The sequence below is a fragment of the Monodelphis domestica genome, chromosome 1, assembly GCF_027887165.1.
Source record: "Monodelphis domestica isolate mMonDom1 chromosome 1, mMonDom1.pri, whole genome shotgun sequence".
In the NCBI taxonomy this organism is placed as follows: domain Eukaryota; kingdom Metazoa; phylum Chordata; class Mammalia; order Didelphimorphia; family Didelphidae; genus Monodelphis; species Monodelphis domestica.
Window position 1 is genome coordinate 522,429,332 of NC_077227.1, and position 144,179 is coordinate 522,573,510.

At 38.4% G+C, this 144,179-nt stretch overlaps 1 protein-coding gene across 1 annotated transcript; it reads left to right on the forward strand.

Moving 5' to 3' along the window:
- The first annotated feature begins 53,347 nt into the window (after positions 1 to 53,347).
- EHD3 (EH domain containing 3) lies at positions 53,348 to 108,529 on the forward strand. The gene is made up of 6 exons (XM_001380687.4): positions 53,348 to 54,560; positions 70,431 to 70,607; positions 81,633 to 81,730; positions 101,801 to 102,213; positions 102,828 to 102,992; positions 104,998 to 108,529. The coding sequence occupies exons 1-6, from the start codon at positions 54,334 to 54,336 to the stop codon at positions 105,523 to 105,525; spliced, it is 1,608 nt and encodes a 535-aa protein (XP_001380724.2). The 5' UTR covers positions 53,348 to 54,333; the 3' UTR covers positions 105,526 to 108,529.
- The last annotated feature ends 35,650 nt before the right edge of the window (positions 108,530 to 144,179 follow it).

Genomic DNA, 144,179 nt, shown 5'->3' on the forward strand with positions numbered 1-144,179 from the left:
AGAAAGAAAGAAAGAAAGAAAGAAAGAAAGAAAGAAAGAAAGAAAGAAAGAAAGAAAGAAAGAAAGAAAGAAAGAAAGAAAGAAAGAAAGAAAGAAAGAAAGAAAGAAAGAAAGAAAGAAAGAAAGTTCAAAATTGAAGTTTTCTTCATTGATTTCTTCCTGCACTTCTTGAGGTATGAAATTATCATTAAGGCAAATGAAGTATTCTGTTAACACATATTGATAAGGTGCCTACTATGTGCCAGGAACTATAGCAGTCATTGGGGACACAATTATAGCAAGGATGATCAAGGGAGTTCCTAATTTGCTGAACTTAGAAATCTCCAATGGAGCTTTTTGTTCACTCAATCTCCTGGAGGGGGATGTTCTAGTCCAAAAAATCAGGCTTTCCTCCTGATGACTCCTTGCTAAACTAATAAGAAACTGAAACAATCTCTGCCTATCTGGAGCTTATATGCAGACTGAAACATGTTTACAGAGAAGTAAAAATATGATGTATAAAAGATGCCTACAGAGTAATACAATGACTAAAAACAATTCCAGAGGCAGATGATAAAGGTGTGCTAAGCAATTTCTGAAAGAAAAGTGATGAGCTCAAGAAGCAGAATAAGAAATACATTTTTGGACATGGCCAATTTTGGAGTTTGTTTTGTCTGACTATCAGTCTTTCTTACAAAGGTTTTGTTTTTGGGTAGAGAAATGGGAGGGATAGTGGAGATAGGAAAAAAGTGGACCCCAAAAGGATAAGAAAAAAAATCATGAAAAGAAAGTTATTAAAGTTTTTTGTTTGTTTGTTTGTTTGTTTTTAATGCACAGGAGAGAAGAGAAGGAAGATGAGCAGGAATGGCAGATACACAAGGCAGCTTTGAAAATTTTATTTGTTGGAGAGATACAGTCAGTGAATGAAAATGGATATTGATGCCAATAAAAATAGGGAAGTGATGAGAGGTGATGGGCTTCTGGGGAAAGATAATGACCTCATTTTCATCATGTTGATTTGATGGCTTTACAGGAAATCCAAGTTGAGAAGTCAAACCAACAGTTGGTGATGGGGGTGTAGTTCATCAGAAAGATAAAGGCTAGATGGGAAATTTGGAACTCATATGCATAAAGATGATAGTTAAAAACATTTTAGTTGATGAACTGACCACGAAAGAGTAAAGAGAAAATAAAATGGAGTGAAAAAGAGCTGAATTTGTATTCAGACACCTTGGGTTTAAATCCTGGCTCTACTATTTGCTATCTTTGTGACTTTGTGTCCTTAGCTCTCCAAGCTTCTATTTCCTCATCTGTAAAAATGAAGGGATTAGGACTGGATGACATGTAAGGACCTTTCCATCACTAAATTTATAATCATATGACGTTAAGAGAAGAGGGTCAAAAACAGAGCCCTGTGGTACACCCAACATAGACCTAGGACATGGAAAGATCAAGATATGTTTGGAGGCAGCAATCAAGAAATAAAAAGCTAATCTGATTTTGGCAGTGCTCCCAAAGGTGTCCCTATCATTAAACTCTCCAATGATTCTAGCCTTTGACCTAATTTTTCTTTCTGAATGGTCTAGAGTATATTTTGATGAAAGAACTGCCTTTGCATTGTCCTTTATCCAAATGTTCTCTGCCATGATGGAATTCTACCCATTTATACATCCAAGTATGTATCCAAGCCTGCCCATTATATTCTCTACACTCGAGTATTCAGGAGGCATTTTTATCTTCATTTGACAAAAAAGACACAAGCAGTATTAAACAGTTACTGATTTAATCCTCACTACATCCATGAGAAGTTGGCATTATTATTACCCTATTTTAGAATTGAGAAAAACTGAGACAGACAGATTAAGGAATTTGCCCAGAGTCACACAGCTGATAAATTTTGGAATCCAGATTTAAACTCAGGTATTCCTAACTCTAAAACCATCACTCTATATACTGTACCAGCTGGTTGCCATTTGGCTTTGGGGAATACTGTCTTAAAGAAAAGGAAATAGATAGCCTAAAATTTTCTAATATCTTTGCTTCCCAAACCCCTAATGTGAACTCATGACCATTCCAACCTTGGGGCAGAGACATCTTTTTGCCTTACTTTTCTCTATTTCTGTCAAGGATACCGCCCTGAATAGAATGTTCTCTCTTCACTCCTGCCTCAGTGAACTCCCAGCCCCCTTGAAGGTTTAACTGAAGACCCACCTCCTGAAAGAGGCCTCCCAGCTTTTAGTCACTTAACCCCAATTATTTTGTATATATGTGTGTATATGCACATATATATATGCATATATAAATGTACACATACATCATTGTAATATTATATATGAATAGTCCTATCCCTCTAGCTAGGTGGTCCAATAGATTAAAATGCTAAACTTGGAGTTGGGAAAGGTCTGTGTTAAAATCCTGCTTCAGATACTACCTGTATCCCCCTAAGAAAGTCACAATTTCTCCTACCCTCAGTTTATGTATCTATAAAATAGGAATAATAATAGCACCTGCTTCTACTAGGATTGTAGAGATCAAATGGAATAAATTGAAGAATGCTTAAAACACTTAGAAAAACTTGAAAGTAATATGAATGAAGGCTATTATTTTTCTTAATATCATAATTAAACCACCTATTCCTAGCATCCAACAGATACATTAAGTGCTTGATGTATACCGATTAACTGAATGATTGATGATTGACTGATAATGGCTCCTATCTGTGCTGCCTTTTCTCAAGAGAAGGGCATTTACTGTAAAGAGAAATCACCTTGTGATAAATCTCTATGGTCCTAAAAGGAAGTATTTTCCTATTGGCAGTAGGAAGGTATTTTAGGAATGTCACAAGCTTTTCTGTCATGGTCACAGGCATCAGGAATTAAAAAACACTAATGGGTAAGAATTCTAGGTCATTCTCCACTGGGATTATAAATGAGCAAATGACCCAGAGGTAAAAGATCTTTTGAATCATTTGATCCACTACCCCTATCTAATCTGCTAGGCAAGTTAGTACCAAAGTGAATAAAACTTGAAAAAGAGAAGAGCCTGACCTTTAATTGGAGCCTTTTCAGGTAGAGTTTTTGGGGTAATTGCCCTATTTTAAGTGCTCTAAATTGGAAGTGTACTCTGTCCACCTTTTCTTCCCCACACTTAATCAAATGAACTATATTTTATGTGTAACATTTCTTTTTCCTAGAAGCCAGTGCTTGAAAAATCTCTACATGTAGACCTGTTTTAGAGTCAAATGAAAGATTCAATCTTGCTTTGGCTTCCAAAAAAATAATAGCTAGCTAGCATTTATATGAAAGACTGGAAAAATATTTAACTTCCCTTTTCTCCTTTGATCCTCACAACAGTCCTGTGAGTTAGTTTTTATCATTATCCCCAGTTTTACTGAGGTGCAGAAAGGTGAGGTGACTTGTCCAAGCTAACACAGTAAGTAAAAGCATGAGGTAGAATTTGAATTTTAGACTTTCCTTCAGATACATTAGTCGATCCATTACACCCCCCTGGTTGCCTCTCTCCTATTTTTTTATTCACCAAGCAATCTTTTGTCCAGACATTTCTTATCATCCCAATGCCATTGCTTTTCCTCTACTTGTCCAATGCTACTTCCTTGTAGGAGGAGTCACTTTTTTAAAGTGTAATATGTATGCCTCAACAGGCCTTGTTTGTAATGGCTCAGGAGAACTGGCATCCATTACTTCCAAGGAACCAAATAATCAATCAATCTACAGATATTACAAGAATATTCAATAGCATAACTATACTGACATACAAATACAATGAATGAAATAATCCCTTCATAAAAGGAGTTTAAATTCTAATTGAAAGGCAGAAAATAGCATAATGTTAATAGTAGCTATTATTTCTAAGATGCTTTAACATAAAAAAAAAATTTAACCTTGCAAAGGTCTTTACATAGAGCTAGTCAAGTCTATAAGGACTTAATAAATGCCAGACTCTGTGCTAAACCCTGGGAATAGAAATACAATCAAACAGAAAGACTCTGCCCTTAAAGAGATTACATTCCAATAAGGGAGGAGGTGGGGAAGGGTGGTATAAGGAAAGCTTTATATATTTATAAAAGGAAGCTAAAAAAGGGAAAGTGGAGAGAATTTTGAAGGTGAAAACATTTCTATGGCATGGTGGACCAAAGTCCTAGGAAGAGTCAGTACAGTAATACAGCCTGGAGAAGACTGAATTAATTCATCTGGCCTCCCCAAAAACCCTGTGAAAGGGAGATGCTATTACTATTTCCATTTTGTCTGTGGTTTATCCTTTTGGTTGTTTTTTTTTTTAAGAGGACTTCTAACCTCTGCATAGATATATAATTAAACCAAAAGAAATGAGATTTAAAAGAAGACCTTAGGACAGACCTTTGGGGAATACCCAGGGTTAGAGGGTATGATATTACTGATGAGACACCAAAGGAGATGGCTTGAGTAATCAAGCAAGTAGGAAGAAGACTAGAGAGATGCGTTATGAAAACCAGAGAGGAGGATTATTCAGGAGGGCAAGGCAGTCAATAATGTCAAATGCTGAAGAGAGGTCAAGGAGCATGAATAACAAAAAAAGATGGTCATATCCCACAATTAAAAGATTGTTGGTCAGAGTCAGACATTAAGAGTAATCCAGGGCTGAGGTTTGGCAAGAACCAAGTGGCAGTAAGACAAGAAGGGAAAGAATTCAAGAACAGAGAATAGTGCAGAGCTGAATTAACTTACCTAAAATTCAGGCTTAGAAAAGGAAAGAAAGTGAAGTCAGAGCAGGGGTAATAGTCTGGGAAAGTGTGAGGAGGGGGCACTTTGAGATCTCAGTGAGAGTGAAGAATATATTTAGGAGGGAGGAGGCACAGGGACAGATGGAATGGTAAGAATCTATGGCTGAAAAGAGGAATGTCAAAGTTTCTTATTAAGGGATTGGAACACATGAGAATGATGAGTTAACATGTGTAGCCACTGCTAACATGAGGCTAAATTAGAATCAAGTAGTAGCAATTAAGTCCAGGTATTTGAAGAGGTTGAGGACTTCTATATGAGTGAGATGGAATATAATTGTGAGGTAGGAAAGGAGGAATAGATGATTTCAAGGAAACAAAGAAAGACTTGTCTAAACTGATGCAGAGGGCTGAGAGCAGAATCAGAAAAATGAATTATATATAAAGTTAGTATTATAAAAATGAAAACTGAGCAATTTTAAAAGCATATAAAATGGTGGAAAATGGAATTACTAGAGACAGGAGAATAATTTGTATAATAACGACTGTAAAATAGAACCAGAACTATATAATAACTATAAAAACTCTGTAAATGATGATAAATACAAATAACTTTGAATACTATATGAACTCAACACAATAGCCACCCCTGATTCCAGTGGACCGATGATGAAGTTTCTACTCACCTACTGACACAGAAGTACTGGATTAAGAATCTAGAATGAGACATGCTTTTCTGAACATGTCTAATGAGGAATTCTTTTTTTTTTTACTTAACTATACATATTTCATATAAAGATTTGTTTTTCTTTCTTTTTTCCCCTCATCATTTGTAAGAAGTGGGGAGAAAAATAGATTTCTGATGATTAAAAAATGAAATTTAATAAAGACAGAATGTAAGAGATTAGATGGTATGAGGGCATGTCCACATGATTTAAGGTCTTAAGTAGAGGAGTTGAATGAATGTTGAAGTTCCTAATATAAAGGCCAGAATTGAGGAAAAGAGGAATATGGTGAGCCAGGCACTGAACTCCTTGGGAAAATAGAGAGATTGACTTGGATCCTCATTTCCTTTGTTCTACTTATCAAAGGTTTTTAAACTTTTGACCTGCATAGCACAAGGGTAGCATCATGTCATGATAACTAAAGAACTAAACAAGGAGTCCCTCTCCTCCATAATTCAGTTGGAAGAATTCAAGTCTCCATTTTAGTGATCTTGGTTCTTCCAAGTGAAAGGAGAAAAACCTCCCAAAGTGCCATTTTGTAGCAGTAAGATTGGGAAAGCAATTTGTGTGAATCAGGTAAAAGAACCTTAAAGATCAGACTTAATAGAACAAGTTATTTCCTGTCAAATAATTTACTAATTAACCTCAAATGTTTTAAAAAGATAATGATCTTATACTAACAGTGATCTACTTCCTCATTCTCAAATTTTGCTGTGAAGAGAGACTAGCCAAACTAATGCACTGTTGATGGAACTGTGAAAACTGATCCAACCATTCTGGGGAACAATTTAGAACTATGCTCAAATGACTGTGAAAGTGAAACTGTACATACCCTTTGACCTAGCAATACTACTGTTAGGTCTGTATTCCAAAGAGATCCAAAAAAAGAGGTGGGGGGAGGAGAACCTATCTGCATAGAAATATTAATAGCAGCTCTTTTTTGTGGTGGCAAAGAATTGGAAATTCTTTGGATGTCCATCAATTGGGGAATGACTGAACAAATTGTGGTAAATGGTTGTAGTGGAATACTACTGTAATAAGGATGATTTCAGAAAACCTGAAAAGATTTCCATGAACTGATGCAAAATAAAATGAGCAGAACCAGGAGAACAATGTACATAGTATAAGAATTTAAATTTAGGGTTTTGTGCTAAATATGAGAATTATAAAGTAATGTTGTGGTTGTTGATTTAAAAACATTGTAGCTTAAGTCAAAATGACTTTTAGCAGCTTTATTTACAAGGAAGTGGAAAGAGTGAAAGTGGAAAAATGTAGATAAAGAGACAGATTCCACTAAGTCTACAAGCCCTTCTAAGAAGCCAGATCCAGCCCCAGCTGGGCTTCCCCAAATCCCTGTCTCCATGTGGATTTCCCAGTAATCCTCAGCCAGAAGTCCTGGTAGTGTCTTCAGCCATGGTTGTACCAATGCAGCCTCCTCCAAAGCCAAGGCAGGGATCTCTGGAACCAATCTCTCCAAACACCAGGAAAGAAGGAATCTTAGACCATTTGGTCTCTTCTTTTATCCTTCTCTTTTCCATGTCACTTTCCATCACTTCCTGTCACACATCCTTCTTCATGGTCAATTTGTCTAGCACTGCCCAAGGATGAGATGGGGTGGGAAGTAGCTTTTGGAGATGTGAGCTTACTCTAGTAAGTGACTCCTGAACTCTTATACTTAATGGTAAGTAGGGGTACTTTAAGTTCTTGATTTGATTCGCTAAAAATAATCAAGGGAGAGTTAGTCCTATTTCCACAATATTATATGATATAATAGCAATATTGTATGATGAACAACTGTAAACAATTGAGCTATTTTCTGTAATATGATGACCCAAAACAATTCCAAAAGTCTCATAATGAAAAATCCTCTCTACCTTCAGTGGAAGAACTGATAAAGTCTGAATACAGAGTGAAGCATACTATTTTTCACTTTTATTCTTTGTTTTTTAATATGAGTCTTCTTCCATAACAGAACCAATATGGAAGTTATGTTTTGCGTAATCACACAAGTATAATCTAGATCAAATTGATTCCTAAAGGGTAGGAAAGGGAAGAGAACTGTGAAAGGAGGGAGAAAATTTGGAACTCAAAATTTTAGAAAACAAATGTTAACATTTAATTTTACATGCAACTTGGGAAAATTTTAAAAATATATTTTTTAAAAAAAGGGACTAGTCATTCTGGTCCATTCAACCAACATTGTCCCTTGCTAGTTGGGGGGGGGGGAGGGGGAATTGCCATTAACTATAGACCTATAGACTTTTGTTGTAATTGTTCAATTGTTTCAGTGGTATCTAACTCTTGGTGACCCCATTTGTGGTTTTCTTGTCAAAGATCCTGTTGTGGTTTGTCATGTTCTTCTCCACTTCATTTTACAGATGAGAAAACAGCAAGAGTGGCCCTTGATGGTTATGGGGGGAAATTTCTGTTGTTTATAGATGGAAAGCTACAAAACGATAAGGTAAAAATTTGGGTGGGATAGATCACTCTTTCTGATTTAATAATGGCTGCTTTAAGATTTCCAAAGTGCTTTACATAAATTTTACAGTAAGAATACTGGAGAGTCGACATTTGATTTATTGATGTGACCCTCACAATAACCATTGGTAAGTGGTTAGTCATCTCCCTGCCATGTTATCCAACCTTCATTCTCATCTTTCTCCTACTAGAACTTTGGGCTCCAACTCTAGGTGCCCAGATTCTGGGAGGTGAGCTTTTGTCTTTTCTTACCAGGGCTTTTCCATAAAAGTAACATTGATAACAATTAGCATTGTATGGCACCTTAAGATTTTCAAGCACTTTACAAATATTTACAGAAGTCCTCTATGTACTATTATTATCTCCATTTTATACATGAAGAAACTGAGACAGGAAGAGTTTGTGTCCAGGGTCACATAGGTGGTGTTTGAGGTCAAATTGGAACTCAGATCTTCTTGACTCCTAGTGCAGTATTCTATCAACTCTATAAAGTTAGCTGTCTACTTCCCAGACATTTTCTCTTTTTGCCCAGAAACACAATAATATTCCATAACTATCATATACCACAAGTTGTTCAGCTATTCCCCAATTAATTTAACCCTTTTAATTAACCCAATTAATTAACCCTTTAATTTCTAACTCTTCACTATCTTAAAGAGCTGCAATAAATATTTTTGTACAAATGGGTCCTTTCCCCTTTTTATCATATCTGGGATACAGACAGTAATGGTATTGATGGATCAAAAAGTATGCACAATTTTAGAATTCTTTAACCATAATTCCAAATTGTTCTCCAGAATCAGTTGGATCAAATCATAACTCCAATAGAATATTAGTGTCCCAATTTTCCTGCATCCCCCTCAACATTTATTGTTTTCCTTTTCTGTCATATTAGCCAATCTGATATGTGTGAGATAATACCTCAGAATTGTTTTAATTTGCATTTCTCTAATCATAAATGACTTAGAGTATATTTTCATGGCAACAGATGGCCTTGATTTCTTCATCCAAAACCTGCCTGTTCATATCCATTTATCAGTTGGAGAATGACTTTTCTTTTTGTAAATTTGATTTAGTTCTTTATGAATTTGAAATTAGTCCTTTACCAGAGATGCTTTCATCAAAAAACAATTCCCAACTTTCTTCTTTCCTTCTAATCTTGATTGCATTTATTTTGTTTGTACAAACCCCTTTTAATTTAACATAGTTATCCATTTTATATTTTATAATGCTTTCTATCTCATCTGGCCCTAAAATTTCCCCTTACCCATAGATCTGATAGCTAGATAGACTCTTCTATACCTCTCTAATTTGTTTATTATACCACTCTATATTTTTTTTAATTTGGAAAATTTTATTTAATTAATTTAGAATATTTTCCATGGTTATAAGATTCATGTTCTTTCCCTCCCCTCCCCCAGCCCCTCCCAAAGCTGACATGCAATTCCACTGGGTTTTACATGTGTCATTGATCAAGACATATTTCCATATTATTAATATTTGCACCAGGGTGATCAGTTAGAGTCTATATCCCCAATCATATCCCCATCAACCCACGTGATCAAGCATCACTCTATATTTAGATGTTACCATGTTGACCATATCTTGGTCATGGTATATGGTGTGAGATTTTGATCTAATCCCAGTCTCTGTCATACCATTTTCCAGTTTTCTAACAGTTTTTATGAAATAGTGAGTTCTTGTCTCAAAAGGTTGGATCTATTAAACACTAAACTACTAGGGTCATTTGTTATTATTCCGTTCCACTAATTCCTAATCTTCCTAGATCTATTCCTATTCCTAATCTATTCCATTGATTCACTACTCTTTTTCTTAGTCAGTATCAGGTTTGGGGGTTTGGGGTTTTTTGATGATTACTACTTTGCAATACAGTTTGAGATCTAGAACTCCTAGGTTACCTTCCTTCGCATTTTTTTTTCATAAATTCCCTTGATGTTTCTTGTCCTTTTGCTCTTCCAGATGAACTTTGTTATTATTTTTTCTAGCTCTATAAAATAATATTTGGTTAGTTCAATGTGCTATAGCACTAAATAAGTAGATTCATTTAGGTAAAATTGCCAGTAGATAATTTGTGTCTGTGAATGCAAAACCCTGTACCTGGGACCAACTAAACTTGTCTAGGCTGGCCCTTAGATGACAGACAAATGGTCCATTACTGGGTCCATATCCAAAGTGTCTATAGCTTAGTAGAACATGTTAGAGCTTGGCCCCCAAGCTCCATGCCATGATATAAAAGCAGAGTAGGATCTTGGTGTAGGGCTTTACAATAAATGTCATTTACATAAAAAGGACTTTCCTCATGGTAGGTGAAATAGGTAATGTAAAAATAAGGTGAAAAGGTAATGTAAACATGTTTATCTCCATTTTGCTGATGAGGGAGCTGAGGCTCAAAAGGCTCAGCCTAGTAAATAGCAAAGCCGGCATTCAAGCCCAGATCTACTGATTCAAAGTCTTTTGCCTGTGGGAACACGTTATATAGAAAAAGAAAAGCTTCGGAGACAGAGCAGTGACCAGCAGATATGGGTAAAGAATACCTCGAAGGATCCTAACTGTGTCAATGCAGTGCCAATTTTTATCCAGAAAGAAAAGAGATAACAGGATGAAAAAATTTATTTCAAAGCAAAAATTTTGCATCAATTGGCATGCCTGGTCCTTCTAGTGTTAAATCAGCATGAAATGGAGGTCTTTGGGGTTATCTGGCTTGTCTTTGATTTTGTGCCTTGCATTTTATTTCCCAGAGCACTTATCAGAGATCTTTCTGTGATATATTTCAGACTCAGGAATTTAACATGAAAAAATAACTGAAGAAGAATTAATAGTAGAGTCAAATATTTGAACAGAAAATAGGTTTTAGAATATAAAATGTGTTGAAATAAACAAAATAGCGTCTGAGAGGAGACTCTCCTGGGTACCTCATTCCCTTACTTCTTCTCAGGGCATATTGCTCTCTGGTCTAAAAAGCCAATTTCAGGGCAAGGACTTATATGAGCACTTTGGGTTTTCTGTTGGTGGATGGAAGAGACAAAATGGGAATTAATTGAGCCAGAATAAAAAGCAGAGTCACAAAATTAAGGCAGGGAATTTGAGAAAGTACAAGAAAAAAAGGTTATTGGGTAGCTGGTGGCACAGTGTTTGAAGCACATGAAGTTTGGAAGACCCTAGTTTAAATCTGGCCCCCTATACATACTAAATCACTTAACCTGTTTGCTGCCTCGGTTTCCCCAACTGAAGAAATGGGCATAATAATAGCACCTACTGCACAAATCCAATTCATGCAAAATGAAGTGGGGCACTTCATAAAGTGAGTCCAGACACCCCAAAATTCAATTATTGGAACCGTTATTTATTGATTAATAAAGAATCTAGCAGCTGGGGCACACTTCCCTAGTGGAAGCTGCATCAACCTGACATTACAGGATAGTTTATATAGATTACAAGATATGGGTTCTTATTTGTCAATCAAGCTAGCCTTATCAGGTGAGTGTGGTCAGTGATAAGTGGATAACACTCAGGGCTTATTAACTTTCACAGGTACCTAATCACTAATCCCTAGTTAGCTAGGTGTTACCTGGAATTCCATCCTGACCTCTTCCTTGGTCCAGATGTTCCTTTGTTTCCTGGCCTTCCTTTCTCAGCCCTAGGTTAATTGGATTCTAGCCTCCCACCTGCATAAACTGCTTGACCTCTTAGGGGACTGGGTCCTTTCCTAAAAAATGCAGGAATGGATAAATCTGTTTTATCTACTTCAGTTCTACTTTATTCTCTAACCTACTTTGTGAATTCAAACCTTGCAAAGTTTGACAATACTATTGTATTAAATGCTAGCCATGTTTAAAAAAAAGTAGAAAAGTAAAGCTATCATCCTCATAGTGTCATTGGGCCAATGAGCTAAAGTACAATGCCTGGCATATTATAGTAGGCACTAAATCATGCTTTCCCCTTTCCGCTTCCCTTTCCTTTGACCCTTCTCATGTTAAAGGAGGTTCATATATGTGGGCATTATGGGGATGGGGTGGGGTGGGGTGAGGGGCAGTGAGTAGCATGCAGCAAGGCGCTAGCCACCCTTCTAATAGATGAGGAGGGAGACAAGCTCTGAAATCAAGGTTTACTGAGCTACCAAACAGTCAATCAAAGCAGGAATTCAGGACTAGAGAAACAGGACAGGAACCAGAGTGTTAGAAATATGATGTAAGAGATGCAACCCTTTAGAGGAATTGGTGAGAATGGGACTAATAAACTCCACTTTAAACTACTGGTCTGGGGCTCTAGATATCCCTTCTGACTAAGGATAACATTGTTCTCAGACTCTGAAAAAGGTCTGCAACCACTGCTAAAGGGTTTACATCATCAGCTTTGAAAGGAACCCAGAGAAATGGCTCTTTTTCCACCCTCTCCCCACTGCAGAAGCAGGAAAGTAGAGTCCTCGACATCCAATATATAGAGAAAATATTCATTTGTTGTTACTGTTCAGTCATGTCTGACTCTTTATGACCCCATTTGGGTTGTGTTTGGGGGGTTTTGGCAAAGATACTGGAGAGGTTTGTCATCCCTCTCCAACTCATTTTACAGATGAGGAAAATGAGGCACACAGGATTAAATAACTTGTTCAAGGTCACACAACTAGTATCTGGGGCTGGATTTGAACAAGAGAAGATTGTTGTAGCTTTAAGATTTGGGGCAGTAGGTAGCAAGCCAGTCTCAAAAGCTGTAGGTTTTGGGAAGGAGGATGTGATATACTGGGAGAGGCTTCTGGAGACCTGGAGAGTCATTTGACATCTTAAAGTCTATTGTTAGTCTGAGAGGCAGTAAAGTAGGACTTTTCCCTCAGGGAGGAAACTCTCATGTGACAAGGTCCAACCTGGGGTTTCTACCTCCAAACTAAATAAACTGGGTATCACCAAATAGCTCTAAGCTACAACTTTAGGGACTTCTAGATTCCATGTTGATGATGCTTATCAGTGGGGAATATCTAAACAAATCATTTTATATGATCTGTTCAGATATTACTGAAGGGATTTAGGAAAGGCTGCTTACAGAAGGTGGAAGTTTATATGTGATTTGAAGGAAGCCAGGGCATCTCGGAGGTGGAGATGAGGATGGAGAGAATTTCAGAAAAGAGAAAGAGTCAGACATGGGGTTCCCAGTTGAAGTGTTATGTACAAAGAATAAAGAAGGCAATATACTTGGATCTGAAAGTGGGTGACAGTATAAATTGTAAGAAGACTAGGAAAGCAGCCAGAGATCAATTTAGAAAAGGTGTTAAAGGCCAAATAGAGGATTTTATATTTGATCCTGGAGGAAATGGGAAACACTGGAATTCATAGAATTGAGAGGTTACTAAAGGGAAGATTTGTCCTTCAGGAAGATCACTTTGAAAGTGAGTAGAAGATAAACTGAAAATGTAAGAGATTTGTGACAAGGAAAATAACAAACAGGTTGTTGTAACAATCTAGGGATGAGATGAGAAGACCTAAATCAGGGAAGTGGCAAGGTCAAAGAGAAGGGGGAACTTATAAGAGATGTTACAAAGGAAAACTTAACAGAACCTGAAAATATATTGGATAAGGGGGTGAGAGCGAGTAAAGAGTTGAAGAGGACAACTAGGTTTCAAGCATGGGAGACTAGAAGAATGGGGATTACTTTGACAGTAAATTGAAAATCTGGAAGAGGGGAGGATATGGGAGAAAAGGTAATGAGTTCACATGTTGCATTAAATTTGTCTCTGCCAGTTTTGTAAAAACACAGAACCACTAGAGTAGTCATAAAATCAAATCTTTAAACAGGAAAGAGACAGGTCCTTAATATTTGGTTACCACACAGAGCCAAGTGCTAAATACCATACAGAGTCAAAACTCTGGGACTCTGGGGACAGTGTCTCTGAGAGAATCACCACCAAAGATGATTCTCCAAAGAATAATAGAACTTGGGGATTTGTATGCCTTTTGATATAGCAACAGCAAACATACACTCACCCTTTACTCTCAGGCCTGGGAAAGATGTAGTCAGAGGCTGGGGTACCAGAGAGTGGTCTACTACAATGGATACAAAAGGATGGCTCCAGCCAGGTGCTAATCTTTCTGGGAATGGATCTCTGATACAATAAGGAAAACTTTTAAGACAAAAAGGGTGATTGAGGATTTGAGAGTTGCTATCACTACTATTCAGGACATTTAATGGAAGATTTGTGATCCCTTGTTCAATGTAAGACAAGGTCAGATTGGGACTTCCCCTAAAGGCAAGTTCCCAAGGGACAAAGGCAAACCTGGGGTTTCCATAATTCAAGTTGACCTCTATGAGATATCCAGTTTGAGTTGTCCAAAAGGTAGTTGGAGAGGTATGACTGAATGTCAGAAGAGAAATAAGATGTGGATAAACTGAGCTGAGAACCATCTGCATAGAGATGGTAATTGAATCTATGGGATCTGATAAGATAATCAATTAAAATAGAACAGAGGTAGAAGATAAGAGAGTCCAGCCTAGAGCTTTAGGGAACATTCATGGTTAATGGACTCTACTAGCTATGTGACCTCAGGCACTTAACTTAATCTCTCTCAGCCTCACTATCCTCATCTATAAAATGGAGATGATGAGCATCTATTTCCTAGAGTTGTGAGAATTAAATGATATTTGTAAGCTATTTTTATCATTAATAATAATAATAGTGTTGTATCTGCTATGTACAATGTATTACATATTAAACAATATATTAGACAATATGGCCTTGAGCAAGTAACTTAATCTTGCTGATTCTCATCTTCCTTGTAATTGCTTGCTTGTTGTTTCCTCTTTAGACCCTGGACTCTTAGAGAAGGGGCATTACTTTTGTTCCTTTCTCTTTGTATTCTCAGTACCTAGCACACTACCTGGAACACAGTATCTCCTAGTTGCATGTTGACTGAATTAATGACTAACTCATCTATAAAATGGATCATCAGAAGACAGGTGCCCACAAGTCTACCTTCCTTCTTCTTTTCTGTACTGATACAACCTCCCTGAAAAGAATGAAGAAATGCAAGAATTTCCAACACATAAAAGGCATCTTTATGGCGTTTCAGGGCACTAGCTAAGCAACAGATAGAGTAAGCATATTCTGTTTTTGCTATGCTAGTCCACTTTCTTATTTGAAAAGCTGAACTAAATCATGCAACACTCACCTATCCAAGGACTCCTTTGTCTTCACTGAACACTCTCCTTCAAGCATAGTAGACAGGAGCAAAGGCTGATGGTTTTTTTTTTTTTTTAGTTTTATAGAACACACATTGAGTCACCAGTAACTTATCATCCATGCTCTCATCTGACAGTTCCCCCAGTGACATCAGCAGAAATCCTCCCAGCCTGCTGGGAAGGAAACATTTAGCTGCTTTTCTTAGCAATTCCTTGAAGTTTTCCATCACCAGAACTCTAATTTTGCCAGTTCATACAAGGGTGAGAGGCCCATAAAGAAACCTAACGTGGAAGGTGTAAGGATAAGTTTAGAGTTGTGACTTAAATCTAAATTAATTTTGGTCACTCAAGAGGAATCTTTTGGGGATCTTTGGAATCTTTGCCCCAAAAATAATCCAAAAAATATTAAAAATCTATTAATAGACAGTTAGGTGACTCAGGAGATAGAGTCAGCCCTGGGTTCAAATCTGAACTCAGACATTTCCTATCAGTGTGACCCCTAAGCAAGTCACTTAACCCCAACTGCCTGGCCCTTATCACTCCTCTGCCTTGGAATAGATACTTAGTATGGATTCTAAGAAGGAAAGTAAGAGTTGTTTTGTTTTGTTTTGTTTTTAAACCTATTAAGAATCTCAAAGAGCCTTAGCTATCTAAGGTTCTTTGAGATTCTTAATAAGTCTTTAAAAAAAGTAGTTGACTTCTAGATTCCATGTTGACAGTGAGCAGGTCTCAAAGTCAGGAAAACCTATATTCAAGCCCTGTCTCAAGCACATGCTGGCCCTGTGACCTTGGATAAATCATTTAACCTCTCCCTCAATGGTTCCAATTTACTCTCCAATCCTTTAAGTTGTAGAACAAGTACTGGCCCGCCTTTTCAGTTGTTGTTCAGTTGTTTTTCAGTCGTGTCCACTTTTCCTGACCCCATTTGGGGTTTTCTTGGCAGAGACACTGGAATGGTTTCCCATTTCCTTCTCTGGCTCATTTTACAGATGAGAAAACCAGGGCAAATAGGGTTGGGTGACTTTCCCAGTCTAAAGTCATACTTAAACTAAGGAAAATGAGTTTTTTTGGCTTCAGTACTGGCATTCTATCTACTGTACTACCTAGCTACCCCCAGTTCCCTATGCCAGTGAAATCTCAGATCTAGTTAAAAAAAACAAACAAACAACAAAAAACCTTTCTTAAAGACTCTTGGATAATCAAAGAGAAAATAGTGCTGTAGAAAGGGTGTTGAACTTATAATTAGACTACTTGGACTTGAGTCGTAGAAATGCCCTTTATGTAAACAATGGTCAAGTTTTTTAATCTAAGCATTATTTTTCTAGTTAGTAAAATGGGGATAATAACAACTTAAAGGGTTGCTGGGAAGGTCAAATTCATAACATATGTAAATTGTAAAGGGCTATGAAATAGGACCTATTAGTGGAAAGAACTCTGGATAGGGAGCTAAAGAACCTGAGTGAGAGACGTGACTCAGTTATTTTCATTTTCACACTTTTTTAATTGATATCTATATTTTGCACCACCTTCTTTTCCCTATATATTCTTTCCCTTTCTCTGACCCAGATTTTCAAAAAAGAAAGGGGAAACACAGTTCAGCAAAACTGATCAATATATCAAGCGAGTCTGATAGTCTATGAATCTTTCAACAGCCACAATCTCTCCTCTCTCAGAGGAGTATTCTCCCATCTCTTCTTGAGAGCGCTCTATTCACTGTACTACTTTGCTGTTTCTTTGTTTCTTATGGCACATTAAAACACAACTTGTTTACTGATGAAGAACCAGCTCCTGAACCTATTTTTCCCCTTCCCTGTCCCCCTCATCCATAGAAACCCTGCAGGCAAGTTATCACAGTCTGGCATATGCCAGGAACCTGTAACGACCACAACCCCAGAAGTTTCCTGTTCACTCCAGTGTATAAAAGACCTTCTAGTCCTACTACTAAGAAATAAGAAAAGATGAGAAGTATGATTTTAGAAAAACCTAGAAAGACCTACATGAACTAAAGCACGGTGAATTAACAGAACTGGGAGAGCATTATATACAGTCACAATAATATTATATGGCAAGGGCTCATGATGAAAAATTCCATCCACCTCCAGAAAAAGAACTGAAGGAGTCTGAATGCTGACAAAAACACACTATGTTTCACTTTCTTAATCTTTTTTTCTTTTTTTAAATTTTATTTAGTCAGTTTAGTACATTATTCCTTTGTTGCAAGAATCATATTCTTTCCCTCCCTCCCCTCCTCCCATCCTTCCCATAGCTGACACACAATTCCACTGGGTTTTACATGTGTCCTTGATCAGAGCCTATTTCCATGTAGTTAATGTTTGGTCTAGGATGTTCATCTAGAGTCTACATCCCCAATCATATCCTCCTCGACCCATGTAATCAAGCAGTTGTTTTTCTTCAGTGTTTCTACTCCCACAGTTTTTCCTCTGAATATGGATAGTGTTCTTTCTCATACATGCCTCCAGGTTGTTCAGGATCATTGCATTGCCACTAATGGAGAAGTCCATTACATTTGATTGTGCCACAGTGTATCAGTCCCTGTGTACAATGTTCTCCTGGTTCTGCTCTGCTCACTCTGCATCAGTTCCTGGAGGTCATTCCAGTTCCCATGGAATTCCTCCAGTTCATTATTCCATTGAACAAAATACTATTCCATCACCAACATATACCACAATTTGTTCAGCCTATCCCCAACTGAAGGGCATTCCCTCATTTTCTAATTTTTTGCCACCACAGAGTACAGCTATGAATATTATTGTACAAGTCATTTTCCTTATTATCTCTTTGGGATACAAACCCAGCATGCCATGGATGGATCAAAGGGTAGACAGTCTTTTAGTGCCCTTTAGGGATAGTTCTACCTTTAGGGATAGTTCTAAATTGCTCTCCAGAATGGTTGGATCATTTCACAACTCCACCAGCAATGCATTAATGTCCTAACTTTGCCACATCCCCTCCAGCATTCACTACTTGCCTTTGCTGTCATGTTAGCCAATCTGCTATGTGTGATGTGATACCTGAGTTGTTTTGATTTGTATCTCTCTGATTACAAGAGATTTAGAACACTTTTTCATGTGCTTATTAATACTTTTGATTTCTTTAACTGAAAATTGTCTATTCAAGTCCCTTACCCATTTATCAATTAAAGAATAGCTTGATTTTGTGTACAATTGATTTAACTATATATTTGAGTAATTAGACCTCTGTCAGAGGTTTTTGTTATGAATATTGTTTCCCAATTTGTTACTTCCCTTCTAATTTTGGTTGCATTGGATTTGATTGTACAAAACCTTTTTAATTTGATGTAATCAAAATTACTTATTTTATATTTTGTGATTTTTTCTAATTCTTGCTTGGTTCCCAAATCTTTCTTTTCCCAAAGATCTGACAAGTATACTATTCTGTGTTCACCTAATTTATTTATATTTTCCTTCTTTATAATCAAGTCATTCACCCATTCTGAGTTTATCTTGGTGTAGGGTGTGAGATATTGATCCAAAACTAATGTCTCCCATACTGTCTTCCAATTTTCCCAGCAGTTTTTATCAAATAGTGGATTTTGGTCCCAAAAGCTGGGATCTTTGGGTTTATCATAGACTGTCTTGCTAAGGTCACTTACTCCAAGTCTATTCCACTGATCCTCCTTTCTGTCTCTTAGCCAGTACCATATTGTTTTGATGCCCACTGCTTTATAGAATAGTTTGAGATCTGGGACTGCAAGGCTACCTTCCTTTGCATTTTTTTTTCATTATTTCCCTGAACATTGTTGATCTTTTGTTTTTCCAAATAAAATTTGTTATGGCTTTTTCTAACTCAGTAAAAAAAAAAGGTTTTTGGTAGCTCAATGGGTATGGCACTAACTAAGTAAATTAATTTGGGCAGGATTATCATTTTTATTATGTTAGCTCATCCTACCCATGAGTAATCAATGATTTTCCAATTGTTCAGATCTACTTTTAAGTGTGTGGAGAGTGTTGTGAACTTTAGATTACTCCACCCTACTTAGTCTAACAAAAACAGCAAGGTCTATACCCATACTTAAGGATTAAGTATTTAGGAGGATGAACTATGACAGACATGTTTTAGCAAATGACAAATCAGAAACAACTGACAGACCCCTGGGCTGTCCTAAGTCAAGCTTAAGCTACCATTGGTACATGTGAGACACAGGAAAGTGATGTAAAAACCAATCTATATATATATCATGTCACTTCCTCTCTCTGACCTTTTTGGTGGTGGAGAGGTGGCTGGTGAAGTGTGCTGAGCATTTCAGCATCTTGGGCGGCGGCTGCTATTGTCCAGGTTTAGCGGTGAATTTTCCTTGATACCATACTGAAGGAAGCTAAGTAGCCTAGTTCAGGTGAGGCATCTTTACTGAGCCCTTTCAGAGTTTAGGCTTATTCTTTCTCCTTTACCTACCAAGCACTATCCTCTTAGAAAGCCACTAATTTTCTTCAGAGACCTTGTGGTGGAGGACTTTGAATTCCCCCCTGGCACAGGCCAGGTGGGAGAAATCCTACACCTTTTCCCTCTCCCTTCTCCTTAATTCCTTCCCTCTATAATAATTAAACCACCATAAATTTGCAAACTGACTTGGGTATTTTATTTAGGATATTCCCTGGCTACCAAAAATTAATTTAGATTAGGTCACAACCCTAAACTTATCCTTACAGTGTTTTGTAGTTGTGTTCCTATATTTGTCTTGGCAGATAGATTCCTAAGTGTTTCATATTGTCTAGGGTGATTTTAAATGGAATCTCTCTTTCTAATTCTTGCTGCTGAGATGTGTTGGAAATATATAGAAATGCTGATGACTAATGTGGGTTTATTTTGTATCCTGCGACTTTGCTAAAGTTGTTGATTATTTCAACTAGCTTTTTAGTTGATTCTCTAGGATTCTTTCAGTAGACCATCATATCATCTGCAAAGAGTGATAGCTTGGTCTCCTCATGGCCTATTTTAATATCTTCAATTTCTTTTCTTCTCTAATTGCTATTGCTAGTATTTCTGGTACAATGTTAAATAATAGAGGTGATAATGGGCATCCTTGTTTCACTCCTGATCTTATTGGGAAGGCTTCTAGTTTATCCCCATTGTAGATGATGTTTGCTGATGGTTTTAGATTTATACTGTTTTATTATTTTTAGGAAAGGCCCTTCTATTCCTATGCTTTCTAGTGTTTTCAATAGGAGTGAGTGTTGTATTTTGTCAAAGGCTTTTTCTGCATCTATTGAGATATTGATATGATTTTTTTATCATTTGCTTATTAATATGGTCAATTATGTGGATGGTTTTCCCAGAATTGAACCATCCTTGCATTCCTGGTATAAATCCTATCTGGTCATAATGAATAACCCTCATGATCACTTGCTGGAGTCTTTTTGCTAGTATTCTATTTAAGATTTTTGCATCTATGTTCATTAAGGAGATTGGTGTGTAGTTTTCTTTCTCTGTTTTTGACCAGGCTAAAATTAGTATCATTTTTGTGTCATAAAAGGACTTTGGTAGAATTCCTTATTTGCTTATTCTGTCAAATAGTTTGTATAATATTGGGATTAGTTGTTCTTTGAATGTTTGATAGAATTCATTTGTGAATTCTTTTCATCCTGGGGGGTTTTTCTTATGGAGTTCTTTGATGGCTTGATCAATTTCTTTTTCTAATATGGGGTTGTTTAGGTATTCTGATTCTTCCTCTGTTAACCTAGGCAATTTATATTTTTGTAAATATTCATCCATATCACTTAGATTGCCATATTTATTACCATATAATTGGGCATAATAATTTTTAATGATTGCCTTAATTTCCTCTTCATTATAGGTGAGGTCTACTTTTTATCTTGGATACTGTCAATTTGGTTTTCTTCTTTCCTTTTTTAAATTAGATTGACCAGTATTTTGTCTATTTTATTTGTTTTTTCAAAGTATCTGTTTCTAGTCTTATTTATTAAATTAATACTTCTTTGACTTTCAATTTTATTAATTTCTTCTTTGATTTTTTAGGATCTCTAATTTAGTCTTCATCTGAGGATTTTTAATTTGTTCACTTTCTAATTTTTTTTTAATTTGCATGCCCAATTTGTTGACCTCTGCCCTCCCTAATTTGTTAATATATGAACTCAAAGACATAAATTTCCCCCTGAGTACTGCTTTGGCTGCATTCCATAGATTTTGAAAGGATGTCTCATCATTGTCATTTTTTTCAATGAAATTATTAATTGCTTCTATGATTTGTTCTTTAACTAACTGGTTTTGGAGAATTGCATTGTTTAATTTCCAATTGATTTTTGATTTGCCTTTCCATGAACCTTACTAATTATTATTTTCATTGCATTGTGGTCTGATAAGGTTGCATTTATTATTTCTGCTCTTTTGCACATGTTTGCAATGCTTTTATGCCCTAGTACATAGTCAATATTTGTGAATGTACCATGTGCTGCTGAAAAGAAGGTGTATTCCTTTTTGTCCCTATTTATTTTTCTCCACATACCTACTAACTCTAATTTTTATAAGATTTCATTCATTTCTCTTACCTCTTTATTATTTATTTTTTGATTTGATTTATCTAGTTCTGATAGAAGAAGGTTCAGGTCTCCTACTAGTATAATTTTTCTATTTCATCCTTGAACTTCACTAGTTTCTCCTTTAGAAATTTGGATGCTATGCCATTTGGTGCATACATCTTGAGCACTGATATTTCCTCATTGTCTATACTGCCTTTTATCAGGATGTAATTACCTTCCCTATCTCTTTTAACTAGATCTATTTTTACTTTGACTTTGTCAGATATCATGATTGCAACTCCTGCCTTCTTTTTATCAGTTGATGCCCAATAGATTTGGCTCTATCCTCTTACTTTTACCTTCTTCATGTGTATTTCTTGTAGACAGCATATGGTAGGGTTTTGTTTTCTAATCCACTCTGCTATTTGCTTGCATTTTATAGGTGAGTTCATTCCATTTACATTCAGAGTTATGATTGCCAACTGTGTATTTCCCAGCATTTTGATTTCCCATCCTAGTTCTGCCCTTTCTTCTTTCACCTTTCCTTCTGTTTCCTTCTGCACCAGTGTTTTGTTTTTAATTTATTCCCCTAATTCCCACCCTTATTTTACTTCCCTTAATACCCTCCTCCCTTCTTATTCCCCTCTAATTTTCTTTACAGTATTTTTAAACTATCCCCCACCCTCTTTTTTCCTTGTATTGCTTCTCTCTTCACCAGTCCATTTGTTACCCTTCTACTTCCTTATAGGGTGAAAATCAATTTTCTGACTCAATGTATTTTATTGTTATTCCCTCTCTGTGTCATTTCCAATGCATGTAAGAATTGAGTATTTCCTATCTCTAACCTCTTTACCCTTCCAATGTATTGATGTTCTCCCTTCCCTCCCACCATGCACTTCTTTGTGACATATAAATTTACCCTATTTTGTTTATTTTCCCATTTCTCTTAGTATTAACCTCTTTTTTTAAACCCTAGTTGTATATATGTATTTATATACATATATATGCATACAAATATCTATATACATAATTTGTCTTGGCATTTCATCTTATACTGTTTGTCATGGTTCCCTCTAAGTATAATTCTTCTAGGGACCCAGGTAATGATAACAATTTTTAAGAGTTACCAATATTCTCTTTTCTTATAGGGATACATATCATTTTAACTTATTGGGTCCCTTAAGAAAAAAATTTTTTTGTTTTGTTTTTCTTTTTTCTCCCTTTTTTAATTACATTTCAATAATTCTCTTGGGTTCTGTGTTTGGGCATCAAATTTTCTGTTCAGGTTTGGTCTTTTCTTTACAAATGTTTGGAATTCTTCTATTTTATTAAATGATCATACTTTCCCCTGTAAGAATATAGTCAGTTTTCCTGGGTAGTTGATTCTTGGTTGTAGACCTAGTTCCCTTGCTTTTCCTTAAGCATATCATATTCCATGCCTTTTGGTCCTTCAGTGTAGATGCAGCCAGATCCTGTGTTATCCTCACTGTAGTTCCATGGTACCTGATTGACTTCTTAGCTGCTTGTAATATTTTTTTCCTTGGTCTGATAGTTCTTGAATTTGGCTATAACATTCCTGGGTGTGGTCAGTTGGGGATTAAGTACAGGAGGTTATCTGTGGATTCTTTCAATCTCTACTTTTCACTCTTGTTGTAGAATATCGGGGAAGTTTTTTTTGGATAATTTCCTGTAGGATGATATCCAGTCTTTTTCTTTTGTCATGGTCTTCTGGTAGACCAATGATATTTAAGTTGTTTCTCCTGGAATGATTTTCTAAATCTTCTGTTTTGTGAAAGAGGTGTTTCATATTTTCCTCAATTTTTTCATTCTTTTGATTTTGTTTTATAGTTTCCTGCTGCCTTGTGAAGTTGCTTGCTTTTAAATTTTGTATTCTGGTTTTTAAAGACTGAATTTCATCCCTGGCTTTTTGGTCATCCTTCTGCTTCTGGTCTGATTTTCTTTGGAGGTCATCTTTCATTTCCTTTGCCTCATTTTCAAGCTGGTTAATTTTGGCTTACAAGACACTATTTTCTGTTTCCAGATGACTTATCTCACTTTTTAAGTTCTTTTCCCAGTTGTCTTCAGCCTGTCTTAATTGTGTTTTGAATTGTATTTTGAATTCTTCCAAAGCCCCTGTCCAATTTGCTGGAGTTTCTGTGTTTTTGCTTGGTGTTCTTCGATCCTCCTCTATTACATTTGCTCTTTGTTCATTGCCTAGATAGAAGTTGTTGAATGTAATTTCTTTTTTTTTTCTGTTATTTGCTCATATTTGCCCCTTCTTTCACCCTTAGGGCTTAGCAAAGTTCTCAGAGCAGTCTGTGTGGGAGTGGTGTTGGAGCTTGAACTTCCCTGCCCTCTGAAGGCTTGAAAAGATTACGCCTAGTGGAGTTGAATTTGCAGAGCTGGATGCGTCCTGAGGCCAAAACCTTGAGAAAGGAGGGGGACAATATGGAGTGCTATGGCTATGAGTAGGCTGCCTGTTCTGTGCTTCTCCTCCAACTGCTTCCCCACCACCTGTGTTCTATGCCCTAAGCCTGGCACAGCTTTGCCCACAAGGTACTCCCTCCAGACTAGCACCTTGCCTGCCCAGAGATTTTAGCCACTGTAGGTGGGGGAGGGGTCCTGGGACCTTCCTTCTTCCTTCCCCTTAAACCCAAGTATTTTCAAATTCAGACTTTTTGGGGACATACCTTTTAAGTTGAGTGGAGCAGGAGGGTTCCTTGGCTCTGTCCTGTTGTTAGGTTTGGTTTCCCATCCCCAAGGAGCATTTGGTTTTAAATCAGTAAGGAAAGGTTTTCAGAGGTCTGAACTTTCACTGCCTCTACTCAGTCATCTTGACTCCACCTCACTTTCTTAATTTTTTATAAACTTTTTTATTCATTTTGTCTTCCACTAAATGACTAATATAGAAAAAAAGTTTTACATTATTGTATATATAAAATCTATATCATATTGCTTGCTATCTCAGGAAATGGGGAGGCATCATGGAAGTATTATTGATGTATTGATATTGTATCCTATGTATTCATTTACCAGACCCATGGCCATGTTACTTATTGATTATTGTATTGCCAAATATTCAGTCCAAAGGACAAAAAGAACTCCTGAGCAGGACATTATTTGCCACAAGGTCCTAGCTCACACCTTGTTAGACCACATTCCTTTCCAAGTCACATGTTTGATTAACCTCCTCCTCTTTTGATTATGTGATTGTCAATTGAGCCAATGTTAAAGCATATGCCATGTCACATGTTTATTAGTTACCTCCCACTCCACATTCCTAAACTCTCCAAAAAAGTTTGAGGGCACTTGTGGAGCCCTCTCTCAATTCCATCAGGGGAGCACAGCAACATGCAGCCCATATTTTTTAACTACTTGTCTCTGAGTCTTTATTCCTTTGTTTCTCTCTTTTTCTCCTCTATCCATTTTCCCTCAGTTTCCAATCTCCTTCTCAGGTGTCCACCCACAAGAATTTTAAGATGTAACTACAGGAGGTTACAGGAAGGCAGGGAAAAAGAAAGAGAAAGGGAAAATTTGGTTCAATTTTTTTAAAAATAAGGTTAAAATTGTTTTTGCATATAATTGAGGAAAGAATAAAATAGCATTAAAAAGCAAAAAAGGGGATAATGAAAAATGAAAACTTTAAATAAAAGCACTATTTATTATTTTCTCTCCCATTCATCACTGCTCCAGATGTGAGAAGGGCAGGATAGGACATCCACTCATAAGACAACAAAAGCCATATAAGGGAGGAAACAGGAGTGCCAAAGGAAAAAATACACCTAATCATGTTCATAGCTAACATGTATGTAGTGTTTCAAATTGCATGAAGAGCTTCATGTATAGTATTTCACTTGATATTCATGACAATCTTGTGAAATAGATGCTATTATTATTCCCATCTTTTAGCGGAAACCTAAGGCTCAGATAAATTAAGTGATCTGCTCAAGGTAACCAACTAATAAGTATCCAAAGTATGATTTATATATAAAGTATTTAAATTATTAGCTATCAGATGGGATAATTGGTACAAATGAGAAAGGAAAATTTAAATTTAGAGTATTTTTATCCATTGTATAACACAATTACTATAACAGTAAATCAAATAAGTGCTTCAAACCTGAATGTGATTTCTTTCCCAATTGATGCTCTAAAATCAACAGCAAAAGCCCATGAAAACTGAAGTATAGTCAAAAATCTGTGAATAGTGGCTCAGCAAGGAATATTTTTTACAGTCCTCAGAATGTCAAATGTTATACACTAGATAAATCACCAAGTGCCATCTCATGAAATGAAGCCTGGCTCAGGTTAAAAATTTCACAATTGCTCTGAATTATTTCCCTGATATCACCTTCTGATTATACTCTGTAGCTCCAATTCCAAGTCCAGATTATTAGTTTTAAGGAGTTCCCCCACTTTAACCCGAGGATGAGCTTTTTCTTTGTGCCCCTTGTTGGTTTCTAGAGGAACAAGGTAACTTTCATTATAGATGCTCAAGTCCATCCCATTTGGCTTCTGGTCAAACCTGATGAACCTTAGAGGTACCTGTTTCACCTCAGGGTTTCTTGTTTCCACTGAGCTCTGTTTATAGGAAATATTTGACTAATTTTTCTTCTTTTTTGTTTATTGTTTGTTGATTGCAAAACTACATTTGACTTAGTGGTTGTAAGATAGGAGGAGAGATAGTCCACTTTGAGCAGAGAACAGTCTCTAAAAGAGACTAGATGAAGAGAGAGTGGGGAAGGAGCAAGAAGAAAAAACTGAAGATTTCAGGAGAGAATCAGAAGCTCGGAAGTCCAACTGGCCACTCACTTCCAGCTAGGAGCCAGAGGAAGGTGGTAGATCTCCTAGGCTGGGAAGAAACCTGTCTCTCTGGAGATCAACTGTATCTTTCTGAACCCCTGAATAGCTCTTATTCAACTCTCAATAACAGCAATCAAAGCCATCAGTGGATATTGTAGATTGGGATTTTGAAGAAAGCCATCCACAGAGATCCCTTTCAAGGATCTCCCTCTCTATCTCTCTCTCTGTCCTTTACCTGTCCCTAGACTCCTACATTCAAGTTAGCTAGCTAGCTGTAGGAACCAACAGGTAGCTGGTGAGAAGAGAGATCAAGGCTCAGAAGCCTTGAACTCCAGACTTTGGTGGGCCAATTTGCCAGAGGGGACAAATTTGATATCCTTACCATTCCTTCCCTGTGTGAACCCAAATAAATCATCTGCTACTCTAGATTTAGGTCTGGGTCAGTTTCTAACAATAGTAAAGTGGACTAAAGATTTGGGGAGGGTCATACCTCTCCCCAAAAAGATCACTGGATCCCAGGGATCTAAGACTGCCAGACCCCAGGAACAAACATCCCTCCTTAGCAGTGGAGTAGCCCCAAGATCCTGAAGGAAACTGACAGTTGGTGTTCCTGAGGAAAACGGAGACATAAAAATTCATCTTGCCTCTCAAGAATAGATTGGACCTCAATGGGGGCATAGTGCCATCTTACTTAGGCTTCCCCTTCTAGTCTCTTGTCCTCCATCTTCCAGAAACATTCTCTGAGGAGAAATACTCCCTCTCTCAAGGATACAGGACTTGGCTATCTTCCCCCAGAAGAAAGGGAGGGGAAGAACAATCTCCTCATCCTCAACCCATTCCCCCTTTCCCTCCATCAACCTTATTCCCCCCTTATAATCCCTATATTACATGGCATAAAAGGTAGCCTTCCAAGCTTTTTCTCCCATTAATCTATTAAGATACATTATTCCTTGATAGATTGACCACAGAGATAGATGATTTTCTTCAAAGATTCTGAGTATTTTATTATACAATGCCTTAAAAAGGACATGATTGCAACCCTGGAGTCAGGCCTAGATAATTTCCATGAAGTTCTCCTCATTGGTAAAGAGATTGATGCACAAAGCTACGTACCACTGTAAAGGTGGAATTAGTTCAACAGTTTGGAAGACAAGAGTTGTTCTTCATCCTTCCTACTTCTAGACAGGGAAGACATGGGTACAGACTTCAAAACTATAGAGAAAAGACTTTGGAAAGCAGGCACAGAAATAAGTTTGTGTTCATCACAGGTGCCCGACAGTGTTATAGAGGGTGCAGACAAAAGTCCAATGGAAAAAGGATAGATGGCAGTGTTTTTCAGATATTCATACTTGCAAAAGTATTTTGCAGAATCATTGATCTCTGGGACACTTTAAGGCCTCCTCAATGAGACTTACAGTCATTTAAGAGAAATTGCCCTAGAATTCTAAGCAGAAAGTGACCAAAAGTATGAAGAATGTTTATTGCCTGGTATATCTCATGTAGTTATGTGGAAAGTCCACTATATTTGCCCATCAGTATGTGCAATTTATACAAACTTGGCAGATGAAACAATTGACTGTCAATGGCCCAGGATGCAGTGGATGACTTTTGACATCTTCATTGTCTGACCAAGCTCTTAATTAGATAGTATTAAGGTTAGGGCACCAAACTTTGAGTCAAGAAAACTTAAGTCCATATCCTACCTCAGCCTTATCATTTATGTGACTATGGTGAGAACAATATCCTAACCACCACCTGATGTATGGAGTGTTCAGGGAAGACTAGTACCTCTTGTGTGAGGGATTACCAAGCAGTTTTCAGGGCTGCTTTCCTCTTTTGGAGTCCACCTGCCACCAGCTCTCACCTGTGGCTCCAAGAAGCTGAAGTATGCACAGCAGCCATACCCTGAAAAACTATCTCAGTAAACTGGCTGTTGAGGGTAACTGCTATGCCTCAAACCTATAGGTGAATTAGGGAGGCATTTATTCCAGGCATATGAAGTCTCCAAGAACAATTTATTGTAATGTCCACGAAGGTAGCAGAAGCAGATGCCATGGAACGCTTAGCTCTTGGTCAGACATAGATGAGATTAAAGTTGTCCATTGCCTCCTGGGCCATCGCTAGTCGCTCAGATTTTTATCTTGCCATTGGACTTCGATGACTGGAAGAGAGAGTAAGGCTGATGACTTTGTTCAACTCTGCCTCACTAATCCAGTTTGTGTGTGTTGAAAGACATCACCAGTGATGTCATTTTTGGTCCTCTTTCAGTATGATGGACGACAACCCACAAACACCTCCTCTCTCTCAGATCCCATGGAGCTCGGACTGGTCCTCCTTAAAGATATTGAGACCATCCCCTGGACTTGATTAACTGGAGGTCTAAGGGATCAGGTGATTGACCCCACTTTCAGTTCACCAGTTAAAAGAATTTGGCAGGTTTTAGTCTGGCTCTGAAGTTTGTCTGATTTAACACGATGAACAACTCAGAGGCAGGAAGCTTCATTCAGCTGAATTAACTCCTGGTGCCTTTGATGCATGCTCTTGCTAAATATCTTTCCCTGCTATGGCTAAGTAAATCTCCTTGAATGACTTAAGAATTTCTCATTTCATTCTAGTATCTAATTTACAATACCAGAGAACTGTCCCTAGGCAGGTTGTTATAAAATTAGGCTTGCCTAGCTGTGTGACTCTGGGCAAGTCACTTAACTCCAATTGCCTAGACCTTACTGCTTTTCTGCTTTTGAATGGATACTTAGTAAGACAGAAAGAAAGGGTTTTTTTAAAATAAGATTAGGCCTGGTGGGTCTTGGGACCACCATGACAATCTCACTTTAAGAGACGATAAGCTTACAGAACATAATAATTAAAAATGCTAATGATAATGTTTTTCTAAGGTTAGTATAGCCATGTGTCCAAAATGATATTTTGTCTACCATCTTCTCTCTGATACCCAAATCCCCCAAATAATATTTTGCCCTGACTCCTGATAATGCAAGTTGGCTAGTTCCAAAGAAGCCATCCAAAATCAGAGTAAAAAGACCTCATTCTCAGAATGGTGCCTTGAAGTACACCATCCCCTCCAACAGGAGCACACCTTGTCCCAGAAGCATTACTTTCCTGCTGAATGGACTCATGTCTGTGCCCTTCAACACAGCATGGTTCTCATATGGTTCATATTCTATGTTAGTGTGTGAACCTGAATTGTGAATTGAGAGTATTTCTCCCTCTCCTCCCTGCTCTTCCCCATTTCTTGCAATAAAGTTTTACATTTAATCAATTCACTTTTTTTTTTTACATCATTCTCAGAATCTGAACTCATCGTGGCATCATTTTGTCCAGACATTCCGGGTTGGCCCACAGGCCTGTCTTTAGACATAAACTGCAAGAAGCTGCATCTACACTGGGGGAACATGGTGATGGGAGCCCAATTATGAAAAGTAAGAATCAACAGGGCAACTTTATATCCTCCAAGGAGGAATTTATTTATATCAGAAGATTACCATAAAAAGCAAGCCTACCTCACAATAATGACCCTTGGCAAGTCCCTATACCTCTCTTAGCCTCAGTTTTCTCATCTGTAAAATGGGAATATAATAGAACTTTCCTTAGGGCTGTTGAGAGAATTAAGTGAGATAACTATAAGACACTTTGTAAACCTTGAAGCACTACACAAGTATTAACGATTATTATTATTATCATAATCTGAGAATAGAATGGGTTGGATTCCATTTAGGATATTGTGTAACAATTCCAATGATCCTAAACTGCCCTCCTCTGCAACATGACTCTCCTCCTAGTGATGCCCTGTAGCTATAAGTCAGTTTTCAAGAAAATCAAATTTGCTAGTGACTCAAAGTGAAATAAGAATATAACACATTACTGGCAATGATTCACACTTGAAGAGAATCCTCAGGGAGATATTCATTTCTGAAATAGTAGGTTTGTCAGCCACAATAGAAAACAGATGAGCAGCCTGAATATTGCACTGGTATGGATGAACTATTAGAGAGCCAGGAACAGGCCTCTAGTATATTAAGCAGCTTCTACCAAATATTTCTGGAGAAACATGACCAAGAACCATGAATGTGATGAGAAAGTAGAGATGGGTCTTGATCTACTGTAGCAAAAAATATCCCTCTTAATGACAGCTATCACAGACCCATCCAAGTAGAATGTACCCCAAATTTACATTTTAACACCCAATCTTAGTCCTGCCTATTGTCTGTTATACAACTCAAAATAATCGTTTTTGCCACCATTGCATCCAAGATTGAAATATTAGGAGATTATTTTCCATAAGTGCCATCTAGTGGACTTTAGCAGCAGCTGTTCTCAGTAAGGCACCATCTTTCTTTTGAAACTTCTTCTACACTTGGGAATTCCATGATTTCTTATACACAGACAGCTCTCTGAATATTATTTCTTCTTTTTTCCTGGGAATTCATAATACCTAATATAGAATGGCTGCTTTCTTTTTTTTTTAAACCTTTACCTTCTGTCTTGGAGCCAATACTATGTATTTGTTCCAAAGCAGAAGAGTGGAAAGGGCGAGGCAATGGGGGTTAAGTGATTTGCCCACACTCACAGCTGGGAAGTATCTAAGGTCAGATTTGAACCTAGGACCTCCCATCTCTAGACCTGGCTCTCAATCCACTGAGCTACCCAGCTGCCTCCAGAATGGCTGCTTTCTTATAGTTTGCTTCTTTCACTGTCATCTATTATCATGTAATGTAGCTTGAAGATTCCATAAGTTTAGGATCTTGGGATTTATAAGATTAATGAGCTCCTCATTTGACCAATAGTAAGAAATCCTTCATATTTAGTCAGCTTAAATTAAAGCACCACTAAATTTAATTTAGATCCCAAACCATTCAAAACACTGAGGATTAATGATAAGATTCTTGGGGGTCATTGAGCTAATGATTTATGAATGATAATTGAATGAGCATTGGTCATGGCATTAGAGAGAAGGCTGATCTAAGAGTAAGACCTAGGTCAAATTCCTGTCTCTGACACATATTAGCTCTGTCGCCATAGATAAGTCACTTAAACTCTACAAGTTTCAGGTAACTTTGGCTTTAATGACTCTGGAGTCAAAGGACCTTGGTTCAAATCAATTTCTTCTTGTACCCTTTGCAATGCTGGGCAAATTATATAACATTTGAGTGCTTAGATAACTCCCTAAGACTACTAGTTAAGTGCAGATAAATTGTTGGAGGAAGTTTCCATGCTGGGAGTTACCGGGGCTACATCATAGTTTCATAAATTTAGAAATGGAAGGAACCTTAAAAGCTCATTTAGCCTAAAGCCCTAATTTTATAGATACGAAAATAGGTCTAGGGTAGTTATGTGACTTGCCCATAGTCACAAGGTAGCACAATTATAATTCAAAATGTAGTTCCCCGATTCAAAATCCAGTATTCTTTATGCCATGCTACACCATCCATAATTCTCATGCTGTTTTAGAGAGCTGAGTTTATTTGCCTTTAAAAATGAAGGAGGGGGCAGGAACAAAGAGGAGTTGAATATATCCCAAAAAAAACATAATTCAAGAAAATCCTCAGGGAATCTCTGACCGAGAAAATACTTGTACAAAACTATTAATCACCCACAGTAACCTCACCTAAATATGGCACAGTTCTCTTTGTTCCTTAGCTTTCCTTGCTAAGGCTGCAGCTTAGATGTGTATCCTTGCAAGATGGCTTTCTTCATATCTTCTACAATGATAGTGAGGTCTTGCTGGGAACCCAATAACCCTGGAAAAATGCTCTGGCTTGCTCTACTAAACTCTTCGCCAAATCAGTAAAAGAAAAACCAATCAGAAAACAGAATCATCTTTCACTTTCTATCTAATACTTTCTGCCATGCCTTGTCTCTCCAGGTGTGAATTAGGGATTGGGAAGCATGGTGGTAATCATGAGGATTTTCAACAATTTCAAAAAATGATTGTCACTTTGTTTTGTTTGAGGTAGCTAGATGGTACAATAGATAGAATATTGGGACTGGAGTCTGGTAGACATTAGTTCAAATCCAGGCACAGATACTAGCCGTATGGCCCTGGGCAAGTCACTTAATCTTGGTTTATCTCAGTTTACTCATCTGTAAAATGGGGATAATAGTAGTATGCACCTTCTAGAGTTGTCATAAAGATCTAATGAAATAACACATGTAAAAAAAAACAAGTAAAATAATGCATGTAAAGCACTTAGCACAGTGCCTGGCACACTGTAAGTACTATAGAAATATTGGGTATAATTATTTTTATTTTGGTGAAAACCTTTTTGAAGCTTTCCTATTTTGCTACATTTAAAATATATTTTTAAAAGAAAAAAAAAATGTTGAGAAAGAGGAAAAGGGAAAAGCCCCTTTAAGAAGTTCTTGGATATCATGAGACAAATTTTCTAACACTTATATCCATGCAAGTTGGGCTAGTAGTTATTAAGTAATTGTAAATGATGGGCTACAAACTCATCAGTGAATTATGGGAGGAGGAGATCTACTCCAAGCATGTGAAGACTTCTCCTACTTAGTGGATTAGGCTGATGGCCATGAAGGTCCTTGAAACAGTTTCTATGGAGTACTTAGAGCTTCATCAGAGATCAGAGAGGTTAAGGTCATCCACTTCATCCTGGATTATTAACTAGTTGTCCAGAGTTTTATCTTGTCATTGAACTTGGATAACTGAGAGATTAAGGCTGATGACTTTTTGCAATTCTGCTTCACTTAAATTAAATCCATGCACAAGTCAAGATATCACCTTAGGATAGCACTGATCTTCTAAAATGAAGGACAAACAACAACATTATGGAGATATATGCTGATAACTGCTACATTAGCAACAGGTTGAAATGAAGGACCAGTAATTGCTGCCATGGTGAGGTTTTTTGTTTTGTTTTTTTTTTTAAACCATGATTGGACAGGGCAGATGTGAAGAAGCAATACTACCATCCATATAATTGGCCATTTACTCCTCTTTAGTTGTGTATTGCTCTCCCTATCCCCACCCCACCATATACTTTGAAATCTAGTTCATACAAAACTTGAAAACAATCTACAGATAAGACTATAAGAATGGTAAGTGATTAAGATGGTTAAGAAAACAGAATTCTTACGTGAAAATACCATCTTCATCTTTGACCCCAAAGAAATATTTTTATCATTTGGTATATATTATATAGCACTTTTATTTTCAACCTATACTTAGATTTTTTATTCTCAAAATTTTTTATTTTGCTGGTTTTTAAATATATAAATATATAATATTTCATCCCCCAAAATCTGTTTTCTTGCCTCTCCCCAAATACCCCAACCCCCTCTTTCAACCTGAAGAGCTAAAAAGATAAACAAACTCCACTTTAAACATGTAGTCAACAAAACAAATTTCCACATTGGTAGTGTCAATTTTTTTTTCTAATTCTATGCCCTTGAGTCCACTGCTCTTGATTAGGAGGGAATTAGCATGTTTTATCATTAGTCCTTTGGCATTGTGATAGGTCATTATGCTGATTAAAATTCCTAATTCTTTCAAAGTTGTTTTCTTTTACCATTATGCTATCACTGTATAAATTGTTCTGTTCACTTTACTGAGAATACCTGTATGAGCTGATGCTAAGAAAGCTTGTCTTAGATGTAGGGATATGTTCGGGAGTAACTGATATTTAAACCAATACAGTACAGTATGTACCCTGTATTGGGGGGGCAGCTAAGAGGAAAATGACAGTGAGATATGGAGCTGCCAAGCTACATAGAAAAGACAAAGATATTTCTCTTTGTTGAAAGAGAGATGTGGGAGAATCAGAGAAATTAGAAACTTTCTAAGGGGAAAAAAGAGTCTAGGATAGTAATTAATGTCTCTAAAACTATGCATATATGCACATATGATGGCTTTGACATCACCTCTGATATAGACAGAAAGGGCCACTAGAAAGCTATTGGAAATTCCTAGGGTATATGTTAAATAATTTCCTAAAAGTAACTTGAAAAATCAGAGTTAATTTAAGTTGATAATAAGGGTCTTTTTTTTTTAACTCATAAGGTCTTAGAATATCTTTAAATCTTGTGCCAAATGATAATTTTATACATTGGTATGAAGATTGATATTTTAACAAGAAGTGATATGTTAATATAAAAGCATATTCAAATATGCAAGAATGTCTTTTGGACAATTGGATTACAGACCTATATGAGAAATATGATATAATGATGATGGTGACCATTAGCCTCTGGACATTTGCTGAAGCTCAATCAGTCTCTACTAAAGGTAGAACAGTTCATCAAATCTTCATTGACCTTCATAATAATTTCTTTCTTTTAGAAGCAACAGAAGTGAAGTGAATATTTTTTAACTGATTCTGGCCAAAAAGAAGCAACTGGTTGTTGAAATAGAAACGGAGAGAAGCTTAAGAGCAAATGATCCTTCTCTTTTAGAGCTGGGTAACAGAAAGGAAAGGAAATGTTAGGTGTGTATAAATATTACAGAATGAAAGAATTTTAGTATTGGAAGGGACCTCAGAAGCCATATAATCCAACTTATATTTGAAAAGGAATCACTTCTACAACATTCCAGACAAAAGGTTACAAGAAATCAATGATTTTTTTGATGAATAGAAATAAATACTAAAATATATGAGGAAATGTTTAATATGAAACAATCTCAGTATCTATCAATATTATGCTATGACAGCCAAACAAGGTAATATAATCATTAGAAGTTTTAATAGAAGCATGATCAGAATGAGGCAAATGATAATCCAACTATATTCGCTATTTTACAATACTGTATTCAATCCTATGTGTCATGATCTGAAAAAAAAGTGACAGAGTAGAGTGTGTCCAGGAAGCAGTGACCAGGACAGTGAGAGAAATGGAGACTATTCAATAGAAGGATTGTCTGAAGGACCTGGATGTGCTTAGACTGAAGAATAAATCATTCATTCATTCAACAATCTTTTATTAATTGCCTTCTATATTCAGAGCATCATATTGTGATGGATATAAAGGATGCAAAGTAAAAAAAGAAAAAGAAAAACCCAACAACCTTTGTATAATCTCAAAAACCTTCATTCTATTGGGAGAAAACTCTAAACAAATAAGTAAATACAAAATATAGAAAGTTAAAGATTGTAAAATATGGAGGTGAGAAAAGAGATTCTTATAAGTATGGCAGATACCCAGTATAATACAGGGAGATGAGAGCTGCAGTGTCATGCATGGGGAATAGCAACAGTCTGACTAAAGATAAATGACATTTTGTATTTCATGTTTTAAAGTTTGCAAATCATTTTGTATACTTCATCTTATTTGAGCCTAACAACACCCCTGTGGGGTAGCTAAAACAGGCATTACCTAAGACAAGTAATATTATCCCCCTTATATAAATGAGGAAATTCATTTGAACCCAGGTCTTCCTGATTCCAGTCTCAGCACTCTAGCCATTATGCTTTGCTGGAATTATGGCATGATTATATCCTAGTATGCAAACATTTATCTTGGAGGAGAGAAATTAGGGTTGTTGTTGATTTTTTTTCTTTCCCCATGCTTGGCCCCATAGGCTAGAATAAGGAGTTTCAGAGAAAAATTTTGCCTTTGTGTGAAGGAAAGTTTCCTAATATTTAGAGCTGTATAATGAACTGCCTCTACTAGTTGTGACTTTCCTCATCACCTGAAGACAGGTGCTCAAGTATAAGTGTTAGGGATGGTGAAGGGATGATTCATGTTCAGGTATGTTCTGGAGTCAGTGAGCTCCTTGTCCCTTCCATTGTAATTCCGTGACCGTCCACTTGGTGGCACAAAAGTACTCGCACAGGGAAATAGCCTCTGGCAATGTGCCTTCCTTACAAAACCAACCTTTTCTATTGGGGCACTCTAAAGTGAAGTTGGGAATTAGTCCTGTTAATCTACAAAGCAATTTGGAACTCTGTCCAAAAAGATATTAAACTGTGTGTACTCTTTGACCCAATGTTACCACTACTGGGTCAAGGCTGAGACAGAGACAGAGACAGAGACAGATAGAGGCAGAGTAGAGGTGAAGGAGGGAGACAGAGACAGATAGAGATGGGGGAGAGGAGAGAGACAGGAAGTCAGATGGAGACAGAAAGACAGAGACAGAAACAGAGATAGAGATAGAGGGGGAGGAGAGAAAGAGAGAAAAGATAGAGACAGAGAGAGAGGCAGATAGAGAGATAGAGATAAAGATGGAGGGGAGAGTGATGGAGGAAGAGGAGAGAGACAGAGACAGAGACAGAGAGACAGAGACAGAGAGAGAGAGAGAGACAGAGAGAGAGAGACTGAGAGAGACAGAGACAGAGAGAGAGAGAGAGAGACAGAGAGAGAGAGACAGACAGAGACAGAGACAGAGAGACAGAGAGAGACAGAGACAGAGAGAGAGAGACAGAGACAGAGAGAGAGAGACAGAGAGAGACAGAGACAGAGAGAGACAGAGAGAGACCAAGGTAGACAGAGAGAGAGAAATAGACAGATATAAAGGGGGAGGGGAGAGAAAGAGAGAGACAGAGAGAGAGAGACAGACAGAGACAGAGAGAGACAGAGAGAGAAACAGATAGAGACAGAGATCAAGGCAGACAGAGAGAAATAGACAGAGATAAAGAGGGAGGGGGGAGTGAGAGAGTGATAGGGGAGAGAGAGAGAGAGAGAGAACCCTTATAAAGAAAAATATTTAAAGCAGCCTTTTTTGTGTGTGTGGTGGCAAACAATTGGAAACTAAGGAAGGGATGCCCATCAGTCAGGAAATGGCTGGACAAATTATGCTATAGAAATGTAATGGGATAATATTGTTATGTAAGAAATGATAAAGGGGATGGTTTCATAGAAACCTGGGAAGACTTGTATGAATTTATGAAGCATGAAGTGAACAGATCCAGGAGAACAATTTATACAATATGAAGAATATTGTGAAGACAACTTTGAAAGGCTTAGGAAATCTGATTAATGTAATGGCCAGACAAAATTATAGAAGACCCAAGTTAAAACATACTACCCACCTATGGATAGAAGTGATGGATTCACAGGGCAGACTGAACCATATTTTTTGGACATGACCAATTTGGAATTTGTTTTATTTGACTATACATGTTTGTAATAAAGGTTTTTGTTTTCCTGGCTTTCTCATTAGAGAAGAGAAAAGGAAGATGAAAAGTAAGAAAGAAGGAGGGAAAGAATGCAGGAAGGAAGTAATAGAATGGGGTGAAGGGATGGAAGGAAGGAAGGAAAGAAGGAAGAAAGGAAGGGAGGGAAGGAGGGAGAAAGGGAAGGAAGGATGGAGGAAGGAAGAGAGGAAGGGAAGAAAGGAAGGAGGGGAAAAGGGAAGGAGGAGAAAAGGGAGGGAGGGAGGGAAGGAAGGAAGGACAAACAGTATGGTGACATGATTTAAGTCTAGAAGCCAAGGACAGGTCCAGGACAAGAAAGAAGGCCAATCTGCCCTACTCACACCCCCTCAATGAAGACTCCAGAAGAATTCACCATTGCATGAAGAGTATAAGTCTTTTTTTTTTTTAAATATATTTTATTTGGTCATTTCCAAGCATTATTCGTTAAAGACATAGATCATTTTCTTTTCCTCCCCCCCCCCCAACCCCCCATAGCCGACGCGTAAGTCCACTGGGCATTAGATGTTTTCTTGATTTGAACCCATTGCTTTGTTGATAGTATTTGCATTAGAGTGTTCATTTAGAGTCTATCCTCTGTCATGTCCCCTCAACCTCTGTATTCAGGCAGTTGCTTTTTCTCGGTGTTTCCACTCCCATAGTTTATCCTTTGCTTATGAATGGTGTTTTTTTCTCCTGGGTCCCTGCAAGTTGTTCAGGGACATTACACCACCACTAATGGAGAAGTCCATTACGTTCGATGATACCACAGTGTGTTTGTCTCTGTGTACAATGTTCTCCTGGTTCTGCTCCTCTCGCTCTGCATCACTTCCTGGAGGTTGTTCCAGTCTCCATGGAACTTCTCCACTTTATTATTCCTTTTAGCACAATAGTACTCCATCACCAACATATACCACAGTTTGTTCAGCCATTCCCCAATTGATGGGCATCCCCTCATTTTCCAGTTTTGGGCCACCACAAAGAGCGCAGCTATGAATATTTTTGTACAAGTCTTTGTGTCCATTATCTCTTTGGGGTACAGACCCAGCAGTGCTATGGCTGGGTCAAAGGGTAGATATTCTTTTAGCACCCTTTGGGCATAGTTCCAAATTGCCCTCCAGAATGGTTGGATCAGTTCACAGCTCCACCAGCAATGAATTAATGTCCCTATTTTGCCACATCCCCTCCAGCATTCATTACTTTCCTTTGCTGTTATGTTAGCCAATCTGCTAGGTGTGAGGTGATACCTCAGAGTTGTTTTGATTTGCATCTCTCTGATTATAAGAGATGTAGAACACTTCTTCATGTGCTTGTTAATAGTTTTGATTTCTTTATCTGAGAACTGCCTATCCATTTCCCTTGCCCATTTATCAATTGGAGAATGGCTTGATTTTGTGTACAATTGATTTAGCTCTTTATAAATATGAGTAATTAAACCTTTGTCAGAGGTTTCTATGAAGATTTTTTCCCAATTTGTTGTTTCCCTTCTGATTTTAGTTATATTGGTTTTGTTTGTACAAAAGCTTTTTAGTTTGATGTAGTCAAAATTATTTATTTTACATTTTGTGATTCTTTCTATATCTTGCTTGGTTTTAAAGCCTTTCCCCTCCCAAAGGTCTGACATGTATACTATTCTGTGTTTACCCAATTTACTTATGGTTTCCTTCTTTATGTTTAAGTCACTCACCCATTTTGAATTTATCTTGGTGTAGGGTGTGAGGTGTTGATCTATTCCTAGTCTCTCCCACACTGTCTTCCAATTTTCCCAGCAGTTTTTATCGAATAGTGGATTTTTGTCCCAAAAGCTGGGATCTTTGGGTTTATCGTATACTGTCTTGCTGAGGTCGCTTTCCCCCAGTCTATTCCACTGATCTTCCTTTCTGTTTCTTAGCCAGTACCAAATTGTTTTGATGACTGCTGCTTTGTAATATAGTTTTAGGTCAGGGACTGCAAGGCCCCCATCATATGTGTTTTTTTTCATTATTTCCCTGGATATCCTTGATCTTTTGTTCTTCCAAATGAACTTTGTTATGGTTTTTTCTAAATCAGTGAAGAAGTATTTTGGTAGTTCAATGGGTATGGCACTAAATAGATAAATAAGTTTGGGTAGGATGGTCATTTTTATTATATTGGCTCGTCCTATCCATGAGCAGTTAATGTTTTTCCATTTGTTCAAGTCTAGTTTTAGTTGTGTGGCGAGTGTTTTGTAGTTGTGTTCATATAGTTCCTGTGTTTGTCTTGGGAGGTAGATTCCTAGGTATTTTATTTTGTCTAAGGTGATTTTGAATGGGATTTCTCTTTCTAGTTCTTGCTGCTGAGCTGTGTTGGAGATATATAGAAAAGCTGATGATTTATGTGGGTTTATTTTGTATCCTGCAACTTTGCTAAAGTTGTTGATTATTTCAATTAGCTTTTTGGTTGAATCTCTAGGATTCTTTAAGTAGACCATCATGTCATCCGCAAAGAGTGATAACTTGGTCTCCTCCTTGCCTATTTTGATGCCTTCAATTCCTTTATCTTCTCTAGTTGCTACTGCTAGTGTTTCTAGTACAATGTCAAATAGTAGAGGTGATAATGGGCATCCTTGTTTCACTCCTGATCTTATTGGGAATGCATCTAGTTTATCCCCATTGCAGATGATATTAGCTGTTGGTTTTAGATATATACTGTTTATTATTTTTAGGAATGACCCTTCTATTCCTATGCTTTCTAGTGTTTTTAATAGGAATGGGTGTTGTATTTTATCAAAGGCTTTTTCTGCATCTATTGAAATAATCATGTGATTCTTGCTAGTTTGCTTGTTGATGTGGTCAATTATGTGGATGGTTTTCCTAATGTTGAACCAGCCCTGCATCCCTGGTATGAATCCTACTTGATCATGGTGAATGATCCTTCTGATCACTTGCTGGAGTCTTTTTGCTAGTACCCTATTTAAGATTTTTGCATCTATATTCATTAGGGAGATTGGCCTATAGTTTTCTTTCTCTGTTTTTGACCTGCCTGGTTTTGGAATCAGTACCATGTTTGTGTCGTAAAAGGAGTTTGGTAGAACTCCCTCTTTGCTTATTATGTCAAATAGTTTGTATAGTATTGGGATTAACTGTTCTCTGAATGTTTGATAGAATTCACAGGTGAATCCATCAGGCCCTGGGGACTTTTTCTTAGGAAGTTCTTTGATGGCTTGTTGGATTTCAATTTCTGATATGGGATTATTTAGGAATTCTATTTCCTCTTCTGTTAGTCTAGGCAGTTTGTATTTTTGTATATATTCATCCATTTCTCCTAAATTGGTGTATTTATTGCCATATAATTGGGCAAAGTAATTTCTAATGATTGCCTTAATTTCCTCCTCATTGGAGGTGCTGTCCCCCTTTTCATCTTTAATGCTGTGAATTTGCTTTTCTTCCTTCCTTTTTTTAACTAGATTGACCAGTACCTTGTCTATTTTGTTTGTTTTTTCAAAGTACCAGCTTCTTGTCTCATTTATTAAATCAATAGTTCTATCACTTTCGATTTTATTAATTTCTCCCTTAATTTTTAGGATTTCTAATTTGGTTTTCTGCTGGGGGTTTTTAATTTGATCGCTTTCCAGTTTTTTCATTTGCATTTCCAATTGATTGATCTCTGCTCTCCCTTGTTTGTTAATATAAGCATTCAGGGATATGAATTTACCTCTGATTACCGCTTTGGCTGCATCCCAAAAGGTTTGGAAGGATGTTTCGCCATTGTCATTTTCCTCGATGAAATTATTAATTGTTTCTATGATTTCTTCTTTAACTAAACGGTTTTGGAGTATCATATTGTTTAATTTCCAATTGGTTTTAGATTTGGTTTTCCATGTACCATTACTAATCATTATTTTTATTGCCTTGTGATCTGAGAAGGCTGCATTCATTATTTCTGCTTTTCTGCATTTGTGTGCTATGTTTCTGTGACCTAATGTATGGTCAATTTTTGTGAATGTGCCATGTGGTGCTGAGAAGAAGGTGTATTCCTTTTTATCCCTATTTATTTTTCTCCATATGTCTATTAATTCTAATTTTTCTAAGATTTCATTCACTTCTTTTACCTCTTTCTTATTTATTTTTTGATTTGATTTATCTAAATTTGATAATGGTTGGTTTAAGTCTCCCACTAGTATGGTTTTATTGTCTATTTCTTCCTTCAATTCTCCTAGTTTCTCCATTAGAAATTTGGGTGCTATATTATTTGGTGCATACATATTGATTAATGATATTTCCTCATTGTCTATAGTCCCTTTTAACAAAATATAATTACCTTCCCTATCCCTTTTGATCAGGTCTATTTTTGCATTGGCTTTATCAGATATCATGATTACCACTCCTGCCTTCTTTCTATCAGTTGAAGCCCAGAAGGTCTTACTCCATCCTTTAATTCTGACCTTGTGGGTGTCAACCCGCCTCATGTGTGTTTCTTGAAGACAACATATGGTAGGGTTTTGGATTCTAATCCATTCTGCTATTCGTCTACGTTTTATGGGTGAGTTCATCCCATTCACGTTCAAAGTTATGATTGTCATTTGTGGACTCCCTGGCATTTTGATTGCCTTCCCTAATTCTAACCTTTTCTTCTTCGGCTCTACCTTTTAGTCCAGTGATTTACTTTGAAACAGTCCCCCTTGTCCCCTCCCTTGATGTTTCCCTTTTTAGTCCCTCCCTTTTTGTTCCCTCCCCCTCCCCCCTCTCTTTCCCTCCCTTTTTGTTCTCCCTCTCCCCCTCCCCCCCTTGGTTTTCCCTTCTCCTTACCCTTGTTGGGTAAGATAGAATTCAAGATCCCAATGGATCTGGATGTTTTTCCCTCTCAGAGCTGATTTCCCTGAGATTGAGGTTTAAGTAACCCCCCCCCTCTCTTCCTCTCCTTCTTATAGGAGTTTTCTTCCCCTCCCCTTCCCATGTGAATCTTTGTGTGAGAATGATTATTCTATTTGGTCTTTCTTTACCCCCTATTTATACATTACATTTTCCCCACATGTTAGTATACATAGGTTGATATAAATGTAGTCCTTATAGAAGAGAGTTTGAGTAAAAGAAGAAGATAACATTTTCCCCTTTCCTTAATATTTACCTTTTCAGGTATTCCTTGCTCTTTGATTTTCGGTATCAAACTTTCCACAGAGCTCTGGTCTTTTCTTTGCAAAAAGTTGGAAGTCTTCTATTTTGTTGAATGCCCATACTTTCCCTTGGAAGTATATAGTCAGTTTTGCTGGGTAGCTGATTCTTGGTTGGAGACCCAGCTCTCTTGCCTTTCTGAAGATCATGTTCCATGCCTTACGATCATTCAGAGTAGAACTTGCAAGGTCTTGGGTGACCCTGATTGGCATTCCTTTATATCTAAATTGTCTTTTTCTGGCTTCCTGTAGGATTTTTTCTTTTGTTTGATAGCTTTGGAATTTGGCAATTACATTCCTGGGAGTTGTCTTTTGGGGGTTTAGTGTAGAAGGTGTTCTGTGAGCTCTGTCAGTGGCTGTATTGCCCCCTTGTTCTAGAATCTCTGGGCAATTTTCTTTGATTATATCTTGTAACACCATGTCCAGTTTGGTGTTTATTTCTGGCTTATCTGGGAGTCCAATTATTCTTAAATTATCCCTTCTCCCCCTATTTTCCAGATCTATCACCTTGTCGGTGAGATATTTTATGTTCTCTTCTAATTTCTTGGTATTTTGGCTTTGCTTTATTGATTCTTGCTCTTTTACACGATCGTTGTCTTCCAGCTGCCTGATTCTGGCCTTTAAAGCCTGGTTTTCTTTTACAGTTTCGTCAAACTGGTTTTGTAGATGCGTGAATTTCTTTTGCATTATTTCCAACTTTTCCTCCCAGAAGGCTTCCATCTTTTTGGTCATTTCTGATTCAAATTCTTCATAGGTTTGTGGAGAGTTTCCATTTCCTTTGGAAGGTTTTGGAGCATTTTCTTTTATATTATCTTCTGTCTGCTCTGTATTTTGTATTTTGGCTCCATAGAATGTGTCCAAAGTCGCCCCTTTCTTCTTATTTTTCTTGGTATTTTGGGGCTTCTGTGGTTCTGTGGAGTTTGCCATTTCTGAATGTGGAGGATTAGTTTTTCTTGTCTCTTTCTGGTGTTCAGAGGCTTTAGTCCTGGCCAGATAGTTCTATGAGCTTTCCCTGGGTTAAACTGAATATGCCTCACTGGAACTGGAATGGAAGGGTCGGACCACGAGGCCACACTCTCCCCCCGGCTCGCTTTCCGGAAGTTGCCTTCAGAATCGCTGGCCGTGAGGCTGTTTCGTCGGCCTGCGGGGGGGATGGGCTGCAGCTTTCCCAAGCTCCGGGCAAGGACTTTCACTGAGACTTGGATAGCAGGATCCAGCCCGTGAGGCTGTCTTGCCCGCCCTGAGGGTTGCTGTTGTTTCAACCAGCTCTCTGCAGCGGAAGCCCCAGGCAGTAACTTTCACCGGGACTGTAGAAGGCCCTGAGGGTTCTGCTCTCTGAGCCCGGCTGGGCTGCGGCTTCCTGGAACCTTGGACTCTGCGCTCCTACCCCTGAGGTCCGAGTGATCTCGGGTTCTGGCTTTTAAGGGGAGCCGTACCTTTTGATCCGTGTCCAGGTCCAGGAGGAGGGTTCCCAGGGTCTGTGCTGTTGATCGTTTTGAATTTCGGCGCCTTAGGAGCTTATCGTTTGAGATCGGTCGGGAAGGGTTTTCAGGAGATCTGAGCTTTAGCTTTCTCTAAGCCGCCATCTTAACCGGAAGTCCCTCAAGAGTATAAGTCTTAAAGAAGGCTATTCAAGGTTAAGAAGGCCACAGTGAAGATGGATATTCCAGGTCATGTTGACCTCACCTACTGAGGAAAATTTCAGGATGAGAAAGCATGGTTTTGAAGTCCAGAAACAAGGTATGAGACCAGGGGGAAGGGAATAAAGGCCAACCTGGACATCTGAGAAATAAAAGTATAAAATCAGTTTGGAAAGATAGGTTGAGAGCCAGATTTCAAAGGATTTTAAATGATAACCAGAAGATTTGACATGTTATGCTAGAAGCAATAGAGAAACACTGAGCTCTAGCTGTACGACAAATAGTTTTGTTTTGTGATTTTTTTACCTGATAATAATAATCATCATTCAGTAAACATGATGATTTGTGGCTTAGAGTTCACTACAATTCTGTAACATTTTGCCTTTACAGTACCATGGTTTGAGTCAGCAACATGTACAAAAAGACTAGAGAAACAAGGATAATTCAAAACCAAAGGATCAGCCCTGGCTGAGTCAGCCCACTTAGTATGCAACCTTGGGCAGGCCACAAACTTTCAGAGCCTCAGTTTCTTCATCTACAACATTGCAATAATCATAATTATACTACATTGGCTTGTCAGGATGCTTTGATAAGTTAATAGGTAGGACTTCCCTAGTTCTTGAAAGTGTTATATAAATCATAGGTTTAGCAAAATGGAGCTGAAAAAGACCTAGGAGGCCATCTGGTCCAGTCCCTCTCATTTCACAAATGAGAATAAAGGTTAAGTGGCTTGCCTGCCAAAAACCTCAGAAGTAATAAGTGAAATACTATAGACTGGAAAGTAAGACCTTTGACTGAAAATATATCAATCATTAGGAGTAAACTATTTTAACCCATTACCCAAAGTTGTAAAAACTCTGAGGCTTAGAATTTGTTTCGAGATCCTTTTCTGAAGATATTTGTAGGTAAACAAAACGTTTTTGAATCCACTAGTATCAATACCTCTTTAAGACTCTAGCCAAAAGTCAAAAGAACCTTTCCTATCCCAGACCCAGAGCAAATGGAAGGGCCTTGTTAAGGAGAGTGGTTATTCTTAGAGAATCAGAACCCTTATGCCCAGCTTTGGAAACCTTTGTCTCAAGGACTTAGCTCTTTCATTTCTCTGATCCCTTGATTGACCTGAAAGATTTACTTGGTCCTTCTTTGAATATATATTAATTCAATGATGAACCAGAATATTAATGGGAAACAGAAATAAAGCCAGAATATTCTCAAAATACCCAGTTCAGACACTTTATGGAGGCAACTGGTGATGAAATGGATAAAAGCTGGCCCTGAAATCAAGACCCAAATTCTAATCTGATCTCAGACACTTAATAGCCTTGTGACCCTGGGAAAGTCACTTAACTTCTATTTACCTCAGTTTCCTCAACCATAAAACAGGGATAATGATAGCATTTCCCTTGCAGGGTTGTTGTGAGGATCAAAGGAAATTTTTTTTTAAAGTCCTTAGTACAGTGCCTGGCACATAGTAGGTGCTATATAAATGGTTATTCTCTCTCCTCCCTTCCTTTTATCCATAGTTTATTCAACTGGTGTAGTTTTTAAGTACTCCATGCTTTCTTATCTTATGATATCCTTGTCCATGTCATTACATACATTCCCCACAGAAAATCTACCTAGTAACCCATAATAACTGTCTCTGGCTCCATTTAATATCTAGGAATAACAATATAATCCTTGGGCTTTCTACTTGCTCTTTCTCATTCTCCATATATGACCTACTCACAAACTTCTTCAGTCATAGGTATTCTCCTTTGTCATTGTTGGTTTAAATTTAATTCTTAGTTTATCAAACACCAAATATTATGGGTAATTCCATATATATAGTAAGACAATCCCCTCAAAAAGATCATTCATGGAACTGCAAGTCTCTTTCACATACAGTTTGCTTTTCTTTAAAAAAAATGTGGTGAATTCAATATATAATTTTCAAAGCTTCCCTGTTTGCCTGAAATTCTTTCTGGATTTCCTTCTCTTCTATGTTTTAAAAATGTTTCAGTAACTTGGTTTTCTTTCTTTTCTTTTTCTTAAATTTTCATCTACCTTATACCTAAGCCACCTTCTTCCTTTCCACAGCCCCCAAATTGAGAAAGGTGTGAGGAGAGGAAAGAAGGGCAGAGGAGGAGAGAGAAGAGAAGAGCAGAGTAGAGAGGAATAGGCAAAACTCTTATAACAAATATGCACAATCAAGCAAAACAAATTCTCACATTGACAGTCTCCAAAACCATATATGGTATTAGGCATTTTTAGTGCATCATCTCTTTTTTAGGGCATGACTGAAATGCTTCATCATTGGTCCTTTGGACCAATGCAATAGTTAGTCTTTGCATTCATTAGAGTTCTCAGGTCTTTTCAGATTGTTTTCTTTCCAAATATTGTTGTTATTGGAGTAGGGGGGGACTTGAGGAAAGCAAACCACTAGTAGGATATTTCAATATGTATGATTGAAAATCTGTTACCCTAAAAAAAAGAACTACATATCCCAAGAGCCCACTGACTTCCTGTCATTACGTACTTCCTGTAGGCAGAGGATAAATGGCGTGGGCTTTGGAGGCTCCCTCTCTCTGATATAGAATCAGCATTGATGATGGTGAGTGGGGTTGACTAAAAAATGACTAACCAGACATGGGCAAGTTGTCTTTATTTTGTATCTTCTTTATTCCTTGACTTCTAATTATCATTAATAAATCTCTTGAAATATAATATTATTATTGAGATTTAATTTTAACTTTTACAAATATACATTGAGATGAGGACATGGACCAGTATGATGGCAGTCAGAGGAGAAAGGGGGCATATGAGAGAAATGTTACAAAGAGACATTTGATAGGCCTTGGCAATAGATTGGATTTGGAAGGTAAGCTTAATGAAGAGAAGAGTTGAGAATAAGAATTTGAGAGCCTAAAGGACTGGGACAATGGAGTGGTCTTAACAGTAATGGGGAAGTTTGGAGGAGGGAAGGGTTTAGGGGAAAAGATGAGTATAGATTTGGACATTTGGGGTTTAAGATGTCTACAGGAGATGTGAAATTGGAGAGTGATAGAGAGCTTAGGATTTGAGAATCATCAGCATAGAGATAGAATTGGATCCATGGGAGCTAATGAGATTACCCAGTGAAATAGTATAGAAGAAATAGAAGAACAGAAGAAGAGGACCTAAGGTTGTGCTATATAAATGTAAGCTATTAATAATAGTGGATTAGATGTCCTTCTGAAGGAGTTTAATCATAAAAGTCAGGAGAGATACAGGGCAATTGTTAGAGAGAATGGAAGCATCAATTGTGGGTTTTTAGAGGATGGGGAATTCATGGGCATATTTGTAGGTGGTAGTAAAGAAGTCGATAGACTAGGAGAAATTGAAGGTAAATTAGAGAGTAGTGATTATAGAAAGAGCAATCTTCTGAAGAATGTGGAATGGAATAGAATCATGTTTGCAGATAGGAGGGTTTACCTTGACAAGAAGAGCTACTTCTTTATGTGGGATGGGGTGAAGGAGGAGATAGTGTCACAGTTTAAGAAAGATGTATCTCCAGAGTGTCTGGAGGAGGGCAACCAAGGTGGAGAAGTGCCCTAAATCTATGTCACAGGATATGAAGAGAAGACTTAGAAGGGGGAGCATTATTGCAAGGGAAGGGAAGGAATGAGCATTTATTAAGACCAAATGAGCCAAGTGCTTCACGAATATCTCATTTGTTCCTCACAATAACTCTGTGAGGTTGATACTATTATACATTCCATTTTACAGATAAGGAAATTGAGGCAGATAGAAGTTAAGTGACTTTCCCGGGTCACATAACTAGTAAATAAATATCTGAGGTCTCTTTTGAATCCAGATTTTCCTGACTACAGGCTCTATTCATTGTACAACCTAGCTGTCATGTAGAAGAGGGCCTAAATTTGTTTGTCCCAGACAACCAAGAACAATGAGTGAAGATGATAAAATTTCAGATATTTCAATTTTTGTGATTCTTAGCTGTTAATTCTTTGACTTTTCAAAATATTTTTCAACTTCTTTGTACATATATACATACGAATGGAAAGAGAAAGAATAATGGATATAGATATTTCCTGTAAATACTTTTTTATTTACCTGTTGTCTCTCCCACTGGAATATACATTTATTGAGGATAGGAACTTCTGTTTGTTTTTGTCTTTGCAAAAAAAAAAAATTATCTCTAGCACTCAGCACTGAGCCTAGCACACATTAAGGATTCAATAAATGCCGATTGGCTGATTGGCTGACTGACTATAACAGGCCATCCAGAGGGAGCTATCCAGTAGATAATTAGAAAAATATGACTAAAGCTTTCAGGTTGGAGATGTGAGAGTCCTTTATTTAGATGTATACTTGAAGCAGGAGATGAGATCACCGAAGGGTATAGAGAAGGGAGAGAAGCAGGCCCAAGAGAAAAGTAGAGAAATTGAGCAATATCAGGAGAATATGGATATAAAGACACAGGCTTCTGGAGCAACAAGCAGCATGACACCATTGAAAGAAACATACAAATCTAAATGCAATCTAGCTCAGACTAATCTTTCTACTTTATTCTGAGTCCTACTCACTGTTCATCTGCAATGGACTGCCAAAATCTAGTCTATGATTAATTTTTTATATCTACTTTGTTTTTCCAAGTCAAATGCTTTTTAAAAATCAATAAATAATAAACAGCAGAATCTTTACATCTCTCAGTTGTATGATTATAAAGATGTGGTCCACTGTAGTCAATTGGATTCAATTTAAAAAGCATTCATTATGAATCTACTATGTTCCAGGCACTGTGCTAAATGCTAGGAAGACATAGGTAAATATATAAAAGTTGAAAATTATTGGTAAAACATTATTTCTTTTTCCTGCTTTCACCAAAGATACTTTTGATGGATACAAAGACCATTTTCATAAAGACTTCCTTGATAAGAGAAAGCAGATAAGCATTTGGGTCCTTAGTGGTTGCTATCACCTTGGTTTTCTTTTTTTTTTTTTTTAGTGATAGTTTCATCTATGATCTTTCCCATTCTTTTGTAATCTTCTCCCTTTGAAATATCTTCAAAATCATTCTGTGATTGCATCAGTCATTGTGTTTGCTCTTAAAACTGAGTCATCTTCAGCATTGATTTCTTCTTGTATGGATCTGTCCTTCCTGACCTATAGAAAAGATTGAAACCTTGAAGGATCCCCTTAGATGAGGAGTATCTTTTGCCTTTCTTCATATTCCCAGGGCTTAGCACAGTGTCTGGCAGGTAGTATGTTGATAATAAATACTGAATGACCAAGTTGCTCATGTATAATAATGATAATAATGAAAGCTAGTATTTATATAGTACTTACTATGTGCCAGGTAATGTGCTTTTTAATTATCTTATTTGATCTTTACAACAACCCCTGGAAGATAGATGCTATTATAGAAATTAAGGCAGATAGTGATTAAATAACTCATCTAAGGTCACCTAGCTAGTAATTGTTCCAGGCTGAATTTGAACTTGCCTTCTTGATGCCATGTCTAGTGCTCTATCTACTATATCATCTTTCTGCCTCTACATTAAAATCAGGAGAGTCTGTGACAAAACATCTATTGAAATCAAAAAAGGTGTAAAAGAAGTATTTATATGTTTACCCAAGATTCTTGCTATTTTTATAAAAGGTATTATTTAATGTTAAAAGGAATAAAGCCCTTCCTATTAATGGTAAGATTCTTCAAATGCCCATATTCACAGATAATTCTGGATTAAATATATTGAACTCTTTTATATTACATAATGAAATTCTCAGAAATTTAAAATAGATTGGTGCAATAATCCACACCAGAAAAACAAAGTGGATGAAACATGTAATACCCATACTGTAGCATATAGCTATATAAAAAGCCCAGAAAATTACTCCATCAAGATGTATATCCTGAAATAATAAATATTGGAGGGGTTGTGGAAAAATTGGAACAGTAATGCATTCTTGGTGGATTTGTAAATTAATCCAACCATTCTGGAAGGCAATTTGGAATTATGCTCAAAGGGCTTTAAACGAATGCATACCCTTTGATCCAGGAACACCACTACTGGGGTACCCCAAAGAGATAATAAGGAAAATGTTTGTACAAAAATATTCATAGTTGCACTCTTTGTGGTGGCAAAAAAAAATTGGAAAATGAAGGGTTGTCCCTTGATTGGGGGATGACCGAACAAACTGTGGCATATGATGGTGATGGAATATTATTGTGCTGAAAGGAATAATGAACTGGAGGATTGGAAAGACCTCCAAGAACAGATACAGAGTGAAATGAGCAGAACCAGGAGAACATTGTATACAGAGACTGATACACTGTGAAACTCTCCAATGTAATGGACTTTACTACTAATAGCAATACAATAATCCAGGTCATTCCTGAGGGACTCGTGAGAAAGAATGCTATCCACATTGAGAGAAAGAACTGTGGGAATAGAAACAAAAAAGAAAAACTTACCACTTATCACTTGTTTATATGTTTTTAGGCTTTATAAAATAGCTCTATTGTAAAAATGAATAATATGGAAATAGGTATCAAGTGATAACATTTGCATACTCAGTGGAATTGCTTGTCAGCTCTGGGAGGGGGGAAGTATGGGGGAAAGGAAAGAAAATGAATCATGTAAATATGAGAAAATATTTTAAAAAATTTTTTAATTTAAAAAAGATATATATACTAGATAGGCACTGAAGTTGGGCCTTGAACTGAGTATTAGAAAAAGACCAGACTAACCTGCATTTGGGAAATTATATAATATTTTCAATGATTCCAAATTGCATCTATAAACTTATTTTTATTAATAATGATATTCCCCTAGTGATACTATGCCTCTACAAATCCTATCACATTATTATCTCAGAAGTAAAATTATAAATAAACCAAAGGATAATAGAAAGACATAGCATGATAGGCATGCAATGACTTTTTTTAAAAAATGACAGCATACGTTATTAAAGACATGTATGACCAGAAAAGGAAGAGGACTGGCCATGTAGTAAAAATTAATGATAGCAAATGGATGGCCCTAATGTAGACATTTTGGTAAAATATGGTTAAGAATATTGGATCAGGAGTTAGGGTTGTCAGGGTGGTAATGAGCCACACCAGTGAATAGAATCCCATACAATGAAATCATGAATCCATTAAAATACTACATGCATTTTGGAAACAATGTGGCAACAGAACAGCAAAACCAAACCACATTATAAAGCTCTTTACTACAGACTCAGCATGATGCCTATTAAACAGCCTGATGGAAAGAGCATTGTACTAGAGATGTAGGATATAATCCTAGCCCTGGCATTTCCTAATCACATGACAGATTTTTAGCTTCATATATAGAAGAACTTTCAAGCAATCAGATATTTCTCAAATTCCATGGGTTCCTTCCTTAGATTCAAGAGTCCCCCTGTTGTAGAAATGATTCTAGTATGGGGCAGAAGGTGGGATTCTATGATCTCTTTAGTTCTTTCTAGACCTAAGATTCCATGATCCTTAGTCATTTCAGCTAGAAGGGCTTTAACTTCCTCAACTGTCAAATGAGAAACTTGAGCTAAATAGTGGTGTTAAATCTTTTTTTTTTTCCTGTGTTATAACCTCTTTTGGGTGTCTGATGACGTCTGGACACCTTTTCAAAATAATGTTCTTAAATGCTTAAAATAAAATACATAGAAATACAAAGGAATCCAACTATGCAGAAATAGTTATTGTGGTCACTTTTAAAATATTCTCCAACTCCAGATTAACATCCCTTGGGCTAGGTCAATTCTCAAAAAAATAAATTTGTGAAGAGATTATTTGTCAAATGAGGATGGGGCACCAAATGATCTGTAAGTCCCCCAAAATTCAATGATTCTATGAAATGTACCATTTGTACACAGTAATATATCAATAATTACTCTATACCAGTCTCTGTGCTAGGCACTGGAGACAGGCAGTTAATGAAAATTCTTGCCATCAACATTCTTTTGTGGTAGAATGGAGAGGCACTACACACATGACTAAGTATAAACAACACAAATTGCATGATATTTCTTTTCTACAAGGCTACTCTAATTACAAGAAGCCAAAGTTACAGGTATTTTCCATGTCTCTTGACAAGAGTAGCATATTGAAGAATTACTGCAAAGAGATCATGAAATTAGGCTTAGGTGACAGAGAAAATAAAATTATTTCTAGTCAATTGCCTAAACTCCTAGCAACGGTTAGGCGGCAGAAAGAGGGCTGGCCAAGGAGTCAGGGGACATAAATTTAAATCCAGGCTATACCATGAAATAGCCATGTGACCTGGGCAAGTCATTTAACTCTTAGTTCTCCAGGGCAGCTCTCCAAGACCAAGAATCCCAGATCTCCACAGATAGAAAACTGTTTCATCTCTAGGGTTTTTCTACAGAAATAACCTGAAAGCATATAGAGTACATATAGAAGCAAAAAATAGATAGATAGATAGATAGATAGATAGATAGATAGATAGATAGATAGATAGATAGATAGATAGATAGATAGATGACAGATAGAAAGATAGATAGGCAGAAGAAAGAGAGAAAGAAATATAGATAGAAGATAGATAGACAGGCAAAACCAAAATGTTTGGTAAATAATATAAACCGTAGCCAACTTTTTTCCCCTAGGTGCTTGAGATAACCTGCTAGGTATATAGGTTCTTACAACAAGGTTCTTAAAATACCCTGGGATTAAAGACAGCTGGGATACTTCCTTCCGACCTCGGCCAGAGACTGATTAGTTCAGCTGTGGTTCTAAACTTGGTAAATAACACACTGGAATCTGGGGGTGGGTAGGGGAAGGAGTCTCTCAAGTTCACAAGATACTATTTTCAGAACCGATTAAACTCAACCCTGCATGGTGGACCACAGCTAGGGACGAAAGCAGAAAACTGGTTAGTTCAGGTCGCCCTTAATGCCGTCCCCATCCATCTCTGTCCCAAGGGGGGCGCTATGCCTCCGCAGCCACACCTGGGCAGCAGCTGCAGCATCTCCCGCAGTCTCCAGCCAATGAAGCTGATACTGTTGGTGCTGCCGGGGACGCCAGGAGCGCTCCGCTCCCCCACCTTCCTTAGCCCTGCCCACAAGCATGGCGGCTCCCGGCGCGGCTTCACCTCGTCCAGGACAGTACGAGTCGCTTGCCAGTAGACAGCACTTCCTCTGCTCCGCGGTTTCCTGCGGGGCTGGTATTTAAATCCAGTACAGGCTGAGGCATGCCGCCGCGGCTGTTGCTGCTGTAGCCGCTGAGCTGTCCGCAGGCGTTGAGCTGAGCAGAACCTGAGCCGGCCCGACCCTGGGCTCTTCCTGCTGAGACCTGGACTGAGCCGTCTCCTGGGCACAGCGGGACACACGCCACTCCCCGGGCGTCTGCGAGACGCGCAAGAACCGGGGCGGGGGTGAACTCTAACTCAGTGCTTCACTGCCGCTGCAGCCCAAGCCTGCTGAACGAACGGGAGGCTGACGGTGGGGAGGAGGCAGAGGAAAGAGCTCATTTGACATTTTAATTGCAGATGTGACTTTTATTGCCAATACTAAATAGCAGTTGGGTCCTTCGAGTCTCAGGTTCTCCTCTCCACCTTCCTCCTCACGCAGTTTCTCAAGCTGGATGAAGAAGGGACTGGGATTCCACCCAGGAGAAGGAGAGAACATATTCCGAATTGCCCCTCATAGCAGGCAGAATAAAGGAGCGGATAGATCAGTTTACTGTCTGCAGCCAGTGTCAGCTTCTGCCTGGCCATTAGACAGGAGGATGGTGAGCCACAGCGCACAGTGATATAAAGGGTGTATGTGTGTAGGAACCCAGGGGTGCTCCTGCAGGTGGGGCTTGTGTGGTTGTTTTGTTTTGTTTTGTTTTGTTTTTCTTCTTCTCTCCATCATAGTTTTCAAATAAATTGAGCCAACTTTTGCTAGTAATCTCCTTTTTCAAGAAGCAGGTCTGGGAGAGTTGGGGGCTGGGCAGGTGCTTTCTTCCTGTCTGGATCCAATACTAGGAGAGAAAGAACAGGGACGTGGGAGAAGGCGTAGAATAGCTCTAGACTGCTGGGACTCCCTCAGCCAAGATGTTCAGCTGGCTTGGTCATGATGACCGAAGAAGGAAGGACCCGGAGGTGTTCCAGACTGTGAGTGAGGGGCTCAAGAAACTCTACAAGACCAAGCTGCTTCCCTTGGAAGAGTATTACAGGTTTCATGAGTTTCACTCCCCGGCCCTGGAAGATGCCGATTTTGACAATAAGCCCATGGTCCTCCTCGTGGGGCAATATTCCACTGGGAAGACAACCTTCATCAGGTGAGAGGAACTTATCGTCTATTTCCATTATGCTGTAGTTAGGTCTGGGGATGGCAAAACATTGGACCCTTCTATTTCCTCACCTCTACTTTTCCCAGAATCACTGCATATACTCAAAGGCCTGGGAGCATCTTGAAATATTTTAGAGGGTTTGGGGTTCAGAAAAAAACACAGGATCCTAAATTTAGAATTGTAGGGGACCTTAGAGATTATCTAGACCAACCCCTATCATTTTATGTTTATATACTTAAAGGATTAATAAAGGCTTGCTTGATTTTTATTAAGATAAGGAAACTGAACCCCAGAGAGGTTGTGACTTGTTCAAGGTCACACATTTAGTATTTGAACTCAGGTATTCTAACTCCAAATCCAGTGCTCTTTCCACTGAACCTTAAAAATTCCTTTGTCCTCTAGCCTACCACTTCATTCCACTTTTCTATATTTAGCTTCAGATGTCAATTGAATTAACTGTTCTTTTGAGTTGCTCTTGTAAGGGGGTTGGGGGATATTGGCCTTTTAGGGGTCAGGAGTGAGGTTAGTTGACTCTATTACAATGATGGAACTAAAGCCCAAAGAGCATGAGAGATATCAGAAAACTGTGATTAGGTTCCAAACTCCAAAGTTTCCAGGCTATTTCTTTGCCCACTGAAACACACATGGCTTTGCTCTTCAACTTTCTTGTTCTGGGATAACTGAGTAGTACCTACCACCCCAGGCCAGCCCCCCAAGGCTTATTATCCTATCATTGCCATATCTGAATTTAGCCAGTATCCCTCATGGGTGGGTGGAGAGACGTATTCTTTCACATATGTGAATTATAGCTACAACTGAAGTTAAACTTGCTGGTGCCAGGGTGGATTAAGGACAGCAATTTGCAAAAGGTTTAAATCATTGCACTAGGGTTGGAAATAAAGCCTATTTTGTTTTCTGGAAGCTCTGGAGAAGGCATCTTTATGTATCATTTTAACCAGAAAGCTTTAGTAAAGATTACATCCAGGACAATGTCCTGTGTGTGAACGATCCCTTGTTGCCTCAGGGTTGTGAAGCTAGTGGAGATTTCCATGAAGGTCTTTTTTTTTTTAAAGCACTGGTGACCTCAAAAATATTCTAGGCACCTTCCCAAATCAAAAATTTTGCCTCTTCCAAAAGCAAAATATTTGGGGAAATTCTGTATAGTTCCATTTTTTTATTTGTTGAGGCCCTAGTACCAAAGGTCATCAAGAAAAAGTGGGCAAACGTGGATAAATCATCACATGGCTTGCTGCAGAGTATAGATTCTGATGACTGGGGTTCAAACTCCCCAACTAATGTACTAAGAGGATGGTGGCAAAGTACAGTCATAAAGATAGAACATGGAGGTTAAGACTTTTACTTTTGGTGGTCCAATAGGTAGAGCACTAGACCTAGAGTTGGAAAGACCAAAGTTCAAATTTGATCTTGGATACTAGCTAGGTGGCCCTGGGCAAGTCATTTAAACTTGATTTGCCTCCATTTCCTCATTCATAAAATAAGGATAATAATAGTACCTACCTCCCAGAATTGCTATGAGAATCAATTAAAATAATAATAAAAATGCTCAGCATAATATATTGTAGAACTATATATGTTTATTATTGTTATTTTTGTTGTTTTTATTATTATTGCTGTTATAGAGGGAAATCTAAAGTTTGAAAAGCATGTCACATATATAATCTCATTCGATTCTTACAATAGTTCTGATACTCCTAAAGGTAGATTACTACATATGGGATTAGCCCCTTTTTACAGATGAAGAAACAGAAGTTCAGATGATCAACTGACTTGCACTTAGTTACCCTGCTAGGAAGTACCAGAGATTGGATTTAAACCCAGGTCTTACTGAATCTTGTGTCCAACCATCTCCCTTAGCATTTGCCCCCTCTGTGATGATGCAAATAAAGTTTTAAGACCTAGCATTAGTCCAGATTTCTCTGGGTCTCCTCTATATCCTAAAATGTTAGCCTTCAGTCTGACATGGGGGAAAGGGCTGATTTTCCTCTTCCTTTAACTTGATCTTTATTGCTCAGTCATAGAATGAGTGTTGAGAGGAATCTGAATCATCATCCTAGTCCCTTCATTTTTAAGTGGGGAAACAACAACCCAGAGGGAGATATGACTATCTCAAGGTAGTTGGTTCTTGGCAGATAATTAGATGGTTCTTGGCAGAGCCAGAATTAGAGGTCTGAACTGATTCTCAGTCCAGTGTGGGGAAGAACATTTGGATATGCTTCTCACCTTGAGAGATTGCCCATTCCTTGGAATTAAAAAATGTTTGGGTTGGACAGGACCTCAAGTTTAGCTGGTCAAATCCCAGAAAAGATACCTGTTTTTAAGAGATATTATGAAATAGTTTCTCCAAACTCCATTCCCAGCATACAGGGTGGGATAATAGGAATAGCCCCAGCCTGGGACAGTGTTCTGGCATCTGTCTGGCAGCAATTTCCTTAAAGTCCCTGTGTTATAACTTGTTCCTCTATAAAATGGTGACAAGTGTTTCTATCACCACTCTCACAAGGTCGTTGTTAGGAAAATGCTCCTCCCCCTCCCAGGAATGTAAGCTCCTTGAGGGCAAGCCCTCTGCCACATTTTTAAATCTTTGTATTCCCAGTAGTAAGCATTTCCAAACGTTTTTCTATTGAGTTATTTGACAATCAGAGCATTTGGATTATTTTTTATTTATTTTTTTTGTTGTTGTTGACTGATCCTGTCAGATTTACAGGATGAGTGATGATGGTACAAGGTTTGAGGTTCCCTGCTCTGCTTTTGAGGACTTGGGTGAGAGCCTTGCTGTAGTGTAAGGGCTACTTACCCCAGGACAGAAATTTCAAAGGACTCTGCAGTGGACTGACTAGATCTTATGTGCTGTATTCAGGTGGGGGTACCATACTTTTAAAGGGGGCATTGGTCAATTCCATTTTGTCAAGGAGGGAGGGAGTATAGGTAGCTACCAGAGATTTGGTCTGAAAAAGGAAAGACCAAGAGATAACCCAATATTTTAAGAGCTATCTTATGGAAAAATAAATTAACGTTTTCTGTATAATTCCAGGGGCTAGAAGTAGGATCAATTCAATAGAAGGAGGAGAACTAACAAGGAGTCAGATTTTGTTTCATTCATGAAAAAAATTTCTAACCAGGGCTGATAAATATGAGATAGTAAGCTTTTTGTTCCCTGGAGATATTCAGAAAGAGGTCGAATGAACCATCTTTTTAGGGTGTCTGTGGAAAAGATCTAATCCTTGAATTAATATCTTTTAGATAATATATGTGTGTTTCTGTGTAACCCTGAAAAACTTATGCCTCAGTTTCCTCAACTATAAAATGGAATGATAATAATACTTACCTCAATGGATTGTTGTGAGGAGCAAATTGAGATGCTATTTATGAAGTGCAGGGCAGCTAGGTAGCACAATGGATAGAGCTCCAGGCCTGGATTTGGGAGGTCCTAGGTTCAAATATAGCTTCAGTCACTTAGTACTTTTGTGGTCCTGGCCAAATCACTTAACCCTGATCACCTGGCTCTAGCCACTATCCAGGGAATTGACACTAGGACAGAAGGTAAGGGTTTTGGTTTGTTTGTTTTAAACCTTTATTTGTCTCTTAGAATCTATAATAACAATAACAATTGATTTCAAAGCAAAAGAGTGGTAAGGGCTGGGCAATTGGGGTTAAGTGACTTGCCCAGGGTCACATGGCTAGGGAGAATCTGAGGTCGGATTTGAATCTAGGACCTCCCGTCTCTAGGCCTGACTCTATTTACTGAACAACCTAGCTGCCCCAGAAGGTAAGGGTTTATAATAATTATATAATATATATAATATATAATAAATATATTTATTTACACAATAAATATAAATAAACACAATATAATAAATACATATCATAAATATAAAAAATTATAAATAAATTTTATATGTATGCATGTAAAGAGTTTAGCACCTCCCTTAAAGGATCATTGTATCAAATTTGACAATATTTATAAAGGGCCTAATATATTGCCTGGTATATAGGTATTATAAAAATGCTTATTCCCTTTCCTGCCTCCAATGAGATCATTTTTGCAAAGTGTCTAGCACAGTACCTAGCACATAGTATTGCTTAATAAATAATTGTTTCTTCCCTTTCCCTCCACAAGTGCAATAATATCTAAGATGCTATGTTTGTGTTTCCTAGTAGCTAAATTGATGAATTAAGGATAGGAACATCAGTCTGAATTTGGTATTAAAGGTGATCTCATAACTCCTAATTTGGGAGGCAGACCAGATCAAGTGAGAATTTTAAAAAAATGCAGCCTAGGGAGTTGTGGCAAACATCAACTTGGATCTTTCTGATAGCAGAACCAATGTCTGAAGCACTTAGTTGCCCTCTGACCCTGGGAAAGTCACTTTAATAATGGCTATAGCTCACATTTTGAAGGCATTTTAAGATTTATATAATACTCTGAATATTGTGTCATTTGAAACTTTCAAAATTTCCGAGATAGGTGCTATTATTATTATCACCTGCATTTTATAGGTGAAGAAACTGAGGCTGCAGAGCTAATATATATCTTATTCTGGATTCCAAACCCAGTATTCCACCTGCTATGCCATACTGCTTTTCTAAGCCTTTTCATTTCTGTAAATCTCAGGTTCCATCTCTGCATAACCAGCCTCACTGAGTTATTGTCAGGTGCTAATGAGATAACCTGTATAAAGAGCTCTGTAAATATCAAAGTACTATGTAAGTGAACTATCTATTATTATTAATAATAACTATTGTCAGCATTGGGTTTACAGGTATGACTGGTCCAGAAGCACAAAAAAGGATGCTTGGGTAATAGGAGCAGAATAAGTCTTCTCCTTTGAGGTTTGTGGAATTTGGGGTTGGTTTCCCCAAACTGAATTAGTGAGCAGCCAAAGTTGGGTTCCTGGTCTTGTACCTTCTCTCTGATCCCTGCTCCTTCAAGTCAGGCTTATACCCTCATTAAAGATGCCAGGTCCTGGGGCAGCTGGGTAGCTCAGTGGATTGAGAACCAGGCCTAGAGATGGGAGGTCCTAGGTTCAGGGCAAGTCACTTAACCCCCATTACCTAGACTTTACCACTCTTCTGCCTTGGGGCCAATACACAGTATTGACTCTAAGACGGAAGGTAAGGGTTTAAAAAAAAAAAAGATGCCATGTCCTGAGAGGTGTCTGGAGGGGAAAGAGGCCAGTGAAACCTGAGGGCAGCATCAGAGAGAACCTAAGGAAACCTAAAGGAACCAGAGAAAAGTGTTCTGAGTTAAGTGTTTTTCTATTATGAAAAATTTCCACATTAAATACTCTACCTGCTAGCTCCCTGAGTCATCTCTGGCTATGGCACTGCGTCTGGAGAAGATGGCATCACAAATTCTTCCTGGTTCCAGGCAAGGGAAGAACAGAAAAACAGAATCCTCTTTCTTCCCTGCTTTCAAAGTTAGGCTGACTCCCTTTTTTAACACCAATGGGATCAAAACATTTTAATGTAGCAATTATTAGCATGGAGTCTGTGAAGCTTTTTTTTGTTTTGTTTTTATAACTATTTCAATATTAGCTACCCTTGTAATCTTATGTATTTTATTTTATGTTTAAAAACTTTATTCTGAGAAGAGAGGTCCACAGGCTGCCAGTGAAAATTCATTATTAGGAAGTGGTTCAGGACCCCTGTTCTTCCGTAGGTGTTGGCCTTGTGGCAGTCAGAGAGCTGTAGTGTACACCAGGAGATGCTGGCAGCCCAATAGTAGCTGTGGCCTAGGGAGGCAATACAAGACTTCACTGTGTCATTGTTCAGTGCTTCTCACTCCTCCCAAAACCATTTCTTCCCCTAGGGAAGCTAGTGGCCCAGGAATCCAGCTGTCTTCCTGTTCCTTCTCTGATCTCAGCCTCTCCTATTACACAGGATAGCTCTCAGTCAGGTCCCTAACCTGGTAACAGAAGGCTCAGCCTACCTGTGAGGAAGCCTATATATCTCAGCACCAAAGAGGGAGGACTCCCCTCTTTTTTCCCCATTCTCTTGGCTGGCTTGCTCTCTCCTAAGTGTCTGCCTGTAATTATATTCTCTTGCCACTAGGTCTATTGGCTGCCTAAGGAAGTACATGCAGATAAGGACATTCTTCTAATAATTAATTAACAAGCTGTGGTCTCTGCCTGAAATAACTTCCTTGGCCCAAGGCCCAGCCACCCAAGTAATAAAATAAACAACAAATTGGCCCAGCCTCTCTTCTCTGCTAGTGCAGCCTGTCGCTAATATATTAGTTCAAGAATCACTCATACACTGGCAACCCTTTAGTCTCCAGACCCTCAGCCTTAAGTCCTTATCCCCAAGGTAACCTGGCTACCTACAGATTGTCCTGCCTGATCGTCATCTTAGATCTGTTTGCCAGGGAGGTACATTTTGCTGAGGGCCATTCTTTAGGATGTAGGTAGACTACCCAGGTAGGCATCCACAGGGAGACATTGATGGGCTTCGGGGGATTGTTGACTAGAGGGCACTGAGAGATTGGGTGAGATGGACCAGATTTGCAAGTGCTTGATGCCAGGAGCTAGGCTGCCAGTGCCACCCCAAACTGAGATCAGTGCCATATCTCTTAGGTCATATGTGTCATTTGTATCAGCATCCTTACCATTGGGCAATGAGAAACTGTTGGAGTTTATTTTTAAATAATGTGCTCACATGGCTATTATGTAGGTAAAGGTTTATTCAAGCTCCTCTCCATCTTCCTCTTTTCACAGGATACTTCTTGTATCATTTCCCAGTGTTGACTCATCATTGAAGTATAACACAATTTTCTACTACTATGCCCTCTTCCTTCCCCCTTTCCTTGGATCTTCTACATAATTTCACCCAGAAAAGCTACTTCTTTGATGAATTGTAGGAATGGAATAAGGTGGACATAATTTGATTTGGACCCAAGAATGACCCTGCAGATCCTTTCTGACTTATCATTCTTCTTTAGGCTCTGATCCCATTCACCTTCCCTTGATTTACTATGACCATCCTTCTTTTCTAGGCCCCAGGCCTGCCAAAGCTACAGAGTAGGGCCAAGATATTAGTCCATGGAGAATCATTTTATAATTCCTCTTTGAGCTCTTAGAGGTCCTGAGTAGGATACAAGGAAGTACAAGTCCTTGGGGTAGGGGCATTAATAATGATGGCTTCTACTTCATTACTGGTTCAGATTCAGCCTGGGACTTCTGTGAGGGCTCTCAGGAAAAGAATGCCTGGAAAGCATTAAATCCATCAATGATAGAGCAAACATGAGCTACTTTGTTCTTTGACATGTACCTGGTCTTTTTTGTATTGTTGTGGTCCCACATAGGAAAGTCCCCCTGCAGATTTATGTCAAGGTGGAAGAATTTATTTTATCAGTTATATCACTGAGAAACAGCATGATATAGTGGAATAAGCCCTCTACATGGAGTCAAGAATGATCTGGATTCTAGTCCTACTTCTATATATTATTCTATATAAACTGTATGCCTAAGAATGAATTTCTTCTTTGTTCTGACCCTCAGTTTCTTTGTGTGCGTGCGTGTGTGTGTGTATACACACATTGATATATCTATCTATATTATGTATTTTAAATATGTTTTGCATATAGTTTACATTTGTGTATGCATGTATAATGCTTAAATGTGTGTTATGGACATATAGCTTAGATATGGATGTATATATGTTTTTTGCAAAGTTTCTATTATTATGGTTGTTAATACTTCTCTCCTGCCTAGGTCCTATGCCCTAGGAGTGGTAAGAGGAAAATTGTGGCTCTGGGAAAATGGTATTGAGTTCTGCAGAGTTAGAAGAGGAGAATTAAATCAAGTACTACCTTGGGTTTGATAGCACAGGAGTCATCAGCTTGCCAGACTTGACCAAGGCCTCTTCAAACACATCTTATTTAATTGTATCCTACCTCTACATGGGGGAGAGGGTATTGTTTCCACTTTAAAAGTGGGAGAAAATAAGGCATAGCTATTAAGTGATTTTTTTTTCATGGTTTTGCAAGAAATGAATGATGGATCCAGGCCTCTTAATAAATGTCCTGTCCTTTTTAGACCAGCTTGCTACTCAAAGAATTTTAGTGACAGTATGGTATTATATGGAACAGCGACTAATTCTGGAGTCAAGAGACCTGAGTGCAAATACAGCCTATGATGATTATTACCTGTGGGTACTTGGGCTAATTATTTCACCACCCTAGGCTTTATTTTTCTCACATAAAATGAGGAGACAGGGCATGGTGGTGCACACTTATAATCTCTTGCTACTAGAGTGGTCAAGACTACTGGACCTCTCAGACTGACTCCAGAGTTGGTCCTATTGGGAGGAAGATTCCCCTTTCTCTGTTCCTGCTTTTCCAGTTTTGGGGATAGCCAGAGATGGCCATCTTCTACATAGATAGACCTGCCCCAGCTATGAATTGACTTTTCTTTTATATAAATGCCTGTGGGAATGTTTTTGTCTTCCAACAGAGGCGATTTTTATCTTTTTCCATAAAGACGCACTGTGTGAAACTTCTTAGTAGATTTTCCCTTTCTGTGTTTGGATCTAGGCACAGTAGAACCTTTGTTCTAGGTCTACAAGGTCTACCCAGATGCCTTGTGCCTTTTGCCAGCCCAGCCTTGCCTGTTCTGCTCCAGCTTCGTGCCTCTAAAACCTGTTACAGGGACTCCACTGGGTTCTTCAATTTCCTTGGACTCCTGTGTTCCCAAGGGTTTATTTTTCATTTGTCCCCATCAAGCTGGGCTGACACAGAATACCAGCCCACCTTGAGTCTTATACTCCAGTTTTCCTGGATGCTTGGTCTGTCTAGTTAGAAAACTGGGAAAAACACATTATTTGCTAATCAGCTGAGTACATGATCTGTCTATCTAGAGCTGGAATTTGAGAAGTTGGTATAAAGGCAGAAATTTAATCACTGACGGTTGTCTCCTCAGTTTGAAGCCAGAAATTCTTGGGCTTGTGCAAAACTATGTTTCTTAGACTTTGATTTCTCCCTCCCTTCCACCTTCAGCTATCACTGAACTGTACTTAAAAACCTTTAGACTAATTCACAGGATCATAAATTTAAGTCAGAGGGAACCTTTGAAGTTTCTCACAAAAATAAGCAAACTGAGGATTAGAGAGGCAAAATCACTTATCCACAGTCACACGACTAGTAAGTGTTTGAACCCAGATCTGACTCCAATCCCGGTTCCCTATCTATCATACACCGAAGTTTCTTCAATAGGTCCTCCCTTCTTATCCCCTAACCCCAGGTGCCACAGACCCCATCTTTCAGACAAAAGAAATTAGTCTTAGGCTAACTAGCATCCTTTAACATACAGGGAGCCAGATATGAAGGCTGGATTCTAATTCAGAGCATAGACATTTTCTACACTTATCTAGTTCATGCTCAGTTCTTATTGCAGTATCATAATTCCTTTGTATTTATTGAGTCTGGTCCCAAGAAGGACTCCACATCCTAAAGGGGGGCAGAGTTTCCTAAAAGGGCTCAGTATGCTTCTAAAATATAAGGATGCCAGACTATAGAGAACAAATTTTGTGCTAGGAAGATTTGAGTTTCAGTCCTGCCTCTGGTACATATCAACTATGTTACTGTGAACAAAAATGAAGCGACTTTATCTTTCAGTGCTCTAAGCAACTAAGACTCTAGGTTACAGTTGAGTTGGGGTTCTCTAGGAACAGAAGGACTTTTCATACTAGGAATTCTACCACATCAATATTAGAGTTGTAAGCATGCACTGACATTATGTGCCTTACTGGGTTGATTTGTCAAGTTCCTAGGAACATCCTCCTAGAAGGAGAAACATCTTGAGTCCAGACAAACAAGTGGGTATCTCTTCTTTTAGCATCAGACCTTCCTATTACATTGTGAGGCAGAAATGTGAAATGATGGGCCTCAGATACACAGAGATGGCACAGTTTATGTCGGTCTGTTTTCTCTAAACTATGACCTACCTCTCTCCAGACTTCCAATCCCTTGGCCAGCATCCATAAGGGATAACTTTCCTTGTTTGGCATTTCTGTCCCTTTTGCAGACAGAGTTAAGCCTGGTTCTTGTTTCCACCTGGACTGCAATGTGCACCTCTCTCTCTCTCTCCCTCTCTCTCTCTCTCTCTCTCTCTCTGTCTCTCTCTCTCTCTGTCTCTCTCTCTCTCTGTCTCTCCCTCTCTCTGTCTCTCCCTCTCTCTGTCTCTCCCTCTCTCTGTCTCTCCCTCTCTCTGTCTCTCCCTCTTTCTGTCTCTCCCTCTTTCTGTCTCTCTCTCTCTCTGTCTCTCTCTCTCTCTCTCTCTCCCTCTTTCTGTCTCTCTCTCTCTCTGTCTCTCTCTCTCTCTGTCTCTCCCTCTCTCTGTCTCTCCCTCTCTCTGTCTCTCCCTCTCTCTGTCTCTCTCTCTCTGTCTCTCTCTCTCTGTCTCTCACTCTCTCTCACTCTCACTCTCTCTCTCTCACACACACAGGTGGTTGGAGTTCCTGGCTATAAGAGTGAGGGAGCCTTAGGGGAAAAGAAGGGTGTAATATCTAGGGAGTAGGTATGATGGCAGAGTAAATGTGATGCAAACCAGAATCAGTTGTACGTGTATATTTAAACTCAGTTTTTCTTTTGGAACAAATAGGGCAGCAAAATAAAACACAAACTCTTGAGCCTTGTGTATGGTATGCATTGTTTGAATGAGGGATAGGGTAGGGAGTGTACACAGATTAGAGAATTCTTCCCTTGTGGAAGGCAGGATAGTACTGGAGGCTTCTCTGACCCTCACCAGCCATTGAAATTTGATTAAGTCTCTGCCTCATTTCCTTACCTGCTATTCTGACCCTATCTAGCCATAGGGATTTGAATAAGCCCCTGCCTTAGTTTCCTTACCTACAAAAAAAAAATGTGGGCTTGTTCTGTCTGATCCTTCATGATTGTGGCAAGAATCAATAGAGAAAATGGATATAATAGCTGCCTTCAGTTATGTGAATAGCAGTGGAGAAGAAAAACTGGACTTTCTATGTCATTACCTAGGACAGAGCTCAGGACCAAAGAATGAGAGCTTAGAGGGGTAGATTTGGGTTCAACAAGAGGAAAAATTATGCTTTTCTGATTATATTATTGAAAAACTTACTGGGCTGTAGGCTCACCAGAAACTATCTTATTAGATCTTTTTTGAACTGTGTATTTTTTCTTCTATAGTTTAGCAGTTTTCTCTGCACAATAGGTTTAAAAATGTATGTTGAATGATTATTGAAAAGTAAAAAGAAGCATTCATGGTATTTTTAGTTTTGTTATTAGGTCCATTATGTTTGCCCTCATAGTAATCCCTTTACCAGAGGAAATCCTGGCTCCAAGCAGTGTTTGTTTGCTTAGGCTGGGATCCTAGGGAGGTGATCTGAGAGAGACAGCCCAATGGAGTTTGAATCTGCTCTGGTCAGTGTGATCTTTTATTGTTGTTGTTATTATTATTATTATTATTATTATTATTATTATTATTAATCAATATTATTACCCCTGCCTCAGTCTTATGGAGACCTAGTTTCCCTAGTGACTTCCTCTCCTGTGTTTATTATCTTTGCAGAAGGGAGACAATAGCAACCCAACTGAAACTGCCCAGCAACGTTTATGCAAATAAATTGCCTTAATTCTTTGTAATATTAAAGGCATTATAAACCAGTGGAAATTCCAGAGTTGGTACCCGGGTGTGAATCATCACTACTCACTAGTGGTTTATTGTATTTGGGGAGAGGAGAACAGGGAAAGAACATCAATCTCATGGCATTTGTTCTCTCATTCAGGAGGCAAGAGCTTTAGGGTCTAGTTTGAGAGCCCTGGGTTTGGAGTTGGGAAATTTAGGTAATTCTAGCTCTGAACTGTTTGATACTATACAAGTCACTTCACATCTGGAGACCCCAGCTTTCCCTTCTGCAGAATGAGTGGGTAAAAGCTAAATCATCTCTAAAAGCTCGTAACACTGCCAATATTCTGTGATTTTAAAGTCAAGTTCCTTCCTTCTCTGGCCTCTTTTTTTATTTTATTTATTTAGTGTGTGTGTGTGTGTGTGTGTGTGTGTGTGTGTGTGTGTGTGTGTGAGAGAGAGAGAGAGAGAGAGAGAGAGACATCCAGACCCTCTAGCTGCCAACAAAAATCAGTAGTACCCATCAGGGGAGGTTGAATTTCTCAGGCCTAACACATTTCCATTTCACCCTGCTGCTAAAGTCATATGTATATTATGTATATGTATGTATATATATCACACATAACAAGTCTTTTTTTTTTTTTAAGTTTGCTGTATGTCAAAGGTAGTCCAAGAGACCTTTGTAGGTGGAGTTACCAATCAGTCAGAATCTGATTTACAATTTATCACAAAAGCTGGTTGCTTCTCATTGATACCAAGATGTGGCTACTTTTTCTTTAGCTGTTTTTGTGTGTGAGATTTTTAAACTCTAATTATAAAAGTAAGGCTTTTGTGAGAGACTTCCTGAAACAAAGGGCCCAGGTGCACTATGGTGATGTTTTCACTCTCTCAAAGCCCCTAACCTCAACATATGCCCCTCCCTTGATGGAACATGATTGAACAATCACTAGTCCTGAGATGTATGTAAATCCCCAAAGTCACTTAAAAGTCTAGATCCAGATTGCTTCTTTTTCTTTTTTCTTTTTCTAAAATTGTGAACATAACAATCATCAGCAAACAAACATTTCGATATACAAAGAAAAAGAAAGAAGAATGTATTTTAAAAAACTGTGAAATTCTATTACATAAGGTTTGTTTTTTAAGAAATATGTAAACAGGGAGTGGCTCGGTGGCTCAGTTGATAGAGAACCAGAACTAGAGACAGAGGTCTTGGGTTCAAATATGTCCTCAGAGTGGCTGTTGTAGGCAGTCACTTAACCTCAACTGCCTAGCCCTTACAGCTCTTCTGCCTTGGAACCAATACTTGGCAGAGGGTGAGTTGTTGTTGTTGTTTTTTTTAAAGAAGCATATAAAAATGTAAATTATATATGCTATCTTTAAAATAGTGACAAAGTTGCTCTATTTGTGTACTTTTCTTTTGCTATTTTGTTTTCTTCTGTGCTTTTTAAAATGGTTTTATTTTATGTAAACTGTTTTTTTTTTCTTGCTCCGACTCCATGACTCGTTGGCATCACTTTTTCAACAAAAGTTGGCAAACATCTCACAAAACCTATTATGATCTATTAAGACAATGGATAGAGCACCTGGTGTAACATAGCAAACAATCTGCTTGTTTGGTTTTTCTCTTTGCTTTCAGTTTCTTATCTCAGCCTTCTCCCCTATTCATTCTCCTTCAGAGACCTACACATCACTGTGTATATATTTTTCCCTCAAGTAATTTAAAATGGAAAATGAAGAGACAATTCTCACAGTGTTAGGGGCCTTAGATATGAAGGTCCTGATCCCCTCAATTTGAAGCTTTGAAAATAGTTGCTAAGGCAACTTTTGCCCACACAGGTCAGACTTTCAAGTGACACTTCTCACTGACCCACCCATCCTCAAATTTTGCAGTGTTACATTTCTGTGAGCAGCCCCTGTGGGTGGTGAGGGATCTGGGTTAGTAGTATTGATTGATCAGAAGGACTGGAGGGAGAAATATCACAGACTGAACAATGATAGTGTAGGGAAGGATGAGGTAGAATTATGGGGAGCAAAGGTGGGGAAAGATCGGTATAGACCTATGGTTTCACCAATTCAAGAATCCCTCACAAGGAAACCCTCCACTGATGTATATCTACAAGTCATGTGTAATTTATAGTCTGAGAGAGTTGCTCAGGACCCTAAGAGTTAGCACGATGTTCCTGAGGGTCACACAGGTCCTTTTTGACTATAATGCTAGCCTTTTGATATATTGCTTCCATGAAGCAGAAAACCAATCCTAAGTTAAATACAAAGGCATTTAATAAAATGACACAGTAAAAAAAAAGTAACAACTAAATATTTCCCCCAAAAGTCTTCTAAAAATATTTAGAGCATCAATGAGAAGACTGGGAACATTATGCAACACATGGGGAAGGGCAACATACAAGGAACATGTATGGCCACAAGAGATAATTGCAGTGGAGATCATATGATGAATCTTTTTATTAGTGCTCAAAAATTCATTTGCTCTTTCTTTCATTCACTTAATTTCTCTTTTAAATACTATACAAACTGTGCCACCATCTTATCTCTTTCCCTTCAAGCCCTGGCAAGTGTAACTATTGTTATCAGCAACATTTTCACTTATATATATTCTGAGCTAAAGCATCAAGGTTTATATAGACATTTCCATTGTAAAGGCATAATTATAGTTTATTTGTCATCCTTGTTGAGTAATGCTAACTTGCGTTTATAGAACACTTTAAGGCTTGCTAAGCATTATCTCATCAGAGGCTCATAACCAACTCTGTGAAGTGGGAGATATTATAGCCCCCATTTTTACAAATGAGGAAATGAAGCCTAGAAAAAAATATATGAGAGGGTATTAGGTAGCACAATGAATAGATCACCAGGCATGGAGTCATGAAGACCTGAGTTCAAATCCAACTTCAGATACCTGACTAGTTATGTAACCTTGGACAAGTCACTTAACCCTGTTAGCCTCAGTTTCCTCATCTGTAAGATGAGCTAGAGAAGGAAATGATAAACCACTCTGGTATCTTTACCAAGAAAGCCCCAAATGGGACATAAAAAGTTAGAAATGACTGAATAATAACTTAAAAATCATCGTCAACAAACATTTATTAATATTCCAGACACTGCTAAGCACTGGGGCTACAAAAACAAAACAAAACAAAAGACAAAACAAACAAACAAACAAAAATAACTTCTCAAGGAGCTCAGTCCAATGGGGAGAAAACATTCAAACAACCACATGCAAACAAAATACCCTCAGGATTAGTTGGAGATAATGGAGAGAGAGAAGGCTCCAGCATTAATTAGGGAGAGGTCAACAAAGGTTTCTCATAGGAAGTAGGATTTTAGCTGAGACTTGAAGGAAACTAGGGAAGTTAGGAGGGAGAATGGAAAAATGGAAAGAGTTCCAGACATGGGGAACAACAAATTAAAATGTCCCGAGGTGGGAAATGGAATGTCCTATTCAAGGAACAGCAGAGAGGCCAATGTCAGTGGATCAAAGAGTCTGTAAGAGTTGGGACACTCAGGAGGAAGAAGACTGGAAAGGGACAAAAGGGGCTCAGACATGAGGGGCTTTTAAAAGCCAAACAGGATTTTATACTTGATCTGGAATGTAACAGGGAGCCACTGGAGCAGGTTAATTAGGGTGGTGAGACAATCAAACATATACCGGATTTGGAGACTGAATGAAAGATGAGCCCGTATGGGGAGAGACTTCTGAGGCAGTGATACCAAGCAGAAAGCTGTTGTTGTAGCCCAGTACGAGGTGATAAAGTGGTGGTGACAGTGTCACAAGAGAGAAAGGGGCATATATAAGAAATGTTGTGAAGGTAGAAACAACCACTGTTCTATCTGTCGTTTTTCAGTCATATCAGACTCTTTGTGACCCCATTTAGGGTTTTCTTGACAAACATACCAGAATGGTTTGCCATTTCTTTCTCCAGCTCATTTTACAGATGGGGAAACTGAGGCAAGCAGGGTGGTGTGTCCTACCCAGATTTGAACTCGGGAAGATAAATCTTCCTGACTCTAGGACAGGAACTCCATCCACAAACATCCCCAACCTGCTCCACTCATGGAATATGGAGTAGGAGAGATTGAGAAGCCAAAAATGATCCCTAGGTTGTGAGTCGGGGCAGCTTGGGAAGATGCTGCTACCCTCTGCCAGCACCATATAAATATACAGGCCATTAAAATCACTCTTTGTTCTGAATACCAAAATCAAGGCCTTCTTTCCTTTTGCCAGGTACTTACTGGAACAGGATTTCCCAGGCATGAGAATCGGGCCGGAGCCCACTACTGACTCCTTCATTGCCGTGATGCAGGGAGATGTGGAAGGAATCATTCCAGGAAACGCACTGGTGGTGGATCCGAAGAAGCCCTTCCGGAAACTCAATGCTTTTGGGAATGCCTTCTTGAACAGGTTGGTGAGTAGGGCCCTTCCCTGCCTCCCTCTCCTTGAGGGAAGAAATAGAATGGAATCGGTAGCAGAGAAGGAAAGATAGAGTCAGCTTTTTCCATAGACTGCCAGCCTCTGTTGTGACCAAAGGACTCCCTCCTGCCCTCCTCTGCCGTCGGTATCTCGGGTCATGCCGAGCTGAGCCAAGTCACTCTCCATGTGGACAAACATGAATAGGAGCCTCAGGGTGGCAAAACACCAGCCCCATTCACCACCATCCAGGGTGGGGGCCAAGGCACCAAGCCAGCCCGAATTCTCCTTTCCTTTCTTTCTCCCTTCTCCGGATGAGTGTGACCCAGGCTGCCTCATCTGGGATATTTGTTTCCTGGAGGTTAATCTTAGCCCAGCTGGAATTTGGCTCGAAATCATAGGATTATAGATTTAGAGGCAGAAGGGACCTTAAAGGTCATCTGATCCAACTTGTTCATTTTAAAGATGAGGGGATGGAGGTGTGAAGTTACTTCCCCAAGGTCACACAGCAGATAAATAGTAAAAGTGGAATTTAAATCAGAGATCCCCATCTACAAAGCCAACATTCTTTCCATTGCACAGCTGCTACCTGGGAGGAGCCTTAAATCCCCGGAAACTACTTAAGGCACACAGAGATTCAATGATTTTCCTGGAATCACTCAGGATTTGAATGTAGGTCTTGACTCCAACCCTATGAGTGCCTCCATCTAACAGCAAACAATATTTTCATCATGAAGATGCAAATGGGTGAAATACAAAGTAACATCTGATAGGCTGGTAGAATCCTGTGGTCAGAAAAAATAAACCCAGGTGATCACAGACTGCCAGCTAATAACAGAAAATTAAATTGGAAATAGAAAAAACTTTAAAGAGTATCTCCTAGTCTACTGTGCAGGGAGAGACCTGATGAACTCTGAGTGCAGATTGAGATATATCTTTTCAGTTATTTTTTTCTTTTTTTTTTTTTACAACATGGACATATATGTCTTCACATGTATATTGGGTATCGTATTACTTGCCTTCTCAATGGGTTGGGGAGGGCTGAAGGGAAGGAGAAAATTTGGAACTGAAAATAAAAATTAGAAAAAAAATTTTAAGATTATTCTAATTCTATAATTTTGTGAAAACATAAAACCCAGAGAGGTGAAGGTTACCTGGCTAACTGATGAGAGAGCTGGGATTAGAGCTCAAGTTTTGAGTTCATGCAATTTGAGGATTTGTTTAAACTAGATGTGTTTAGCCTAGAGAAGAGATCTAATAGGGCCATGACAGCTGTACTCAAATATTTGTGGGCATATACTTATAAAAACCAAACTTGACCAGAGACTTTCTAGTCCAAGGCAGATATGAACAAGCTTTCCCCTCTGCAACATATTTGAAAAGTGTTGAGCTTGTATTTGCTTAAAGTCTTCCCCTGACAAGGAATCTACTACCGCTCAAGTCAATCCATTTGATTTTCCATATCCTTATTCATGTAAGTTAAGCTTGAAATAAGTTTTTTGTTCTATCAAGCCTGATATTCCACACAAAGTGTAAGGATGATGTTGGGAAAGGAGAGGAAGGAATTGATGTAAAATGTTTTAAAGTAGAGATTTATAGGATTTGGTGAATGACTAGATGAACTATGGTTGTAAATTCAGAATATAATTTTAAAAAACAAGCTGTATGTAATAGAGAGCAGTGGTATAATCCTTTTCTATTCTCTATGTAGAGAAAAGTCATGTCTGTTGATGTTTAATTTCATAATCAAGAAATGAAATAAGTCAAAGACAATAATGGCACAGGACAGAGGTTCTCAAATTTTTTAGTTTCAGAACCCCTTTATTCTCTTAAAAAGTCTGAAGAACTTCAAAGATCTTTGTTTATGTGGGCTATAAATACCAACATTTGCCATATTAGAAATAAAAATTAAATTTCCAATTGTATCTATTAATTGACTTAAAATAACAATAATAAGCATAGTATAAATAAGTTTTTAAACTAAACTATTTCCTAAACAACAACAAAATGAGAAAAGTAGCATTGTTCTACATATTTTTGTAAATCTCTTTAATATTTGAAATAACAAAAGACAGCTGGATTCTCATATTTCCTTCTGCATTAAATCTGTTGTGATATATTGTTTTGGTTGAGGTAAAATCTGGTCCTCACACAGATACACAGTTGGAAAAGGGAGGAGTATTTTAATAGGCAAATGATATTAGTGTATTATTAGGAAAGTAGTTTTTACCTCAGGTACCACCAAGGATCACAAAATTCCATAGTCCATGGATTCATGCACCCTAATTTGGTACTCTTGGTATTATGGAAAGATTGCTGGGTTTGAAGTCAGAGGATCTAAGTTCAAATCCTGTTTTTTCAATTAACTACTTGTGTGAACTTGGGCAAATCAAGATTCCTAGGGGTGGCTAGGTATCACAGTGGTTAGAGTGCCAAACTTAGAGTCAGGAGGACCTGGGTTCAAATGTGCCCTCAGACACTTCCTAGGTGTGTGACCTGGGCAAGTCACCTTACCCCCATTTCCTAGCCCTTACTGCTCTTCTGCCTTGGAATCAATACTCAGTATTAATTCTAAAACTGAAGGTAAGGGTTTAAAAAAATGAAGAAGAAAAAGAAACGATGGTGAGATATCCAAGTGAAAATGTCCAATAGGAAGCCTCTTGAGAACTAATAAAGAAGGCAAAACTTCTGGCATTGAGGTATGCTATGGTAGAGAGCATTCCTTAGATTCAACAATATCAGAACTTCAAGGAGAGGGTGATGTTGCAAAGCAGTGAGCTCTAGTCCTTGTCTGTTCTCACCAATCCCTTCTTTTCTGGGAAGGAATGTTTCCCCCATCCTTGTTGCTCCTCCAGTGCTTCCTCTGTATGTCCAGTGTAAGGGTAAATTTAGGGTTGAGACTGAATATAAATTTAATTGGTCACCAGAGATTTAGTTCAAATTCTAAATAAAATACTCAAGTCAGTTTGGAACTTTTATGGTGATTTAATTAATATAGAGGGAAGGAATTAAGAAGGAGAGAGAGGGAAAAGTATAATATTTCTCTGGCCTAGCCTGAGCCAAGGGGAGTTCAGAGACCTTCTAGCCAGGAGGCCTCCTCCGAGATGAGGGGGCCTCCTAGGAGGATGGAGTTTTTAGGAAAACTAAAGGAGAAAAAAAAAAGAATCGGCCTAAACTCTAAGAGAGCCTAGTGAAGATACCTCACCTGAATCAGGCTACTAAGCTTCTCCCAGTATTGTATCAAGAACACTCACTGCCAAACCCAGACAAAAGCTGCAGCCATGCCAAGATGATTGCTCTCCCTGTACAGGCCACCAGCCACCTCTCTGCCACAAGCACCAGAGTCACCTCTCTTGAGAAAAGAGGCTGAGAGAGGAAGTGACGTGAAATATATAGACCATTTTTTTTTATATCACTTCCTACATCTCACATGTACCAATGGTAGCTTAAGCTTGACTTAAGACAGCCCGGGGGTCTGTCAGTTGTTTCTGATTTGTCATTTGCTAGCACATGTCTGTCATAGGCCATCCTTCTCAACACTTAATCCTTAAGTAGGGGTGTAGACATTCCTGTTTTGTTAGACTAAGCAGGGTGGAGTAAATCTAAAATTTACACCGGCCACCAAATGAGAGAACCTGGGACTCCTATCACTAAGGGAATTATCATCCTGATCCTCCAGGACTTGACAAGAAGGAGCCTTACATTGCTGCCTTGGACCTTCTCTCTTCATTGACATCATCATAGATGAGTGCTGGTTATGGGATGGGATTCTAGAATCACTAGCATATTATTTAAGCAAAAACCCAAGCCCGGATTATCTATTTTGCAGATGATCTATGGCTAAAACTCATGCCAGTTTCCCTCTGCCACTGAAAAACACTGACTGGGAATGACAAATGATGAGTGACTGAAAACAAGTTGTAAAATAAGCATGAAAGAAACAATTGGAAAGGTCAAGCTTTGGCAAAATGAATCAATGTTTATCTAAAACCAACAAGAAATTATTTTTGCATTTTAAAAATGTCCAGCAATCATTTAGACGTAGAGTATTAGTTTTCAGGTAAGAGGATAGGCTCGGGGGGGGGGGGGGGGGGGGTGGAGGGTGAATGGCCTTATCTACATAAAGATAGTAGCCAAAGGCACAGGAATAGAAATGGATGAACTGAGAGTTCAGTGACTTAACCTAATGTAGAATTAAGGCCCCATGGAATTTATATAGATTTCTTCTTCCTGGTAGGTATGTCCCAGCATTCTGAGGAATCCAGAGTCAGAGATTAGGATCCTTATTTTTGAAGGGAGAGAAATAGAGGCTGAGAGGCAAGGACAGATTTATCTGTTGTCAGGGAGAGACAGAAATATAAAAAGAAACGGGACAAATGGTGAAACATGCCTTCTGTCTCTTGGCAGAGAGGTAGTCCATTATAGGTATAAATGAGGCATGTGTTTTCAGATAGTCCAATAGATTGATTGTTTTGCATAGCCAGACTTGTTACTCTCAAGAGAAGATTTCATGAGGTCTGGGGAGAGTAACTGGGCAAAGAGTGATGCAAAAAAAAGAAAAATGCATCAAAATTCTTTTAAAAAGGGGAAAAAAGGAGTATTTTTAAAAATATCACAGAAAAGGAACTAAGAAAGTGGTCAGGCAAATGGAATTTTACTCCTGGATCTACTACCACTCACTATGTGATGTTAGGCAAGTCATTTGAGAGGCAACATGAATAAAAATATTATTATTAGTAGTAGTAGTATTTATATTATATACTTATTATAATAATGTTTTATAATTATAATAAATATGTAAATATACATTTGGTTATATTTCCATATTTATTATAATAATAAATCATCCTTATTTTGTGCTTTTAGTTTTACAAACTGTTGTACATGTATATTATCTCATTTGATCTTCACAACAACCCTCTACTGTATGTGCTATTAATATTATTATTTTTCAAATAAGTAAACTGGGATTCAGGTAAACTGGATAATATTATTATTTTTCAAATAAGTAAACTTGTCCAGGCTCACAGTTACATAAGTATAGAAATCAGGTCTTCCTGTGTTCTGTTACCTTACCCCCCAGAGTCAGGAAGATCTGGGATCCAACCAAGGATATGTTGATAAACAATTAACATCAATCTCTCTGGGCAAAAGGGGGGAGGGAGGGTCTTTTACAATCACTAAAACAATAAATCAAGTCCCAATATTTATACTGGCCAATTTCTGAGGTGTAAACACACACTGAAAATTTAACTAGCAGCTCTGCCTGTTCTAACTGGCTGTGGCTGGATATCTAAGTTAAATTCCATTGAGTTTCCTCCGCTATATTTTGAAAATAATGACATCAGAAGTTTCAGGGTAAAGGTGAGATAATATTTGTAAACTCTTTTGCAGAAGTCAAGGGAATGAATGCCAGTTGTCATTCCTAATATTTTTGTGCTTTCTCTATATTCACTACTGTGAAGATGAAATGATTTACAAAGCTGTAAAGTTCTATACAAATAGAAGGATTATTATTCTAGAGTAGTCACTCAATGAATCCTTAATTAATTCAAAGGCTTTTATCTCTGTAGAAGGGAGTAGCTGCCTGGCTATCCCCAGCACTGAAGTGTATCTAGCAGAGAACCAGCATCATTTTCCCATTCTCCCCTGACTTTTTTTTCCTCCTGTGAATGTTTAGAATGTTTGAGCCAGTCGAAGCCTCCCACATCCCTCTTCCTTAGCCTCCCACATGCCTTCTGGCTGGCCACAAGCATCAAGTGGGCAAAAAAGGTCCTGCTCAGGCCCTGGGAGACAGGCAGGCTTGTATGGGATGGGATCTGGCAGGCTCCCTAGTTTATAGGACAAATTACTCTCGAAGGCATTGCAGGAATAGCCCAGTTTCTCTGATATGCCTACTTGAAAGATCCCATTGAGATTTTTCCTCCAGCACTGTGTGGGTCCCACATTATAAAGACCCACAAATCATGACCAAATTCCAGTTCATAGGAATTTCTCCCCACTCACCCTTCTACCTACTCTCTTTATGTTCTAATAACTACTATTGATTCAAGGATAGTTGAATTGGAAAATTATAACTTCATCTTGAATGAAGATGAGGCAAGGAGGAGATTTAAGCATTTATTTATGATCTATTTAATCATATTATTTATTAAGCACTTATTAAGTACCTCCTCTATTCAGCCCTTTGCAAATGATATCTCATTTGAACCTCACAACCACCCTGGAACGTAGTTGCTTTTATTATCCCTGTTTTACACTTGAGAAAACCAAGGCAGGCAGAGGTTAACTAACTTGCCCTGGGTCGTACACAGTAAGTTTTTGAGATCATATTTGAACTCAGATCTTCTTGATGCCAAGTTATCCTTATAACACTGTAATCTTACAGTTTTTTGAAAAGGAGAGGTCAGAGAATCATAGCTTTAGAGCTAGAAGGATCTTAGAAGTCATCTCAATTAGCCTCCTCATTTTATAGATGAGGAAACTGAGTCCCAGAAAAGTTAAAATACTTAATTTTTCCAAGTCACAGAAATGGAAGTTATAGGCCAGATTTGAACTCAAGTTTTCTGACTCCAAATTTTGGAATTTCCCCTCCACTATTTGGTCTAGATTAAAATTATTTATTGTTCTGATTCTCAAAATCTCATATTGCCTTTTACTCTCTGGGCTTGTTCACCACCTTCCTTATCCTCCCTGTAGGAGATCTATGTTTAGGCTCATATTCATCCTCGTCCAGGATATAAAAGACTGTCTTAGGAGTGTGCTTTTTTAAGCTCTGCCTGGAAGAAGGTCTAAATTACTATAAACATAAATTTGGATTTTTCTACTTGCTATAAGAATTGTGAGATATTTTATTGTCATATTATGAGTCACTGTGATAAAGAATGAGTTGGGGGATGAAGAGAATTAAATTCTCTTCTAGAATTTTATTTTTAAAAAGTTAGGCTGATAGGGGACAGCTAGGTGACTTAATAATTGAGAGCCAGGCTTAGAAATGGGAGATCCTGAGTTCAGATGTGAATTCAGACTCTTCCTAGCTGTGTGACCCTGGGCAAGTCATAACTCCCATTGCCTAGCCTTTATTATTCTTCTGCCTTGGAACTAATACTGAGTATTGATTCTAGAATCAAAGGTAAGATTTAAAAACATAGTCAGGATGCTAGTTTAGTAATAATACAAAACTATATTTATATGCTGTATCCTATGTTTCATATCTTCCATTGCATCCCCAGCCATCATCATTCATCTTGACTTTTGTCTTGCCACTGGCTTCTTGCACTGGTGACTGTGCAACTCTGCCTTACTTAAATCCAATTAACACACTAGTCAAGACCTTCTTCCCCTCCCCCCAAATCAGTTGTCCTCTTTGAAAACAAAGAAAGAACAACAATAATATAAAGCTAACTTGCACAGTGGATAGAGCACCTGATCCAGAGTCAGAAAGATGCATCTTTGTGAATTCAAATCTAGCCTTGGATACTTACTAGCTGGAGACCTTGGAAAAGTAACTTAGCCCTTTTGCCTCAGTTTCCTCATCTGTAAAAAAAAACTGAAAAAGGAAATGGCAAACCATTCCAGTATATTTGCCAGGAAAACCCCAAATGGGGTCACAAAGAGTCCAATACTACCAAAATGACCAAACAACAATTCATATTTTCAGCATCTTCTCTCATGTATCAGTATCCCCATTTTTGCTAAAGAATTTCAGACCTGGCCACAAAGGAGTTATGACTTGCTTGGATCACACAGACAAGATGTCACTAATGCAAAAATTAAACAAAAAATGATCCTTCCTTCCCTTGAGGATCTCACAGGCTTCCTCTCTGCCACTAACTCACTGTGTGACCTTGGGAGAGTCAGCCTCCCTTTGGTCACTGTTTGCTCATCTGTAAAATTAGGTTGCTAGCCTAGAAACAAAATGTACCATGGGAAGAACATAGGCATCTGGACATTTAGGCTCAAGTTTTGTTTCTAGCACTAGTTTTCATAGAGACCATAGGCCATTTGGTTTATTTTCTGGGCCATGCTTTCTTCACTTGTAAATGAGAAGATTGGACCCCATAATATCTAAGAATCATGGAATGTTGGGGCTTTGCCTTCTACTGGAAGATTTTCTTGGTCTGGCCTCTCTGCTTCCTCCTTCCAATCATTGCTGGTGACTTTTCTCTCTAAACTTCTTTGTGTTTATTTCTACATAGACTTATCTCTGTACATGTCATCTTTTCTCTGATTGACTGAAAATATCCATCAGGTACAAGTCTTGGTATTTCCCAGTATCTAAAAGAATGTCTGATACATCGTGGGCTCTTAGTAATGTTTGTGGATTGGTTGACTAACCTAGCAAATCTTGTCATTGAATCATTTCAGTTGCATTAGTCTCATGAATATGAGTCTTCCTGACTCCAGGGCCAGTTCATGGCAGCTGCCCCAACCTAGCAAATAGATATCTATTATAAATATATTAGAGGGGGCAGCTAGGTAGCTCATTGGAATGAGAGCAAGACTTGGAGGTCCTGGGTTTAAATCTGACCTCAGAAACTAGGCAAATCACTTAACCTCATTATCTAGTCCTTACTACTCTTCTGCCTTGGAACCAATAAAATAAATAACAAACAAATAAATAAATATACTGGGCAGCCAGGGGTGAAGTGGATAGAGTGCCAGGCCTAAAGTCAAGAAGATTCATATTCTTGAGTTCAAATGGGCCTTAGATTCTAGCTGTGTGACCCCAGGCAAGTCACTTAGCCCTATTTGCCTCATTTTCCTCATCTGTAAAATGAGCTGGGAGAAGGAAATGACAAACCATTCTATTATCTTTTCCTAGAAATCCTCAAATGGGGTCCCAAAGAGTCACAACTAAAAACAACTGAAAAACAACAATGAAATAGATATACTTTGGAGATAATATATAGTGACTGGAGCTGGTTAAGGTCAGTCAGAGAAAATTTCCTAAAGGAGATAAGTTTAGGGTGCCATTTTGAAAGACCAAGGTGGGGACTAGTAGCTAAAGAAGACTGAGAATATCTTTAATCCATAGCTAGAAAGGAGCCCCACCTCTGATGCTGAGATTTGGGGCTTGGGCACTGCCTTTCACCAGATATCCTTAAAAATGGGGACCAGGTCTTATATCTTTATACCTTACCCATTGCTTAGTACCATATTTAACAAATGTTTAGCCAATGTTTAGTAAATGAATGAATCAAATCGAATTGAATGAATGAATGAACTTTGAGCTGCAATTTGTGATCTAATATAAGAAAAGAAACTGGAAAGAAAACAGGGGTCACCCAGCTATATACTAATTGACCTTCATACTCCCCTGAGCTTCCTCCTATTGAGTTCCCCAGGCTTGGCAAATAGAACTAGAGTAAAGAAAGTAGGCCAGCTGGGTCTCGTGGATCCTATTCAAAGCCCTGCCTCTCACTTATTTGACCAGAAAGGAGTTCTGGATTTAAGTCAGATGGTCTAGGGAAACCCCTTGATTCTGCTGCTGTCTACCTGTGTGACCTTGGCCAATTACTTTAACTTCTCATCTGTCCAATGGGAACTTTGAACTAAATGATCTATGGTTGTAGACAGCCCTTACATTTAAGATCATAAATTGAGAACTGAAATGGGCCTCAGAGACTGATCTGATCTACACCCTCATCATTTATTGATTTTGTTAAAAGAATTTTAAAAATTTCTACACTTACACCAATTAAATTTAAATTTTTGTCTGTTATATAGATAATAGGATGGAAAAAAGGATTTTCATAAAGCTGCAAAGCTCTATTATGTATTGTCATCCATTCACCATTTATCTTTCAAAATCATCATGCTGGTTTGGACTTTTTCTGGTTTTCCTTCTGATCCCTTCTGTGCATTAAAAAATTGCTTCAAGGACCCTCTTTCTTTTCTTTTTCTTTTTTATCTTCCTTAAACACACACACACACACACACACACACACACATATACATACAGATCCCCCCCCCCAAAAAAAAAACAACTTTTAACAAATATACTTAGTCAAGAAAACAAATTTCCACTTAGGAAATGCCTGAAAATGTATGTCTTACTCTGCATCTTAAGTATATCCCATCTCTATCAGGAGCTACACGCCATCTTTACCCCCACCCTCATTTTATAAATGAGGAAACTGTGGCCCAGATAAATTACAATTTGCTCAAGGTCACATAGATGGTAAGCATGAAAGTTAATATTGAAACTTGGGTTCTCTGATCCCAAGCCAGTGATTTTTTTTTTATAAGACAACCCAGGATATTAACAACTGATGTTCATATAATTCTTTAAGATTTACAAAGTATTTAATATATTATCACTTTTGAGTCTCATAATATCCCTGTAAGGTAGGCATAATTATTAACCCCATTTTACAGATGAGCAAACTGACATGCAGAGACACCAAATTATCTGCCTGAAGTCATAGCAATAGTCAGTATCCGAGTCAGAGTTTAAATCTAGGTCTTTCTAACTTCAGCAGGATATGCACTAAGCCATACATCCTCTCTGTTTTCACAGGCTTAATTTATTAATGTGTGATGATTCCCCCCCCCCAAAAAAAAAACCTTACCTTACAACCATAAGAGAAATTAGCAGCTTTATTCAGAAACTTGAGAAAAAAAATTTGATGTTGTTTTTCTAACTAGAAATATCCCAAAATAGAATTGGACACCTTGGGAATGGGACAGGCTAATGGATTCCCCATCTCTGGAAATACTTGAGCAGATGCTGGATGATCATTGTGGGGGAATATTGAAAAGAGCGAATCATACTTTAGAGAGAGGGTCAGTCTCGACCTCTGAATTCCCTTTTTACTCTGATTCTCTAATTCTTTAAGGCAGCATTTATGACTAGGAGCTGGGTTTCATCATCCTTTCTATACTCCTGTTTCCAATCTCCCAGCCCCAACCCCCCACCAGAAAGGGTCAAGGCTTCTGCAAGGAAAACCATGACTATATTGAGAAAATATGACCTTTGTGTCACCAAGCATTTTTTTCTTCTTTTCTCTTTTGTAGATTTGTGTGTGCCCAGTTGCCCAATCCAGTGCTAGAAAGCATCAGTGTCATTGACACCCCTGGGATTCTGTCTGGGGAGAAACAAAGAATTAGCCGAGGTAAGAGAGCCATATTGCTTACTTGCTGAACAGAACAGAAAGGAGAATTAACTAAGAACATGGACCCAAAAATCTACTTCTGGACAAAGAAAGAAGAATACAACTCCCTCCTCTTTCATAGGTCTCTAATGCTTTGCCACTCTAGAGTCTGAGAGTAGTCTCTTTAAGATCTACAGAATAACTGTTGGGAAATTGTCTCTTTAAGATCTCTAGGAGGAGGCATTTAGGTGGCTCAGTGGATTGAGAGCCAGGCCTAGAGACGGGGGAATCCTGGGTTCAAATCTAACCTCAGACACTTCCTAACTGTCTGATACTGAGCAAGTCACTTAACCCCCATTGCCTAACCCTTTATGTTGTTCTGCTTTTGAACATATACATGGTATTGATTCTAAAACAGAAGGTTAAGGGTTTATATTTTTTTAAAAAGATTTCTAGGAATTCATGTGTGTTGGGAAAGGGAATGGGGGAGGAAAGGAAGGAGAAGAAGGGGAAGAATACTGAACTGGTTCAAGGCTTTGTGGAAAGAGCCCAGGCGCCCATTTATCAGAGCTGAGTCTTGGCTCTGCAAACAACCAGCTGGGTGACCTTGGCAATTCACTTTCCCTTATCTAGGCCTCTCTGCAAAATGAGGAGGTCAGACTAGCTGACTTCAAAGGCCCTTTCAAGCTCAAATGGTCTAAGAATTTTATGAACCTTGTTGTTCAGTCTTGTCTGACTCTTTGTGACCCTATTGGACTGTACTCTCCATGGGGTCTTCTTGGCAAAGATGCTGGAGTGGTTTACCATTTCCTTCTTTAGTGGATTAAAGGAAACAAGGGTTTAAGTGACCTGCCCAGAGCCACACTGTCTAAAAATTCTCTGACCTTGTTATTCTTCAGTCCATATCCAACTCTTTATGGTCCCATAGACCATACTGTCCATGGGGTCTTCTTGGCAAAGATGCTGGAATAGTTTACCATTTCCTTCTTTAGTGGATTAAAAGAAATAGAAGTTAAATGACTTTCAGCCTAAGTTTACACATCTAATGAGTGTCTGAGGTTGGATTTGAACTCCTGGTCCAATGTTCTATTCACTAAACTATCCAGTTGCCCTCTATGAACCTAAGTAAAAATGTTCCTAGAATAGAAGTTCTCTTCTTGCCTTACTCTTTCATCCTCGGTATTTATGGCTTCAGGATGAGACAAATCAGTCACTTAACCCTAACAGCAAGATATAGTACTGGGTTGGCCTCAGAGAGGAAGATCTAAGTTCAAGACCTGTTTCTGATACATACTTACTCTGTGACTCTGGACAAGTAATTTAATTTCTCGTGCCCAGGGCCACAATCTAAGTATTTAATTTGTGAAACAATTGTAAATATGTATTGGTACTTGAGCCTTTCCTCAGTGGGACTTCCATATACCAGGGAAATCAAAGGATCCAGTTTAAAAGGGGGAAAAAAAGCAACCCAGCATTGCTGTAGAGCTTTAAGATTTATAAAATGATTTACCTGCATTAACTTGTTGGGTTGTCCCAACCCCATGAGATAGATGTTATCATTATCCCCATTTTCTGGCTGAGGAGATCCAAACTAAGAAGGTGTTTTGTGACTTGCCCAAAGTTGTATAGATAGTAAATATCAGAGGCAGAATCTGAGCCCAAGTTCTTCTGATTCTCAAGCCTAGCACTTTTCATACTCTAAATCCAGTCCTCCATAGAGGTTAGATCATTGTTGTGGTAAAGGCAGGTAGTAATATCTTCATTTTGAGTTTTTCCTCTCTCATCTTCCCTTGGAAACTGCCAAGGCCATCTCCCATGGTTTCTTTTATCCAGAGTCCCTGCTGAAATCTTGGCACAGGGCTATTATTAGATGTGGTTGCCTGGTCATCTTCCTGAGGCTGCCAAAAATTTTTAATTTCCACATGGCCTCCAGGGAAGCAGCATCCTCAAGGGTCAATGGAAGTCTCCACCTGTTCTTCAAGAGGAGGAAGGTTATTTGGGATACATTCTCCAGGCCAGACTAGACTTACATCCCTTTGTGATTTGGGGCAAGTCACTTCTATCTTGACCTCAAATCCTTCTATAAAATGAGGAAGTTGGACCAAAGGGCCTCTGAGGTCCTTTCCAATTCCAGACCTATAATATTTTTTATTGTTATTGAGGAAGTGGGTAGAAACTTAACTTCTGGGGCCTGAAATCTTTGGATTCTCCAATTTGGTGATGGCTCTATATGTTCTATAAGAACTATTCAGAGCTATTCTGGTAATAGAAGAGTCTTAATAGTAGCATAGCCCATCTTCCCCTTTCCTACTTCCCTCATCTTTTTTATCAGAACCTGAGACCCTGAACACTCTCCATTAAAAGAGGATTCCAAAAGCAGCTAGGTAGCACAGTAGATAAAGCACCAGGCTGAAGTCAGGAGGACTTGGTTCAAATCTGCCCTTGGATACTCCTTAGTTGTGTGATCCTGGGCAAGTCACTTAACCCTGTTTCCCTTTCTGTCTTTGAGTTATTATTAAAATAGAAGGTAAGGATTTAAAAGAGAGAGGAATTCCTGAGTTCAAATCTGGCTTCAAACACGTACTAGCTGTATGACCTTGAGCAAGCGACTTAGTTTCTGTCTGCCTCATTTTCCTCAACTGTGAAATGGAGATAACAGCACCTACTTCCTAGAGTTCCTATAAGGATCCAATAAGATCACATTTTGTGAAGCGCTTAGTACAATGTCTAGCATATATAAATGTTTGTTTCCTTCTTCCTTTCCTTTCTTGTATAGGATCATGAAGTTGGGGGTTAAATTCTGACTGGAGACCTTTTCCATTATGAAATTGCCAATCAGGCTCTAGCAAAAAAAGAAGATAGGCATAGGGGCCTATGGTAGTTCTTCTTTATATTGGCATATCCATTTGCAGATCTTTGGCACTCATTGGAGCCCAGGGAGTAATTCTTGGGCTCATAAAAGTTGTGGGCAATGGGCATGGTGCACTAGAAAGAATTTGGAGTCTTAGGCTCACACCTAGCGCTAGGAGGAATCTCAGAGGCTCTCTAGTACTACCCCCCAAATGGGGATACTGCAGCTGTAGATGGCTAAGGGACTTGCCTCTGGTCACATAGATAGGGCTCAGCACAAGAATCCTGAACAGGAAGTCACAGGACTTTAACTGAAATTCTTGCCTCTAACATTTAATCCCTGTGTGATTTGGGGCAAGTCATTTGTCTCTTGACCTAAACTTCTTCTTCTATAAAGTGAGGGAGTTGGACTAAAGGACCTCTGAGGTCCTTTCCAGTTCTAGACCTATAATGTTGTATATTGGTGACAGGGTGGGGAGAAAACATAAAAGCTGGGGCCTGGGATCTTCAAATTCTCCAGTTTGGTTCTGTATCTACAAGTTCTATAAGACATAGCTTTTTTTGACTAACCCCCCTCTCTTTTCATGGGCCTGTAGCAGTTTCAGAGCATGTGACTTTGACCCCAGGATGCTGAATTTTAATTCCTGAAAGATATGACAGAACTTAAAACCTAATTTGTAAGAAATTGACCTTAGTTCAAAATAGAAAGCAATTGGATGAAAGCAATTCCTCTCCCTGGCCTTTGACTTTTGTCTTCCTTTAATCAGTTGTGTAATACTTGTCCCAAGCTCATGAACTCCTCCTTGCTACTTTCCCTGCAGCTCTTGGATTGCCAGAGATTATTCCCTGCTCTCCTTTTTACCCCTCACCCCATTTTTTCTTCTCTCTAGCAGAGTGACACAGTGGATAGAGTGTATTCAGGAAGACCTGAGGTCAAATCCTGCCTTAGACGCCTAATAGCTCTGTTGAACTCTCAGTTTCCTCATCTTTAAAATGAGGGAACAATTAGAACAGGACCTCTAAGGCCCCCATGAGCCAATAATCCAAATTCCAATGCCCAACGCACTTTAGATAGATTGAAAAAACCTATGGAGTTACAAAATGTATCTCTCCCTCTCTCTCATTCTTTATTCTACCTCTTCTTCCCTGCTCAGCTCAGCTTTTGTTCCTGCCTGAATGAGGAAAGCTGAGCTTGTGGCCCCTTCTATTGTCCTTTCCTGGGCTTGCTGCCACTGGACAGAGACAAGGGGAAGTCATTCTCCCCTGATATTGTGGGCCCTGGGAATTGCCTGATCTGGGCTCTCTCCTGGGTGCCTCATCCTCATCTCATCATCCTCTCTCTCCTTTCCGGTCCAGATGCAGAAGAGGGCTATAGCTGCCTGTATAGATGCCCATTTGGAGGTATATCCTGGATTTTTCTAGTACATGGCCTCTCTGACCTATTAGCAGCTTGGGTGGCTGTTTTTTTAGTCTCTCCCCCTTGGTTCCCTAACCCCCTCCCCTGCCTCCCTCAATCCTGCTTCAAAGCGGTAGAATTTTTAACACTTCTGCCAATAGTTGTGACTCATCCCTTCCCAGACTGGTGTGGTAACCCTAACAGAGAATTAACAGCTTAACAAATGTACAACCCAGTGTCTCTGAAGAAATGCAAGATGAGCTTAGTACCATTCATTGGAATGACTTAGAAAAGGCACATTCTCATTGGGGGCAGAGGGGACTCCCTTCCTCTGACAGAGTACCCACAAAGTCTCAAAAGCTCTGTCTCTGAAGCTATAAAGATCCCTTGATTGTGATTCAGGAGATTTGGGTTTGAGTCTCAGATTTAATTGGACAAACTAACAGTGAAATCTTAGACAAAGCTCTTTACCTCCCTGGCCCTTACTAAAGTCCACATATCAAAAAAGTAAGAGAGTTGTAAGGGGTGATCTCTTAGGCTCTTCCCAACTGTAGTAGTTCAAGATTAAATTCTCTCTCTGCCAAATCAATTAACAATAAATCTTTTTGCTCTGAGAACAGTAATCAAATCAATAGCGCCATTGCTAATGGAAAGAGCACAGCAGTCCATTGCCCTGTGGCTTCATTTTTCTGATACTGCTCAAACCAAAATTACCTTCCCTGGCCACTATGCCCCCAATTATGTGTTGTGTTTCCCCATGATAATGGAAGCTTCTTGCAAGTAAGGATATCTCACTTTTGTATTTGTAAGTCTAGCACAGAACTGGGAACATAGTGATTGAATAATAAATGCTTATCAGTTGATTAAATAAACATTTATTAAACATTGACTATGTGTCAGATTCTAGGTATGCAAATACAACCATGAGATAATCCCTAATTGTGGGCAGAAGAGATTAAAATGATGCATTCCAAAAGATGGTGAATTTTGGTCTATAATATGGACTTGTACTTCAGACTGGTCTAAATACCTGGGTTTACATGTGACAGAAGAAACTCTGGCCTTGGGTGGATTCTTCAGTCTTTGCCTTTTATAGGAATTTGGGGGATTCATTTTAATTGGGTGGATGGGTAGATGCTGGGGAGGTTGGAGGGTTCTGAACCAGTATATTGTTCCGCAAAGGACTCAGGTAGTTGAAACTGTCCTTCTTTCTTTGGATAGTTCTGGGTGGCTGGTTACCAGGATCTAAATCAATTACTTCTTGTTCCTACAGTCTCATTTTACCCTGAGATCCTCTCTGTATCCCTCTAATCTATTGCTTCTAACAGTAGTCTCTTCTTAATGTCCTACACTGAGAGATAGAGAGCAAAGACTGTAAGATAGCTTTACCAGTTTTCAGTATCTCAGGATGTGTAAAGTTATTATATTTCTCTCCCTTCTTTAGATACAAAGTGTCTTCTACACATTTCTACATCTTGTTGGAGTTCAAGAACACTCTTCAGTTTGAATTTCCTCTGGAATACTTTACTTTATTCATGAGTTAGTCCCATACTTTCCTTTCCTTTCTTTCCTTCATTCTTTCCTTTCTCTCCATTATTTTTTCCTCCCTTCTTCTCTCCTTTTTCTTTCTTTCTTTCTTTTTCTTTCCTTCTTTCTTTCCTTTTTTCTTTCCTTCTTTCCTTCCTTCCTTCCTTCTGTCCTTCCTTCTTCCTTCCTTCCTCTCTCCCTCCCTCCTTCTCTGTCTGTCTCTCTCTTTCTGCTCCTTGAGGGCAGGGATTCTCTCATTCTTTTCTTCACTCTTTTCTTCATATCCCTAGTTAGACTAGCACCTTTCCTCTGATACATAGCAGGTGCTTAACAAATGGGTGAATTTGCTTATTTGTTGATTTAGAATAAAGGGAAAAATGTGGCATGGTTGCCACCAAAGGGCCCCTAAGATTGATGTCACTATACTTTCTAACCTTTTCCTATTTTCCTTTATTCTTTTGTTTCTGCCTACTTTATTTCATTCTTTTACCACTGAGCTCTTACAGTGTAACCAGGGCACTGGCCTTGGATTCAGAAAGACTTGGATTCAAGGTCTGCCTCTGACACGTATTAACTGTGTGACCCTAGGCAAGCTACTTAAACTCTCCTCAGCTCAATTTTCTCATTAAAGTGTAAGCTCCTGGAGGGCAAGAACCGCCTTTTGACTATTTTTGTATTACAACTCTTAACACTGTACCTGGCACATAATAGATCTGTAAAATGGAGAAAATAATAGCATCAACTTAACAGGTTGTGAGGATTTAATGAGATGATACATGTAAAGTACACTGAAAACTTTAAAGCACTCTATAAATGTTCATTATTTTTATTATTGTCTACCTTTTATTTTCTTCCTATTTTGCCTTTGACAATTCTTCGCCCCCTCCCCTCCCCATCCCACAATCCACTCCCTGTCCAAATTCAATCCAACCTTGCCTTGGCCATCACTTAGCCCTGATCTTTGGGTTAAAATGCTAATGTTTCTTGTCCAACACCCACAAGTCTTATAAAACCTGATTAGACTGAGCAGGGCTCCCTCCCCCTGCTTTCTGAAAGAGATAATGGCCTCAAGAGTCAGTAATCAGACCAGCATATCCTCTCCCTGGCTTAGGTCCAGACCACAAATGTGGCTATTGGCAAAGGTAGCCCAGGTTACCAGTGCATGCTGGGAACCTGGGTGCTACCACAATATGCCTGCCTTGGAGATACTGATATGAGCACTTCAGTCAATTATTATTATTTTTTAATTGCTAGGAGTCATGGTGAGTATGGAAGGATTTTGTTGTTTTTTGTTTTTTGTTTTTTTGAGAAAGAAACAAAAGGAAAAAAACAACTAGAGGGCTTCCAACCCTTGACCTGAATAAAGCCTGACATTGTTGTGACCATCAACCCAAAGGAAATTTTTGTGTTGACTCAGTACTCCTCCCTCTGCTTCTTACCTCCCCAGTTTTCCCAAAAAAATAACCCTGCCATTCCCCTGAAAAGAGAGGAATCGGATTCTCAGTTCTCCCGTGCCCCAGCATTATTTATTCTGTGCTCCTTAGCTCAGTGGCAGAACCTGCCTGGCCAGTTTGTATCAGGTCCCTTATCAGCTGCTCTTGCTGGTGCTAGCTGGAGCCCTGCCACTGGGGTGGATCCTGTCCTGCTTGTGACATGGGATTCTCCCCGAGCAGCATCTGTTATGCTCCAGTGTGACAATATTCCTTAAGCCACTCCCCCAGAATGTGACCTGGGCAAACAAGGAAGACTAGATTTAGGCAGGGAGACTTCAGTACCTGAGATCTTCTGTCTCAGGGACCAAGGCTTCTAGAAATGGGTGAAGGAAGGAAATACCTATATATGTATAACTTGGGACATCTAGCCCATGCAAACCACTAAAATGTGTTAGGGGAACTGGCTGTGAAGGGAGGGAAAGAGAGAGAGGGAAAGGGAAGGGGAGAGGGAAAAGGAGAGGGAGAGGGAGGGTGTGGAAGAGGGAGGTGAAACTTTCACAGCTAGCAGTGAGATTTTGAACTCTTCTCTCTTGTCACTTCTAGGAAACACCCAGCCCTAGACATCTTACCAGGAAGGGACAGATGGAGCATGCATGGGAGGGGGTATAAAAGGCTATACTTGATTCTGGGAACAAGGGTACTGAGTATTTTTTTTTAACCTTTGCCTTCCACCTTAGAATCAATGCTAGGTATCACTTCCAAGGCAGAAGAGCAGTGAGGGCTAGCAATTGGGATTGGGATTTACCCAGAATCACACCACCAGAAGGTGTCTGAGGTCAAATTTGAACCCAGAACCTCCCATCTGCAGGCCTGACTGTCTATCCACTGAGCCACCTAGCGACCCCCTGTATATTTTTAATTTCCTCCAACCTCTACCACAAGGAGCCCTTTGATATCTGGACTGTGGTTCAAAGAATAGTAGAGAATGTCATTAGAAACCACATATTTCTATGCTTTTATAATTAGGGAAGTAGGCAAGCTTACTATTTCCCTCATGCTCTCAAATCCTTAGGCAGTTACTAGATATTTAAAACTTATTTCTTGTGGATTATGACTACCCTAAAGTTTAGGCAGTTGATTTATCATGGTCTATACTATGAGCTGCCTTTTTAGTCCTTTTTTAGCTGAGGCAGGTCGAATTGGAGAGGAGTGAGACTGGATTGAGTCAAGGGGACAAACCAAAAGGCCACTGCAGTGGTGCAGGGACGAGGTGTTGAGGGCTGACACCCATGGTAACCATATGAGTGGAGAGAGGGGACAGATAGAAGAGATGTGATTAAGATAAAACAAGAAGATGCCAACAGAGTGATTGCTGGAGTGAGTGAGAGTGAGGCTATGAGCTGGGGTGACCAAGAAGATGGTGGACCTCTTGGTAGTCCTGGAAGCTTAGAAGAGGGATTTGGAGGGAAAGATAATGAGTTCTGTTTAGGATCTGTTAACCTCTTAGATGTTTATAGAATATTCAGTTTGAAAAGTCCAAGAGGTAGTTGGTGATGGGAGATTGAATTCAGGAGCAAGGTTGGAGCTGGATAATAGATGGGGTGCCGTGTTCAAGGAACTGCAAGTAGACCAAGGCAGTTAGCCCATAGAATGTGTAGAAGGGATTCAAGTCTGTGAAAGCCCTACCTACCTTTCCAGATTTCAAATACTTGTATCTTAGAAAAGCAGGACACTATCATGGAAAGGGACTGTTTGTTCAACAAGAATCAATGTATTTAAGTTTTATGGAGATCTTTTTCTTTTACATGACCTTCATTTCCCAATGAGTCCCTCTCCTTTCTCTCCTAGAAAGTCGACCCTCATGACAAAGAAGAAAACACTTGAGGGGTAGGGGAAGCATAGAGGTGGGAGGAATGCACCTAAAAAAAAATGAACCCACACTTCAATTAAGTCTTAACAATATATACAGAATTCAATACCCCTAGTCTTCCACCTTTGCAAAGCAGGCAGGAAGATATAGTCTCATCTCCCTTCTCCAGGACCAAAGAAAACAAGTTTTGTCTTTTTTATTCTTTCTTTGTTTAAGCACTGTGAGAGACAGCAAAATAGCTCAACCGTGGTGCCTGCTCTCAAGGAGCTTTTATTTAGGAAGATTAATCCTTTGATGGGTCCTTGATTCCATTAAGCCAGACCACAGTTCCTTTGCTTTTGTCTCCTGTGGAAGTCTGTGCAAATATCATTATTAGTCAAAGAATTATTATACAGAAATCTTTCCTCACATCTTATGTTGTGGTTTAAGTTTTTCAAAAGACTTTTCATTTGATCACTGCAACAAACCCTGTCAGATGGGTGCCACAGGTACTATCATCTATAGTTTATAGATAAGGAAAATGGAAGAGTTAACCTCTTGTGGCCATGACCACACAAGTAATAAGTGTCAAAGATGGGATGTAAACCCAGTTCTCTACTGTCTCCTGGACCAGAGCTCTTTCTACTGGTCCAAGGTGGTTTTCTGTATAGTAGGATTATTATACCAAGAAGATATATGCCTAAACCAGATAAGAACTTTGAGTTAAGAACACAGGTCACATAGTATTTAAACAATGCTTAAGAGAGACCTCATTCTAATTTGGAGATGGAGAGGGAACAGAGAGCTGTGGGAAGGTTTCATGGAGAAGGAAGGAGATTTTTGTGCCTCCATTAAATATTTTCCAAGTATCTACTATGGGCTAAATCTTTTCTGGCCCTGGACAAGACTCATTATCTGTGTCTCTTGTTTTCCTGCTCATCAAATGGAGTTATTAATTGCCCACCTCACAAAGCAGTTGGAAGAACCAAATAAAATAATGTGTATGACAACTAGAGAGCTGTTTTCAAAGTTTAATATGCACCATGCAAATTAAGGTGGTGGTGGTTATTTATTTTACATATTCTCAGGCCATCTCTCAGGATGTGGGGAGGAAGTCAATAGGAAAAGTGATAACAGTACCCACCCTGTAAAACCTCATTCATTTCCTGCAGGTGAGCTTCGACAAGCCTTGTTTCTAGCTCTCTCGTGCCTTTGAAGGCAGAGAATTGGAGCACAGGTCAGTAATGGTTGATGTTGCACAGCGTGGGAAGTCATCTTGTTTTTGGTCTAGTGATTTTGGAGCAGTCCAATCAGAATTTATTGTGCCAAATTCATTCATTCATTTTTTTAGCAGTTATTTATTTTTTAAGCCCTTACCTTGTCTTAGTATCAGTTATAACAATCGGCTAGGCAGTCAGAGTTATATGATGTGTCCAGAGTCACACAGCTAGGAAGTGTTTGAGGTCAGAATTGAACCCAGGCTCTCTTGACCACCCCATACCTGGAACTTTATCCATTGTGCTACCTAGTTGCCCATATTCAGCATTTGTTAAATGTCTCCTACATGTTAGGTACTGTATTAAACACTGGAGTGTACAGAATCAGAGAGTTGGAAGGGTCCACAGTGGCTACCTGGACCAACCTATACCCAAAAGACATTTCCACCATAATATATGCAACAAATCAATCATTCTATTCATAAAGACTACAAAGAGGGGGCAGCTAGGTGGCTCAGTGGATTGAGAGCCAGGCCAAGACACAGAGGGTTCTTCCTGGGTTCAAATCTGGCCTCAGACACTTCCCAGCTCTGCGACCCTGGACAAGTCACTTAACCCCCATTGCCTAGCCCTTACCGCTCTTCTACCTTGGAACTAATACATTGTATTGATTCCAAGATGGAAGGGAAGGGTTTAAAAAAATAGAGAGAGTCTACAAAGAAGGCAAATCCACTTTGGGAGAGCTCTATTCATTATGATGTTTTTTTCTAGCAAATTTCTCTCTTTGTAACTTCTACTCATTACTTTAAATATTGGAAAATAACTAGTATCCCTTTTTCCTCACCTAGGCTTCTCTTCTCCAGGCTAAAATCCCTATTTTCTTCCACTGATCCTCATAGGCTGTGCTCTTGAGACCCTTTTCCATTCTGGTTGCCCCTCTCAGAACATTCTGTGCCTTACCAGTGCTCTGGAACCCAGAACTAAACACAAGTAGGTAGAGGAAAGCCATGTCTCTCCAAGTGTGGCCCAAGATGGTATCTGCCTTTTGGATGCCATATCACAGATTGTCAGTTCAGACCTTCCTCACTGCACATCTGTATTTACCCATTCACCATTCTGTCCCTTTTCAAGCTTAATCACAACTACTATCAGATTAAAGGTCGTCCATTCCTCAATTTCCAGATGAAGAAAAAGAGGCCTGATGGGGAGTGACAAGTGTCTGGCGCAGTGTCACACAGCTACTAGGCCTCAGGTCTTCTGATTCTCATTCTACTCTTCTTGTCACTGTTTCAGTGCAGACCCTGAAAGAAACTGGTGTTTACATGGAGCTATTTTTAAATGAGAGGCAAATTTCCATTCTTGCAGGCAGGCAGTGCTGACCTAGTATTTCCCTCAAATCCAAGTGTTTCTTCTTCCCTTTACCTCAGCTGTGGAAATTTGCCAGGCTTTTGTTTCTCTTTTGCCTTCTGACTTGGTAGGGGCCACTTTGGACTGTCCTGGTTGGACATGCCCACCTGCCCTCTGGCAGCCTGGATCCCCAAGCCTTCTCTCTCTGTCCAAGAGAACATTTTCTTTGCAGATCCTCTGGCCCCCTTATCTGTCCAGACCCAGAAGTATTCTTCCCTTTTGATTCAATTTAGGAAACCCCTATCTAGTAAGAAGATATGAATGTTGAGGGCAGCTGGGTAGCTTAGTGGATTGAGATCCAGGCCTAGAGACAGAAGGTCCTAGGTTCAAATTTGGCCTCAGACACTTCCTAGCTGTGTGACCCTGGGCAAGTCACTTAACCCCCATTGCCTAGCTGTGATAGAGACATGAAGAGAGAGAGGTTTTGCAGGACTTGTGGGCCAAGATGCAAGGCTGAAGACCCAGCTGTCAATCAAGAGAAAATTCCAAGGGAATGTTCCCAGGAGTGGCAGTTGGGGGTTTGCTGGCCACACTGAGAGGAGAAACTTGGCTTTTGGATTTTGTCTCTGACTGGAAGTCACTCTCTCCCTGGAGGTTTGAAGCTGGCTGAAAGACTTTTATGAGGCTGATTTGGTTTTTGGGGTTTCTCTGGCTCTGAGCAGTTGAAGTTGACACTAAGAAGAGAAACTTGGCTTTTGGGACTGGGTCTTTGTCTCTCTGGCTCTGAGCACTGGAAGCTGACCAGGGGAGAAGCTTCTGAGTTGGTGGTCTATTTGAGAGTTGAGCTGGTCAGGAGAAAACTTAGAGACTTTGAACTTTGTTTTTCTCTGGGGTTGAAGCTAAGAAAAGAGACCAGCCAGGCTGAATTTGTGAAGAAGAAGAAAGAAGATTTGAAAGAGCTGCTGTCCTCCCATCTTCCTAACTGTCTAAGAGTCACACTTGTGACTCCCCAAACCCTAAAATTTATCTCATTTAGATTAGGGAAATCCTCATCCCTCTTACCTCAGTTTCCCAGCCTGTTATCCCAATAAACCCCTTGACTTGAAAAAGGAAAAGAAAAGAATATCTTTAAAGTTTACTCAAGTGGGGAGGGAAGGAGCCAAAGGCTTCAAGAAGAATTGGGTGGAGAGGGTTGGTTAAGGGAGGGAGTGAGGGAGGAAGGAGGTTAGGAAGTAGATTGATCCATCAGCAATCAGTAGGGACCAATAGGTAAACCCCAGAGTAAACCCCAGAGTATCCTCCAGTATCTATCTAGAGCAGTGTCCCCTGTGTGGCATCCCTTAGCATTTCTGTTCTCCCTCCATTACCAATAAGCAGGTTTAGGTTCCTGTAGCAGCTCTCTCTAGTCACAGCCAGCCAGAGAACAATAGTCATTACTGAAGAAACAGTTTCCCCTCAGTTCAGCTCTCTATTTCAATAAGTAATAGTTTCCCTCAGTTTACTATTCTATTTCATAGCCCTTACTGTTCTTCTGCCTTGGAACCAATACATAGTATTGATTCCAAGATGGAAGGTAAGGGTTTATTTAAAAAAAAAAGAAGATATGAATGTTAACTTTTTTTGGAAAAATTTATTTAATTAAATGATAAATATTTTTCCATGGTTACAAGACTCATGTTCTTTCCCTCCCCTCTCCCAACTCCCTCTCATATCTGATGTACATGAATGTTAACTTCTTGATGGCATTTTTGACTTGCTTTCCCCAAAACCTAGCCCAGAACCCAGCAGTTTTTTTTTTAATCCGCTTTTGATTTAATTGACATAAGCTTGACCTCCTGGTAAAGAATTTCCCTCCAATAAAACTACTCTGTAATTTATCATTTATCTAGATATTTTATCTGTATGCAATTTATCTGTAATCTAAAATTGTTTCCTGTTGAGTTAACCTAAGTAGTTAAGTGGATTGCCCAGGTCCTACATCCAGTTCATATCAGATATGAGACTCAGATTCAGGTGTTTTGTATTCCCCGGCTGGCTCTTTACCCATGACTCACCCCTGTGTCTGCCTTGTACTTAGTTGGTGCTTAATAAATGTCAAATCCATAAGTTAGTATCAATAACAAATACCTGTAACATAAGGTAATACAAAGTAGGCTAAGTGACCTAGAGGAGACTGTCATTCCTCTCCTATCTTCCTCTCCCTTTGGCACAGACCAATGTAGGAGCAGCTGAAGCAGAGAAATAACCCTCACCAGCCATCTTCAAGTGGATATGCAAAGAAAATTCTAGCAACGCCACTTTTCAGGGGCTCAGAGCTCATTACTGCCTCCTGAAGATGTTAAGGGGGGTTTAAGATCCTCCACAGCCCACGAAACAAATGGCCTACTGCATTCAGTAAGAAAAACAGCATGGCGGAGTATACGGATGACCATGTTTAGAGTCAGAGAACCTGAATATAGATTCTACCTTTGCCATTCTCAACATGACACCAGATGTCTTTCTTGGCTTCAGTTTCCTCATCTGGAAAATGAGGGGGTTGGTTGGGCTAGATGACCTCTAAGGTCCCCTCAGCACTAAGCCTGCCATCTAGGAGCTCCCTCTGAGTGCTCCACATCCCCCCAGCCCCTTCTGAGGGAGAGCAGGTTCATCCGAAAGCTTCTCAGTCCTCTGGGCAGCCCTGGTCCCGTGTCTCTGCTGACTGGGAGGTTTAAATATAGAATGGCGCTGTCCCATGATGGGAGGAGGAGGGAAGCCTGGTTCAGGATGGAGAGCTGGCAACTGGAAGCTAGAGAGTATGTTTGGCATTTACGAGCTTATCTGCTCCCAGAGTTTGCTGGGCCACTGGGTCCACCGGGCAACAGCGAGGGAAGCTGTGACCTAGAATAGGAAATGTTAGGGAAAGAGAAGGATGTCTTTGGGTCCTTGGGGTCCCTGGTAGAGAAATCCATGCTAAAGTTGGAAGGAAACAGAAAGAATATAAGAGAATCCTAGCTCTAGGGCTGGAAGGGCCTCCAATATTTTTAGTTTACAGATGAAGAAACTTAAGTAAGGTCCAGAGAGATTGTTGTGTCTTACGTGCCTCAAGTTATACAACTAACATAGGTAGGGTCAGGAAATTCAGCTCAATAAGTATTTTTTAGAGTCTTCTTGGTCCTTGGCACTGTGTGCTAAGTGCTAGGAAAACACACACACGTTCACAAACATTCCCTGCCCTCAAAACCATTGGTAATACCCAGGTTTCCCCAGCCCTCCCCATGACTCAGTCATAGTGAAAATGCCCTCTCCAACTTCATGCACTATCTCCAAGAAAAAAAACGATAGGGGTTTCTCAGATTGGGCATTAAATTACTATTAAAATTCTAACTTGCCTACAGCCAGAATCCATTCCAGGCTGCTGTGGATGAAAGGATTGGCTCCTTTGCACGCTTTTACCAAACCCAAGATTGCTCTGCCTTTCCCCAAGGTTATTTTTAAGGAAAGGACTTGTGTTCCATTCCAGCTCCAAGAAAAGGGAGCCTAATGGGATTTGTCTGAGAGTCATTTCCACCCACCCTCCACCTCTGGTCTCAGAGGCTCAAACTAATTTAAATCAGCCCTGTAATCATTACCAACCAGACTTACTTTCTTCTATATTGATATACACCAAAGTAAATAAAGTCTGTGCACATAAAGTCAGCCAGATTTGGGTTCAAATCCTGCCTCAGATACTAACTGGATAAGTCCCTTACCTTCTCTCAGTCTCATATGCTTCATCTATGAAAGGGCAATAGCAGCACCAATGTCGCTGGCCGCTAGATGGTCTAGAGTGGATGAAGTATTGGAATAGGAATCAAGAAGACCCGAGTTCAATTCTAGGCTCAGACTTTCTGTCTCATCTGTAAAACTAAAGATAATAATAGCACCTACCTCTCAGGGTCATTGTGAGGACCAGAACTTACGCATGTATTTGTATATGTGTGTGTATGTATATTTTATATATTTATATGCACATAAATATATATTTATATATATATTTGATGCATATAAATTTATATATTTATGAAGGTTTTAATATATTTATGTGTACATACATGTACATTTATGTATACTTGACTTGTATAAATTCATATATTTTATACATTTCTATATAGTTGATATATATAACTACATGTATTTTATATATAGCATAAAATATGTATGTTTACACACACATATAGACATATTCCTGTATATGCAGATGTATATATATTGTATACATATGAATACATATATAAAATGTTTTATATATATGTGTTTGTGAATGTTTATAAAGTGACTTATGTATATATGTGTGTACACATTCACATACACATACACAAAAAATATATATAATGTTTTGCAAACATCAAAGCACTATGTAAGACTTCCCAAAAGTCTCAGTGTCATTTTTTAAAATAAAATTTCAAATCATTACGTATATTAATTTATATTATAAGTAAGATATAAATATAAATAAAATATAAAAATAATTTTAAAATAAATTCTATACATTTTTAGACAGAAGGAGCAGTAAGGGATAGGCAATTGGGGTTAAGTGATTTGCCCAAGGTCACTCAGCTGGGACATGTCCGAGGCCAGATTTGAACCTGTATTCTATCCACTATGCTACCTAGCTACCCCCAGTTTAAGCTTTTAAAAAAAAATTTTAAGCTATGCTGAAACTTTTGGGATACCCTATATAAATATTTAAGCTTTTTTTTTTTGGCTTGTTTTTGCAAACATCAATGTGCTATAAACATTAGCATGCTTATCCTGGGCAAGTCATTCAATTCCTCAGTGCCTCAGTTTCTTCACCTGTTAAATAAGAGGATTGGATTTTATGGTCTTTGAGTTCCTTTTCAACTCTAAATTGGTGATAGATAGGTAAGTTATTTTATGTCTCTGGGCCTCAATGTGCTCACATGATAATAATGATAATACCTGACATTTACATTTATGTACATCTTTTAAATTTACAAAGCACTTTACATATATTATCTCATTTGGTCCTAACAGCAATCCTTCAAAGGAAGGGCTACAGTTATTGTTATTATCAGGCCGATTTTAAGGATGAGAATATTCTTTAAAATAAAATTCTAGCCCAGGTCTTTCTGATTCCAAGTCCAATGCAGTAGCCACTGTGACTCATAAAATAAAGCAATAGAACTAAAACCCAATCAAAGTTCATAGGATTTAGCCCTTCTAGCTCTAAGATTCTATAACTTTTACTATTCTGGAAAAAGAAATAGATTAACTGATTTTTGTTCTTCATTTCAGTCATGTCCAACCCTTCATGACTCCATTTGGGGTTTTCTTGGCAAAAATACTGGAGTGGTTTGTCATTTCCTTCTCCTGCTCATTTTATAAATGAGGAAACTGAGTTAAACAGGGTTAAGTGAGGTGCCCAGTGTTACAGGGCTAGTATGTATATGAAGCTGGATTTGAACTCAGGTTCTTCCTGACGCCAGGCCCAATATTCCATCTACTGTGCCACCTAGCTACTCTGGTTTTGTTCGTACATGCCATCAAAAACTATTTAGGAATTATACTCTCTGAAAACATTTCATTCAGCAGTGTACTAGAAGACATTTACCAACTGGTTCTTCTCCAAAAAAATATTTATGCTTTTCAAGTTTAATCTGCATTATTTGCATTTTCTTTCATTTTCATAAGTCTGAAAATCACCACAATAAATCAAACCCCAATTTGTGGCACTGGCTGGTTAAATAATTTTATTTTATTATTTTTAAAAATAATTTTTATTTTATTTTTTAAAATATTTTTCCAAGGTTACATGATTCATGTTCTCTCCCTCCCCTCTTCCCTTCAAGCAATTCCACTGGATTATACATGTATTATCTCTCAAATCTCATTTCCATTGGTTAAATAATTATTTTACCACTCATGACAAGCAGCCATAGTAACTAAAGAAATGGCCTCAGAAGGAGCCTACAAAAATGGGCCCAGCTTTTGACTCATTGACTTTGAAACTCCAGACAAGTCATTTAACTCTTCAGTGCCCCAGGCAACTCTTTTGCCATAAATTGCAGATGGGTGCCAATGTGCATTGCAGAGGGAAATTTCCTCCTCTGAGAGTTCCCTTTACCAATGAAATCCTATCCCATCCCTCACTTCCTCAGGGAGTAGATTGGAAAGGACATTTCTTCCCTTTGCTACATCCTCTCTGAAGTCATTAATGATCTGTGGGAGGCTCCCAGAGAGCCAGCATCCCATTTTGCTTCTGAAACATCTCTCCCTTACATGATGATAATATTATGACTTTCTGTGCCTGAAGTATATACGAAAAAGGTCTCCAGAGTTTTTGTGTACTTGGAAACAAGCCAGCAGGAAAAAAAAAATTCTCCAAGGGCCCTCCAACTCTTTTTCTTGTTGATCCTGCCAGCTGGAGAATGACAGTCAGAGCCAACCCAAGCCTATGCGGGGCTCTCAGAGATGGTACTGTCTGAACAATAACGGTTACTGATGATCCAAACTGAATGAGATCGAGGAAAGCTTCCTAATGAGGGACAAGACTCTTGTGAGCCTCCCAGGATAAAAGGCAGCCTCCTTCAGGCATAAACAGCTCCTGCTAGACTCTCTTTTATTAGCATGATGCTTCAGCCAGTGACAGCAACATGCTTCGATTCCATGGGGTATGTCAGTTCCCCTGCCTCTGGCTCCACTGATTTTGATTAGACCAGAACTTGAGGATATTTATTGCCTTTTAAGGAAGATGCAGGGGAGATGCAGTTCACATCTTTGTGATAATATCAGTCGTGCTGTGTGGGAAGAGCTAGAAGAATCAAGATTGCTCCTCAGGCCCTAACCTTGCCCAGAATAATGCCTTGATTTCTTTCTTTCTTTTTATTCCCTTGATTCTTCTTTTGATCTCTATCTCTCAGATCCAAGGAATTCTGGGTGCCTGAAGAGGGCTTGCTTGGGGTCTCTTTAAACTAAGCTCTCTGAGCTCAGAGCCCTTGGTAGGAGCCCAGGAATAAGTGAATAGCATGTGGCATCTGCCATTCCAACAAAAAAAGCATCTAGTCACAAACCTTTTTGCATAGGTTTCTTTGAGGTAGTTGTTAGGGAATCTTAATGAGTAAGTCCTTTTTCAGTGGGGTTGGTGGGCATGAGTGAAAGGAATCTACTTCTATAACAGGTGTTCTTTTATTTTTTAAATTTTTTCCCACAGTTCCACGATTCTTGTTGCCTCCCTTCCCTCTTTCCTCCCCACTCCTGGAGTTGATAAGCAATTTTACTGGATTATACATATATTATCATTCAAATCCTATTTCCATATTATATAACAGGAGTTTTAACAGGTGTTTTTCTTCAGATACTTCTTCACCATGTGACTCTGAGCAAGTCACTTAATCCCAAATGCTTAGCCCTTATCCATTTTCTGCCTTAGAATTGATCAATTATAGGTTGAAAGGTTTAAAAAGGTTTTTAAAAAGGTTTTTAAATATAAATAAAATATAAAATACATTTTTAAATTTATTTAAATAAATGAAATAAAATATACATAGAATTACAAAGTTAATCAGTTATCTCAAAATGCAGTTATTAAATTTTTTTCTTTAATTGTGGACTGTAGGTTAAGATTCTGCCTCCTCTAATAATTTTACCTCTATTTTTTAATCTTGTTCTATTTCAGTTGTATCCAACTCTTCATGACCCCTTTTGAGGTTTTCTTGTTAAAGATACTCGAGTGGTTTGCCATTTCCATTTCCAGTTCATTTTACAGATGAGGAACAAAGGCAGATAGATTTAAATTACTTGCCCAGGGTCACCCAGCTAATAAGTGTCTGGGACCAGATTTGAACTCACGAAGATGAATCTTTCTGACTTCAAACCCAGCACTCCATCCATGAGGGCTATAATAAAGTACACTCCCAAGGAGCCTTTCTCCTGGTTATGCTTACTTCACTCTGCATCAGTTCATGTATGTCTCTGCAGTAAGCTGTCAATATTAATAAATGTTTGCTGAATAAAAAAAAATTCCTCTATAATTTATAAGATTCATTCTCTAAGCTAGTAAGACTTTGTTTCCTCTCTAATATTTAGTCCAGAGCAAAGGGAAAGATACTGTCATAGAATGACCTGGCTTCAAATCCCACCCCAGTTGTTTACTACCTGTACAGTCTTGGACAAATCACTTCCTTTCTGTGGGCCTCAGTTTCCTCATCTTCAAAATAAAGAGTCTGGCATAGTTAGCCTCTGAAGTCCTGTCCAGCTTGAGATCTGTGAATTTTCACTGCCCTTCTCTCAGAAGGATCCCTGATTAGAAGGCAAATCCAGGAAAATGGAGGAGTATTGAATTATTGGCCTATCATAACTGGCCTTCCTGACTTCTGACCTATAAGGGTAGACCTTTGCTTGATTTGCTCCATTTTCTGACCTGGATCAGTTTTCCCTTTCCAATAACAGACAGATCTTTCTGCTTGCCTCTCTAACACCATCCCAACCCCACAGGCTATGACTTTGCTGCTGTCCTGGAGTGGTTTGCAGAGCGTGTGGACCGTATCATCCTGCTCTTTGATGCCCACAAATTGGACATCTCCGATGAGTTCTCAGAGGTCATCAAGGCCCTGAAGAACCATGAAGACAAGATGCGAGTGGTGTTGAACAAGGCTGACCAGATTGAGACACAGCAGCTAATGAGAGTCTATGGAGCCCTCATGTGGTCTCTGGGAAAGATCGTCAACACCCCTGAGGTCATCCGGGTCTACATCGGCTCATTTTGGTCCCACCCCCTACTCATCCCAGACAACCGCAAACTCTTTGAAGCCGAAGAGCAAGACCTCTTCAGAGACATCCAGAGTCTACCTAGGAATGCAGCCCTTCGGAAGCTCAATGACCTCATCAAGAGGGCACGGCTGGCCAAGGCAAGTTCCATCCCTTGGGGAGAACAAAGCCCAGAGGGCATCATGGCAGTGGGAATGGGCAACATGAGAGATTTGAGAAGACAACGTAGGAGAATAGATCAAAGAGTTGTGCCTTGGGGGATGAGGGTCAGTGAATATTTTTGGAATGACAGCCTCCAAATGTTCACCTCGAAGAGAAGTGACACATACCAAGACATTGTAACAATATGCTCATCTCCCATTAGAATCACAGGGGGGGTTGTGAAAGGGAATTTTTAGTTCCTTTGTCTATTTTAAGCTAATAAATCCATAACTTAAAGTACGTCTACTTAACACTTAGTAAGTCACTTACAAAGAAAGTTCATGGACCTACTGGCTCTATGTAGTTATAAAAAGATGCTAGAATCCAAGGAAAGTGGAAAGTATGGGATAGGGAAGATAATTGACTTTTAGAAGAAGAAGGATAGGAGTTGGAATGAGCAAAGATCAAAGGGATATCTGTATATGTATAGATAAATATAGATAGAAATTATTATTGATATATAATTTACATAGAGATAGTTCTCCATAAATAAATTTATATCTAGAGAGAAAGAAAAAGAGAGAGTCTTTATCTTTCATTTCTTTTTTCTTAGGTCCATGCCTATATCATTAGCTCTCTAAAGAAGGAGATGCCATCTGTGTTTGGGAAGGACAACAAGAAGAAGGAGCTTGTGAACAATCTGGGAGAGATTTATGGAAGGATTGAGAGGGAACACCAGATCTCACCTGGGGACTTTCCCAACCTGAAGAAGATGCAGGTAAGCAGAGAATCCTATGCAGTCCCACATGAGTAGCCAATGTGAGAGATCTAGGAGGACCAGCACACCTGGTCTCTGGATCTAGAATAGTCTTGAAATCATTATTGAACATATACAGTGTAGGTTAAATGTTAAAAAATAAAAGTGCAGCTCTTATGTCTCAGAAAGAGTTTGAATGTAGAATTAGAAAGTTCACTATATACATCTTTTTAAAATCCTAACCTTCCATCTTAGAATCAGTACTGTATATTGGTTCTAAGGCAAAAGAGCAGTAAGGGCTAGGCAATTAGGGGTTAAGTGACTTGCCCAGGGTCACACAGCTGGAAAATATCTGAGGACAGACTTAAACCTAGGACTCTCATTCCTAGACCTGGCTCTCAATCAAGAGCCACCCAGCTACCCCTCTCTGACTATAAATTAACCACATACAGGGCTCTGGGTCAGAGAGTTAGAAGACAGAATTTTTCTGTCTCGAAGGGAACAGTATGTATGTTCCTTGAGATTTCTTGGGATTTCTGAAAACTGACTGTAATACTCAGATAGGTGTGAGCATCCATGGATTTGGATGTGTTTGTGCGACCCAACATTCTCAGACTTTCTTTGGATGGCAGTTTGTTGCTCAGGGCTGAAATCTTAGCTCCTTGTGAAATGAGAGGAATTACAAAAGCCTCTCAGGCCACCTTTGGGACTTGAGTCTCCCAAAGAGTTCTCCTCATTGGATTAACTTTTATGAAAGGCAATTTCTCCCAAGACTGTATGCATGGCAAAGAGAAAAGGGTCCCTCTGAAGGAGCTCATAGCATATGGAAGAGCCAGGTGTCTAGTCATTCTATTGAATGAATTTTTCAGTCCTAAAGGTATCCATTTCCAGGATATTGGTTGGGAATTAACAGAGGTTTTGGTGAAAGTGGCTGCCAGAGTGCACTGGTAGCATGGGAAGAACTACTTATGTTGCTGAGGAGCTTTGTTTGCTCACTGAGCAGAGAACATGAGGAATGCAGGATCATGAAAAGATAAACTTGACTGGAACAGGCACAGGACTAACTTAGGTTGAAGTACTTGTGGATTAAGTTACTCCAGATAGAAAGGATATTGGAAATTCTCTAAGCCAGCTCCTTCATTTTAAAGGTCATTGGTTGGGTCCAACTCTCTGCTTTTAGGGAAGTGAAAATACATCAGCCACTCCTTTGACTGTCTGTTAGCCAAGCCCTGGGAGAACTAAGTTAGAAGTGTCCAAATTAACACCTGCTTTCAAAATGTGGCAGTGCTTCTTAACATTCTCCTGGATTCTCATCACACGGTGACTATTTTCCCATCTGGTGACATCTTCCTAGAGCCCTAAGCTGACTTCCAACATACATATTGGGCCTGGCAGCCAGAACAGCCATTGTAAGCCTTCATCTTATCACTGTCTCTCAGCTAAAGTCAGGAATGACAAAGTCAGGCAGACTATTCTTGGCTCTGGATGTCTTCAGTAAATGGAGAACCTCAAAGTACCTCTTTGGGTTGTGGTACAGAAGGAGGATGAAAGGGAAGACAGATTTGAGCCTTGAGCTCCTGAGTTCTCTCAGTCCTAATGATTTTTTATGAGGATCTTAGGGCAATGGATACTACAGAACATTTTAGCTTAGCGAGATTAAAAAGATATCTTTTCCCACAGGATCATAGATTTACCTTTGAAAGACTGACATCTAACCCACCTTTCCCTCTCCAGTTTTACAGATGAGGAAACTGATACCCATGCCTATGATGGGACTTACCAAAGGTCTCTCAGTTTTACTATCACTGCCACATTCTCTTGGTGTCTATACATATATTGCCCTAATTCAGTTTTCTTGTGCCTTGGTTTCTTCATCTGTTAATGGGGACAAAAATAGGGATGGTTAACTACTTCAAAGGGATATTATGCAAATAAATGAGATAATGTATGGAGGCTAGGGCTCTCCTAGTCAGAGGGAATAACACAATTCATTTTATCTTTCTCCTGCTCATCTCACCCCTCTCAGGACCAACTTCAGGCCCAAGACTTTTCCAAATTCCAGCCCCTGAAGAACAAGCTCCTAGAAGTGGTGGAGGACATGCTAGCTCATGACATCGCCCAACTTATGGTGCTGGTGCGTCAGGAAGAGACACAGAGGCCGGTCCAGATGGTGAAGGGAGGGGCTTTTGAGGGGACCCTCCATGGGCCCTTTGGACATGGCTATGGGGAAGGAGCTGGTGAGGGCATTGATGATGCTGAATGGGTGGTGGCCAGGGACAAGCCTATGTACGATGAGATCTTCTATACCCTGTCCCCAGTTGATGGCAAAATCACAGGTGCCAATGCTAAGAAGGAGATGGTGCGTTCCAAGCTGCCCAACACTGTGCTGGGCAAGATCTGGAAGTTGGCAGACATTGACAAGGATGGAATGCTGGATGATGAAGAGTTTGCCCTGGCTAACCACCTCATCAAGGTCAAGTTGGAAGGGCATGAGCTGCCCAATGAGCTGCCTTCTCACCTCTTGCCCCCTTCCAAGAGGAAAATGGCAGAATGATGGAGGATGTTCTGAATCAAGCATGACCTGGAGTGAAAGATAAAAAATGTGACAAGATAAAAACACACACTCATACACATATAGGTTTAAAAAAACTACACCTTTAAATAAGGATGACCACTTTTATCAAGATAGCTAGAATTTGACTGGTTTAGACATGTGAATGGGCCCCCTCATGTTGGTAGGAACTCACCCAGAGTACCCAGATAGGTAATTCAGGGACCTCTAACCTTATAACTCAAAATAGGTTCCCTACCCTTCTTTCTTTACACTTTGACCCCAAGTCCCTTCTGCCTCCATGACCCTAAGATTTCTTACTTCTGTAGAGGTAGTCACCCTAATTTAAAGGTGCAGTCACCCAGAGGTGGCATTCCAATTCTTGGCTGATTTCTGTTATTCCCAACCAAGAATCTAAGTAGACAAGAAAGGTTTTTTTATCACAATAGTCAATTAACTTCTTTCCTATGTATTTTTTATTTGGCTTCCTAATATGAAGTTTATCTAGGCAGAGTAGGAAACAGAATAGAAAACAGAGAAACAAACAATATCCTTCAAGCTTTTGTTTTCTAGGTTGAAGGAAGAGGCCAATACATTGACCTCTATACACACCCCATGCTAATTTACTAGAGTAAATTAGTAAATTAGTGTTCTGCTGATCTGGCTGTGGACTCATTTAATCAATCTTGTGTTTAAAGAGATCCCAAAGCAGAGAAAGGGGATAAAAAGATGGAAAGAAAACCAAAACTATCCTGTGAACCAGTATAGGAACAATAAGTACACATGCGGTATACACTCTTGAAGGCTCTGAAGTTCAGGTGTCTAGAACCTAGCTGGGTGAAGAGGACCAGGTGTAGGATTATTTCCTTTTCATTCTTATCCTAAAGCATGAAGACACCTTGTAAGGGCAGCCTACCTTTCTTACAGCCTGCCTCCTGCTAGTGTTGTCTGGCCAAGGACCAAGGAGGAGAAGGTGGACAGTCAGCATGTCCATCTGATGAGTGGAATTAGAGAATCTAACTTCTCTAAGACCCATATTATGGAAATTCAGCAGAGCTAACTGGCAGGAGTGGGTTGGACAAACTGGTTACCATTCCATATTCTTATGTCCTTTTCTCCTTGACTCCAATGACTTTTTGAACTGCACCCAGATCATAGCCCTTTTTACAGTATGGCCACCCATTCACTGTCAGAAAATCCCTCCATCCTGAGGTCCCATCCTGCTGGGGTTCTCAGTGACAGCTCTCCATCCCCATCATCATCTCTTCATGCATCCCTCCTGCAGTTTATTGATTTTGTCATACGAGCATCACATTGTCCCTTCACATACTGTGTTCATACTATGACATATCGTGACAAACCCCAGATGTGTCTAATTTATTTTATATCTCTGTTCATATTCTATAGAGAAATATTACATGTATCTATTACACATTTATTCTTGCACTGCATATTGTCAGCCACCCATATATTAATACAGTGCTTCATCCTTTGGTACCGTTGGTCCCAGAGAATCATTGAAATGAGAGAATGTGGGAATGGTGAAGTAGAAAGGCTGGAGCTCTTTGAAGGCATTATCTTGTAAAAAAAGAAACTCGCTTGATTCTGTCCTAAAGTCTACAGAAAAGTAGACTGGAGCCTAATTGCTTCTGGGATATCTGCTTCAGAAGTCCCAATGGCTCATCCTGGATCAAGCTGACAAAAGCCACAAATGGAATACTCATATGTTCCCACATTTGAAGGGCAAAGAAAGTCTTCAGTTGGAGATTTCCTTCTGTATCATATAATTCCTTTTTTTAGCATGAAATAAAGGGGGAGGTTCCCTTTTCATGGGTTCATTTCATAAGCAAGGAAAGTAGAGTCCAGTAAGACCAAGTACCAAACCTCAGGCCCCTGAGGTTTAATGTCCTGCTCTGCCACATCTGTGTGGCATCAAGCAAATGACAACCTCCTTGGGCCTCAGTTTCCTTGTACAAAATGTAAAGGTTGGACTAGACCAAAAATGTCAAGCGTGTATTGTGACTAGCCATATTCTGCCCAAATCAAATTCAAGTATAAATGGTAGTTAACAAAATAAATTTAAAAATACAATAGAACATAGATAATGTTAATATATGGTATTCCAAGTCTTTTTTTGGCCCGCAGGGATCCTTTAGTAGCCCCTATTTGATACCACTGGAGCAGACAACCTCAAAGTTGCCATCTCACTCGAAATCTAGGCTTCTTTGAAAAATGGAGTAGGTCACCAGAAGTCAAATCCATAGAAAGCAGTTAGTGTTGTTTAATAAGAGGCACTGGATTTGGGATCTGGAGACCCAGGATCAAATCTTGCCTTTGCTCTTCAATAGCTGGGTGTCCTTGGTCAAGTCTTCAACTTTAGAACTCCAGTTTCTACATCTGCAAAATGAAGGGAGTAGAAATGGTCATTAGGAGGAATGGGAAAGAGAAAAGAGTAGCTTTTCAAAGAATAAAGAGGAAATCTGTCAACTTTTACCCCCCCTCATTCTCAGATACATTAAACTTTAATGTCATCTATCCTTCCCCCTTACAGTTTTGTTATTGTTGGGCTTTTTTCCCTTTACCCTTCCCTTCAAAAGAGTCTTCCTGAGGATCCTGGGGGGAAAACATGAATCCACTCTTTTGTTTGTCTGTTTTGTTGTTGTTCTGCTTTGGAATTAAAGCAATTTTTAAAAATGCATGTGGTGAAAAAGCAGCTGGAGACCCTCAGGATGGGTTAAAAGTCAGATAATTCTCTGGGTGGGAGCTCTTCCCTTTGGGAGGATGCAGTATCACGTGAGTTATTTATATGCAGAAACTGACTCAGCCTGAAGAAAACACCAGACAAGATGTATAATAAGACCTTCTAGAAGAGAGTCCTTGAAAGTCCATTCAATAGCTTCCCCAGATTGCTCCATAAGATGGCCAAACATTGACATCCCTTCAGTACTCACACATTCAAAGTCAATTTTGAGCACAAATTCTAATTAAATAAACTCTGATTAAATAAGGCTTTAGTGCATTCTTTCATAGATGAATGAATATGACAGTATTTGCCCATATTTTTGAGTTGCCTTCCCCCAGTATAGTGATACTTTACTCTGAACTGTCCTTGCTCTCTTTCTTGTAGCCCTCCTCCTCCACTTCCACACATCTAGGCACCTTTCTTTGTTTTCTGGAGCTAGTGACAATGAGACAGCTTTTTTTCTGCTTTTGGGTTTGGCACACAGACCTTGGCCTTGATGGCTCCAGACACTGCCATTTATAATACTCCTTGGAAGGTAGCTCTCCTGTTCCTAAAAAAGGGTAAGGCTGACCCTCTACCAATCTGGCAGAGTCCAGAGGCCAGTGTAAGTTTCTCTCCAACCTTACCAGAGTAGGACACCCCATCTAAGACTTGGATCATGTTCACCATGCCTCCCATGGTCACCTCAAAGCATGCTCTCATGGATAAGTGTTGGTAAGGGCTGAGGTCAAGAAGACGTGATTCGAATTCTTGCCTCAGACACTAGCAGTATGACCCTGAATAAGTCACTCAGTCTTCACTTTTGTTATCTGTAAAAAGAGGATAATAATAACACCCACCACACAAGGCTGTTGTGAGCATCAAATGAGATAACATGTCAAGAGCTTTTCAAGCCTTAAAGTGCTAAATATAGATACAAGCTTTTCTTATTTAAAGAAGGCTGGAGGATCCTGAACACTTATAGTGGTAGCTGTTAGCAAGTATTATCAGAATCCTAGGCTGGATTAAAACCCAGTTTGAGTGAATGAGTAATTGATCTCTCTCGCCTGCCTGAAAAATCCCACCTACAAGCTGCTGTTTCTAGCATCCTGTCTCCTTCTCACATTTATGTAAGTGCTGAGCTATGCAGTGTGCCAAGCTATTTGTAGCAAGACTATCCCAAGAACCAGGACTGTCCAAATTCCAGTGCCACTGAGACAAAGCTTAATTTCATCCACACCGGGGCATGTTCCCACACCACCCCCATCCTTCCTTTAATATCCCTCTCTTTCCTCTCTCCCTTTTTCTCTCTCTCCCACTCTCCTGGGCAGAGTTACAGCCCATCTATTACAAAGAAAGTGTTGTGTTCAATATGCATAAATTGTGGATCAGAGATCTGAAGCTGGAAGAGATCTCATTAAATGGTTGTAGGACCAAGAAATTAAAGAGACAACTGCTTACCCAAGGAAATCAGGGTAGACCAAGATGACCTAGCCAAATGGGTAAAGGTCTAACAATGAGCCTGAAATAAAGTCAGGTCCACACTTTCTGCATGATCTAGGTCTAAAATCAGAAAGGCCTGGGTTCAATTCTTACCCATGACACATCCTAGATATATGATTATGGGCAAGCCGTTCAATCTCTCAATGTTCAAGGCAAATGGAAGAGAAAGTGCCAACTCACATTTATAGAATTGCCTTCCCACCCCGCCATACACTCCACCCAGGGAATACCCTATATCAGTGTAATTCTAAATCTAATCATTTATTCCCTATGAGACTAAAATAATAGTAATTCATTCTCTATAGTTTTATAAGTATTTTTTTATAATAACAATGTGATACAAGTAATACAATTTTGTTCTTGTAGTTGAGGGATTTTAGTTGTGTCCAACCGTTTGTGACCCCATTTAGGGGTTTGCCATTTCCTTTTCTAGTTCATTTTATAGATGAAGAAATCAAGGCAAGCAGGGCTAAGTGATTTGCCCAGAGTCACACAGCTAGTAAGTGTCTGAAGCTGGAATTGAACTAATGAAGATGAGTCTTCCTAGTTCTAAGCCTATTGCTCTATCCACTGGGCCACTTAACCACCCAGAAGTAATCCAGTACCAAGGCACATTTGAGTCCTACATAAATAATTATAGCTAGCATTTTTACAGTTCTTTAAAGTTTACAAAACACCTTACAAATATTCTCATTTGATCCTTACAGTAATCCTGAGGGGTAAATGCTATTATTATTATCACCGTTTTAGAGATGAGGAAACTGAGACACAAAATGATTAAGTAAATGGTTTGTCCAGGCTCAAAAACTTTGTAGGTGCCTGAGGCTGGTTTCAAACTCAGATCTTCCTGAATCCAAGGCTAGTGTTCTGTCCAGTTAATAGTCAACTAATTGAGGCAGTTAGGAGCTAATGTGAATGGGGTGCTGGGCCTGGAAGCAGGAATAACTGGGTTCAAATCTGGTCTCCTACACTTACCAGCTGTGCTGAGCAAGTCACTTAACATGTATCTGGATCATTTCCCTCCACTGCAAAATGGAGATATAGAGCCTACCTCCTAGGGCTGTTTTGAAAATCAAATGAGATAATATTTGTAAAGTGATTAACATGATACCTAGCACATAGCAAACGCCCAATAAATGCTTGTTCCCTCTCTCTATCCATTATTTCAAATACTCCTAAAAGAAATAATGACTAAATAATTGAAGGGATAGTCAGGGCTCATGGCTAGACTGTGTCAATATAATAAAAATGACAATGCTACAAAAATTAATTATAGACTTAGGACTGTAACACTCAAAGTACCAAAGGGGAGCTTTGAGGAAGCAAGTAAAATAGTATAATTCATTTGGAAGATTAAAGGAATATCAAAGGAAAGAATGGAAGGGGGACTGGAGTGAAAGGGAATTGTTAATTCCAGATGTGCAATTATATTATAAAGTAGTAAAAGCCTGGGGGCAGAGGAGACAGAGAGAACACTAGAAACTAGAAAGATCAGGGAAGGGGTCATGAAGAAGATGACATTTGAGCTGAACCATGAAAGAAGAGAAAAAAAATCTCAGAAGCTAATGTAAGGATGGAATGCAATCTACCAAAGGGAGGTAAGACAATATATGCAAATACAAGAAAGCAATAAATGAAATATGATGTTTGGAGAAAAGATAATATAGTCCAGTTTGTCTGGAACCCAAATTATGTGAAGGAGAGTAATGCAAATTAAGGAGAGAAAAGTAGATTAGAAACCGCCTGTGAGGATGTTAAATGCCAAAGGGAAGGATTTGCATTTTTGCTCAGGAAATGGAAAGTCACTAAAAATTTTGAACAGGGAAGTAATATGACCTGTGACTCAAAATGATTTTGGCAGCTAGGCAATGGATTTGAGAGGGCAGAGACAAGAAAATCAGTTTGGAACCTATTATAATCTATTGACTAGTTAGGGAAGTAGCCAAGAAAATAGCTTATAGATTACCTCATGTTTTGTATTTGTATCCTCAGAACTAACTCATGTTAAACATTTAATAAATGCTTGTTGATTCCTTGATGCTTTGGAGGTAGACTGGCTAACTAGTTGTATATGGAAAATGAAGGAGAGGGAAGAGTTGAGAATAGTTCTAGAATTTGAACCAGGTTACCTAAGGACATTTTGATGAAGAGTAGATTTAAGGAAGAAAATAGTGAGTTCTCTTTTGGTCATATCAGGTTGGTAAAATGAAAAGATATCTAGATAGAGATGTCCAACATGTCATTAGAGATATGACAATGGAGAAGGGAAGAAGAAACAAAGAAGATGTGTAGGGAACACATCCTAAAAGAGCAAGAAAGGAAGGAATGAAGAAAAGAAACAAGCATTTATTAAGCAGTTGCTGTGTGCTAATCACTGTGCTAAATATAGGAAATGCAATATAGGCAAAAATGTAATTAGTCCTTTCACTCAAGAAGCTTACTTATATTCTAACGAGGGAAGACAACATACAAAGGGGAATTGAAAAAAGAGTTGAAGGGGAATGAAGGTACTTGACCATGCAACAAGATATTGAAGTACAGAAGATAGGAACAGAGCTTGGAGGGGACAGAAGACCATCTTGGGCCTTTCCCCAAAATGGAGGCTTCAGGAAGAATTCACCAATGAGATAAGAGGGCACACCTTGCAGAAGGTTCTTCCATGTTGAAAAGACCATAGAGGTGGTTGGATATTCCAAGCTGAGAAGACACCAGGCACTGACAGAAGATCCAGATTGAGACAGCATGGGTTAGAAGTACAGAAGCCAGGAACAGGGTCTGGTGGGGAATGGAGGTCAACCTGGGGCCTTTCAAAAAATGGAGAAGGAGGGGGATGACTAAATAAAAAAGATAGAGAAGGTATAGTTAGAGAGACAAGAGGAGCATCATGAGGGAACAGTGTCACAGAAGCCAAGGAGATCATATCAAGGAGGAGAAAATGACTGCCTTAGGTTATTAATTGCTTAGAGAAGTTGTGAAAGGCCTAAAAATCACAGAGCTAAGGCTCAGACTCAGGCCTTTTAGTTTTAAGATGAGTGCATTACCATCACACTGAATTATCTTCAAGAACATCTTCAATAATGCAAGTATTGATTAAGAGACATGAAATAATTAGAGAACAAATAGGGTCCAAATTGATAGTTTTGACCACAAGTAGAGAGTCAAAAAAGAGCTCAATGAGGACTAAAGGAGCCGAAGAAGTCTTCAGAAAGGAGTGGATATTTCTTATTATTAGTGGCTCCTCTCTTAAATTACCTTGCATCTCTTTTGTATTTATTTTATATAGCCTTTTATGCTATCTCCTCCAAGAGAATATATGCTTATAAAGGACAAGTACTGATTCATTTCACTGTTGTTGTTGTTGTTGTTTTAAATTTTAGATTCTGCATAGTTCTTGGTGCATATTAGTTGCATAACAAATTCTTGTTAATTGATCACTTGATTCAGCATGAACTGGGCTTGGAAATATAGGTGTAAGGATTTGAATTGGTCTTGGTCAAATTAAGAGTTATAAAAAGTTGTGTTCACTGTTTATAAAAATTAATTCTTAAAGGGGCAACTGGGTGGCTCAGTGAATTGAGAGTCAGAACTAGAGATGGGAGGTCCTGGGTTCAAATCTGGCCTCAGACACTTCCCAGCTGTGTGAGCCTGGGAAAATACACAAATACACAATATTGACTCCAAGATGGAAGGTAAGGGTTTAAAAAAAAAACTTACTCTGAAGTCATGAGGCTGTTAGTAGCTTTAGTAGCTTTATTACAACAAAGAGAGATATTAAAGGGGAAATGTATGAAGGAGGTAGAAAATATTGCCTAGCTAAATACCCTAAGTCTGGATCCAAGTACCCCCAGACCACAACATCCAAAAGCAAATCTCACCAGCCCACAAGAATGTCTCTAGGCAAGTATTTCATCAACCAAAGAACCAATGCAGAAGAGGCTGAACCACAAAAGGCAGTTTCTATTTATTTTTCTCCACATGACTACTAACTCTAATTTTTCTAAGATTTTATTCACTTCTCTTACTTCTTTCTTATTTATTTTTTGGTTTGATTTATCTAGTTCGGATAGAGGAAGGTTCAGGTCTCCCACTAGTATAGTTTTTCTATCTATTTCGTCCTTGAGTTCCTCTAGTTTCTTCTTTAGAAATTTGGATGCAATGCCATTTGGTGCATACATGTTGAGTACAGATATTTCCTCACTGTCTATACTGCCTTTTATCAGGATCAGGATTACCTTCCCTATCTCTTTTAACTAGATTTATTTTTACTTTGGCTTTGTCGGATATCATGATTGTGACTCCTGCCTTCTTTTTATCAGTTGATGCCCAATAGATTTGGCTCCACCCTTTTACTTTCAGTAAGATACTGATATCAGTATATGTGTATCTACCTTTCTCATATGTGTTTCTTGTAGCCAGCATATGGTAGGGTTTTGGACTCTAATCCACTCTGCTATTTGTTTGCGTTTTATGGGTGAGTTCATTCCATTCACATTCAGAGTTATGATTACTAGCTGTGTATTTCCCAGCATTTTGATTTCTGCTCCTTTACCTGCCTTTTCTTCTTTCACTATTTCCTTCTACACCAATGTTTGCTTTTGAACAGTCCCCCTTGTTCCCACCCTTATTTTACTTCCCTTTCTACCCTACTCCCTATTTATCCCCCCCCTTATTTTCCCTGTAGTCTTTCTAAAATTAACCCCCCGCTCCCTCCCTCTCTTGTACTGCTTCCCTCCCCACCAGACCATTTGTTACCCTTCTACTCCCCTATAGGGTGCAAATCTATTCTCTGCCCCCAGTGGATTGGATTGTTTTCCCCTCTTTGAGTCACTTTCAAAGCATGTAAAAGTTGAGTATTTCCTGTCTCTGACCTCTTTACCCTTCCAGTGTATTGATGTTCTCCCCTCTCCCACCATGAGCTTCTTTATGTCATATAAATTTACCCCCATTTGTTTCTTTTCCCATTTCTTTTAATATTAACCCATTTTTAAGCTCTAGTTACATATATATATATACATGCATACTCATGCGTATGTATTTTTGCATGCATATATCTATATACCTATTTATGTCTTGTCCTTTCATCCTATACAGTTTGTTGCTGTTCCCTCTAAGTATACTTCTTTTTGCTGCCCAGGTAATAACAACAGTTTTTAAGAGTTACCAATGACCTCTTTTCTTATAGGGATACATATCATTTTAACTTATTGAGTCTCTTAAAAATTTTTTTGTTTTTGTTTTTGTTTTTCCCCTCTTTTTAAATTACCTTTTAATGATTCTCTTGCCTCTCTTAATTGTGTTTTGAATTGCATTTTGAGTTCTTCCAAAGCCTGCATCCAATTCACTGGGATTTCTGATTTTTCCTTTGCTGGGTCTTCCCCCTCTGTTTCATTTGCTCTTTGCTCATTACCTGTGCAGAAGCTGTCTATTGTAATTTCTTTCTTCTTTTTCTGTTGTTTGCTCGAGTTTACCCCTTCTTTGCTCCCCGTATTTGGCTGTGCTCTTGCTTCTCTCATTTTGTTTTGGTTTTGGGGCTGTCAGTCTCCCCTCTTGGAACTTTGTCAGATCTCTTGGTACAGTCTCTAGGAGAGGAATGTTAGCTTCCCTGTCCTTGGGAAGCTTTTGATTGGATTGAGTTCAACTGAACTGGGCTGTATGTGGTATGAAGCTCTGAGGCTCTGAAGACTCCTGGAAGGCTGGGCTGCCCAGGCTCTCTCCAGTTCTCTCCAGCTGCTTCTCTGTTGTCCACAAGTGCCTTTGTCCACCTCCCTAAACTCTGAGGAGTTCTGATGGGATTAGTTCAACTGGATTGGTCTGGATGTGCCCCAAGACAATGGTGAGACTGGAGCCCAATGGAGGGACCCAGCCATGGCCCATTTCTCCCTGGCTTCCTCCCCGCTGTCCAAGCTGGATGCTCCGAGCCCGGCACCCCGCTGCTCACAAGGTAGACCCTGCAAACCAGCACCTTTGCCCGCTCAGAGGTTCCCGCTGCTGCTGGGGGCTCAGCCCTCTGGGTTGTGGGGGAGGGGTCCTGGAACCTACCCTCTGCCTTCCCCTTAGCCCTGAGTATTCTCAGATTCTGGCTTTTGGGGGGCGTACCTTTTGATTTGAGTCCAGAAGGAGGGTTCCCCGCTTCTGTCCTGTTGTTCAGCTTGAATTTCGGTGTCCTAGGAGCATTCAGTCTGTATCGGCTAAGGAAGGGTCTTCCACGAGGTCTGAACTTTTGCTGCTTGCTAAGCTGCCATCTTGACTCTGCCCCCCCAAAAGGCAGTTTCTAACACCACGGAGGCAAGAATCTCACCAGAGTAAGCTTCCTTCTTCAACCCAAGTCACCAGTGCAGCAAGCTGAATCTGAAAGTCCACCTGAATCCTAAATTCAATTCAGGAAGCCGAAATCAGAAGCCACATCTGAAATGAGACTCCAAAATGAGAATCCCTAACTTCTGGTTGGATCTCACTGTATAAGCACTTTTCTCCACCCAACAATTCTCCCATGTCACATCTCAGGAACCAATCATAGTTCCTCAATTTGTCTAGCACTTTGGGCAGTGCTTGTAGGATCAATTTCTGGTCTTTGAGGGTGTAATAGTTAAAAGAATTGTAGGGATTGAAGAAATTCAGGGGAAAAGGAAGGTTTTGTAACAAGGAATGGAGGAGTTGAAGGGATAGGGGGAATATATGAATGCTGGTGAGATAAAAGGAGAGAGATACCCCTGACTGGGAGGCTGTCTTTGAAAAATGGGTTCCCAAGAAATGGACTAACTATGTTAGAAGGGATGTCTTCTCTATTGATTGATGTTGAAGATACCCTAGGGCAGGTAAGCAGGAAACCTCCTGAGGGACAAGCCTCCCCCTGGACCAAGGTCACCCAGCAGGGGTCTGATAAGGATTGTTTATGGTTGAATGATTGTCCTTAGGTTCTGCTCCTTCTAAGTTCCTCTGAAATGACAGTCCTCCTCTTATTTGACTGCAGGTTATTTAACTCAAGATGAATTTAATAACAGGTTTGGTTTGGGAAGATATCAGGGAAGAGGGAATCAGGATTTCCCTAGATTGGGTTTGAGACTCTCTCAGCTTCTGAGCTGAGGCCAGACCTCTCAAGCTGGTGGAAGGTTTCTTTTATTCCTGTTTAAGATAATCTGTGCTAGTTTTCTTAAGTTCAAAGTCATTAGCAATAAACAGCAAAAGAAAGAAAAGGTTCTGACCTTCAGAGCTAGTGGGGCCTGTCTCTTTGGTAACTACCAACCTTAAGTTTAAACCACTCCCCTTAAATCCTTTTCTTCAATGACATGATCACAGGAATCCAGGTAGAGTACCCAGTTGGGAAAGATCCAGGAATAGAGGTATTGCTATCCAGAGACAGGGAGAGAGTATTCCTTCTAGTCGGAGGGCCAGGAAAAAGAGAGCCCATCCTTGAGAGAAATTGTCACACTTCAAGTCACCCCTCCCCCCACCTGTCATTGCTGTTCATCAATTTCACTCTAACATCCCAACTGATATTTGCTCCAACTCAGTGGCAGAAAGTTCAGAACTTTATTCAGTTTTCCTTTCCATAAGGGTATGAACTTCCTTTTCTAGTAAAATGTTCTTTGCCTAATTAACTGTGAAAGGAGGGACATTCCAAGATCTTGACTGATTAAATTAAAACAAATAAAGGAAATTTAAAAATTCCCTTTCACCATCCCCCTTGTGATTCTATTGGGAGACGAGCATTTTGAAATCTCCCAAATTTACATGCCTAGTCTCCCCAATGAATCATTTCAAACAACCAGCTTATACCTCTAAAGATCTTCTTACTAAAGGTGTATAATATATTGTTCTTTCTAAGGGAAAATTACAATATTTAGAGATAAGAGGAAAATAAAAGAAGGAATGCAAAAACAATGATTGATAGATCTATTGACAAAAAAGTCAATTGGGGTCAATCCCCTATGGATAAGAGTTTACATTCAGAATAAATGTGTTGAACCCCCTTCTTCTCAGTTCATTATAAATTCATTCTGGATCTTTTGATGTAGTGTAGGGTTCCTTCAGGTTTCTTTAAAGTACCTTCTCCAAGGGATTCGCTTTCTTTTTTTTTCCATTTGAATTAGTTTATTTAGTCAATTTAGAACATTATTCCTCAGTTACAATGATTACATTATTTCCCTCCCTCCCCTCCACCTACCCTTCCCACAGTCGACATGCAATTTCATTGGGTATTACTTGTGTCCTTGATTAGAACCTATTTCCATGTTGTTGATGTTTGCACTAAGATGTTCATTTAGAATCTACATCCCCAACCATATCCCTTCCACCCATGTAATCAAGCAGTTGTTTATCTTTAGTGTTTTTACTCCCACAGTGTCTCCTCTGAATGTGGATAGTGGTTTTTCTTGTAGATTCCTCCAAGTTGTTCGGGATTGCTGCATTGCCACTAATGGAGAAGTCCATTACATTCAACTGTACCACAGTGTATCAGTCTCTGTGTACAATGTTTTCCTGGCTCTGCTCCTCTCACTCTGCATCAATACCTGGATGTTGTTCCAGTACCCATGGAATTCCTCCACTTTATTATTCCTTTGAGCACAATAGTATTCCATCACCAACATATACCACAATTTGTTCAGCCATTCCCCAATTGAAGGGCAGTGCCTCATTTTCCAATATCTTGCCACCACAAGGGGTACAGCTATGAATATTTTTGTACATGTCTTTTTCCTTATTATCTCTTTGGGGTACAAACACAGTAGTGCTGGATCAAAGGACAGACAGTCTTTTAGTGCTTTTTGGGCATAGTTCCAAATTTCCCTCCAGAATGATTGGATCAATTCACAACTCCACCAGCAATGCATTAATGTCTTGACTTTGCCACATCCCCTCCAGCATTAATTACTTTCCTTTGTTGTCATGTTAGTCAACTGCTAGGTGTGAGGTGATACCTCAGAAGGAACCACTTTCTTGATTTGAGGTATTGACAAGTTTCTTTTCCTGACATTTCTTCAAAAAAATTTTAAATCTTAGATTTTAGGATAATTATTCAATCCCCCATGAGGAGGATGTTGACCAACATCCGGATCACCCCAGGATACACCCCAGGATACATGGCGGAGTTATGGGGTATATGAATCAATTGTCAAAAGAAAACCAAAACACAAACGCACACACACACACACACACACACACACACCACATAGAAGAGAAAGTTTTGGGGGGAAAAATCAAAATCTTATGTATATAAAATCATGAACAAAAAAAATAAACCCATAGCAGGTCCTTAAAACATTAGCAAGGTTCAATTAAAGCGATTTATGTCCTATAAACCTGCAGGACAAATGTAGCAGTATAGCACTTGCCCAATAGCATCCAGGACTACAGAAAATTGCTGTACTATAGAAGAGAAAAGGGACTAGATTCTGAGGTAAAAAAGGGAAATATGATTACCTGGGATAAGGGAACTAAAATGAAATCCAAACTAAGGTACTTATAGCAATTCTGGCATTGGGAAAACCAGCATCTGAAGTTGTCAAATAGCCACTTCTTTGAACCTCAAAACAAGTCCTCTGTCTTGGCACAGATTCTCATCAATACCACAGGAATTGGTGGTCTCCTTTACCTTGTGCTTCTTGGCATTGTACAGTGGCTCTTTTGTGATCCCTTTTTCTGGAATCAGACATAATTATTAATAAAAGTCCCATAATATTTAACAATCAATGGCAGGTTTCCATAGTCTAAAGTTTTGGGTATGCATTGATATTAGGGCTAATGGATATTGTAAACTTATCTTTCAAAATTAAAAAAAAACATTAATATTGATTCCATGTACTTCAAGTACAAAAAAAAATAAGAAGAAAGGAAAAAATTCAGGTATTTCATTGCAAACAAAAAGAAAAGCAATAATTTAAAAAATTCGGGAATTCAATGTATCAGCCAAAACAGTGTCTAACTTGTATATGGACTTTTACAATGGTATTATGTCTAGTCCAGTCATAGAAGGAGGGTACAAATAAAGACAATTGCATGTGACAGGATACAGTTAGTCAGTGTCCATAGAAGGTACCCATTTTACATGTAAGCAATGAATCCAAGAGTCCTTTTCTCCAGTTTTGATAGTTGTTGAAGTTTTTAACTAAGAAATTTTTGTTAACTGTTCACTTTATTCAGCATAAAATGGGCTTGGAAGGATAGGGAAGGGTTAAGGAAGTAGATTGACAGAAGTGGTGGTTGGACATTTCAGGTAATGAAAAAATTATTTTAAAAACATATAGATTTAAAAATCAGCAAAATATATGGAAGGTTCAAAAGAGAATCTGGTTTGACCAAAGCAAATTTTCTATATTGAGTGGTAGTGGAGATAAGGTGGGATAGTCGGGACAAGATAAAGAAAGTCAAACAAAAGAACTTCTACTAAGCAGTAGAAGGGAACTCATTGTAGGCTCTTGACTGGGATATAGTGAAAGCAATGTTTTGAGATTAATCTGGCAGCACTGCTCAGGGTTGATTAGAGGAGAGAGACAAGCTAAGAGTTTGATAATAATAATTTAAGCATCCGGAGATGATGACCTTGACTGTGGTGATGACAGTGTCTATCAAACAAACTACAATTACTTCCCACCAGTGTCAAGGTATCAGATTACAAGATGGGCAATTATACAGTAGCTCATAAGTACAGGCAAAGAATAGGGAAAGGGCATCTCCTGGAATTATACATTTACACCCCCAAACTCTTCCTTCCCAAAGTCTACATTTCTTTATAACTAATTCTCTATTTTCCAGATACAGAGACCAGTTATGGAAACCCAGGGAGGATTATTTGCTGGGGTCCAGAGATCCTTCCTCAGTTGTAAAGTCTGGTCTAATGCCTCATCTAATAGTTTAGATCCTGGAAATTCTGAATTCTGAATTAATTAATTAATTATATATTTTATTATATATATTTTATATATATTATTATATTTATATATTATATACAATAATTAATAATTAATTAATTAATAAAAAAATAAAAAAATCTCTTGAATCAGTTAACCCAATGTCCTGGTTTTTGTTTGTTTGTTTGTTTTTTGGTAACCTCCTCATTGGCCTATCACCACTGCTTCAATATTCTTTAGCCAGAACACTCCCTTGGTTTCATCTATAAGTAAAATATACTTACTCCAAAGGGCTGCCCCAGCTGACACAGAAGAAAAGTCTTATATCAATGCTAAGATCTATGATGTTCTAAAGTTTGGGACCCTGAAAAGTTTATTTCTTCTCTTCACAATTTCTTGGGTTTTCTCAGCAGAAAACCAAATCAGAAGGAATACTCTTCTTGAGAGGACCTCCATGTTCTCTCAAATTGCTTTGGATCCTAGAAAATCTCTAGCATTAGGAGGATCTCTGGACTATATATCCCAGGAGGCTCTGAAATAACTGTTCCAGGAAAGGCTAAGTAGTGTCTAATTGGTCTAGCCAGTCACATGCTGTGAAAAAGAAAAGGTATAGTATTGTGAGCAGAAACTAGTAAGAATGGGATTATTTTCTTAGAGTAATTAGAGGACCAGAGAAGATGAAAGTATGATCAAGATCTGGTCATGATAGTTTATCTAAATGTTGTGCTAAGAATGAGCTATACGAATTAGCCTCAATTTCAGGGTTTACCTGGTTCCCATTGTGACAGAGGCTGGCACTAAAGAAAAAGTGCCAGGCTGAAGAGTGTGTGAAACTGATCACCTTGACAGGGGAGGGGCCCTAAGGGATTGGAATCTTGAGAAGGAGAAGACTCTGACTGGTAGAGAAGTTGCTCTCTCAGTCTCCCAGTCTTGAGAAGCCAAAAACAGAAGGTGGGAAAGGACTTTCTCCTGAGGGTTATCCACGTTTCATGCTGGTGACTGGAAATCTTTCCCCCCAACAGTTCCCAATTGAAGGGACTTTCTGAAGAGAAACCTGAGCAGACTTTACCTCAGCTCCTCTTGCCCAGGGATGAGTTAACCTGACTTTCTCTCAAGGGGCTCAGGCTGCCAAGGCCTGAGTTCCCCTTAAACTCAGAGGAGGAATGGAAAAGGGTTTTAGATAGAGACAGGGACCCCCTTTCCCCACATTCCTTTCCCATTCTTCCCTGCCCATTATTCCTTTTGTATTACCTGATAGAGATCTGTATTTTAAGAGGTGATTAATTTGTACTCAAGGAGTTCAGTCTTTCACTATTAAGAAGGGGAAAGAATGGAGACCTCCCTTCTCAAAGCGGGGTTCAGGGGAGACAACAGATGCAATGGTTTAACTCAGAGAGAGGAGAGGGGGTTTGAAGATTTTTCCCCTTCTGCCTTCCCTCCTTAGCTAAAACTGCTCTCCCCAATTTGCTTTTTTCCCTCTTATCTCCCCTCCACTACTCAAGACCAAAGGGTCTCCCCTTGATCTGTTCACTCACACTTCACCTTGGGGAACAAATAACTTTTAATATCAACTCAATCAGCAAATACACAAGGAATAATGGGCAGGAAAGAATGGGAAAGGAATGTGGGGAAAGGGGGTCCCTGTCTCTATCTAAAACCCTTTCCCCTCCCTCCTTGAGTTTGGGGGGTACTCTGGCCTTGGCAGCCTGAGCCCCTTGAGAGAAAGTCAGTTTGACTTACCTCTGGGCAAGAGGAGCTGAGGTAAAGTCTGCTCAGGTTTCTCTTCAGAAAGTCCCTTCAATTGGGAACTGTTGGGGGGAAAGATTTCCAGTCACCAGCAGGAAAAGTGGATAACCCTCAGGAGAAAATCCTTTCCTACCTTCTGTCTTCAGCTTCTCAAGACTGAGAGAGTGGGAGACATAGAGAGCAATTCCTCTAACAGTCAGAGTCTTCTCCTCCTCAAGATTCCAATCCCTTGGGGCCCCTCCCCTGTTGAGGTGATCAGTTTCACACACTTTTCAGCCTGGCACTTTTTCATTAGTGCCAGCCTCTGTCATACCATTCCAAGAAGAAACAGTATTCCATAATACATTCCCAGATTATCTGAGAGCCTCCTTAGTTGAATAGACCATGGAAGAAACTAAACCTGGAAATCCAGGATATCTGCTGCTTCAGATGCTAACTATATATTTTGTCTTATGTGGCTTCAAGCATATTACTCCTATTGTATCATGGAAGTAACAGGACCAGTCCTGAATAGCCCAGGGCTCCCCAGGAAATGGTAACTTTGGAACATGGATGGTGAGCATGTTGGCTGCATGATTTAATTCTGTTATTTAAGTTGGATTTGACTTAGGTAAATGTCTTTTGACAGTCAGTCATTTTCAGACATTATTGTTATTCTCCTGGTTCCCATCTGACCACTCCTCTGTCTCCTTTTATGGATTTTTCTCCAGATCACACCCAGAGCTATCCCTCAGGGTTCTGTCCTGGGTCCTCTTCTCTTTTCTCACTCTATATTACTATCCTAAGTGATCTCATTAGTTCCCATAGACTTATAAGTTTCAAATGACAATTTCCAGAATCTATTTATCTTGCCCCAGCCTCTCTGCTAACCTCCAATCTTATATTTCCAACTGCCTTTTTGACCTCAGACTGGATGCTCAGGAGACATTTAAACTAAGCATATCCAAAGCAGAACTCATCTTTGCCCCTGAATTCTCCCCATTCCTACTTTCCCAGTTACTTCAGAGGACAATGCCTCCCAGTCCCCAAGGCTTACATCCTGGAAATTATCCTGGACTCCTTACCCTCCCCCATATGCAATCTGTGGTCAAGGCTGTTATTTTTGCCTTTTAAACATCTCTCCAATATGCCCCCTTTTCTCTTCTGACATCACCACTGCTTAATTACCTTAGACATGGGCAACTGCTAGAGTCTGCTGATGGATCTCCCTGCATCAAGTTTCTCCCCACTCCAATTCATCCTCCATTCAGCCACCAAAATAATTTTCCCAAAGTAAATGTCTGACCATGTCACTTCCCTATTCAATAAACTCCAGTGGCTTCCTATTAGGAACAAATACAAAATCCTTAGTTTGACATTCAATGTCCTTCTAAACCTAGATGCCTTCTACCTTTCTGATCTACTTACATCTTTCTCCCTACCATATACTCTTCCATATACCTACCATATACCTACAATATACCCAGTGACATGGGTCCACGAACAAGATGCTCCATCTCCAGCTCTGGCAATTTTTTCTGACTGTCCCTCATGCCTCAGAAAGTTCTCTCTCTTCAACCTACTAACTAATCTCCCTGTCTTCATTATGTCTCTGCTAAAATTCCAACTTTTACAAGAAGCCTTTCCCAACTCCTCTTAATTCTAGTGCCTTTCTCCTGTTAATTGTTTTCTATTTATCCTGTCTATAACTTGTTTATATATGTATATATATTTGGTTATATGTTGTCTCCCCCATTAGATTGTGAAAATCTTGATGTCAGGAATTATCTTTTACTTATTTTTTGTGCCCTCTGCATTATTTACTTGGTATATACTAGATGTTTAAAAAATGTGAATTGACTGATTCCTATAGAAATAGATAGCTATAGATCTGGAAATCATCAGAAGAGTGATGATAAATGAGCCCATGGGAGCTGATTGTATCACCAAGTGAGATCATAGAAAAGGAAAAGAAGCCAGAGACTTGTGAGTAGGTGTGACCTGAATGGTGGTCCAGTAAAGGACCCAGAGAAGGACTGGTTAGGCAGGTAGGAGAAGAATCAGGAGAGAGGACTGTTACAAGAACTTAAGAGTTAACGAGAAAGATAATCCCACCATTTACCTTGAGTCCCTTCTGGAAGTAGGCAATGCCAAACCATGAAAGGGGATCTAAGTTCCACATGCCATTTCCCCAGAAGTTAGTAGTAGGACCCAGACCAGAACCCAGATCCCTTGAATCCCAGAGCAGGGAATTTTCCATGAGTTACCATCAAGTTACAAAATGCTGTGATATTAAGAAAATGGATGATCATGAAAAGTATAAATATCTAGTATCACTACTATAACTGTGAAAATGTTAGAAAAACTGGCTAAGCAGTTTCCAAATACCTGTGAAAGAACTGGTTATACATTCATAAAAGACTTGGAATAGGAGATTTTTATTCCACAGACTAATCTAACCTCTTCTTTGACAGCATGATGGACCTAAAAAGCCCAAGGATAGAAATAAATATTCTCTGGCCTGATTTCAGCAGAGCATTTGATTGAGGCTCCATGATCTAAACGTTGAATTGGGAACATATGGTGTCTATCATTCAAAACCTTTAAGTCTATCTGTGCATAAGGCTTAAGAACTACAAACTTTAGTTAATGGGAAATCATTGTTTATATAGCATCGTGTAATTAGCAAAGCCTTTATGTTTCTCATTTGATCTTCAAAATGATTCTTTGTGATAAAAAGGAGAGGTATAAGCAAAAACGGACAAGAAATAGGAAGGAAGGAAGCTATGCCAAAACATGAACAGAGCTCTATTCATGAGGGGAAGGGAAAGAAAAAGGAGCCCTAGTGGGCAGGGGGGTGGAACACTGAATTTCAGCAGCAGGGTCCCATGACCCTTGTGTACCAGGGATCTTTTGTCTCTGGCACAGACACATCAGAAAGGATGCTTAGCTGCCCCGTGAGCTCCATTCTAGTCTTGGTATTGCCTGCTCCCTTTTACAGTTCATGCCCTGCTTCTCTATGTTAGCATCATCAGCTGATCACAAACATTTAGTAAGTAACAGACACCTCTGTCCCAGGCACCATCCTAAGGACTGAGGAGACAAAGACAAAACCAGAAACAGTCTTTGCCCTCTAGGAGCCGAAGTTCTATCAAGTGAGACAACTTGGATATTTCTGAATGAAGACAAAACATATACTTAAAGAACGAAAAGACACCCAAGAGGCAAGGTGGCCTGAGGCTGTCATTTCTGACACATCCTGGCTATAGGACCCTGAGTATGTATATATTACATGTCGGTGGGTAGGTTGGTTTCTGTGTATAGCTGTGTGCATGTATATATGCACATACATACACGTACACAGGAATATACATGTATATGCATTTGTGTTTGTGTACATGCCCAGGGTCATATGCCAGAATATGTCAGAAGTGCCCTGAACTCAAGCTTTCTTGATGCTCAGGTGGTCTTTTTCATTACATACATACCTATGCACAAACATACATAAACGTATGTGTATGTTTATATGTGTTTCATATAGATATGTGTGGATTTATAGATACCTATTTATGTGTTGTGTGTATATGTATGAACTAAATGTGTAATATGATAAAATATGGCATAGTGTCATGTAGTATAATGTAAGGTGGGAGGGAGAAAGAGAGAGGGAAGGAAGGAGGGAGGGAGGGAAAGAAGGAGAGGGAGAGATGAAGTATCCATTTCTAGGACTAAATGGAAAGCTACATTTTGCAGAGTTTTTCATCTTGACTTGTTTCCCAAGCAAACGAATTTCGGGTGGAAAAGATCAATTGTTTAGGCTAAACTTATTTTCTCCTCCTGCCTCTGGCCCAGTTTACTTATGCATTTATTTGTCCACCGTTCTCCTCTCATGGAATCTTACTGAGATCAGTTTTCCCCTCCAGTCCTACATCTGTATGAGAGCCCACTGCATGGTCTAAAGGGAATACAAGACCAGGAGTCTGAAGATTTGGGTTCTAGGTCTGGCTCCCTTTGACCAGCCATTTGACCACACATATGAAATCTCCTTATAAGCTGCCAAGCATTATATGCCATCATTTCTAGGACTTAGAGCGGGTGGGGAACTTGGAGATCATCCTGTCTCATGCTTTTCCAAGTGAAACGATAGCCCAGAGAGATAAAATAGCCAGCCTGAGGACTCACAGGTGGTGGTGGCCATGAGCAGTTGAGGAGATCATCTGATTACAGATGCAGACTTAGGTCAGTGCTTGATAGGAAATACAACTCGTTGTTTCAGATCAGAGAGAGATCTTTAACCACTCTTACAACCCCATGTTATCTTTGGGATGATCTCATCCACTTATCACCAGAGAGAGCAAATTCATATACTGCTTTAAGTTCTACAGCATTTTACAAAATTGTCTCATTCGAACCCACAACAACCCTGTGAAGTCAGTACAATTATTATATCACAGATAAGGAAATAAAAGCTTAAAAAGCTTGAAAAACATTCCTACAATTGCATAGCTACTATTGAAGGATCAATGAACAAACATCTATTAAGCACCAACTATGTACCAGACACCAGAGATAGAAAGATATCGTCCCTGGTCTGAAAGAGCTTACTTTCTTTTTCCAGATAAATGTATTCATTTTATATTTGTCATTAATATTTATATATAATTGTTATGTTTTATAGTAATATTATTTGCATAAACTTTATTATTTATATTTTATGTAATTATTCTATTTATAGAAATGTAATATATTAAATTATAACAATTCTCTTTAAGTAAGTTTAGGAGACAGGATTAAAACCTGAATCTCTCTTAAATTCTGGTCCTACATGTTTTATTTCTTCTCCTCCAATCATAGTTTCTTTTTTTAAAGTATCTTTTTACATTTATTTTTCAATTAATTAAAACTCCTTCCCACCTCATTCTCCCCATTAAACAATAAAGAAAAACAGAATCTTTGTTACAACTATGTACAGAGAAGCAAAACAAATTCTTGCTTGGCCGTATCCAAAAAACTTTGTTTCTATCTCCACTCTGATTGCAATATCTCTCTGAGGAGGTGAGTGGCATGTTTCATCATGAGTCCTTTGGAATAGTGGTTGCATAGACATTGCATCTATCAGAGTTCTTGGTCTTTAAACACTTTTATTTTTATAATATCGTTATTGAATAAATTGTTCTGGTTCTACTCTGTATTATTTCATACAAGTCTCAGATATCTCTGAAACCATCCCCTTCATCACTCCTTATACCATAATAGGATTCTATTATATCAAATTCCTGTCAGACTGCTTCCTAGTTTTCTGACAATTTTTACCAAAAAGTAAATTCTTATTCCAAAAACTTGGATCTTTACTTTTGTCAAATACAAGGTTACTATAATATTTTACCACTTTTTTCTTGTGTGTCTGTTTTGTTCCACTGATCTATTTTTCTATTTTGTAGCCAGTACCAGTTTTGATAATTACTGTGCTAAAATATGGTTCAAATATTTGGTATTGCTGGACCTCCTTCCTTTACATTTTAAAAAATAAATTGTTTTGATATTCTTGACTTTTTGTTTTCCATATGAATTTTGTTACTGTTTTTATAGTTCAATACAATAATTTTTTTTGTTAATTTAATTGGCTGACCCAATATGTTACAGCATTTACCAAATTAAGATCAAAATGGCAACATGACCTAGGCATACAGGGAGATATCATAAGCAAATTAGAAGAAAATGGAACATATTACTTATCAGATTTATATGTTGGTTAAGAATTTATGAATAAATGAGAGACAGAAAGCATTGAGATGGAAAACAGATAATTTTGAATACGTTAAATTGAAAAGGTTTTGTATTAATAAAATTTCTGTAGCCAAGATTATAAGGGAAACAGTAAGTTGGGGGAAATGTTATAGACAGTTTCTCAGAGGTCTCATACCTAAAATATGTACAAGATTTTGTCAAATGTAAGAATATAAGTCATTCCCAAAGTTATAAATGGTATAAAAGTTATGAACAAATAGTTTTCGGGTGAAGAAATCAAAGCTATATTTAACTATATGAAAAAGTACTTTTATTATTGATTAGAGGAATGAAAATCAAAACTACTTTGAGATATCATTGCACACCTATCAGATTGGCTAAAATGACAAAAGGGTAAAATGACAAATATTGGAGAGGATATGGGAAAATGAGGAAACTAATACACTGTTGGTGGAACTGTGAACTTATCCAGCCATTTTGGAGAACAATCTGGAATTATGCTCAAAGAATTATAAAATTGTGTATCCTTTTTGACCCAGTAATATCACTACCAGTTTATTTCCTAAGGTGATCAAGACAAATGGAAAAGACCTGATATTTTCTAAAATATTTATAACAATCTCTTTGTGGTGGCAAAGAATTGTTTCGAAATCAAAGAGATGCCCTTCAATTAGGGAATGACTAAATAAGTTGTAGCATATGATTGTAATGGAATACAACTATTCCATAAGAATGAAAAGAAGATTACTTTAAGAAAAACATGGAAAGGCCTATATGAAAATATAAAGTGAAACAAGCAGAACCAAGAGAACATTATGTACTGTGTAAAATCTTGAAACTTTTATATCCAGAGAATGAACTGTTGCAGAAAGATGCCGAAAAACTATACTTCATCAAGAAGAACAAGAATGAACTTTGGATATGATTGATTGGACTGAACTTTTGATTGAACATTTATTGTAATTGTACACATTTATGCCAAAAGGGACTGCCCCTAATTTGGCTTTCTGTCAATGCGCCTAGCAAAACATTGGTTTTGCTTTCTTTTCTTTTCTATTTCCTCTCTCACTATTTTAATTTCTCTTAGAATATTGAATATTGTGTATATCTATAGTTAGAAGTGCATTTAGAACTACAAAATGATTATGTTAAATGATCAATGGGGAGACTAGTCTCCCAATGATCATCAGGGGGGATTGTAAACCTTGAAATTTCTTAGACTTGTGAATGTTGGAAATTTCACCATTGGAAAGTTTCATACTTGGAAAAAATTTCCTACTGATAGTAAGAACTCTATTGGAATGTGAACCCCCTTGGCATGGGAGAATCCTTCTCCTCCCTACTTAAGACTACTTTAGGACAGAAACCTTTTGCTAAACAATGGAAAGGGCTTTGACCTATGCTTAAGCATAGAACAGGAAGTTCTTTGAGTCATGATTGATTTTAGAATTGATACAATAGAGATACTTGGAATGACGGAACCAGGTCTTGAAACTACAATCTTCACCCTACTCAGAGTAAAAGGATTTAGGAAGGGCTGCAGCAAGGATCAAGATTTAATTATTTGAGAATATGACCTTCAACAGACATGTACAAAGGGGCAGACCTCTGGGCAGTCCTGGGTTAAGCTAGAGCCACCATTGGCACAGGGAAGACATGGACAGTGATTGGTAGATGTGAGAACTGAGGGGAGGGAACTTAGATGGTTTCCTTAAAGATAGCAGGGTATGAGGACTGGAGGGGGTTCGAGAGGTTTTGCTCTGAAAGGTTGTGCTCTGAGAAGTCTTGCTCTGAAGGAGGCTGGAGGTGGAGGCCCCTGAGACTGTTTCTCCATTTTGGTCACATGAGTGATAGGGACTGATCTCTTTCCTTTGCCTCAGCTATTTAAGGGCTTGGGCCTTTTGACCCAGCCTAAACAGAGGGGGTATTTAAGCCCTATTTCCTTCTCTCCCCTTTCTCTCTCTCTCTCTCTCTCTCTCTCTCTCTCTCTCTCTCTCTCTCTCTCTCTCTCTCTCTCTCTGTCTCTCTCTCTCTCTCTCACTCTCTCTCTCTCACTTTCTCTCTCTAATACCTTTCTTCCTCCTGTTTGTAATTAAACTCCATAAAAGGTTGTCTGCTGACTTGAGTTTTCATTTAGGAATTAAATAGCTGAATTCCTTGGCAACCTTAAATTAATATATATCAGTCTTTTAAAGTGATTTCCTTGTCACAACTGCAAGAGAAATATCATTTGAAGAATGACTTGTTTATGTGTACCTCCAAAGAAAGAACTGATAGACATAAATAAGACATAGTTTTATACAGATATATATGTTTTGTTTTGTTTTTCAGATGGCGCCTTCAGGAATTCATTGGGTATTTAAATGTAACACATTAATACATAAGTAGATACTTTTTCACACACATACACTCACACACGCACACACAAAACTCCTAAAAAGCTTAAATAAGAAAAGAAAATATTCTTTTACATTCATAGGATATAGAACTAGATCTGGAGCCAGGAACATCTGAGTTCAAATCAAGCCTCAGACATTTACTAGATGTTTTACTCTGGGCAAGTCACCAAAACCTGTTTATCTCAGTTTATATCTATAAAATGCACTGGAGAAGGAAATATAGCAAACCTCTCTAGTACCTTAGCCATGAAAACCCCAAATGGGATCATGCAGAATTGGACACACCTTATCAAACAATAATATTCATATATCATGATTTTTTAGCCATTCTTCAACTGAATGATATCCCTTAGTTTCCAGTTCTTTGTTATTGCCCCCCTCCAAAAAAAGGCAATAAATATATTTGTATGTATGGGTCTTTTTCCTCTTTTTTTGACAAAACATTTTTCTGGAGTATAGATGTAATAATAATAATGCTGGATCAAAATGCATGCACAAGTTAGTAACTTTGGGGCAGATTAACAAACTGCTTTTTTAGAATGGCTGGATCAGTTACCAGCTCCATTAGTACATTAGAGAACCTATTTTCTTACAGTCCCTTTATAATTCATTATTTGCCTTTTTTTAGTTAACTTTACTATGCCATTGAATAAATTAATTTAAGTAACATTTTTTGGTATTTTACTATATTATTTTATAACTTTATTATATGGCAATATCTCTCTAATTATTAAGATCTACCTCTTTAAAGAATGTCACAATTTTATTCATATAGTTTTTGTGTGTCTTGTCTGGTAGATGTCCAAACATTTTTAAGTGGTTATTTTAAGTAGGATCTCTTTTTCTGTGTCTTCCTGTTAGGTTTTGTTGGTTATGTATAGGAATGTTGATTTATGTAGATTTATTTTACAACCTGCAACTTTGCTGAAATTGGTGTTTCAATTAGTTTCTTAGTTAATACTCTAAGATTCTCCAAGTTAACCTTCATATTTTCTAAGAAGAGCAATATTTTGTTTCCTCTTTACCTATCCTTATTCCCATAATTTCTTTTTCTTGTCTATTTGCTATAACTGGCATTTACAGCACTTATCAAATGGTAATGGTGAAAATATTCTTTCTTTATCCCTGAGTACATTAGAAAGGTCTCTAGTTTATCTGCTTTAATTATAATACTGGTTATTTATTTTAGATAAATTCTACTCATATTAATGAAAGATGTTTATTCCTACATTTTCTAGCTGTTGTTGTTGTTGTTTTTAAACCGGAATGAGTTGTATCATGATAAAAGGTTTTTTTCTTTTTTCTGCATGTGTTGATATAATCATGAATTTTGTTATACTTGTTATTAACAGTCAATTTATTTATAGTTCTTTCTAATATTTAACCAGTCCTACATTCAGGTATAATTCTTGCCTGAATATAATGTGTCTTCATGATATGTCTTGCTATTTTATTCTTAATATTTTATTTTTTAATTATTCATCAATATTCGTTGTGGATATTAGTTTTCTTTTCCTGTTTTGATGGTTCCTGGTTTGACTCTCAGGAGTATATTTGCATAAAAGAAGGAATTTGGTAAGGAATTCTTCTTTTCCAATTTTTTTTCAAACAGTTTTTGTAATATTAGACTTAATTGTTCTTTAAATGTTTGGCAGAATTTATGTGTAACTCCATTTGGTCCTGGGTTCTTTTTTTCTTCCTTTGAAGGAGGTCATCTAAAATTTGTTCAATTTCTTTCCTTTTTTTTTTTTTGAAACTGGATTACTTAAATCTTTTATTTTTTGTTCTGATAATCTGGCCATTTAACATTTTTTTAAAAATCATCTATTTTGTTTAGATTATCAGATTTACTGGCATATAATTAGTTTTCTTTATTTCATCTTCATTTGTTGCAAATTCATTTTTTAAATTTTTTGATACTATTTAACTGGTCTTCCTCTCTGAATTAAAGTAGCTAATGGCTTATCTAAGTTATTATTTCTTTTTCCTTTAAAAAAAAAAGAGCTCCTAGCTTTACTTACTAATTCAAGGTGTGTGTGCATGTGTGTGGGAATTTCTCAATGTTGTTAATTTTAATTTTTTTCAGGACATATTTTGATGCTGAATTAAGGTTTAACGTTTCTTTTTCTAGGAATATTTCTGTTGTTATTGTTGTTGCATATCCATTATATTGATCTATCTTTTATTGATGAAAGTACTTAGAGATACATTTTTTCCCCTCAAGGATTGCTTTAATTGTATCCAGGATTTTTAGAATATAGTCTCATTGTAGTTATTATGTTTAAGATAATATTTTTAAGCATTTAGCACAGTCTCCTATAAAGGGTGCTTAATAAAAGCATGCTTCTCTTCCCCTACTTAAATATTGGTTCTAGGATTTGTCATTCACTCTTTATGTTTAAGTTATTTGATCTCTAGTTATTTTTTTAAACTCTTGCCTCCTGTCTTAAAATAAGTATTGTCTATTGCTTCCAAGTCAGAAGAAGCGAAAGGCCTTGTCAATGGGTTTTAAATGACTTGCCTAAGGTCACACAGATATGAAGAGTCTAAAGTCAAATTTAAACCCAAGAATTCTGTAAACCTTAAAATTTCTTAGACTTATAAATGTTGGAAATTTCACCATTGGGAAATTTCATACTTGAAAAATTTCCTACTGATAGTCTACTGGAATGTGAACCCCCTTGGCATGGGAGGGTCATTCTCCTCCCTACTTAAGATTTCTTTAGGACAGAAACCTTTTGCTGAACAATGGAAAGGGCTGCAGCATAGATCAAAATTTAATTATTCCAATCTCCACCCTACTCAGGGTAACAGGATTTAGGAAGGGCTGTAGCAAAGGATCAAGATTTAATTATTTGAGAATATGACCTTCAACAGACATGTGCAAAGCCACAGACCTCTGGGAGGTCCTGGGTTAAGCTAGAGCCACCATTGGCACAGGGAAGACATGGACAGTGATTGGTAGATGTGAGAACTGAGGGGAGGGAACTTGGATGCTGTTTTTTTCAAGACTATATTGAATTACTGATTTTTTTTCTTATTTTTCTTATTTCTTTTCTTTTCTTTTTTGATCAGAATACTTGATTTTTTTCTCATTTTTTGTACTGAAGGTACACATAATTAATATTAATATTATTTTTTCCTGCAGTAATACAAGTTAATATATATACTCTTGCTATAATATCAATATATGCCTAAAAGCTTTAAACTATGGGAAACTGCCATTTATTGATAAAATATTATAGGACTATGATTAATGTTTGTGTCTGATTCCAGGAAAAGGGATAAAAACAAGGAGCACAGACTAAACCTGAATAGTGCCAATAGAGCACACAAGAAATATTAAAGTGAGACTCGAGGTTGTGATGCTTAACTTATGTTTAAGTCGTAGGACTTCCTTGTATCTATACTCTTTACGAAGTACTCAAACAAGTACAAAGCTTGACTATCCTGCTGGCTCCCTATATCCCTGAGAATGAAAAAAAAATCAGATGAGGGAATGACATTTCCCCATTAAAATAGAATTCTAATTCTTTTCTTCTTATATTATGGCAAATTCCTGTAGTCTTGGCTACAAATGGCTAAGTGAAATATTACTGCATTCTGTCCTACATACTTGTGGGATAGAAATTACTTTAAACTGGACCTATACAAGGCCTATTTTGAATTTTTCTTATATTTTTGATTATTTTTCTATTCTTTTGATAATTGACACATACACCCCCATAACTGAACATTGCATTCTGAGCTAAACTTGATATTTTTTAAATACTTACTTCAGGGAGGATTGTATTTTAATTTAAAATCTAATAATTTTTTTTTATTTTTGAATTTTTTTTGTTTGAGATTGTATTTTTATAAAAAATCCAAGAATTTTGATTTTCTTTAAGATTTTACTGTTATAAAAATCAAAGATTTTGATTCTGTTCGAGAAATGATCTTCAAGAAAGAAGCTTGAAACTTTTATATCCAGAGAATGAACTGTTGCAGAAAGATGCTGAAAACCTACACTTCATCAAGAAGATCAAGAATGAACTTTGGATATGATTGATTGGACTGCACTTTTGATTGAACATTTATTGTAATTGTACACATTTATGCCAAAAGGGACTGCCCCTAATTTGGCTTTCTGTCAATGCGCCTAGCAAAACATTGGTTTTGCTTTCTTTTCTTTTCTATTTCCTCTCTCACTATTCTACTTTCTCTTAGAAAATTGAATATTGTGTATATCTATAGTTAGAAGTGCATTTAGAACTACAAAATGATTATGTTAAATGATCAATGGGGAGACTAGTCTCCCAATGATCATCAGGGGGGATTGTAAACCTTGAAATTTCTTAGACTTGTGAATGTTGGAAATTTCACCATTGGGAAATTTCATACTTGAAAAATTTCCTACTGATAGTCTATTGAAATGTGAACCTCCTTGGCATGGGAGGGTCATTCTCCTCCCTACTTAAGATTTCTTTAGGACAGAAACCTTTTGCTGAACAATGGAAAGGGCTGCAGCATAGATCAAAATTTAATTATTCCAATCTCCACCCTACTCAGGGTAACAGGATTTAGGAAGGGCTGTAGCAAAGAATCAAGATTTAATTATTTGAGAATATGACCTTCAACAGACATGTGCAAAGCCACAGACCTCTGGGAGGTCCTGGGTTAAGCTAGAGCCACCATTGGCACAGGGAAGACATGGACAGTGATTGGTAGATGTGAGAACTGAGGGGAGGGAACTTGGATGCTGTTTTTTTCAAGACTATATTGAATTACTGATTTTTTTTCTTATTTTTCTTATTTCTTTTCTTTTCTTTTTTGATCAGAATACTTGATTTTTTTCTCATTTTTTGTACTGAAGGTACACATAATTAATATTAATATTATTTTTTCCTGCAGTAATACAAGTTAATATATATACTCTTGCTATAATATCAATATATGCCTAAAAGCTTTAAACTATGGGAAACTGCCATTTATTGATAAAATATTATAGGACTATGATTAATGTTTGTGTCTGATTCCAGGAAAAGGGATAAAAACAAGGAGCACAGACTAAACCTGAATAGTGCCAATAGAGCACACAAGAAATATTAAAGTGAGACTCGAGGTTGTGATGCTTAACTTATGTTTAAGTCGTAGGACTTCCTTGTATCTATACTCTTTACGAAGTACTCAAACAAGTACAAAGCTTGACTATCCTGCTGGCTCCCTATATCCCTGAGAATGAAAAAAAAATCAGATGAGGGAATGACATTTCCCCATTAAAATAGAATTCTAATTCTTTTCTTCTTATATTATGGCAAATTCCTGTAGTCTTGGCTACAAATGGCTAAGTGAAATATTACTGCATTCTGTCCTACATACTTGTGGGATAGAAATTACTTTAAACTGGACCTATACAAGGCCTATTTTGAATTTTTCTTATATTTTTGATTATTTTTCTATTCTTTTGATAATTGACACATACACCCCCATAACTGAACATTGCATTCTGAGCTAAACTTGATATTTTTTAAATACTTACTTCAGGGGGGATTGTATTTTAATTTAAAATCTAATAATTTTTTTTTATTTTTGAATTTTTTTTGTTTGAGATTGTATTTTTATAAAAAATCCAAGAATTTTGATTTTCTTTAAGATTTTACTGTTATAAAAATCAAAGATTTTGATTCTGTTCGAGAAATGATCTTCAAGAAAGAAGCTTGAAACTTTTATATCCAGAGAATGAACTGTTGCAGAAAGATGCTGAAAACCTACACTTCATCAAGAAGATCAAGAATGAACTTTGGATATGATTGATTGGACTGCACTTTTGATTGAACATTTATTGTAATTGTACACATTTATGCCAAAAGGGACTGCCCCTAATTTGGCTTTCTGTCAATGCGCCTAGCAAAACATTGGTTTTGCTTTCTTTTCTTTTCTATTTCCTCTCTCACTATTCTACTTTCTCTTAGAAAATTGAATATTGTGTATATCTATAGTTAGAAGTGCATTTAGAACTACAAAATGATTATGTTAAATGATCAATGGGGAGACTAGTCTCCCAATGATCATCAGGGGGGATTGTAAACCTTGAAATTTCTTAGACTTGTGAATGTTGGAAATTTCACCATTGGGAAATTTCATACTTGAAAAATTTCCTACTGATAGTCTATTGAAATGTGAACCTCCTTGGCATGGGAGGGTCATTCTCCTCCCTACTTAAGATTTCTTTAGGACAGAAACCTTTTGCTGAACAATGGAAAGGGCTGCAGCATAGATCAAAATTTAATTATTCCAATCTCCACCCTACTCAGGGTAACAGGATTTAGGAAGGGCTGTAGCAAAGAATCAAGATTTAATTATTTGAGAATATGACCTTCAACAGACATGTGCAAAGCCACAGACCTCTGGGAGGTCCTGGGTTAAGCTAGAGCCACCATTGGCACAGGGAAGACATGGACAGTGATTGGTAGATGTGAGAACTGAGGGGAGGGAACTTGGATGGTTTCCTTAAAGATAGCGGGATCTGAGGACTAGAGGTGGTTGGAGAGGTTTTGCTCTGAGAAGTTGTGCTCTGAGAAGCTTGCTCTGAAGGAAGCTGGAGGTGGAGGCCCCTGAGACTTTTTCTCCATTTTGGTCACGTGAGTGATAGGGACTGATCTCTTTTCTTTGCCTCAGCTATCTAAGGGCTTGGACCTTTTGGCCCAGCCTAAACAGAGGGGGTATTTAAGCCCTATTCCCTTCTCTCCCCTTTCTCTCTCTCTCTCTCTCTCTCTCTCTCTCTCTCTCTCTCTCTCTCTCTCTCTCTAATACTTTTCTTCCTCCTGTTTGTAATTAAACTCCATAAAAGGTTCACTGCTGACTTGAGTTTTCATTAAGGAATTACATAGCTGAATTCCTTGGCGACCTTAAATTAATATATATCAGTCTTTTAAAGTGATTTCCTTGTCACAATTCCTGACACTAAGCCTGGCTCTCAATTCACTGAGCCACTTACCTGTCCCCTCTAGTTAATTTTTAAAGAATTTTTATTGCTGTTTTTTTATATCATTACAATGTTTACCACTATTCCTTCCTCTTTTCCTCCCAAATAGCTGTCCCATATAATAAGTAGCATATTTAAGATAGAAACAAAAGAAAGGAAAAATCAATATAATTGACAATACAAAAAGTCTGAAAATATATGCAATGTACACTTGTAGATCTACCATTTCTGCAAAAAGATGGTACAAAGGTGACTTCTATCCCTTCAAGTCTTGCTGGTTCTTTATAATTTTGAGACACTGACTAGATTCTTTTAGTTATTTTTCCTATTTACACTGTTAGAGTCACTGTGTCTATTGTTTTATTGACTACTAACTTTACTCTGCATCAGTTTATGTAGATCTTATCCTACTTCTCTGTATTCATCAAGTTGGTCATTTCTCATAGCATAGTAATACTCTATTATATCCATATACTAGGATTTGTTTAGCCATTCCCTAGTCAAAGAGCATATTTTTTTCTAATTTATTTTTGCTATCAAAAGAGGAAATAAAAATTTAAATAAATCTTTTTTAGAAAATGAAATTAAAAAGGCTATAAATGATCTTCCTAAGGAAAAACCATCAGGACCCAAATGGATTTACAAATGAATTTTACCAAACATTTGGAGATCATCTAATTCCAGTATTGAATAAATTTAGAACAATTGGTAGAGAAGGAATACTGTCAAATCCTTCAGTGAAACAAATATGATGCTGCTACCTATATCAGAGAGAGCAAAAACAGAAAGACTATAGACCAATTTCATTAATTATATATAGATTCAAAAACTCTAAATAAAATGTTAGCCAGGAGACTACAACACTATATCACAAAAGTAATATGTTATGACCAAATAGGATTTATACCAGGTATGCAGGGATGGTTTAATATATGGAAAATTATTAACATAATTGATTACGTCAACAAACAAGTAACAAAAATCATATGAATAAATCAATAGAAACAGAAAGTTTTTGAAAAAATACAATACTCATTCCCATTAAAAACACTTGAATTATACTCATTCTTCCAGTTTTTAATCTTGATTTTGAGCTTCAATCACTGTGCACTTCTGACAGGAATGGCTGATCCATGCTTACTCTGTTTTGATGTTTTCTTGGACCCTGACACTGCTTTCTTGTAAAGTTATATATTGTGCTCTTCCAAGGCATCAGGAATGCCTAAAGCTAGAGACTTACATGCCTTTAGTGTACCTAAAATTGTTTGATTCAGAATCAAGTCTGACTATGTCCTTCTTAGTTTGAGCTCTGCAAGTTCCTGATAAAGTTGGCTCTGGGCAACACAATTGTAGGCTTGCCCTGGTTAGAGCTCTAGCAGAATACTACTGGGTTCATCTACCATCAGCCTTCAGGTTCAGAGAGACAGAATTGTAAACTTTCTTTTGGTCTGAGCTTCTCACCCTCATTATATTCCCTTTGAATTTCAGCCTGGGCTAAGAACTGGATCTGAGACCTTTCTCTGCTTCTGGGATTAGAGGTACATGGTGGTTGCTTGCTTCTGTCCTTGATTCCTGTTGAATTGATGACCCAGAGTCTGTGACTGCTTCTAGCCCTGGATCACCACCCTATATCCTCTCATGCATAGATCCCTTCCTCCATCCATCCTATATCTGGGACTCAGCAGTTATTGAGTGATAGGACTATCAGCTGGCTTCTGTTCTGTTTTTTTTTACACAAGGCTGCCCTTTCTCTGCAGAATAGGACTTCTTATACTAGTCTTCATTTAGTCCTCAGTCTGGAAGGTTTCATGTAGCTCAATGTGTTCTTAACTAAGCCCTACCTATAGTCTTTGTTGTCTCCCTATGCAGGTGTAGGCAGGAAAATGACTCAATATGATCTTTTTTCTTGAATTTTGCAATCGGGATTCAGGCCAGGCCATTTGCTAGATATTTGTGGAATTGCTTGGCTATGCTGTCTTGAGTGGTGGCTTAGTTAGACTACTCCTTCCTACTCTACCATCTTGGCTATTCTCCTGATCTGTTACTCTTGACATCTGTTCCATCCTGACTCACTAAAAGAGATATGAGAATCTTTAGAGTGTCTTTTCTAGCAGCCAGGTTTAATTTGTGCTAATCCAGCCACAATCTCTCTGCTAATCCAGCCACAATCTCCTTCTATATGTGCCTCGTTAGCAATGACTTGGTCAAAGCTAGTAGCCCAGTCCTTATCAAAGATCATGGTCTTATTGACCAGCAGTCATTGACCAACATGGCTGCCTTTTCCTCTCTACCAGAGCTAAGTAGCACTAGTTATACCATGAGGGCCTTTTCAAATACTAACACCTAAAGCTCACTAAAAGTCTATGTAAACATATCATGCAGGCATCTGAGGTAGAGGTCACAAATACAAAACATTTTCTTTGGCATAAGTTCTTGGTCAAAGGTTGTGTCCTTGCCCTTGATGGATTTTGCATGTGTATGGTTGTGGTAGTAGAAGAATTAATCAGAGGCATTTTTGTTTTCTTTTAAAAAAATTTCTCCCTGAGATGACAGAAGATAGATCCAACAGATAAAAGTAGAAATCAGAGTGATGATAGTTCCTCTTGCCTGGCCACCAACACTTTTAAACTCTTCTGTTAAAACTGTCTAAGATTTTTCAATTTCATCCTTAAGATTTTCTATTTTTCTTCAGAAAGTTGCACATATCCTCAGAGCCAACAAAAATAGCTCAACAGTGTTCTTTAATCCTTAAAATAAAAGAAAAAAAAAACAGAAAAAACATAAAGCATTATTGGGAAGGGACACAATGGACGTCTTCAAGCATTGACTGACTGTTTTGAGAAGAGAAAGTAACATTTTTTTCTGTAATTCCTTCAAGGTGTCATATCCTGTGATAATATTCTAGATACAACAAAATGTAAATATCCTGAAGTAAAGAATTATTTGCTTCCCTAATATTTACCTATATAGGCTTTCCCCAGTGACTACCAAATAGAAGGCACTTAATAAATGCATATTGATTGATTAATGTTACCAGGAAGTATTCCCAATGGGAAGGGATTGGGGACTAGACCAGATAAACTCTAAAGTTAGTCTATTTATTGCTTTACAATCCTATGAGAGCAAGGTCAGTAGATGAAAGTTGCAGAGAGGCAGGTTTTGCCTCAACATAAGGAAAAAATTTTCTAATATTTTGAACTATTAAAAAGAAATGGATTTGTCAGTCCTGTGAGAAAGTCATTTCTCTGGGATATAAGGATGATATTAGAAATTGGGTCTTGTTATATTAGTTTAGAGATAAGAAGTAGAAAAGCTGGCTTGAGAAAGAATTGGAGTTTCCAACAGAGCTGAAACAGTGTCAGTTTCAAATCTAATGTTTTTTCAGTGGCAGTTGGTCTCTGGCAGTTGGCAGAGTTAGACTGACTCTCTCTGAGGGCTTGGAAGAGGTAACAACTTTCTCTCTCTCTCTCTCTCTCTCTCTCTCTCTCTCTCTCTCTCTCTCTCTCTCTCTCTCTCTCTGAGGTAGAAGGAAAGAAGGGAAAAACCAGAGGGAGCTCAGTGTTTTCCTTTTCCAATTTAGGAAACACTAGTGACTATCTATTGCAGTTGTTATAGATTGTTTTAACTCTGAGAAGACCAAAAACCCTGGTCTTTGGCTTGGACTCTGAGTCTGCTAAGGCTGAAAGTCCTAACTTGATTCTTGCTGAGGTTCAGCCAGCTAGCATTTGTTATTTTTATAGCTGGGAGACAAAATTAAGAACTACAAAGATAATAGTGTTAGTTTATTGAAGAATAGGGAAAATTGGGGTTAGTCAGATCAGGAAGGATGTGTAGCCTGTGGACACAGAAAAAGCGATCCTTATGGAACCAGGGAGTATTATTTGGGTGGAGTTAGAATCCCTTAGAGTTAGAAAGCCTTTTTTATCCTTATATTTGCAATAAATAGTTTATTTTTTTATAACAAGAGTCTCCTTAGCATTCTTGTGCCTCGCCCTGAAGAGAAGTTCACTTATGAGCTTCACTTCACTTACAGAAACTGAAAATACTTTGTAAGAATAGCAAGCAGAGTATCAAACTCAGGTTATAACCCATAATCAATTCATTGCCCATTAGTTTTACAGTTTGCCTTTTATTTTTACAAGGATTAGGCATCTTCAAACAGATATATATTTGGTAGAAAAGATTCCTTCATCATGTAGGGAGTAAGAATTAATTATCTCTAAGAACTTTCCACCTTGAAGAAGAAATTAGTTTCTCCAGTTAATTCCATGTCCTAGACAATAGTTTATGTAGCAAGTGTAATCAAGAGCTCCATGAAGCAGGGTTGGTGCTATATTCATCTTTATATCCCCCACGTGGCTAGTGGTCTATCTCCATATTGTAAATCTTCAAAAAATACTTGCTAATGAGTAAACAAGTAGATGAATGGAGAATACTGCTTACTCACCTAACTTATTTAAGTTTCAGTTTCCTCACTTGTGAAATGTATAAACAGTCAAATCTATCCTGGCTACCTGAAAGAGTTGGTGTGACTCAAATCAGATAATATTACAGACTGCATTGCAACTGTAATATACTATAGTAGTATTGTCACTAACATTTCTTCATTTTTTTTCTGGGTTACACATGTATTATCATATAAAACATATTTCTATATTATTAATTTTTGTAAGTGAATAATCTTGTAAGTGAATAAACAAGTGAGAAATCATCTGTTTCCATCTGCATTCCTACTCCAACAGTTCTTTTGCTGGAGGTGGATAGCATTCTTTTTCATAAGTCCCTCAGAATTTTTCTGCATTGCTGTTAGTAGCAAAATCTATCACGTTTGATCATTCCTTAATATTGCTGTTGCTGTGTACAATGTTTTCCTGGTTCTGCTTATTTCATGTTGCATCAGTTCATATATGTCTTTCTAGTTCTTTCTGAAATAATCCTTTTCATCATTCCTTATAGCACAATAGTATTTCATCACCATCACATACCACAATTTGTTCAGCCATTCCCCAATCAAGGTACATCCCTTTAGTTTCCAGTTATTTGTCACAACAAAAAGAGCAGTCATAAATATTTTTGTACAAACAGGTCTTCTCCCATTTTTAAAATCTCTTTTGGATAGAGACTTACTAGTGCTATTACTGGATCAAAGGGTAGGCATAGTTTTATAGCCCTTTGGGCATAATGTCAAATTGTCCTCCAGAATGGTTGGATCAGTTCACAACTCCACCAGTAATGCATTAGAGTGACAATTTTACCACATCCCCTCCAACATTTATCATTTTCCTTTACTGTCATTTTGGCCAATCTGATAGGTATGAAATGGTACCTCAGAGTTATTTTAATTTGTATTTCTCTAATCAAGAGTGATTTAGAACTTTATATGATTATTGATAGTTTTGATTTCTTCATCTGAAAACTGCCTATTGTAATAAGGGATTATTTGAATGATAAATGATAACTAAGGATCAGGGCTATTAATCTTCTTCCTTCCTCCCTTCCTCCCTTTATCCTCCCTGGTTCACTTCCCTCCTTGTTCCTCCTCTTCCCTTCCCCCCCTCCCTTTCCAGTAGCTTCTTCTGTTGGTCTCTAAATCAACTCAGACTAAGTATTATGATATATCAATTAAATCACTTCTTTATCTTCTTTATGATTAAGGAAGGGGTTTTTTGGGGAAGAAGGGAATGATAAGAAATGGAAGAAAAGAGGGTTTGGGGTTTCCCTAATAATAGAATAAATCTTAAGTTGGAGGATGGTAGAATATAGTTCAATTTGAGAAAATGGGCTGACAAGTCTGGAAGTTCATTCGTATCACAATAGAGCACGTCAGAGAGAGCTTGACTTTGTCCTTCTTTCTTCTGTCTCCAAAGCCAAGAGAGTTCTGACTTTTCTATCTTCAAAGCCAAAGACCTCAGACTTCAATTGGTCTGATGCCCTTCTTCCAACAGTTTCTTCTGATCACATTCCAAACAGAATTTTCTTGTTTGAGTGACAGGACAGCAGTCTCATCTATTGCATCTCTGTTGCAGGCTTTTCCATTTTCTTATTTCCACACCATTACAAATCCCCCTTTTTAGTCTTGGAAAAGATTCAACCTGCATCTTGTACTAATGGTACTTAATATATATATATATATATATATGCATATATATATATATATGAGATAGTTAGAAATGTAACTATATATATATAGTTACATTTCTAACTATCTCATTTTTAAGCCTGTACTATGTTAAATATTCCTCTACCCTCCCAAAATAACAAATCCTAATCTATTTTAGCTATTCTGTCTACCTAATTCTATGCTAAGTTTGGGTATAGAAAAATGGATTAGGTAATAGGGATTTTATAAGAATATAATTTTTTAACATAATGACAAATCATGTAACAATTTTAAACAAGTTCAACAGTACTTTGAATATGTAACTATCTTATCTCCTTATGTCTATAAATTCAACTAAGTAAAATTTTCTATTACTAACAATTGTTAACCTAAAATCATAATGTAATCTAACTTCTATACTTAAGTTTATGTCTGTCCCCACATTCCCTAAGACTCTGAACAAAATTTTCTAAGCTGTCCCTATAGTTAGTTATTAGAACATTAATAAATTATTCTAATATAGTTATTTTTAGTACATTAGTATTTACATATGTACATAGGTTGTATCTATACAGATTTACATAAGTACAAATATAATACATTGTGCTGATTTCTGTGCAAACTCATGCAGATAAGAAATATTTCG

Bases quoted from the DNA above. Each gene is read 5' to 3' on its own strand.
- EHD3 (XM_001380687.4), top strand. From the start codon at position 54,334: ATGTTCAGCTGGCTTGGTCATGATGACCGAAGAAGGAAGGACCCGGAG. The intron at 70,608-81,632 runs GTTGGTGAGTAG...TCTCTTTTGTAG, and splicing joins GGGAATGCCTTCTTGAACAG to ATTTGTGTGTGCCCAGTTGC. The intron at 102,214-102,827 runs GCAAGTTCCATC...CTTTTTTCTTAG, and splicing joins AGAGGGCACGGCTGGCCAAG to GTCCATGCCTATATCATTAG.